Below are 144,179 nucleotides of genomic sequence, written 5' to 3' on the forward strand. Positions count from 1 at the left end.
TGAACAAAAAGGTATTTATTATAACAATCCTGGCAAAGGACACTCTAGGTAGACCAAAGATGACCCTTGGGCCAAATCTGGACCATAGCCTGTTTTTGTAAATAAAGTTTGATTCTTTACGCATCATCTGTGGCTGCTTTTGCTCAGAGCTGAGTAGTTGCGACAGAGACCATATGGCCCAAAAGCCAAAAACATTTACTATTTTGCTCATTAGAGAAGAAGTTTGTCCACCCCTGCTCTAAGCAAAAGGAATAGCAAATGCAAAGGCCGTACTCAGGGATAAGCTTGGAGGGTTCAAGGAACAGAAAAGTTAAAGTTGCTCAGTTGTGTCCGACTCTTTGCAACCCCATGAACTATACAGTCCATGGAATTCTCCAGGCCAGAGTATTGGAGTAGGTAGCCTTTCCCTTCTCCAGGGGCTCTTCCCAACCCAGGGATCGAACCCAGATCTCCTGCATTGCAGGCGGATTCTTTACCAGCTGAGCTACAAGGAACAGAAAGAAGTACTGAAATGGGTTAGAGGAATGAATGATAATGAATCTTATCCTGGATCCACATTAAGTCCATACTGGTCTGTAGGTTTTAGAATCTACTACCTTTCCTCCTTTGAAAGCCCCTCATCTCCAATCTTTGAGGATCTGATACTGATACTTCTCCCATGTGTATGATTTCCCAATGATCACTGACAGTGGTTCTTTGATTATACTTGCACATTCTCATTGCCTAGGGAGTAATTCCTCCAGGCTAGAAGATTTGAACATATTTAAAGCAGCACTGTTAACCCATTGCAGGCCAGTTGATAGTAACAGAAAGCACTATCTCCAACTGCTGCTTTATTTTAAACTTGAATCCCATTCAACTTCATTTCACTGTTATTTTTGAATTGGAATTTATGGTCATGGACCTGAAGTCAGTTCAGTTCAGTTCAGTCGCTCAGTCATGTCCTATTCTTTGCAACCCCATGGGCTGCAGCACGCCAGGCTTCCCTGTCCATCACCAACTCCCAGAGCTTACTTAAACTCATGTCCATCAAGTCGGTGATACCATACAACCATCTCATCCTCTGTCATCCCCTTCTCCCACCTTCAATCTTTCCCAACATCAGGGTCTTTTCCAATGAGTTAGTTCTTCACATCAGGTGGCCAAAGTATTGGAGTTTTGGCTTCAGCATCAGTCCTTCCAATGAATATTCAGGACTGATTTCCTTTAGGATTGACTGGTTGGATCTCCTTGCAGTCCAAGGGACTCTCAAGAGTCTTCTCCAACACCACAGTTAAAAAGCATCAATTCTTTGGTGCTCAGCTTTCTTTATAGTCCAACTCTCACATCCATACATGACTACTGGAAAAACAATAGCTTTGACTAGACAGAATTTGTTGGCAAAGTAATATCTCTGCTTTTTAATATGCTGTCTAGGTTGGTCATAGCCTTTCTTCCAAGAAACAAGCATCTTTTAACTTCATGGCTGCAGTCACCATCTGCAGTGATTTTGGAGCCCAAGAAAATAAAATATCTGTTTCCATTGTTTCCCCACCTATTTGCCATGAAGTGATGGGACTGGATGCCGTGATCTAGTTTTCTGAATGTTGAGTTTTAAGCCACCTTTTTCACTCTCCTCTTTCACTTTCATCAAGAGGCTCTTTAGTTCTTTGCTTTCTGCCATAAGGGTGGTGTCATTTGCATATCTGAGGTTATTGATATTTTTCCCGGCAATCTTGATTCCAGCTTGTGCTTCATCCAGCCCGGCATTTTGCATGATGTACTCTGCATATAAGTTAAATAAGCAGGGTGACAATATACAGCCTTGATGTACTCCTTTCCTGATTTGGAACCAGTCTGTTGTTCCATGTCCAGTTCTAACTGTTGCTTCTTGACCTGCATGCAGATTTCTCAGGAGGCAGGTCAGGTGGTCTGGTATTCCCATCTCCTTAAGAATTTTCCACAGTTTGTTGTGATCCACACAGTCAAAGGCTTTGGCATAGTCAATAAAACAGAAGTAGATGTTTTTTTCTGGAACTCTCTTGCTTTTTTCTATGATCCAATAGATGTTGGCAATTTGATCTCTGGTTCCTGAAGTAAACTCTGATTAATATCCAGTATATATATTTATAGACATTTATAGATATTTATTTATAGACAAGGGAAGCCCATCTCTATATCTATACATATTTATCTATGTCTATATCTGTGACAATATTTCCAAAATTGTATTTTGAGAGATGCTAGTATCCTGTGGGATATCAATAAGTGAGTAAAACATGAAAGTTCCAGGGTCAAATATATCTGGAAAATGCTAAGCAAAGCTAAAATAGGTTTTATTTCTGGCAAGACTTCTTAAAGCCTTAATATGCTAATGTATGCTGAGTCTCTGAGAGAGAGATTTGATGTGCAACGTTTCCTAAACTTACTTGATCAAATTCATTTTTCTCGGAACACCAGTTAATACCCTGAGGGACACTAGCGTTTCTTGAGTCAGTTTGAAAATTGCTGGCATTTAGGCAGTTGAGGCACAGAGAAATGTGTCTGGCCTCTTTGCATGAATCTGCTATAAATTTCTGCTAAGAGATCCTTTCCGTGTGATACTCTCATTGCAGATGGAAGATGGGAGTAAATCTGAATCAGTGTGATGAAAGTCATCTCTGGACTGCACTCTTTCCTGTTCTTTGCCATCCATCCATCCATCAAATATGAGCACCTACTATGAGCTAGGTACTGTTCTAGTTGTTGGAGAGGCACCAGTGATAGAGACAAAGTTCTTGTTCTCATGGAATATATATGCTTGTGTGTGGTCTGTGTGTGTGTGTGTGTGTGCACGTGTGTGTGCATGGTGGGGGAAATATAATAAACACACATGGTAAATTTACCTAGAAGTAAGTGTCCTGGAGGGTGTTATATTAGAGAAAAATGTGAAAAGGTTACTTTAGATGGGGTAATCAGGGAAGGCTTCTTGGAGCAGGTGATGTATAACACAGAAGAAGGAAGTAGAACAGCCATGTGAAGACTGCCAGGGAGAGCACTCCAGCAGAGGGAGAGTACATGCAAAGTTTTTTGGGTGGCCAAGAGCTTGTGGTTCAAGGGGTGTCAGAAGGCTAGTGTGTTTGGATTGTAAGGGCAAGAGTATAACAGGATGAAGTGGGAGAGGTAGATAAGGGCCAGCTAATGCCAAGTCTTAGAGACTATGTCAAGAAATGGCCAGAGAGAAGAAAGTAAAATCTGATCACTTTTAAAAGAGCAATTTTAAGTGATTGTAAGAGGACAAAAGAAGTTGTTTAGTCACTAAGTTGTGTCTGACTCTTTTGTGACCCTATGGACTATAGACCACCAGGCTCTTCTGTCTGTGGGATTTCCCAGGCAAAAATACTGGAGTGGTGTTGCCATTTCCTTCTCCAGGGGAGCTTCCTGACCCAGGGATCAAACCCGTCTTCTGTGTCACCTGTACTGCAGGCACATTCTTTACCGCTGAGCCATCAGGGCTCCCCAGAAGTAGAGGAGGGGAGACCAAAGTAAGACTTGATGATGGATTGAACATTGAGTGTTGGGGAGAGGAGAGCATCAAGGATAATATCCCAGGGTCTGGTTTAAGCAATTGGGTGGTGTCATTGACTGAGTTGGGGAGTAATAAAAACCAAGGGGGTCTCTTTTGGTAACATTAAGTTAGTGCTGGGCTTCCCTGTTGGCTCTGTGGTAAAGAATCCACATTGCAGTGCAGGGGACATGCGTTCGATCCATGGTCCAGGAGGACCCCACATGCTAAGCCCATGTGCCACAACTACTGAACCTGTGCTGTAGAGCCAGGGAGCTGCAACTACTGAAGCCTGTGTGCCCTAGAGCCAGTGCTCCACAACAAGAGAAGCCACCACAATGAGAAGCCTGTGCACTGAAACTAGAGAGTGGCTCCTGCTCGCCACAACTAGAGAAAAGCCAGAGCAGCAACCAAGACTCAGTGCAGCCCAAAAGAAAAAAGGTTAGTGCTGTCCATGAGGCAACCACGTGAAGACATGAAATAGTCAGGTGGAAAAGCAAGTCTAAACTCAGGGGAGAGGTCTGAGCTGGAGAGCTAACGTGGGGATTGTACTTAAAACAGGACTAGAAGAGGTCACCTAGGAAGTGAATGTAGGACTAGAACAGAGCCAAGGACCAAGGCTTGGGTCACACCAGCCTTCAGAGGTTGAAGAGCAGCAGGAGGAAGCAACAGAGCCCATTGGAAATGGGAGCAAAACTTGGAGGACATGGAGTCATAGACACTACTAGATTGTAAGTGACCTGGTGAGCTGGTTAGGAAAGCATGGTGAGCCTCAAGTTTTAGGCTTGGTCCTAAAGGCTAATTAAAACTCATTACCAATGTACCATAGATTTCAAACAGATATATTTATTGTAACAAACAGAATAATTCAAATAAATTCAAAATTAATGAAAGCAATACCAGAATAGAGTTCAAAGGTGAATAAGAAGGGCTAGGAGCATGCCATTTCTCCATACTGGGAATGTATTTATTTGAACGTGGCATGTTCACAACTCGTTTTAGAACAATGTCCTATAGATGAACCCATGCCAAAGTACTTTTCTTCTCACCATCTTGTTAAGAGCTCACTGGTTAGAAAAGCCTTCAGTCAACTTCTGGATTTCAGACAACTAGCCACTTCTTTTGAGAGCAGTATGAAGGTTCCCTTCTGCAGAAGCAACAATGCTCTTGTGCAACAAAATCTCCCTTCTGTGATTTTTTCCTTCTGAAACAGACTGGGCTCTGTGCTTCTCTCTGTGGAAAGTATCTTGAGCATTCCTCCGCCTACCCTGCCCCCCTATTTGTAGTTAGGAAAAAAAGAGCCCATGAGCTGTCCCATTCATCCTCTAGGACTGTGGTGTCCTGAGTCTGCCTCAGCTTAATTCAATTAAACACCTCAAGCAGAATTTGTCAGATGTCATTTTTTTCCCATGGGCTGGATTTCTTTTGCTAATAGGATCAACACATGCTATATACAAAGGTAACCATTAAATAATTACAGACAAATAATTTCATCACATAATCCCAGCCGATTTTGCATCTCCTGCCAGACACAAAACATTTACTCTAATACATTTACAGGGATAATTTGCATAAAACCACTGAAAGTGGAGATATTTTCAAACTGGCTGCTTATGGGATGTGATTAGTGAAATCTTCACACCCCCATTCACACCCACCCACACTATTAGTCATTGCTTTAATACATGGAAGCCCTCCGTTAAAATTAAAACATTACTAACAGAGAGAGAAATGAAGTTAACATTTAGCTCAAATTAGTTGACTGAAATCCTTTATCAGTAAGGTCCTTTGTGAAAGCAACCCAGAAGCAGTTTTAAGTTTTGAGGAGGAAATAGGAAAGATTCAGAATATGGGCTGCTGTCTGGGGAGGGAAGAGGGAATTGGGGCACTCTGTATAGAGCTCTGGTAAGCCAGAGACCAGTTTGAAAGCGCTGGATGCTTAGGTAAGACTACTAAAGTCATACACAATGAAGTAAGTCATTTCAGTTCAGTCACTCAGTCGTGTCCGACTCTTGTTGACCCCATGGACTGCAGCACACCAGGCCTCCCTGTCCATCACCTACTCCCAGAGCTTACTCATGTCCATCAAGTCGGTGATGCCATCCAACCATCTCATCCTCTGTCATCCCCTTCTCCTCCCGCCTTCAGTCTTTCCCAGCATCAAGGTCTTTTCCAATGAGTCAGTTCTTCGTATCAGGTAGCCAAAGTATTGGAGTTTCGGCTTCAGCATCAGTCCTCCCAGTGAATATTCAGGACTGATTTCCCTTAGGATGGACTGGTTGGATCTCCTTGCAGTCCAAGGGAGTCTCGAGTCTTCTCCAACACCACAGTTCAAAAGCATCAATTCTTTGGCGCTCAGCTTCTTTATAGTCCAATTCTCACATCCATACATGACTACTGGAAAAACCATAGCTTTGACTATATGGACCTTTGTTGGCAAAGTAAAGTCTCTGCTTTTTAATATGCTGCCTAGGTTGGTCATAGTTTTTCTTCCAAGGAGCAAGTGTCTTTTAATTTCATGGCTGCAGTCACCATCTGCAGTGATTTAGGAGTCCAAGAAAATAAAGTCTCTCACTGTTTCCCCACCTATTTGCCATGAAGTGATGGGACTGGATGCCGTGATCTAGTTTTCTGAATGTTGAGTTTTAAGCCACCTTTTTTACTCTCCTCTTTCACTCTCATCAAGAGGCTCTTTAGTTCTTCTTTGCTTTCTGCCATAAGAGTGGTGTCATCTGCATATCTGAGGTTATTGATATTTCCCCGAACAATCTTGATTCCAGCTTGTGCTTCATCCAGCCTGGCATTTTGCATGATGTACTCTGCATATAAGTTAAATAAGCAGGGTGACAATATACAGCCTTGATGTACTCCTTTCCTGATTTGGAACCAGTCTGTTGTTCCATGTCCAGTTCTAACTGTTGCTTCTTGACCTGCATACAGATTTCTCAGGAGGCAGGTCAGTTGGTCTGGTATTCCCATCTCCTTAAGAATTTTCCACAGTTTGTTGTGATTCACTCAGTCAAAGCTTTGGCGTAGTCAATAAAGCAGAAGTTGATGTTTTCTGGAACTCTTTTACTTTTTCAATGATCCAGCAGATGTTGGCAATTTGATCTCTGGTTCCTCTGCCGTTTCTAAAACCAGCTTGAACATCGGAGTTCACGGTTCACATACTGTTGAAGCCTGGCTTGGAGGATTTTGAGCATTATTTTTCTAGCATGTGAGATGAGTGCAATTGTGCGGTAGTTTGAGCATTCTTTGGCATTGCCTTACTTTGACATTGGGATGAAAATTGAATTTTTCCAGTCCTGTGGCCACTGCTGAGTTTTCCAAATTTGCTGGCATATTGAGTGCAGCACTTTCACAGCATCATCTTTTAGTATTTGAAATAGCTTAACTGGATTTCCATCACCTCCACTAGCTTTGTTCATAGTGATGCTTCTTAAGCCCCACTTAACTTTGCATTCCAGGATGTCTGGCTCTAGGTGAATGATCACACCATCGTGGTTATCTGGGTCATGAAGATGTTTTTTGTATAACTCTTCTGTGTATTCTAGGAGAAGGAAATGGCAACCCACTCCAGTATTCTTGCCTAGAGAATCCTGTGGACAAAGGAGTCTGGTGGGGTGCCGTCTGCGGGGCTGCACAGAGTTGGACACAACTGACTGAAGTGACTTAGCATGCATGCATCTGTGTATTCTTAACACCTCTTCTTAATATCTTCTGCTTCTGTTAGGTCCATACCATTTCTGTCCTTTATTGAGCCCATCTTTGCATGAAATGTTCCCTTGTATCTCTAATTTTCTTGAAGAGATCTCTAGTCTTTCCTATTCTATTGTTTTCCTCTATTTCTTTCATTGATCACTGAGGAAGGCTTTCTTATCTTTCCTTGCTATTCTTTGGAACTCTGCATTCAAATGGGTATATCTTTCCTTTTCTCCTTTGCCTTTCAGTTCTCTTCTTTCCTCAGCTATTTGTAAGGCCTTCTCAGACAACCATTTTACCTTTTGCATTTCTTTTTCTGGGGGGATAGTCTTGATCACTGCTTCGTGTACAATGTCACAAACCTCCGTCCCTAGTTCTTCAGGTACTCTATCAGATCTAATCCCTTGAATCTATTTGTCACTTCCACTGTATAATCGTAAGGGATTTGATTTAGGTCATACCTGAATGGTCTAGTGGTTTTCCCTACTTTCTTCAATTTCAGTCTGAATCTAGCAATAAGGAGTTCATGATCTGTGCCACAGTCAGCACCCTGTCTTGTTTTTGCTGACTGTATAGAGCTTCTCCATCTTTGGTTGCAAATAATATAATCAATCTGATTTCAGTATTGACCATCTGATGGGGTTGGGGCACTCTGTATAGAGCTCTGGTAAGCCGGAGACCAGTTTTAAAGCACTGGACGCTTGGGTAAGACTATTAAAGTCATACACAATGAAGTAAGTCAGAGAGACAAATACCATATAATATCACCTATATTTGGAATCTAGAAAGTTAGTACAGATGAACTTATTTTGCAAAGCAGAAACAGAGACACATATGTAGAGAACAAACATATGGATACAAAGGGAAGAAGTGAGTAGGGATGTACAAACCACTATGTATAAAATAACTTCCCTGGTGGCTCAGACGGTAAAGTGTCTGCCTGCAATGCAGGAGACCCGGGTTTGATCCCTGGGCCAGGGAGATCCCCTGAAGAAGGAAATGGCAACCCACTCCAGCACTCTTGCCTAGACAATTCCATGGATGGAGGAGCCTGATGGGCTACAGTCCACGGGGTCACAAAGAGTCGGACACTGAGCGACTTCACTTTCACTTTTCATGTATAAAATAGGGCTTCCCAGGTGGTGCAAGTGGTAAAGAATCTACCTGGCAATGCAGGAGACATAAGAGACGCAGGTCAGATCCCTGGGTCTGGAAGATCTGCTAGAGGAGGGAGGGCATTGCAAACCACTCCAGCATTCTTGCCTGGAGAATCCCATGGGTAGAGGAGTTTGGAGGGTACAGTCCATAGGGTCACAAAGAGTCAGACACAACTGAAGTGATTTAGCATGCACACATGTATAAAATAGATAACGAAGAAGGACCTGCTGTTTGGGCTTCCCTGATAGGTCAGTTGGTAAAGAATCTGCCTGCAGTGCAGGAGACCCTGGTTCAATCCCTGGGTCAGAAAGATCTGCTGGAGAAGGGATAGGCTACCCACTCCAGTATTCTTGGCCTTCCCTTGTGGCTCAGCTGGTAATGAATCTGCCCACAAAGCAGGAGACCTGGGTTGGGAAGATCCCCTGGAGAAGGGAAAGGCTACCCACTCCAGTATTCTGGCCTGGAGAATCCCATGGACTGAATGAGTCAGTTCTTCGCATCAGGTGGCCAAAGTATTGGAGTTTCAGCTTCAACATCAATCCTTCCAATGAACACCCAGGACTGATCTACTTTAGAATAGACTGGTTGGATCTCCTTGCAGTCCAAGGGACTCTCAAGAGTCTTCTCCAATGAGAGTTGGACTATAAAGAAAATCAGCTATACTCCAATAAAAATTAATTTTAAAAAAGTGAAGGAAAGGTGATTTCTGAAGAATGATAAAAGCCATTAAAAGCAAGTTTCCTTTAAGCGACAGTTCAGCCAAGAGCAGCTAGCTTGGTTCTGGTGTGTCCGTGATAAAAGTGGTTGCTTCTTCACGTTTCAGAAAATTCTTCAGCTCTCAGTAGGGATCATATCAAGTGAGGTTAAAGAATTCTCAGGGATCAATTGACTTCTGACTCAACTTTGGGTTTTTTGAAGACATACCTTAAATTTTGTTTTACTACAAAAGAAATTCTCATTGTAGAATATTCAAACAGTGATAAAATATATAGACTCAAACCTGAACAATCCCCTCAACATCCACCACAATTCTCGGCTCTTGCTATTTTATACTGTGCTTCCTTGTTACATTCTATGCCTTTACTGGCATATACATACATCTACTTTCTTACACAAATTCAAATTCAACAATCTCTACCTGTTATATATACCTTTTCATTCTTTTAATTTAAAATTTTTTTATTGTATTAAAATATACATAATGTAAAAATTACCTTTGTTATCATTTTTGAGTGTATAATTTAGTGATATTGAGTACATTCACAGTGTTACTAATCATAAATGCTTAACTCCCAGGGAGCTAGGCAATCAGTTTCTTAGGTATCTTTACTGAAGTCTATACACATGTAAGCATAAATGAAAGTGAAAATGTTAGCCAGTCAGACGTGTCTGACTCTTTGTTACCCCCATGGACTATAGCCTGCCAGGCTCCTCTGTCCATGGGATCCTCCAGGCTAGAATGGGATGCCATTTCCTTCTCCAGGGGATCTTCCTGACCCAGGGATCAAACCCCATGTCTCTTGTATTGCAGGCAGCTTCTTTATCATCTGAGCCACCAGGAAAACTCCTATAAGCATACATGGATGGACATATATACCTTCCCTCCTTTTTTACATAGTAGTAGCAAACCATAAACAGCTTGCTCTTTTCACTTAATATCTGCAGTATGTAAATATATATAATACATATATATACACACAATTCTTACATATACACTCTTCTGCTATGCTAGGACTATTTTAATTCTGACTCAATTTTTTAAATTAATTTTTTATTGTGACAAAAAGCATATAACATACAATTCACCCTCTCAGCAATTTCTAAGTGTACAATACAACCACATGCACAGCTTCACGCAACAGATTCCCCAGAACCCCTGACCTCAGTCCTGCTTGATTGAAACTCCACATCCACAAAACAATTCTCCTCCCCTTCCCCCTAGCCCCTGGAGTGCATGATTCTACTTTCTGTTTCTATGAGTCTGACTACTTTAGGTACCTCCTGTAAGTGGCATCATACAGTGTTTCTCCTTTTGTGACTGGCTTATTTCACTTAGAATATTATCTTCAAGGTTCATCCATGTCATAGTCTATGGCAGGATTTCTCTCTTTTTTAAGGCTGATTTCCCTCTTTTTTTGTATATGCCATATTCAGTATACATACCCTGAGTGTATATGCCACATTTTCTTTATCCATTCATCTCTCCATGGATATTTACGTTGCTTTCACTTCTTGCTATGGTGAATAATGCTGCAATAAACGTGGGGGTGCAAATATCTCTTTGAGAGTCTGCTTTCAATTCTTTCAGATATATTTCCAGAAGTGGAATTGCTGAATCACATGGTAGTTCTATTTTTAATTTTTTGAGGAACCTCCTCACTGTTTTCCATAGCAGTTGCACCACTTTACATTCCTACCAACTGCGAACAGTGTTCCAATTTCTCCACATCCTTACCAACAATTACTATTTTCTGTTTTATTTTAAATACTTGTCAGCCTAATGAGTGTGAGATAATATCTTATTGTGGTTTTGGTTTGCATTTCCCTGATGATTAGCGATGCTGAGCGTCTTTTCATATGCTTATTGGCCATTTGTTTATCTTCTTTGGAGAAATGTCTATTTGAGTCCTTTGCCCATTTTTTAATCGTGATATTTACTTTGTTATTGGATTGTAGGAGTTCTTTACCTATTAATCTCTTACCAGATACGTGGTTTGCAAATATTTTCTATTTTTGCCTTTTCACTGCTGCACATAAGTTTTTAAGTTCAATGTAGTCCCTCTTGTCTAGTTTAGCTTTATTTTTGCTTGTGTTTTTGCTGTGACTCATTAACTTTTACTTCTCTTAGGGCCAGACTTTCATCAGGATAGCTTGGTTGTGATTTTTGCCTTCCTTTCCACCTCAGTGCTCTCTTGCACATTGTTTAACAGGGGTGTTGGCTAATTACTATTGGTTCCCTGATGGGATACACCCAGAATTACCTTAATTTTTCTGGACTCGTTCCCACCGAAGGTAATGGAAGACCTATGAGAGAGGGGGTTCTTTCCTCCCATTTTAAAACTCCTTTCCCCTTCATCTTGCCTTTTTAAAAAATCCCCGTCATTTCCCTATGTGAGATACAGAATTTCCTCTGGGGCCTCCTCCTCCTTCCCTCTCCCACCGTCCTCGGGGAGTGGGGCGGTGGTCTCTGAGCCAATGACAGGTCAGCCCACGGGCGGACTCCAGACCAATGAACGCTTCTGGGTTCCAGCCGGACCAATTAGCTTATTAGGGACATTGAATACCTGTATATAGCTAACATCTGTCCCATTGTCCTCTTATTAAAGACCCTCTGGTTTGGCCCATCAAGGATTTGAATGTGTAAATGAGGCCCTACACTCTCCCCCCCGCCTTTTTTTGGTTTTGTTTTTTAATCTTGGTGGCTTTAATCCATCTCCACAACTTCTGCCCAAGGCCAATAAAACACAGCCATTCTCCCTTTGTAAAAAGAAAGAGGGGTTGGGTTTCCTTCAATTGTCTGCCCTTTTCTGTCTCCTCCACTATTTTTGTTTTACTCTGTAGTTAACTTTACATTGAGCAGCTTCGTCCGAGGACCTGTGCGCTGGACCTAGGCACTCTCTGCTCATTGCTGGTGGCAACGGCCCTTTCGTTGTTCTAACCTAGGGGTTTGTGGGGGCCAGGGGTTTGGCGGCTGGGAGAAGAGTTTGGCCAGAGTCTTCCTTCAGCATTTCACACACATTCTGCTGGCGCTCTCGCTCTCTTACACACACACACACACACACACACACACACACCCGCTCCGGCCCCTCTCCGTGTGTCTTCCTTCAAGATGACAGGGCGCTGGAGAAAAGGCTGCTGGAATCAGCTGGTAGGTACAGTAGTAACCCGAACCCCACCCACCCGCTGCCTTTGCTCGCTCAGGTTTCTCCGGTCACTCCTGCCAGGGGAGAAAACATGTAAACGCGCCTCCAGAGGAGGGGCAGGGGGAGCTGGGAGCGGCGGGGGCGGCAGAAGGTGAGCCGGGGAAGGTGGCCGAGCGCCCTGGCTGCCGGGCCCTTCCCAGCGCTCCCTCGGGGCAGCAGCCCCAGCCCGCTTCGCCCCCACCCCATCCCCCTTTTCGTCGGGATTGCCTTCTCTCCCCCCCCCCCCCCGCCCCCCACGCCCTGCGACGGCGGAAATGACAGTGTGGTGCTGCCGCGGTGTCATGGTGCTGCCCTGGACTGAGGAGCGAAAACTCTTAAGTTTGGCTCGGGAGACCCAGCCGCAGTAGCGTGGCGGCCGCCGAGCTGTCCCCAGCGGGGCGCGCGGGCGGGCGGATCCTGGCTGCTGCGCGTCGGCGGCGGCGGCGGCGGCTGCGAAGGCGGGCGGCGGCCTAGAGCGGCGGCTGCAACGGCGGCAGCAGTGGCAGCCGGGGAGCTCGCGCCGGAGCCTGAGCCAGCTTGCGCGGGAGGCAGGCGAGCACCCGGCGCCCTCGGGCGCGCCGAGGACATGGCCGGCAGCCGGGAAGGCTCTGGGTAAAACGCGCCCCCTCGCCGCGGCCCCGGGGGCCGACCGCCACCACCGGCGCAGGGCTCGGCCCCGGGCTCGGCCGCGCGTCTCAGGTGCGGCCGGGGCCCGGCGGGGGCCGAGGGCTGCTCCGGGGCTCGGCGGGGCGGGGTGACGGGGCCCTGCGAGGCTCGAGGTGGCGGCGGCGGCGGAGGGCGCCCCGGCCCGGCCCTGGCTCCCCGATGCGCCGCTGGGGCCCGGGCACCCGTCGCTGCCCTCCAGGGACGGAGTTTGCACTCCGGGGTCCAGGGCGGGGGCGGGTCCTAGGCCTCCCGCGCAGTCCCGCCGGGTCGGGCGCGGGCCCCTCCCCGAGCGGCTCTCCGAGAGCCTGGGCGCTAGTCTGGGAAAGGGCACCGCCGCCTTCCCACGCTCCCGCGGCCGGCCACCTCCTTGGCCCGGGCGGCGCCCCTCGGCCGCCTGGCTGTGGCGGCTGCGGCAGCCAGAGATGCTGAGGACACCCTGCCCGCGGGGAGGCCGGGCGAAACTTAATCCCTTTGCTGCCAGGGAATGATCCTGGAGTCTCCGTCTGGGTGGTTCCTTATTTTTGGCCTAGCTGTGAAACCAGCTCAGTGGGGGAGAGGGAAAACTTATAGGTCCCCCGGACAGACTGCGATGGAACCCGGGAAAGGTGGGGTTTTTCCATTCCTGGCTCATAAGAATTAAGTAAATAACAGCGGAGTAGATTGACAGAAACATTTTTGGTGATGATAAGGTTTCGGTTACTTAGCATAACGCGTGCAGCACATTTCTTAGAGGCGTTTCTTCTCAAGAGCAGGACACTGGGATCCTGGGGTCGTTGGGTTCTTCACTTTTTCTCTTCCACATTCCCCTACCCGCCTTCACCGCTCACTCGCCTTCTTCCTACGTGGTGATCACACCCCTACTTGCCCACCGTAATCTCCCAACCAGAACCACACGTCTCCTGGAGTCCTGTGCACTCCCAGGCTCCCTGTCAAGCAGCCTCTGGCTTCTGAACCAGCTTTGCCTTTTTGAGGATTTCTGAGTGTGGGGAGGGTGGATGGTTATGGTTGTTTGTGTCTGAAGAGAAGCCCTTATAAAGGAGTGTATTAGAGGCTATGTAAATAGACAAGTACTGTGTGTGGGTTGATTCTTCTGATTCTTAAGGTGGGCCATAAGGGCTGCCTTTACCTCCATTCTGTCCCCTTCCAGCACTCCAATCAGTTCTCTGGCAATGTTCCAATGGAAGGGGAACCCTGAATAGGGAGAGTCCCTCCCCTACTTCTCATTTTACCCCAGCTGGTTACCCCTAATGCTCACATCCCCCTTTTCACTCCACTCATCACTGCCTTGAGAGGGAAAGAGTCTTTGCTGTTTTAATATTTTCCTGCCCAATCAATTAATGCAGATATACAATGTGAATTAGATTTCCCCTAATGGTTCCACACAGCTTGATTTATGTGGTTGAAATACAAGTCTAGGAGCCAAGGAGATCAGAGAGTTCATTTCAAATCTGTTGCATTGGCTTTGTGGCCTTAGGACATTCCTGTGACCTTTCTTTCATAGTTGATGCACTTGTATGAAAGACATCATATTGTGTACTGGCTATTGTGAGTCTTGGCTTGGTCCTTTGAAGATGAAAGGATTCTATAAACCCTTAGCATTATACTTTGCAAAGAAAGTACTTCATTTACCTTTTATTGAGGTAATAGTTTGGGTGTAAGTAGGAACCCTGGTTTACTGGGAACCCTAACTTGCCATTATTAACCCTTTTGGGAGCTAAATCTATTACCCTACTGTGGTCCTAGGTCTGTTTCTTTTTTTTCCCCTTAGTGCACATGCAACTGAATGAAAACGTACATAAAACAAGGTATACAGAGTAATGATGATTATTTTAAACTAAGGCTTGAATCACATCTAATGTACTCCAACCTAACAATCTGAATCAGACTCATTTGAAAACATAACCTCACTCATTTTTAGCCCATATGGGGGCAGGTAGTTACTTTCTACTGAAGAGTGGCTTAAATACTTTTAGGCATGGCTGTCTAAGCAGGATTAGTATCTTGCAGTGGTGAGTCAACAATGTTTCTTAAAAGCACCTACAGTGTGCAGAGTCCTCTGCTGACTGGGCCTTACATTTTGGCCTCCTGTTTGTTTAAGGCATACCTCTGTACTTGCAGTTCTTGAATTAGGACAGGGAGGGGCTGTGCAGGGCAGGGGTAAAGTCTAGAGACTTGAAGGAGCGAGTATTTCCCTCCCATTTACTTTCAGGAGTACTAGACTCCTAATCTAGCATGTTGCACCTTGCAAGGCCATCCCTGGGAAGTACTGCTGCAAATCAGAATGGCTTGGTTGCTTTATGAACATATCATCTGAACAGTGCAAATTGATTTAGGTGAAATTGGTTTAGTTAATCCCTCCTCTAAGTGCAGGGCAACTTGCTCCAACTTGTAGGTCCTAAAACAGTGCCAAAGGAGTCTCATAATTGCATCCAAAAATTGCTCTGAGTAGTGAACCTGTCCATTCCCTCATCTCTTCTCCCATAAAATCTGCTGACACCATGACAGTTGAGAAGGAAACTGCCCAAGGAATTGCCTTTGCTACTTGATGAAGAGGAGAAAATGTCCTGCCTTCACTCTCTCAGGTTCTCTCTTCCCCCAACGGGGACAGAAATCTCTAAAAGGAAGGGAAGACAGGGCAAAGGCATAGAATGTGTCTCAAATGGCTGTTCTCAGAGGTGTCTGCTCGTGTGTATCATTCAGTCTTTGTGGATCTTGGTAACTCCCTAGCTTTTAGGCCATTGGCCTCAGCTGCTGGTGGAGGCCAGGGGGTGTTCCATTTCCAGTTAGCATTAAGTTTTGTTCTTTTCTTCCGTACGAAAGTGGGAAATTGGCACTGTGTGAAGCACCTCCTTACTTAGGCAGAGTATGTTAACTTAGAGCATTGCATCATCAAAATAGGATGTGTAATACGTTGATAATGGATATACAACAGTTCACAATTGTTCACTTTTTGATGAGTGAAATTTGGGTACCAAGGTGGTGGTGTGCTAATAATGTCTATATCTCAGGTCTCTCAACAAACCTTGTGTTCATTGCTGAGCAGTGTAAAAAATAGACTGGAAAAGTGTTTCTCAACCAGTGTGTTAGATCATTCTAACAAGTGAGAAGACCAGATGGGTGGTGTTGCAACAAGAAATTCCGACTCCAATGATCCCCCTGTGCAGGCTGCTAGTCCTCTTTTTATTTCCCCTCTCTTCCAGGGATCAATATATGTTTCTCCATTTTCATGAATTAAAACTGTTAAGAGTCTTCTGTGGGCACTGGAGGCTTGTGGCTCTTTCTACAGTTTTTCTTTTTCCATCTTCCCCTCTTCCATAACCACAGACACACTCTTTTTGACAATCCCCCTGCTCCTGCGTTGCCCTTAGAAATCTGTGTAAGCTGCTCAAACTACTAGGTGGTTAATATGGGTGACAGAGGGATTTTGAGCAATGTGCCAACATCCCACCACTCCCTTCTTCATGTGGGGTTCACTTGAATTCGTAATAAGGATATCGGTTCTGCCTAAGTGGGTTAGCAAAGTATCCTTAGTAAGACTTATCCTACTTGGGATCTTTTCTCCATGCAGAGCTCCGACTGCCTGACCTTGGGCTTTCTCTCGGCCTCTTTCCTGCAGGTCAGACTCCTCTAGTTGATGAACAGTAGCCCCAGTCTCTGGATCTTCCTCTTACAGAAACCAAAAGATCTGATAACAAATTCATTATATAACCTAAAATCCTCTTGAAACAGAAAATCCCAGTAGTTGCAGTTTGAACAGTTAGGGATATAACTCGTGGGCGTGGGAGATAATGCTAATGCAGGACTGTGACGTGTCTGAATGTATACAGCCCAGAGGTAGAAAAATGGTTTATGGTCCAGAATCCTTGATCGCTTTTGTCTATAGCCCTTAGTTCAGTGTTGCTAGGATCCATGTGGCTCCCAGGGGAGTAGAAGCTTGATTTTAAATACACTTCTGTTCTCTGCCCCTTGTTTCTGACCTGAACTTGGGGTCCTCTCAGCCTAACACCTAACAGCATGCCCTACATACATATATTGCCAGTTTTATTCTGTAGAGGTTAGAGATGCAGGTGTGCCCCTGAACATTTAAAAATTTACAAATATTTCATTGGGTAGCAGTGATCGGGAAAAGCAGTCCTAGAATAGATGGAAAGCTATCCTCTTAGCAGTAGGTAAATTGTTTGTTCTCCAACCCCAAAACTGCTGGTGTAATTGGCATTAAGATAAAGGTGTTATGAATTGTACTTATGATTTTTGACAATTATCAGGTGTTACCTTGGCAAATCCGTTTCTTGGTTACTTAGATTAATCTTTTGTGCTTGTAGCAGATCTAGGACTTCTAGTTCTGCTATTGTGATATTCATTTTAATGTTTATGATGACTATATTGTATCAAATAGCCAATGGTTGGATTTAGGAGCTCATTATTGTAGTGATCATTAAATCTATGTACTATAAAATATTAAGTAGGCTTTAATAACCTATTAGACAGGAGCTGGCTCTGGTGCTGTCAGTCAGTGATCAACCTCCAGTCCTGAGCTCTCCCTGTGCATGATAAAAGCTTAAGAAAAAAGAAGAGAGATAGTTTTTCCCTTTGGGGGAACTCCAGTCTAACAGGGGATACATTTGGGAATGTTAAATACCACAGTCAGATGCATGTCCTCCAGAAAACTTGTGGGGGAGTGTAATTGTCCTCTATTATGTCAACCATTATGCATTTTGGGTCTATTTCCAAACATTCACTATTTCCTTAATAACTTGCTCTGTATCTGTCATCTGTGAATGTGTGTTGAGAATATCTGTATTTGTAAAGCAAGTTAATAATGTTATTCTCATCTGATCCTCCCAAAAGCCTGTGATATTGGATAACACAGGTATTTTTCATTCAACAGATGAGGAGGCTGTGGCCCAAAAGATTTAAATGTCTTACCTGGGATCACTCAGCAAATTCAGCTTAGAGCCAGGACTACAATCAGGCTTTGCTGAGAGGATCAAATGAGATGATAGCTTTGGAGCCATTTGAAAAGTATAAAATTGGTACTCAAATATAAAGTGACTGTTAATTATACTTACTGACCACATAGTCTCTTATTTCTGGGTTTCTGTCTTCCATTTTTTTAGGATGAGAATTCTATGCATTGGGTGCCTTTTACACTCCCAAATAATCATTTTTGTGCTGTAGAGGGGTCCTTTCCTACTAAATAGTATTCTAGAATTTGGTGTCTTCCTTTTCTTCCAAAAGGTGTTTTCATTAGCCCTTCCCGCTTTAGTTGTCCCCCGGAACACCCATTATGTCTTCTTGGAGGTACAACAGGCAAAACCAGCCACTGTCCTTGAGCACCTTGGCTTAGCCAAGGGTAAGTAATGCATTTTGTTTATTTATTTCCAGTTTCTTTCATGATGATGCCCATCGCTTGTCAGCCTTTCACGTCACACTAATAAATAAGATTTGTGTTTTGAGGAACTGGTTGTCATTAATCCCAGCTGTCTTTCCTATGTGGTAACATATAGTAAGAACTCTGTTATAATAGGATGTCAGAGCTGGAAAACATCTTAAAGAGATCGTCTGGTGATTCTAGTGCAACTTGCACGACATTTTACAGTTAAGGAAACATCAGACTAAGCCAGGGCTCATTTGCTCATCCTCTAAGGCAGAGAGACAGTTTCTAGTGTTTTAAGGAGAACCTCAGCTCATGGGATATTAATGTTAATATCCTGCAGAATATAAAGCCTACTACTCGCCTCAATTCTCATTCTACAGCCCAGGGGTCAGGCTGGGTTTTACACTCCTGGTTTTTCTGTGAAGAAAAGGAGACTGTGGCTCCTCAGGGAGGTAATGAGAGCCCAGAGCCATGCTCCACAGAACTGGAAGATGAAAACTAGATGGAATATAAACTGTTGAAATAAATGGACATTTAATTATGTTCAAATAACATTTGAAATAATAGCATTCTGCCAAGTGCTGATCACGGCTTCTCTGATCAGAGTTAACTGAATGCTGGATTTGAAGGGCAATGCTGAAGTCAATTTTTCATTTTGTAACTATAGAATGTATTATTTTTATCCTAATTGCCTGCATTGAAACTCCTCCTTTGTATTCATGCCTACTCACACAGCCTTATGATACCTTCTTATAGTTTATTCTCATCAACTTTTTTTTTCAGGAGTCTCAGCCTGAAGGGGGAGTGCAGGCTGACAGTCAGCCGTACAGAAACAATTTTATACTAGAACAAGGGCAAATCCATAAACATTCTTATTTGACTACACGGCAGTAACTAAATGATACGGAAGGGAGCAAATCAGTGGATGTGGATGTGGGCATTTGTTTCTTAACATGACAATTGACCTGCCTGCCCAAGCATTTCATCAGTGCATTTTTATGACAAACTATTGCGTTTTCTGGCAAAAAAAACTTTGTGATTACCTGTCATTCAGTGACACTCTATCAGGTTTACATCCTGTCTTTATCCTTAGTATGTTCTCTAATTCTGGAAACTTTTTGAAGTTGCAACACTGCCATTGTTTTGTTTTTGTTGTACCACTTCCTCCTGTACTTCTTAAAGGTATTTTGTGACCTAGGAGGCAAACAGTTTTTAGGTGTCTTACAATTTTTAAATGAATAAAAAAATTGGGAGCTAATCATTTCCTGATACCCATTGATCATTAGAGATATCCCAGGTATTGTAAAACCTAGACAGGCAATCACCAACCTAGAAAAGCAATTGAGAGGAGTAAGCACTTCAGTAGAATTTAGAAACACTACTGAATTACACAGTTGGCAGTGTGGAATAGTGAACTGTGGTTCACACTCTGGATTGTGGGTTTGAATCTTTTTTAAAAATTAAGATAACATTCACATACCTTAGTTTCACTACTTTGAACTGTACAATTTAGTGGTTTTTAGTATATTCACAAAGCTGTGCAATCGCCACCACTAATTCCTAAACATTTTCATCATCCCCAAAGGGAAACCCATATACATTAACAGTCACATTCCATTTCCTCCACCTCCCACCCAGACCCTTGAGAAATGCTCATTTGCTTTCTGTTCTTATGAGTTTGCCAGTTCTGGGCATTTCCTATAAAGGGAATCATATAATCTGTGACCTTCTGTAACTAACTTCTTTCACTTAAGCATAATGTTTTCAAAGATCATCCATGTTGTAGCATGTATCAGTGGTGGTGGTTTAGTTGCTAAGTTGTGTCTGACTCTTGCAACCCCATGGGCTGTCGCCCACCAGGCTCCTCTGTCCATGGGATTCTCCAGGAGTGGGTTGCCATGCCCTCCTCCAGGGGATCTTCCCAACCCAGGAATCGAACCCTGGTCTCCTGCATTGCAGGCAGGTTCTTCACTGACTGAGCTGCAAGGGAAGCCCCACATGTATCAGTACTTCATTCCTTGTCTTGCTGAATTATATTCCATTGTATGGATATACCACTTTTGTTTATCTGTTCATCATTTGAGGGACATCTGGGTTGTTCCCACCATTATTGTGATTAATACTGGTATGAACATTTGTGTACAAGTTTTTAGGTGAGCATGTCTTCAGTTCTCCTGGATCGTATGGTAATTCATTTAGCATTTTGGGGAACTGTCAAACTGTTTTTGCTGCATAATTTACATTCCCACCAGCAATGTATGAGGGTCCCAGTTTCTTCATGTCCTGGCTGAAATTTGCTACTTTTTTTTATTCTGGTCATTTTAGTGTGTTTGAAGTAATATTATAGCTGTTCTAGTGAGTATGAGGTGGTATCTCAGTGTGGTTTTGATTTGTATTTCCCTGCCTCTTGAGAAACCTGTGTACATGTCAGGAAGCAACAGTTAGAACTGGACATGGAACAACAGACTGGTTCCAAATAGGAAAAGGAGTACGTCAAGGCTGTATATTGTCACTCTTATTTAACTTATATGCAGAGTATGTCATGGAAACGCTGGGCTGGAGGAAGCACAAGCTGGAATCAAGATTGCCAGGATAAATATCAATAATCTCAGATATGCAGATGACATCACCCTCATGGCAGAAAGCGAAGAAGAACTAAAGAGCCTCTTGATAAAACTGAAAGAAGAGAGTGAAAAAGTTGGCTTAAAACTCAACATTCAGAAAACGAAGATCATGGTATCCAGTCCCATCATTTCATGGCAAATAGATGGGGAAACAGTGGAAAAAATAAAGTGGCTGACTTTATTTTTCTGGGCTTCAAAATCACTGTGGATGGTGATTGCAGCCATGAAATTAAAAGACACTTGCTGCTTGGAAGGAAAGTTATGACTAACCTAGACAGCATATTAAAAAGCAGAGACATTACTTTGCCAACAGAGGTCTGTCTAGTCAAGGCTATGGTTTTTCCAGTGGTCATGTATGGATGTGAGAGTTGGACTATAAAGAAAGCTGAGCGCAGAAGATGCTTTTGAACTGTGGTGTTGGAGAAGACTCTTGAGAGTCCCTTGGACTGCAAGGAGATCCAATCAGTCCATCCTAAAGATCAGCCCTGGGTGTTCTTTGGAAGGACTGATGCTAAAGCTGAAACTCCAATACTCTGGCGACCTCATGCGAAGAGTTGACTCATTGGAAAAGACGCTGATGCTGGGAAAGATCGAGGGCAGGAGGAAAAGGGGACGACAGAGGATGAGATGGTTGGATGGCATCACCGACACAATGGACATGGGTTTGGGTGGACTCTGGGAGTTGGTGATGGACAGGGAGGCCTGGCGTGCTGCAGTTCATGGGGTCGCAAAGAGTCGAACACGAATGAGCGAATGAACTGAACTGAATGGCTAATGATGTTGAATACCTTTTCATATACCAACTGATCATTTGCATATCTTCTTTGGAGAAATGTCTATTCAGATCCTTTGCCATTCTGTATATTTCTAGATACTAGACCTGTATTACATATTTGATCCGCAAATATTTTCCCATTCTGTGAGTTGTCACTTTTTTGGTGATGTCATTTGTACTACAGAAAGTTTTAAATTTTGATGAGGTCCAATTTATCTGTTTTGTTCTTCAGTTGCATATTTGGTGTCATTTAAGAATCCCTTGCTTAACCTACGTTCATGAAGATTTACACCTATGTTTCCTTCCAAGAGTTTCATAGTTTCTGTGCTTACATTTAGATCGTTGATCTATTTTGAGTAAATTTTTGTGTATAGTGTGAGGTAGATCTCTAACTTCTTCCTTTGGCATGTGGGCAACTGGTTTTGCTAAAGCCACTTGCTTGAAAAAATTATTGTTTCCCTGTTGAATGGTTTTGGAACCCTTATCAAAAGTCAGTTGACCATAAATATATGCGTTTATTTCTGGACTCTCAGTTTTATTCTGGGTTTGAATCTCCACCTTGCTACTTGCAAACAAGTGTGACCCTGGACAAGTTACCTTTTCTGTTGTTTTAATAATAATACCTACCTTTTAGAGGGCTGTTGTGAAAATTAAATGAGATAATGCCTATAAAGGGTATTATTTACTGCCTCAAATGTGGCAAATTCATAATGGCTTTTAAGGGGAAAGGTGCTTGGGTAGTCAGGTAGGTAGGGAAAATGGGAGATAGGTTGAAAGGATGCTGAAATACTAGGAAAGACCAGAACAAGGTCTCTCATAAATGAGAGATGAGATGAACAGATATTTGAAAAAGTTGAAAAAATACTCAATTCTCCCAAATTGTAATAAAACAGAGTAGAAACAGTTTAATAGAAAAAGTTACTTACCATAAGCAACAGACTGTAACCATTTTATATTATTCTGTATAGACCTGCAATCAGTTCAGGTAGTTATTTTAGAGCACTGATGTTTGGCTTTTTTGTCAAGGACTTTTTTTTTTTTTTTTTTTTGGCTGCACCATGCCACAGGTGGGAGCGTAGTTCCCCAACCGGGGATCAAACCTGTGCTGTACCCCTACATTAGAGTGCAGGGGTCTTAACCCCTGGACTACCAGGGAAGTCCCTTCTGTCAAAGACTCTTTTGAGAACAATTCAAATGCTATGGACAATCTGCTCCCCATGAAAGTGGATATGTGATATACACACAGCATTCTTTAAACATTTCTAGAAGGTTCAGAAATCCCTGGTCAAGAATCCTATTTTGACCTTATCCAAGGCAATCCTGATTCCATAGCATGCTTTCCTAAGCTTAATTTCATAGTGACATTCCAAATGTCACATTTAGTCAGGAACAACTTTTTGGATTGCGGGAAAATTCAGCGTTTTTCCTCTGTACTGAGGAATTTATATGGCATGTTCCTAAGATTTAGAAAAGTTGTGGTACACCAGTTGTTTTTGTAAAGGTTTCAACACAGAGACAGGCGTATCAGCAATGCTCTTGATCCCCTATCATTTTGGTGGGAGGCCTTACTCCATTCTCCCAAGGAGATTCCAACACAGACTGAGGAATGCAGACCTGCAGTTCTGGAAGAGAACACAATAGAAATTCAGAGTGAGGTGGAGATGGGCCTAGAAGGAAGAGATGTGATTCTGAAAGAGACTAGGAGTGAGAGGCAGATTCAGAGAAACTCAGAGGGACATAGACTCAAATAGCAGTGGAAACATGCTGTCTAGAAACCCTCTTGTAAATAGTCAAGATATTTGTCAAGTGAAGGAGGTGAGATGATTAAAATAAAGGTGTAGGGGAAAGAGCACAGACATTGGCATTAGACTGCCCCAGTGATCTGGGTATGTAGGTTCCTGGTTCATTTACTTAACAATGCTGAGCCCCAGTTTCCTAACCATAATATGTGTATAGCATTAGTACCTTCTGTACAGCCTTCTTGATAGAATTTAATGAAATACTGTGTGTAAAGTTCCTAACAAGCTACTTAGAATACAGGAGGTGCTTAGTAAACACTAGGTCCCTTCTTTAACTTCCTCTACTTTAAGGAATCTTTCATTTAACAATTTTTGAATAACCAGTGTGTGCGAGGCACTGTGCTATGAATAAAAATATGACATAGTTGATGCCTGCAAGGAGAGTTAGCTGGAGACACAGATACATGTATTAAATAAAACAGAGTGATAAACATGTAAATGAGAGAACTCCTGGGTTTCTAGGCTTGGATGATGATATTCAACAGATAGGGAAAATTGGAAGACGAGCAGGTGTTTTGTGTTGTGGGGCTGGGGAGAATATCAAGTTCATTTATGGACATGTTGAATTTGAGCAATGGAAATACTAAAGGCAATATTCCTGCCTTGAGTGAAAGTTGGGATCTATCATCTCTAAAGTCTCTTCCAATTCTAAAATTCTGTGATATATATACATTTTAATTGCTTTACTTTTTCATCTCTATCAGTGAATGTGGATAGATGTTATAAGCTACAAAATACTAGCCAACAACTTTTAAGTACTTGTGAATTATAAAATAAGAATAGCACACATCTCTTTTTAAACAGGTGGTTATGCAAACATCTAAACTTCCTAAACCAACTGAGAATGTTTTACAATAAGATTCTTCACTTTTACAGTCCAGTTTCCCATAGATTTCCATTAAATAGCTGGTTAGTTAAGTGCATTTAAAACATTTGATTTAGAAATAGCTTTTAGGGATACATCTATTGTACTTGGGGACAACATATAGTTGTACTCAATAGTTAAGTGTTCTGTGAGAGGGCTATGCAGATATCTCTGACAGATGACAAAATCTAAACAAATACCAATGGCAGAATCAAACCTTCAAGCCCTGATGAGACTCTCCAGTAATAGTGAGATGATGAACAAAAGTTATTCAGAATCAAAAATGCCTTTCTCTTTTCATAAATTGGATTCCCACTTTAAGCCAACAAAATTCCATAATTTTTATACTTTATTTATTTATTTTTTAAACTTCCGGGCCGCGGTCCGGACCCGACCCCGCGCCCCCGGCCCCGCCTTCCGCGCGCGTTGGTTCCGGAGGCGGTGTGTGCCAATTTTTATACTTTAATATTTTTCCTCTTTGTCTCTAGTAACTCAGTTTGCTAAAAATGGTATGGAATAGAAATTTCCATGTGTGGTAATAGGAAATAATTCAAGGTCACCTATCTGAAGAAATAATTATCCTGCACTGAGAACTACATTTTTCGAAAGCTATTCTTTTTTTTTATGCAGCCTCTTAGAATGGTATCATTTCAAGAACCAGAGAGTTAGGTTGAAATATGGCCTTGTTTTCCTTCCACTAGATGTGAAATAGGAGCAGCTTGGAAGTAAAATAGAGAACACTACTGGAGAATGGAGATTGAGAATTTGGCAGGGCCTCAGACGCATCATAGTCCAGGACAAGAGATGTCAGTGGAGAGGGTCTGTGAATAGGAATGTGAGTTAGTAAACCAGGATTCAGAGGTGGCACTAGCTTCTATTTATTAGTGCAGGAAAATAAGCCCAGGCATTTGTCAAAAACAAGGTTTCAAGGGGGGAGAATAGCTGTCTGATTAATTCCCAACTCGCTTTCCTAGTGGGCCAGCATCCCTGGGGAATCCAGCCTGTAAAGCCTCCATGGGTTAGTGTGTAATTATGTTACATCCACATTTCCTTTGGAAATGCTTAACGATTTCTTCTTTGTGTTCCTTGCAGGTGAAAGCCCAGCCTCTGCGGTTCTTAATGCCTCAGCAGGATTATTTTCACTAAAGATGGAAACACTGGAGTCTGAATTGACCTGTCCAATCTGCCTAGAGTTGTTTGAAGACCCCCTTCTGCTCCCTTGTGCTCACAGCCTCTGCTTCAGCTGTGCCCATCGCATCTTGGTCTCGAGCTGCAGCTCCGGTGAATCCATTGAACCCATTACTGCTTTCCAGTGTCCTACGTGCAGGTATGTTATCTCACTGAACCACCGGGGCCTGGATGGCCTCAAGAGAAATGTGACTCTGCAGAACATTATTGACCGCTTCCAGAAGGCTTCCGTCAGTGGACCCAACTCCCCAAGTGAGAGCCGCCGAGAGAGGACTTACAGGCCCAGCAGCGCCATGTCTAGTGAGCGAATTGCGTGCCAATTCTGTGAGCAGGACCCGCCAAGGGATGCAGTGAAAACGTGCATCACTTGTGAGGTCTCTTACTGTGACCGTTGCCTGCGGGCTACACACCCCAACAAGAAACCTTTCACCAGCCACCGCCTGGTGGAACCAGTGCCGGACACGCATCTTCGAGGGATCACCTGCCTGGACCATGAAAATGAGAAAGTGAATATGTACTGTGTTTCTGATGACCAATTGATCTGTGCCTTATGCAAACTGGTGGGGCGTCACCGAGACCATCAGGTCGCATCCCTGAATGATCGGTTTGAGAAGCTCAAGGTAAGGGATCTGGAAGACACACCTTATACAACTTTATCTCTTTACACATAGTCTTTCTATACAGTCAGCAAGTTCCCTAATAAAATCGGTCACTTTTCCTATATGACAAAAATGAATTAACTCCAAGTTCTTCTCATAAGAAATAGCCTTATAACCTGCAAGCTCTCACTGTAGCCTGTTTCATCTTTTGCACAAACCTGCTTGCATTCGTTCACCTCTGGCCAGTTCTGGGGCATTTAGCCCATGGCCCACGCTAATAGTCTGCCCAGGGAAACAGCACCCTCTCTCCTCTGATGATGACATATTATACCCTATATATCTCTGCCATGATCTTTCCACGTCTTCTTTTAAGTATGTGAGCACCTGTGTAGGTGTATTACAATTAGCATATGTGCTGATTTGCATAATTGTGCATATAGCAATGGAAGGTTGGGTGTGTCTCTGTGTAGATGTGGGTGGAGGTGTCTGAGTGTATCTACGTAGGTGAGAGGTTTTCATGGAGAACAGTACTGTATGTGTTATACACTAGAGAAATAAAGCTTTGGCATTGACCACTACAAATTGCTACCAAGCCCTTAACAAGGCAGCTAATTCTAAATCTGCCTTAAAAAACAAAGCAAATAGACAAAAACGGGACTTCAGTGTACTATGAAGTCAGGAGGGATCATCAAATACTGAAGTAAACATTTAAACTGAAGGCAAAAAATATTTAATCCAGGATCACATTTTGTGCCAGTGTTCATTTTTGTGGGGTACAGACCAAAGTGCTTGTCTGCAGTCCCTTCCTGGGAAGTTCCTGTTCAGTGGACAGAGTTTTCTGAAGTTGTTGTGCCATATAATATTTTTGTGCAAGTCTAAGTGCCTGTCTATTTTAGAGCACTACTACCTCACGTTGATGTTAACAAATGTCAGATCCAGCAAATTATTTTATTACCATTGCCTGTCTGCTATGGGGCTCAATTTCTCTTAAGAAACTACTTAACAAAAATTCCGGAAAAATAAAATGTTTAAACAAATAATAAGATTTCTATCCCAAAATAGAACCTGGATATATAAGCGAAGCTAGAAGGAACACCCAGATAGCATGGAAGAAGGGCGATAAGGGAGTGGAGATTTCCCTCTTGCCATGCTATGGAAAAGTCATTGTAGCTTATGTAAAAATTATGATGTTGGTGAGGGTAGTAATACTCAGAATAGGATATACTTTCCATTCTGTAATTTATTGAAAACAATATTGAGAGTCACACTGACCATGGTTTGTCCCTTTTTAATTTTTTTTAAATTTTTGGAATTTGTTGAAATTAGCTTTTTTTTAAAGAAATTTTTTTTGGCTGTGCCAGGTTTTCCTTGCTGTGTAAGCTTTTCTCTAGTTGCAGCAAGTGGGGGCTACTCTTTGTTGCACTGTGTGGGCTTCTCATTGTGGTGGCTTCTGTTGTTGCATAGGATGGACTCTAGGGCAAGTGGGCTCCAGTAACTGTGGCATATGGGTTCGGAATTGCAGCTCCCTGGATCTAGAGCACAGGCTCAGTAGTGGTACATGGGTTTAGTTGCTCTGTGGCACGTGCAATCTTCCTGGATCAGGGATCGAACCTTTTCCCCTGCATTGGCAGGCAGATTCTTTACCACTGAGCCACCAAGGAAGTCCAGTTTGTGCCTTTTGATTTTATTTACATTTAATATTTATAAATTTGTACAAAGTTTAATGTTTATCTGTTGATTTCACTCAAGTTGATATTCTCATTCATATCAAGACTGCAGAGGGCAATAATCTCATTGGCTTCAATTCTTAGAATCCTAAGATGGTTGGCCTTGGACTTGGTCCAGTTGAAGCCCTGTGTTTTAAATTGGTATAAATGGAGGCTTTGTGCGGTTAAGCCATTTGGTCAAAGTCACAGAACTGGAACTGGAACTCAGCTTCTAGAGCTAAGTTGAGTTAAATATCCTTTCTATTGTAGCCTGCTGTCACCTTGTTTTGGACCTAAATTTTTCCTATGAAATGTGATTTGAAACTTAAATTTATGCTCCAGCAACTGCACATTTCATGGGTCACAGATAAACAGTTAATAGCATCAAGGAAAAAGCATATTGTGTAAACTTATAGCTTTTTAATAGCAAGAGATGGAAGCGGGGTTGCAGGAAGACCAGGGGATATGGAGAGGAGAGAACAATCTCTGCCAAATATTTGCAGGTGTTGGAACTATAATAAGGCATTGGCCTTGAGAAATATTCCAAACAGAAAAATCTGTATCCATATGTACCATTGAGATAACAAAAGACTGGATAGACCAAGCCTGTATCTACAGAACACCAGCTTTTTAAAAACATCCGAAAACATGAAAACATTGGATGATTGATTAGATATTTGGCATCATGCAGCTATAGTCCTTGTCTCCAAGGGATAGGTGTAAAATAAAAGTATTTTACCAAAAGATACTTTACTCTGTAACTAATCAGTAATTTGGGGAGTTAGGAAAGACCACATTTTGAATTGTTCCCCTTTAAATTTTTAGGAAATGTGCAGAAAATTCAGATTATAAATTAAGTGGAAACTATTTTGCTCATTTTTGGACAGAGAGTGGAAACATATGAATCATTCCCAACTGTGTGGTTTGTTATGTTGTCTGGAACAACTTGGACTTTGAGGAGGGAGAGAGAAGTCCTGCTTGTGTGAGAGGGGGATGGGTGGGGTAGGGGTCACTTGGGTTTGGTGCCAAGAATAAAAGGATATTAATTCTCCACATTAAGCAAAGAGGAAATCTGACGTTTAGGGTCACATATCCTCACTTCTTTGAGTTAATTTTAATTTAGAAAAGCATTTAGGATTATCCCCTTAATCTGCTTGATTCTTCCTGAAGGAGAAAGGAGAAAGGTAGCTGTCAGAAGCTACAGGGTAGATGGCCTTGAGTGGACTCCCCTGGCCCTCAGAGGAGCACAGGAGTCATACCCGAGGAGGGAAAAGGTTTTACTTACTGGTCAGTGAATGACGCAGTGTTTATTTGTACTTTTCTTCTGGAGATTCATTGGTGGCATTTCTAACTACTCTTTTTGCACTAACCTCCCTGATTAGGATTAGTGGTCTTAAATATTTATTTGTTCAATAAAGAATAAACAGATCATGACATTTTAGATGAAAGGTCAGAAGAACCAGAGGCTAGCCTGTCTTAACATGTACTCAAAATGGGTTAGAGGATTTGGGATACTTATAATTGTTTATTATCTTTATCTAATTGTCCAGTCTATCTAAATATCCTTCAGAAGGCTACCAGTGGTTTAATTAATTCTTTGATTTGACAGAGTAATTGTGTTCATGACAGTCATTACAGTTTAAGGCCTATCAGAGTAACTATTTTCTCTATTCTCTTTTCATCTACTATTCCGTATATATATAAGCTTATGATATATGTTGCATTTCTATAAAAATGCTTCATATTCTAGAGTTTTCATTGTCACATGAGTTCTGCCCCTTAGAAAAATTGATATTATTGCATTAATAAATGTTGGCTTTATAAAAGAGGTCAAATTTGGGTGACTCTCTGCTGGGGACAGATCTCAACTGGATATTCCAAGTCCTGTACAACTTGGTTCTCATGCTTACTCACCTATCTTTTCCTCCTGCCACTCTCAAGCATGTTACCTTCACCATCCAGTAAAGCCTCCTGACTATCAGCTAAACATGCCACTCTCTTTTCTGACTCTTAACACTCACTCATACTGTTCTTTTGGCCTGCTTAGGAGTCCTACCTACTGTTTAGTGCTCTATTGAAATCCTGTAAGGCCACTCCAACACACCCCAATGATACCATAAATTCTTTGAGGCCAGGCACAATGTCTTTTTGGAGCACACAGTGACAACCCACTCCAGCATTCTTGCCTGGAGAATCCCATGGACAGAAGAGCCTGGTGGGCTACAGTCCATAGGAGGTGGACATGACTAAAGTGACTGAGCACACATGCACAGTGGCTTTCATTTCTCCAAAGCCTTCCTTTGTGTCTAGCACCCATAGTATAGGCTCAAGAAATCCAAATGAATTAAATCTTTGTAATGGATTTGCAGGAAGTATACCAGAATCTATAGCTTGTTTCCATACTCATAAGATATAAAGCTGTCTTGCCATCTTTAACAGTTAATAAGTCTAGGGGAAAAAAAATCTCCTGTGAACTACTGATAATGATAAAAACCAGAGTGTTAGCAAAAGTGTGACATGTCCTCAATTTCAGGTACCTATCCATTTTGACTGCTGGATTTTCTAACTGCCTAACCCTAAGGTGACATCTGTATAAATCAGATGTGATTATTATAATTCTCTTTGAGAGTGATGTCTTCACATTTCCATGCCCACAGCCTGCCAAAAATATAGCTGATGAAAACCAGGGGGAATAGAGGAATTTCCTGAAGGGAATAAACAAGTACATTTTCTTTTTCTTATTACATTTCCACAAATTCATTACTACAAATAATTCTTAAATGCAGTTACATTTACCTATCAGGGATCTTGTTGTTATAAAATATTACCTGGCACTAGAGTAAGATTTTTGCTATAGAAAGTAAAAGTTCATCCCCCGCACTCCCCCTTCAACACACACATGCATACAAACAAAGACTGAGACAGAGAGAGCTAAAGATTGCCAGACAAAGAGAAGGGAGATATGAGACTTGGAGAATGTTCAAAAGAAAACCACAGTGAGAGTTAAAAGGTTGGAAAATATGATATTCTAGAATCTTATCATAGTGGGTTACTTGTCCTTCTTCCTACTCAGTCACTCTGTCATCTACCCACCCATTCTCACTCAGCCACCACCTTCTCCCAGTCGGTTGTCTACTCACCCACTTGACACCCACTTCTGTCTGCCAAAACAGATACCCTCACAGCTTATCTACCAATGGATGTTTGTTTCTGAACCAGTATGAATATCAGAGAAATAAGGAGAAATATCTTTATGAGAGACTGGGTTGAGGGCATATTTGCATACATCTGTATATGTCACTATACACAAGTATGTGTATCTCTGCGTGGGTGGGTGGCTGAGAATTTAATCTGTGTGCGTGTCTGTGTATCTATAAATGTGTGTGATTCTGTGTGAAGAGGAGAGAGTGCCTGTGTTCATCTTCTGTGGGCTAATCTGTGGATAACTGGGGTATGAAGGGGTCATGAGTGTAGGGCAGGTTTTCTGTGGTCACCCTAAGGAGAATTAGGGCTTCAGTAGACCCCATCCTGAGACAAGGGATCGCCAATAAATGAGCTTCATGATGAGACAAATCTTTAAGAGGACAGGGTGGGTTACCATAGCGGAAGGAACAGAAAGAATTGTTTCTCACTTTCACCCACTTAGGTACTGAATCACACTAGCTAAATATTGATATTATAAGAGCAGAACACTTGTGTCTAGATTTGCACTCTCTAAGGTACGGTGGTAGACGTGTGTGTATGAAAGTATTAGTCACTCAATCATGTCCAACTTTTTGTGACTCTATGGACTATATTGCACCAGGCTCCTCTGTCCATGGGATTTCCCAGGCCAGAATACTGAAGTGGGTTGCCATTTCTTTTTCAGGGAAACGTCCCAACCCAGGGATCGAACCCAGGTCTCCCATATTGCAGGCAGATTCTTTACTGTCTGAGCTGTAATATTTGTCATGGGGTTTTCCAGCTAAACCAGCCTTCATCTCACAAACTTAAAATCATTCTTGCTTGTAGATCTGTAGTCTGTTAATTGTCTAAGACTTGCCCCTGACTACTTAGAATATGTATAAATCTGTACATGTTCTGTATGTGTGTGGGAGGGTAAAAAAATGCATTTTTTTCCATTTCTACTTGAACTGTGTGCTAAGACTCATTTGAATCACCTTTATCTGCCTCCAATAATTATATTGATTCCCTGACTCTATTAGTAGTAGTAACAGGCCCCTGTGTTGGATGATGTTTTCTGTTGTTTCTCAGATTTGAGAGTAAGTTTAGCAAGTGGGTATTCCAACTATCTGTGCTCTTGAGTGAGTGAGTGAAAGTCGCTCAGTAGTGTCCGACTCTTTGAGACCTATACAGTCCATGGAATTCTCCAGGCCAGAATACTGGAGTGGGTACTTTTCCCTTCTCCAGGGGATCTTCCCAACCCAGGGATCAAACCCAGGTCTCCTGCATTGCGGGTGGATTCTTTACCAGCTGAGCCACAAGGGAAGCCCTATCTGTGCTCTTATCTTTCTGTTTTTCTTTTATTTCTTTTGTCCCAAGTCTCCTCTTCATCAACATCTGAAAGAGCTAACAATCATCAGTCTGAGAACAGCTTACAAAACATTAACTCCAAGATTGTTCTTGGGTGGATGAAACTCCTGTCTGTTATTATTGGGCAAAAGAACATATTACAGAAATATAATATAAACAAGGAAAGATTAAAGAAACAAGAATTATTAAACCCAAAGAAGTGAGGTTTAAAGGGGAAAATGTAATAATGACATTCAAGTTCATGAAGCGTTGATATATGAGGTAATGTCTTGTTCTTTATCTCCCCTGAAGATGGATCAGACAAGAACTTAAACTGTAGCCCCAGGGATTTAGCTCTGGGGCTCATTCATTCATTTAAAAAGCAATTAATGAGCATGCATTTTGTTTGTTTAAAATGAAAGTGTTAGTCTCTCAGTCTTGTCTGACTCTTTGCGACCCCATGGACTGGAGCCCACCAGGCTCCCCTGTCCATGGAATTCTCCAGGCAAGAACACTGGAGTGGGTTGCCATTCCCTTTTCCAGGGGATCTTCCCAACCCAAAGATTGAACCTGGGTCTCCCGAATTGTAGGCAGATGCCTTATGATCTGAGCCACCAGGGAAGCCAGTCCATGGGGTTGGAAAGAGTCTTGGACACGACTGAGAGACTTCACTTCACTTAATAAATGAGATGGGGCTTCCCTGGTGACTCAGACAGTAAAGAATATGTCTGAGCAAGAAACCCGGGTTTGATCCCTGGGTCTTTAGGTCATTGTAGTAGGATCTGGAGACATGGGAAATAAGGCACAGTACCTGCCCTGAGGAACTTTGAGCTCAATAAGGGAGATAGATAAGGACATCTCTGAATTCAGTATGATAAGTGCCATGACAGAGGTTTGCACAGGGTACTCTGAAGCACAGAGGAAAGGTCGGTGAAAGGAAGTCACTAAGCTAAAAGCAGGAATCAAATGATTTTGTTGGAGAAGAGGGCCAATTGGAGAGAAACTGAAGAAAGAATTGACAGGACTTGGAGAACGATTACAGTACTTATAGATGATGAAGAGAAAGAATTAAAAAGTGATTTTTGAGGAGATGTCTTGAAGAATGGTGGTATTGGACATAGAAATAGAGAAATTAGAAAGGGGCTAGTGGTTTTGGGGGTTGACTTGACTTCAGATTTGAGTTTGTGTGATTGATCGTGGATCACTTAATATTCACTCACGCATCAAACATTTACCAAACATCTATTAGGTGCCAAGCACTAGAAGAGGTGTTGAGGTTCTGGTGATAAACACAACACAGCCCCAACCCTGGTGGAGTGCTCAGCTTAGTGTGGGGAGGCAGACAAGTGAGAACACAGTGACAAGACTGTGGTGAGTGATAGTGGAGGCTCTGAGGGGCGGTGGGGGGAGGGTGTGAGACTACATAGGAGGGGCAACAAGAGACTTTGGGTGGCATTTTGGACCCCCAGTTGAGGGACAAGGTTGGGTTAGGGGCAAGGAGTGTTGTAGTCCAGAGAAAATAGTTTGTTCAAATATCTGGTAGAGGTTGAGCATGGAGCACTCTCAGAACTGAAAGGGCAAATGTTCTAGAAGGAGCTGACATTTGTGCCTTTGCGGTGGCTGAAAGATCAGGGCCAGAGACATAGGTTTGAGGGTCTTTAGCGTGGAGGGAGAAGCATGCAGTAGTGGGCTGAATGAGAGCTGCGGAGCAAGCCCTGAATCACCCTCCTGGTCTAGAAGGAAGACAACAGAGGAGGGGCAACAAATGAAGGAGAAAGGGGAGGATGTGTATGAAGAGGCAGGAGCAAAAAAGAATCATGCAAGTGGAAGAGAGTAGTGAGGCCTCCAGGAAAGTAGAGTTCCTTTGGTTAGTATTATCAAAGTAAACACTAGATTTAGGTTTTTAGTACAGGTTTTCTTTTAGAAGGTCCAAATCATAATTTACACATTTAAGCTAGAGACTTAACCAGGATACACCCCTGAAGAGAGGAAAAAGAAAAGACTGTGTAGCTTGTAGGTCGTTAGTGTAGAATTTCTGCTAAGGAGACTGGGAGAGGGTGCATCTCTGCTGGATGGTTTCAGGACCTTCTGAGAAGAGGAGGGCTGGCCACCTATTTCACCTGGCTTGAAGACCAGTCTGCTGGCTCCCCAAGAAACCCTCAGGGAGGGCAGATCTCATACCCCCGGTATGTCACCTGCCTCTCATTCTGGGACAAAGCCTGTGTCTATACAACAGCAAATAAATGTTTGGGGAAGAAATAAATTCAGGCATAAGGGTGTGGGCTTCAGTTTGTGGACCAGATGGTGTGTTCTGCTGTTGAAAGGCCATATGTAATTGATACATAAAGTGACAGACTGAAGCAAAAGCAAAGTAAGTATTTTAAGACAAGCAGTTAAAAAAAGGCAGAATGTGACCCCAAAATTGTGCTAAGATTTTGGCTACTGGCTTTTGGAAGAGCTGGGAACATCAGTGAATAGACAGGATGTCAAAAAGAGCTTGTCAAAGAATAGCAATGGGGTCACTGGCTCCAAGTATTTTTAAAGATGAAGTTGTCTGCTGTCAATTGGGAAGGCTGAGGTTTGGGGTGGGTTGGCCTTTCTTCCATTCACTTCTCCCTGCAACCTCCAAGGTTCAGTTCCCACGTCAAAACAGTGGGGATCTTGTCTAGATTTAGATAATGTTTGCCTTGTACCTCAGTGGCAATAAAACATGTTTCAATAGAACAAAAGAGAAAGGCTTTGCCCATTTCTAGGCTTCAAGACTTGCTGTGTCAGGTAAGTGTATATAGGTATGCTCATATATGTGTGACTACATGTGCCTTCCTGGAGCATGACAGATGAAGATCACAGTCAAGTGTGTGCCATAAGGGGACTCTTTGGTTTTAATGAAGAGCTGGCGTTTGAATGTGTGGTTAGATTTCTTGAGTGAAGCAATGATAAAGTTATCTGAAATAACCTGTGTCTAAAGAAGTGAAAAAAAAAAAAAAACCAGCAATTATTTGAGAGGGTTAGTGAAGCCATTTCTTTTTATGGGAAGCTGTCTGGAAGAAGAATAGCCTGTGCCTGGCTTTCTCAGAAATAGCAAAGCATTTTCCTCTTTGGGAAGGGTATAACAAAACACAAACAGGCCAAGTCTATGTGACACAAATGAGGTGGAACTTGGGTAAAAATGTAATCAGTGTAGACTGCCAATTAAGCTAACTTGGGCCTTTTAAAATCTCAGTTATGCAAATCAGCCAAGTCTTCCCCTCACTTTGTGCCATTTAGACACATGTACAGTTTTGAGAGAGCTCTAACAATGTAGTCACCTGGAAGTGTGGAGGGGGCAGGTTGTGTCACAGTTTCATAGCTAAATGGCTTCTCTAAGCCTCAGGGAAGCACAGAAGGGGCCAGAGGTAACCTCCTGCAGCAGGAAATGGGAGCTTCATCCTGCTCTCCCTGCCAACCTCCTGTCCTGTTTCCTCCAGCAGATATCTCCATTCCAATCTCCCCTGCCACTTGGGCCCGCTCATTATCATAGATCAAGTGTTCAGAGAAAACTGCACTAACCAGGGTTAGGCAGAGGGATCCTGGCCCAGTCACTAAGTGGACCGCATGAGAAAAGAACAAGAGCAACACAACAACAAAGAGACATGTTTTACATAAGATTTTGCACACACCCACATGTGCGCACACACACACACATCCTTTTAGTTTACTCAGCATATGTGGCAACCCACTCCAGTGTTCTTGCCTGGAGAATCCCAGGGACGGGGGAGCCTGGTAGGCTGCCGTCTATGGGGTCGCACAGAGTCGGACACGACAGAAGCGACTTAGCAGCAGCAGCAGCAGCAGCATATAGCCATGATAATTACTTGGCCAAATCAATGAAATCATTCAAAACTAGAGTGACACAGAATTTCTAGTTGCAAATGATTCGTTAGGGCTAGGCATGATAAGGAAGGGTGAGGAAATGGACTGCATAATTGCTTCAGTTCTCTGCTTCCCTTTGCATATGTTCGTTATTGAGAATCAATTCCAGTTTGAGAGGAGGCTTTAATTCCCAGTAAATGAATAGGAAGTGAGTAAGTAAATGTTCGGTATTTCCCTCGAATTATGTCTCGTAATGTAAGAAAACAGTGGCAAAAAGCCATCAACAGATGGTGTTTTCATTAGCCAAAGATTTATTTTTCCAAGCACTTTCATATTAATGAAGTAAGGTTGAAATTAGAGTCATCTTGTCAGTTCTAGTTCTGGGTTGATAAAATGTGCTGGCATTCAGCAAATTGCTAGGGGGTGGGCAGAGCGAAATAACCATTTGCTATAATGTTGTGATGGTAACCCAAGGTCTATAGTCTAATCAGACCCCACATTGTATGTTCAGCCCTAATTTTTGTTTTCAGTGGCTTTACAGAAGCTGTGAGTCTCAGTTGTGAGCCATAAATGAGGAACACACGGCAGGGATTAGTACTGCTCTACACTATGAATTATGTATAAGATATCAGTTTCATGACAAGTGTTGCAACAGGTTGCATGCGTTTGTTAGGAAACATTCTCCTCTTGGAATCCCATGTTTGAAAGAAAACACAGTACAGTTGAAATACAGATTTCTAACATTATATCTGCTCTGAGTTCATCAATCTACACTATATTTACCTAATATGTCGATAGAGTCATTTGTGATACATGGAATGTCCACTGATCTAGGAATCTGGACCACTCTGCCTGAGGAAATCACAAACTGATTGTATCCGTTACCCATGCCTACTCTCTAACTCGAACTGGACCTTTTCATCAAACTACAGTTCCATCATATTCACCTTATGGCTCAATTTTTGAAGAGGAGTCCAGACTTGTAGCCTCTACGTCATCACTATTGACATACTAACCCTGCACAGTTTGGCACTTGCTTCCAAAACTCTGCTGAAACTCCTTTTTCAAAGGCCACCAGTGACCTCTAATTACCAAATCCAGCTGCCTTTTATCAGGCCTCATATTTCTTGCCCTCTCTGCATATTTAAGAGTGACAAATCCTTTCTTGAAACACGTTTCTCTTGATTATCCTCTTAGCTTGGCCCATATCTGATTACCAACTGCTTTGCATATTGCAAGTCTCCTCCTGACCAGTGCCCCTGCTCCCAGGTCTTTGTGTTTTAGTCTGCCCCACATAGGTTGATCTCATAAATGCAGCCCTGATTATGTCATTATCTTGCTCAAAAGCCTTTGATAAACCCCTACTGCTTTGAAAAACAAGTACAGACTCTTCACCTAGACATTTAAGACCTTCATAATGGCCTCAATCTCCATTTCCAGCCTTGTGCCCCACTATTTTTTTGTACCCTCTGTTCTAGCCAAACTCAACTCTGTTCCCTGGATATGTCCTATACTTTATTCCCTTTTATTTTGCTCATGCTGTTCCTTGTGCCTGGAATGCCCTGCCCTCCTTCATCTCTATTAAAGTCCTGCTTATCCTTCAAGACCCATCTTAATTTTTTTCTATTCACATATTATATATCCTCTATATATTTACATGACACCCAAAGAAATCAACATGTACACTAATGAATATCCTATGATAGCTAATATAATGGCCTTCATAGTACTATTAAAATACATATCAGTTTTAATTTAGTACCAGCACATATTATAAAGCAATTATCCTCCAATTAAAGAAATATCAGGGGCTTCCCTGGTGGTCCAGTGGCTGAGACTCCATGAGCCCAATGCAGGAGGCTAGAGTTCGGTCCCTGGTTGGGGAACTAAGATCCCACATGCCTGCAGCGAAGAGTTCATGTGCTGCAGCAAGACCCGGTGCAGCCAAATAAACAAATAAAAATAAATATATAAAAAAATCAACCCCCCAAAATTTAACTTAGTAATATCCATTATAAGGCTTTTAAAAATATTAACTCCTTCAAAGTAAGTTCTAGGGCCCATATTTAAAACTTAGTTGTCATGAATGTCCATTGATTCACTGTTTCAATTCCTCTATTCAGTATATGTGAACTATAATATGCTCCTCAGGCAGAAGGGTTGCAACTAAGACCAAATCAGACATAACTCCCCTTCAGGGAGATGAAATTATACTTTAGAGCAGAAGATGGACAATAAACAAGCACCAACAGCTATCTAAGTATAAATTATGATAAGTACCATGAATAAGTAAATCCATCACCATCCAGTTGAAAATAATTTGAGTCCACAGGTCTGGGTAAGAGTCTCAGGGTGGACAGTTATGGGGGATCTATGTTCTGATGTTAGGGGCCTAGACTTCAATGCTGACAGAGGAAATAAACAGGCCCCCAATATGGGCCATAAGAATGCTTTTTACATAGAAAACATTGCCCTTCTATAATGGGGAGGGAGGTGGGAGGGGGGTTCAGGATGGGGAACACGTGTACACCTGTGGCCGATGCATGTTGATGTATGGCAAAATCAATACAATATTGTAAAGTAAAAAAAAAAAAAAAAAAAACCACTCTAAAGTACTTGGTGAAATTAATCACCTTTAAAAAAAAAAAAAAAGCTTTTTTTTTTATATTAGAGTATAGCCAATTAACAATGTTGTGATAGTTTCAGATGTCCAGCAGAGTGACTCAGCCATACATATACATGTATCCATTCTCCCCCAAATTCCCCTTCCATCCAGGCTGCCACATGACATTGAGCAGAGTTCCCTGTGATATACAGTAGGACCTTGTTGGTTATCCATTTAATATATAGAAGTGTGTACCTGTGCATCCCAAACTCCCTAAGTATCCCTTCCCTCTACCCTTTCCCCTTGGGAAGCATAATTTCATTCTCTAAGTCTGTGAGTCTCTGTTTTGTAAATGAGTTCATTTGTATTTTTTTTTTTTTTTTTTTAGATTTCATGTGTAAGGATATCATACAATATTTCTCCTTCTCTAAGACCCATCTTAATTTCATCTCCTCTTTATCTCTGAAGTCAAAGCACCTTGAATAGAGTGGGTGCGCAATACCTTCTGTATTAAATACAAACGAAATACCTTTTGTATTAAATCTCTGAACTACCATCTCTTTCCTTTGTCCTGACATCTTCTTTGCTTAGAACTTACATCCAAATCAACAATTGTGGGCCTTCGTGTTTTCCTTTCTCTCTCTTCCTTTTTCCTTGCTAAGGGGAAGACCACAGATTGAGATGGTGGTGGAGTTAAGGAAGGCCAGGAGAGACACAGTGCCCAAGCCAAAAAAAAAGAAAAAAAAAAATGGAACAAATGGTGAAAACTCACTCCCATGGGAATAAAGCCAGAGAACCCAAGAGAGATCTGGCAAGAAGCAGGGATTAAGCTAATTCTCGTAATCCAGATTGAGGACAAGTGAGATCAGATTACCTGTCCTAGCAATACATATATCCATGGGAATACTCTCCTGGGATAGATTCGTGGGACAGTGTCAAGGATACTAAGGAACCACAGCTACCTAGCAGAAAAGAAAGGGGCCAAGTACATGAGTCCTCTCACCTTTTCCCCACTCTTCCTTGCCCCCTCTTCCCTGCCCCTGCCCAAAACATGAACTTTGAACAACTATAAACTGTAGGAACAATGAAGACAGCAATGAAGTAATGGGCACGACCAAGGGAAGGCATGCTATGCTAGCAGAATAAAGGCCCAGAAGTTGGGATATTACATTTGGAACAGACTTTGTTGGGATGGTGAGTGAGAGAGGAATGGTTATTGGGGCAGGTACTGGAAGAGAAGCAGCCGCCAGAGCTGAAGACTTGAAAATGAGGAGTAATTTAAAAAAATCCTATTATTAATCTAGAGTGAATAACATTCTGTTTTTGTTTTCCCACAGGATGAATGGAAGAGAGTAGCATGCTCAACTGAAAATATGCTAGGAGGTCTTAGTAGTGCTGTAACCCTGTTGTAATAAACAGATTTGCAAAGAATCTATGTCCCAATAAATGATAGTAAGCAATGGATGTCCTGTCTAGATACAGCCAGGCTTTGCAGTTCGAAGTCTGGCATTTCTGTAAGCTCGTTTAGTGCCAAAAGAGGGAAGCTGTGAGATAGAAAGCTAGATTCTGATGAATTTCACACTTGAAATACCATCTTTTTTTTCTGAAAGAACCTACTGATAAATATAAAGTGTTATCACCAAAGACAAAAAAAAAAAATATCATGGAATACTGAGGCAAAACTGTATCTGACGACTAGAGACCTGAGTTTCAGTCTTAGCTTTGCCATATGCTAGTTTTATGACTGGGCAAAACACTTTAACCCAACTCTGCAGCTCATTTCTCTCATCTGTCAAATGCTGACATAATTATTAAATGATATGTATGAAATTGCCCCGAGTAGTGTCTGGCAAGTAGTAACTGTTCAATAAGGTATAGTTTTCTTAGTCAACTCACCTGTAAAAAAGAGAGAATAAAACCTGTTTTCCCTATGTCACAGAATTACTATGAGTGCAAAATGAGATATTGACTCTGAGATACTTTTAAAAGTTTAAAAATAGTATGGAGAACATACAGTTGCTTTAAAGTCATTAAATTCCTACTTCCTCAAAATCATGGATGTCATTTTTTCCCCAAAAATGGCAATCTGGAGCAAAGGTACAGCATTATTAATCAGCACCTAGAACAGTGCTTGGCCCATATGCAATGAATCTTTGAAATAATTGTTGACTGACTGATAGCCACATGATACTGGGTCTCAAACTCATCGAACATTTCTTCTTTCTCCCCCGTCTTCCCTGCTTCCCTCTGGCTTCGTATTTGGCAATGGCAGCAAACTCTGGAGATGAACCTCACCAACCTGGTTAAGCGCAACAGTGAACTAGAAAATCAAATGGCCAAGCTAATACAGATCTGCCAGCAGGTTGAGGTACGTAACAGAAACATTTGTCATTCTTTAGAACCAGGATCCAGTGATCCTTTTGGGGGGATTTGTTTTACCAGAGTATGGCTCAGTCATTTGGAGTGAAAGGCTTAATGAGGATTCTGCTGCTGCTGCTGCTAAGTCACTTCAATTGTGTCCGACTCTGTGCGACCCCATAGATGGCAGCCCACCAGGCTTCCCCGTCCCTGGGATTCTCCAGGCAAGAGCACTGGAGTGGGTTGCCATTTCCTTCTCCAATGCATGAAAGTGGAAAGTGAAAGTGAAGTCGCTCAGTTGTGTCCGACTCTTAGCGACCCCATGGACTGCAGCCTACCAAGCTCCTCCATCCATGGGATTTTCCAGGCAAGAGTACTGGAGTGGGGTGCCATTGCCTTTTAGCCAAAAGGCTGAGAATGAGAATTCTAAGAAATCTAATTCCTTCAAGATGCATGTTCTAAGAAAAGTGGCAGATAGCTATTGTTTAAAAGATAATAATAAGTGGTAGTGGTGAGTGGAGGGGAAGACATCAGCCCAAGTGGCAATGCTGTCTCCTCTTCCACTAGCAGGTGGTATGAGAATCCAACATGAAGTGTGTTTCTTTCTTCATCAGACTGGACATCATAGCTCCTTAAAGAGATTGCTAGAGAATAAGAAAAGTTGGGAACCTGAGGTCCTTGAGGGTAGAGTGAGGTTTGTTCAATGCAATATTATTTCTGTAAAAAATATAATCAGAATTTCTTCTCTTCTTCTTAGCCTCTTCTCCCTTCTTTTTCATGTACCTTACCTGGTCCTCACTCATCACCTTTCCACTTCTTGTCATTAACAAATGGTATCTATGTTAAAGTTATCTGTGAATTTTCATGTATTACAGAATATAAATTCAGAACAAAGCTTATGAGAGGAGTTGACCTCTTCATAAGTGGACGTGATAGAAGAAAGATGCTTTTTCTCTCTTTTTCTCAAGAGCCAGAAACTTCAGCCATAGCATTTGGTTTTATGTTGATTTTCTTGATGAGCTACCAGTAGAGCTTAAAGTGTAGACAGGGTTGGGTAAAATATTATAGGACTCCTTGTGGGCAGTGGTTGGGTAAAAATGTTGGGCTTTCCTTGTAGCTCAGATGGTAAAGAATCTGTCTGCAATGCAGGAGACCTGGGTTCGATTCCTGGGTCAGGAAGATCCCCTGGAGAAGGAAATGGCAACCCACTCCAGTATTCTTGCCTGGGAAATCCCATGAACAGAGGAGCCTGGTGAGCTATAGTCAATGGGTCGTGAAGAGGCGGGCACAACTTAGCTACTAAAACCACTACCAGCACTCTAGTTCTAGTCTTACTTATATCACAGAAAATGTAATGGTTCAAGTTTATTTTAAGCAATACAATAACTTTATTAATATCTCATCTCTTAATCCCCCCTGGGGATTCCTATTTAAAAGAATGTGAAGAATCTTCTTATGAAAGAATCAGAAAGGCAAGTTCTTTGCCTTCTTATGAAAGGCAAAGAATCTTATATGAGTAACCACTCCTGATTGTTTGGATATCTTAAAGTACTGGGTTTCTTAAAGTAGGTTGTTCTTGTAGGATGAGCATACCATAGCAATTTAATCACTGCTGGGTGCTCCATTCGTGGAAGAGAGTGGTGCTGAATGTAGGGTACATAGGATACTAGTTAAACTCAGGTGCAAAATTGTGGAATGGGGTGGGGAATTTAGGAAGAAGTATAAGGAATGGAAAGAAAAATACTGGAATGTAAGTTGGAAAATTGGGTTCTAAATGTGACTCTGTCATTAACTGGTAGTATGATCTTGAGTAAGTCATCTAGCCTTTCAACTTCAGTGTCCTTACCTATAAAATGAGGGATTGAACTGAATACATGACCTTCACTGTCTGTTCAAAAGGCATGATTCTGTGAATAGTTACTTTATTCTTTTCTTTTTCTCTTCAGTCTCATCCTTTCCAAGAGGGGAGAAGCAAAACAGAAGGCATTTTAGGATGGTTTTCAGCTAATCAGAATCCCTTTATGTTCCACTCTATCAAAGCTTCTGATTATGCTGTTAGATTACAGTATAAGAAATCCACACTGGTGAAGAGACAAGGAAGTATTGTGAGCAGGAGACAAGAAAAGGAATCCCTTTGGTTTAGAATTTGCATGATTGAGGGTGGGGTTACAGTTCATAGTGAATAAAACATGGTTAGAAATTATAATAATTGCTTCCTCATTCTCATCAAAAAGTTATTTGAGAGCAAGTTGTAGTCAAATTAGCAAAGTAAGCAGTTTCTTTTCATTGCTTATTCACTTTAGCACTGCTCTAACATCTTATTACACACCCCTCCCCCCACCTCCTGAAGCTTATCGCTCTGGCCAGCCTCACCCAAACATAGCCGTATTCTAACCTTTCCCAGCCCATAGCACCAATCAAACCTGTATAATTCAGGGCCCTACTGTTTTCAAGCATTAAGGAGCTAGCCTCATAAAACAATACATCATTGTATTAATGAAGAAGGACTCATTCTGGCCCTCTAGGTTATAGGCAATGTTTTCACAGTGCCTTTCTGAAGCTAGCATTCCTGCTTGAGCCTTCAGGGGATGACGCTAGTGCCAAACGTAAGCAGAGTAGCTGGGAAGAGCAGCCCCATGGCAACCAGCAAAGGAGGTGTTTAAGAGGCTCCCTTAGGGATGCTTATAAAATCCTTGGCCACTGTCTGCTTTCACACACAAAAGGTCACCTTTTATTGATACTTACTTATGCATAGCACTGGGCTTCCCTGGTGGTTGAGACGATGAAGAATCTGCCTGCAAATAGCAGGAAATGCAGGTTCGATCCCTGGGTTGGGAAGATCCCTAGAGGAGGGCATGGCCACCCACTCCAGTATTCTTGCCTGGAGAGTCCCATGGACAGAGAAGACTTGCAGGCTACAGTCCATGGGGTTTCAAAGAGTCAGAAATGACTGAGCAACTAACACTAACTATGCATAGCACTGTACCAGGTGCAAGGAAAATGGAAGAGACACAGTATTTATCTTCTGAGGGCTTCAGTTCAGTTCAGTTGCTCAGTCGTGTCCAACTCTTTGTGACCCCATGAATCGCAGCACGCCAGGCCTCCCTGTCCATCACCAACTCCAGGAGTTCATTCAGACTCACGTCCATCGAGTCAGTGATGCCATCCAGCCATCTCATCCTCTGTCGTCCCCTTCTCCTGCCCCCAATCCCTCCCAGCATCAGGGTCTTTTCCAATGAGTCAACTCTTTGCATGAGGCGGCCAAAGTACTGGAGTTTCAGCTTTAGCATCATTCCTTCCAAAGAAATCCTAGGGCTGATCTCCTTCAGAATGGACTGGTTGGATCTCCTTGCAGTCCAAGGGACTCTCAAGAGTCTTCTCCAACACCACAGTTCAAAAGCATCAATTCTTCGGCGCTCAGCCTTCTTCACAGTCCAACTCTCACATCCATACATGACCACTGGAAAAACCATAGAGGGAAAACTATTATACAAATCTACCCTAATGTAGATACACATGTGCAAGCAATACAGACAGTGGAGTTAAAATATTAACTGAGAATTGGGAAAGAATCTTGAGATAGTGCATTAAATGCCAAGAGTGAGAGTGTATCTTGGGAGTTAAGTCCACCATCTTTTCAGTTTAGAATTCTGTCTTTGGTGGGGGCCCTACAGGATGGTCTGGACACCCATGGCTGTGCTGCATGACATCACCCCTTCTGAAAGGTTAGGGATGTGCCCTAACTTCCCCATAATAATAGGGTGAATCCAGGGTCCTTATTATGTTCATTCAGCACAGAGCCTGTGCGTCCAAAAGGCTTCAGGACAAGCCCCAGGATTAGAAAGGCAGTTAAAGAATGGATTTGAGACTTCATACATGCTTATAAATACTCTATAAAATGAAATAAATAGAAGGAGACTGTCTGTCATGGGAGCCAGAAAATGAGAGGTTATTTGATTTTTTTTTTTCATTTTATCTAATGCAAATTTGTCAATCAGAAATGACTGTATTCACAGTGTAAAGCAGGCATTTAACTTCGGGCGGGAGTGGAGGATCCCAGCTAAGGCACTTCTGAGAAAACTGGAATAGGCTATTTTCCTGCCAGACCTGTTCCCCTTCCTGATTGTCTGCAAATATTTTTGTCACAGATTGACTTTTCATAAAAGAGCCATAAATACTGCCTCCCCCTCCTGGTTCTTTCTCCCCATTCTCTATTCTCCTCAGAAAGTAAACAAAGCTGCAGTCTTCCTATTATTACAGAAACAGAGATTAGGATCACCACAGATTTGTTAGCTGAATTCTTTGGTAATGCAAGACTCTTAGAGTCTGCCCAGCTTTTCAGAATTCTGTGGATAGGCATTTGGAAAATATTTTCTGTTGGGGCTTGAGAACATGGGAAGGAGGGAGAGGCAGGCCCAAGACTCCTTTAATCTGGTTAAGGAAGGGCATGCTCTGACCTTGCTTCTCTGGCCACTTGATCTCTATATATAGTTCTTTGTCCCATCTCATCAGGCATCTTTTGTTTACATTTCCAGAGGAAATCTCTGTTTAATGCATAGCCAAGGGAAAATGTATACCAACAGATGAATATTTCCTCTTGGCTTCCAAGTCTGCATGGTTTTGTGAATAAATAAGCATTCCTGAAAATACTGAGAGGAAGAAAAATGGTAAAATACTTACTCATCAGTCAGGCAACCACATTTCTTGAGCAAACATGATGTACTCCATGTGGTAGGTCATTTGGGGGCTACGAAAAAAGAAAACATAAGTTGTTGATGACCTCCAGGAACTTTTATTCTAGTGAGGAATAACCCAGTAAGAAAGAGGAGTATTTGTGAAACAGCATGCAGTATAGGGAGCACAGATGAATGTAGCATGGCCCTCCCAGGTTTACTTATTTCATCTTATTGTTAAATTTTAGGGCGCGGAGTGGATTAAAGCACTTCCTGGCTATTCTGTGTGCCATCTGTTTTCTTCTTCAGAAATGTTGCCGGACAATGGGTCTGTCCATCCCAGAAGCTCCATGGGTAGATTGATTTCTTGCTGGCTCTTCTCAAACCATTTGAGGACCTGGGTGGCATGGCTCTTTAGGATTAACAGAAAGAAAAAAGAAAGGAGATGAGCTGAATTTGCAGAATTTCAGCTTTTCATCTTGCCACCAAGTCTTTGCTCCAATAACTTTCAGAAGTCTTAGAGTTCAAACTGTAGGTGACTTGGTGTTCTCCCCTTTCTACTCCTGTTGCTCACTGAAATGGTATTTGGTTTGGAAATAGCAACAATCAATGTCTGCTTCTCCAAGCATAAAAATAGGTATCTTAACAGAAATTAGTTAAAAAAAACATTGTGCTGAGTGATTCCAGCAGATGATCCTGAAATGTTTTCAAGTGGTTGAACTAGAAGAAATAATAGAATCTTAAATCATTAAAGCACAAATATGTTTGTTGGAAGAGTCTTCTGCAAGCACTGAGGATATGATAAAACAGAGTCATTAGAGAGATGTAAGCATAATTATGGAAAATTTAGTGGGGAAAATGCACTTTAGACAAATGTTGAATGAGGAACAATAAATTCCCCCTTCTGCTGAGACAGGGAGCAGAGGTATTAAAAGAGGTGGAAATGAGCAAATTGTATGGGCAAAATGGTATGCCACACACTGGCTATACAGAGACAAACAGTGAATAGTCCCTGACCTCAAGGAACTTGTTTAACAGGTAAAATGTCAAATACAATGTGAAGTGGTAATTATTCTAATGAAGGTAAGTGCAGGATGACAAGCTAGCGTAGAGAAAGAAATACCTGTCTGTCTGAGGGACTTAGGAAGGACTGTAGAGTGGGACCAAAAATCAAATTGTCTTAAATAAGAGTAGAATTTTGCCCCCCAGAATAAGAAAAGAGAGTGAAAGGAACACCATACAAGAACATAGGAGGGTAAACAGTATAGAGGTGTTCAGGGGAGCACCAGAAGTTTAGTTCAGCCAGAATGTGAGATGGGAGAATGATTGTGCGAGGTGAGTACAGAGAAGTAGCTAGGGCCTGGGTAGCGAAGGGCCTTGTATACCATGCACAGGTGTTTGGACTTTATCCTGTAGACTTTGGGGACCCATGGAAGGATTTAAAGTGAGTAACTGGATACGGTCTTCATTTCGGGATTGCTCTGGATGTAGTGTGCAGGATGGAGCAAGTGTCAAGGGTCAAAACTGAAGGCGAAGAGACCAGTGAGGTGGCTTTTACTGATCCATGGAGAGATGAAGGCCAACCTAAGGCAGTGGCAGTATGGTTAGGGAGCAGGAGATAAATTCAAAACAGATTTGTAGGAGGTAGAATCAATATTTCTTGGAGAGTAGTTAGATGCAGTGGGTAGAGAGATGAGAGAATAGTAGGATGATCCATAGGTTTCTGTCTTGGGGAACTAAATGAATGTGTTGCTTTTAACTAGGTTAGGAAATAAATGGAATTCTTTTTAGACAAGTGAGGTTTGTTGTGCCATGGGTCAGAGAGTCAAGTAGGAAATGCCTAGTGGACAGCTGTCTGGGTCTGGAGGTCAGGAGAGAGGTCTGGGAAAGGGATAAATACTGGGGAGTCAACTAAGTAGCACTGAAAGCCATGGAGAATGTGTACAATGAGAAGAAAGCCTAGGACACCAAAATCAATTGTTTGTCACTGAGAATACAACAACAAGCCAACTTTCCAAAAATAAATGAAAAGACTGGAGCTTTTTACAAAGTTACTGAGGGATGGCGTGTATTTAAAAAATTAAATATCAGAAGGAAAATTTTCAATTGTGGGCATAATCAACATTTTAGATATTACCTCTGTAAAGACTGCAATAATAAGTGACAATGATTTCCTACATTACAGGTAAGCACTTTATATGTGTTAACTCATTTAATCCTAACAACACTATAAGGTAAACACTATTCTTATTCTTGCTTTACAGATAGAGACATTGAGATACAGAGAGATTGAAGTGATTTGCCAAGGTCATGCTGCTAGTAGGTAACAGAGTGTGGATTTGAGTCCAGACACTTTAGCTCCAGAGCCTACACCCCTGAACACCCCACTGTTATACTTCCTTTTGCAAGGCCAAGGCATACATCACTTGGATGTCCCTTGTTCATCACCAGTGGTCCCTGACCATCATGAGGATGACTTGTAGGGAGTAAGGGGAATGATATATGGGTGTGAATTCTGAAAGAAAGCAAAAGAAACAGAAGGTACAGAATGGAGGAGGAAAACTGACAAAACGAGGCTCAGAATGGCAAAGGAAGAGAGGCCTTTAAGGTGTGGGAGTCTTGATAGAGTCCACTGGAGTGGCGCCATTATATAGGAAGATATCATTAGTGAACTTTGAGAGAAGGTTCAGTGGAAAAGTGAGGATAGAGTCAGAGAGGTCCAAGAGAAAGTAAGTTGTAAGGAAATGCATGCTGTGAGAAGTTTGATCATGAAAGTGAAAAGATAAATAGAGTGATAGTTATTATCCTTTTGAAATGCCAAACAATCAGACTCAACACTCTGTATAGTATTCTAATTATTTATTACTTGGTAGCTCACAATAAGAGTCACTAGATCCACTGACTGACTATACATGCTTCATTTCCCATCCTGATTTGGCTTCCAGCCCTCTTTCCAATCCTGGGCCCTCCTGCCCAGCTCTAAGTTTCTACAGCTCACTCCTCAGTTTCTGCAACTTACTCCTCATAGAAAGTGTGTGGTTTCCGGGATGCAGTGTGATATGGTAGCTTTGGAGTTGGGTGTGCTAGCTGTGTAACCCTGGACACACACATAACTTCTCTGAGCCTCAGTTTCATTATCTATGAAACTTAGGCTAGCATATTTTTAAGGGAAAGGTAATATATGTAAAACACTTGCTACTATAACAAGCAGATAGTGGAGGCTCAATAAATGGTAGTACCAGTGGCAGCAGCAGCAGCAGGAGTGATAATAGGAGCAGTTGTTAGTATTCATAGTACCAGTATTAATAGTGCATATGCATGCTAAGTTGCTTTTGGTCGTGTCCGACTCTTGTGCGACCCCATGGACAGTAGCCTGCCAGGCTCCTCTGTCCATGGGATTCTCCAGGAGGCGGTTGCCATGCTTTCCACCTGGGGATCTTCCCAACTCAGAGATCGAACCCCCATCTTCTGTGGCTCTTGCATTGGCAGGTGGGTTTTTCATCACTAGCACCACCTGGGAAGCCTGGTATTAATAGTACCAGCAGTATTTCTGGGCACCTCACCTTTGCCAGAGATTCCTAGATTCCAACTTCAGAACTTCTAGAGGATCAATATTTCTGAGGGTGGGGAAGACAGTAATCACAATCAATCTCAAATTTAACACATGAACTAGAACTTGCCTTGGGAAAGAGGAGTGGTGATGAAATTGCAGCACTAAAAATGTTGGAAATCTCAGCCACATGGCCCTATTTAATCACCCACCCACAACTGTGCAAAGGTGGTACACCAAAAAGGGTTATTATGCTCAATAAGCTGCCGGTTTTCAGTTACTGAATTAAACTAATTTTATTTACTATGGAAAAGTTCACTGCCCTTCTGCATGAATATCTAGGGGATTCTTTAAGTTGATGCTTAAGTAAACTTGCCTATTATCCTGCCCAAATTCCCCTTGATTACTGCCCCTAAGCAAAGGCAAAGAAATGTTTTGGGGAGGGACAGATGCTTTCATCTCTAGTGGTTTTTAAAACAGTGACTTTGAGGGATTTTTCTTAATTTAAGTGTAATTGACATATAACTCTTTGTTAGTTCCAGATGCACAGCACAGTGGTTCAATATTTATTGAGGATTCTAAAATGTTTATTAGCCAGAATGTTCTGTGAGTATTTTTGTGGAAGATGGAAGAGCAGGAGGAACAGACTTAATGTTAAGCTCCTGAGGAGGATTTGGCCTCCCAGTGCCTCATGAGAATGAAATAGCTGTTTTGAAGCCAATGTGGAATAATAGGTGAAGAAAATGGTTTTCATGAACAATGGGAAATAAGTACAGAGTGACATAGTCAGTCTATTCATTTATACTACTGAAATGACTGATTCAGAGGATTATAGTTAATCTTAATAAATATATGGCAATTGATAGTTAATATAGATGAAAAACCTAAATCAACTGTGCAATCTGAAGTGTGGGCATAGCCTATTTTTATACTAGAAAAGAAAATGCTTTATAATTTCTCAGGCACCTAATGTGTTTCATTCTTTTGTGACAATTCTTGATATATTCCAGTGAAATAAAATTTTGAGGACATTAAAGGCTGCGTTTGAAACATTTGGAGGGTGTGGACACATGACAGGCTGTAAGGATAAAATGAGTTAGGATTAACATTGTTTTCCCTCCCCTCCTCCCCCACATCTATAGGGCATAGAAGCTTTCCAGTGTGGCCATGTTTTCATAGTCAAAACAGTTCATATAGGCATGTACTCTTGTTCTGTTGTTGTGCCTTTGGAGTGGGGAGTGCAGTGAAGTTCACTTTATAGCTCCATTCCCCTTCTGCTGTCTTCTTCCTCCAGTTCCTGTTTCTCAGTGTTCAAATTCCAGGTTATTCACTAAATGACCAGAACACTTGCCTAATTTTGGATTCTTCTGCTTGCTCCACTCTTCGCACAACCCATCCAAGTTTCCAATTTCCAATGTGCTCTTGAAAAGTTGGTGGAATTCTGATAATTCCAGTTATAGCCATATCAAGCCTACCCTATAACCTTTAAATGTTTCCAGTTCCACCTCTATCTCCAACCTTTCTTGCCATCAACCCAACCGAAACACCAAACAAATAAATAAAAAAACAAAAAAAAAACCCTAAAATGAAAACAACATCCACCACTATAACAGACATGCACACAGCTGTTGAAATGCCCTTTCTGTCTCTGCTTGTCGGGAATAGTCCAGCTGTGTGATAGGGTCAGCAGAGACTAGGAGTGGGAGAGAATCATATTTGAATCTTATGTCCTGGGCTTTGTGCTAGAGGCATTCTTGTTTCTAATCTCAGTGTTTATGACAATCCTGTGATAATGTTGGTGATATCCCCATTTTACAAATGAGGAACCTGAGAATGAGAGAAATTTGATGACTTATTCAAGGTCAAACATAGAGTTAGCTCAGGTTCAGTCTTGCATCTCTCTGGCTTTGAAATCCAAGTTCTTTCTGCTGTGCTATGCAGCTGACTGAAGACACTGTCTACCTGCCACGGATTTATTACTGTTGGAGAAGGAAATGGCAGCCCACTCTAGTATTCTTACCTGGAAAATCCCATGGACAGAGGAGCCTGATGGGCCACAGTCCATGGGGTCACAAGGAGTCAGACACGACTTAAGCCACTAATCAGCAAACAGAGGAGACAGCTTAGGATGCCCACTGATTTTCCTCCCTTCATTAAATAACTCCAGAAGAGTAGATTATCTGTTTGGGGCCTTGGCATTCCTGACTCAATGGGAAGTCTCTTATGTACCTATATTTGATAGCCCAGAGCAACTCTCTGCCATAAAAACCCTTCGTGGAGTTAGGAAGCAGAGGGAAAATGGCTGCTCGAGCCGGCAGAAGGAAGCAGTAATGCCCACTGTTAAGGCACTTACTTGCTTCGATTATTTTTGTGCCATGAGACCCAGGTCAGGGGTGGTCAGCTCCAGGTATTGTTACTGACCCTGGTCATACAGTCAGTTTACTGTGGGACCCACACTTCTTCCCTGAGACTGCCTTGTTGGGCCTCCTGGGCCATGACTCTGTTCCTGGGTAAATGTTGTCTTCGTGTGAGACATGTGAGACAGGTTTTCTTAACCATTACAAAAGAGTTTGGCAGTAAAGATTTACTCTCAGCCAATTTACAGATTCAATGTAATCCCTATCAAATCACCAATGGCATTTTTCACAGAACTAGAACAAAAAATATCTCAAAGTTTGCATGGAGACACAGAAGACCCTGAACAACCAAAGCAATCTTGAAAAAGAAAAATGGAGCTGGAGGAATCAGGCCCCCTGACATCAGACTATACTAAAAAGCTACAGTCATAAAAACAGTATGATACTGGCACAAAAATAGAAATGTAGATCAATGGAACAGGATAGAAGACCCAGAAATAAGCTCATGGACCTTTAGCCAATTAATCTATGAAAAAGGAGGCAAGACTACACAATGTTGGAAAGACAGTCTCTTCAACAAATGGTGCTGGGGAAACTGGACAGCCACATGTTGAAAAAAAAAAGGAATTAGATCATTCCTTAACTCCATACACAAAAATATGCTCAAAATGGATTAAAGACCTAAATATTAGACCGGACAGTATAAAACTCTTATAGGAAAACATAGGCAGAACACTTTCGGACATAAATCACAGCAACATCTTTTTTAATCCATCTCCCAGAATAATGGAAATAAAAGCAAAAATACACAAGTGGGACCTACTTAAACTCAAAAACTTTTGCACAGTAAAGGAAACAATAAAACAAAAAGACAACCCACAGATTGGGAGAAAATATTTGCAAATGATGTGACTGATAAGGGATTAGTCTCCAAAATCAACAAACAGCTTATGACACTTAATAGCATCAAAACACGAAGAAGGCAATGGCACCCCACTCCAGTACTCTTGCCTGGAAAATCCCGTGGACTGAGGAACCTGGTACGCTGCAGTCCATGGGGTCGCTGAGAGTCGGACACGACTGAGCGACTTACCTTTCACTTTTCACTTTCATCCATTGGAGAAGGAAATGGCAACCCACTCCAGTGTTCTTGCCTGGAGAATCCCAGAGACGGGGGAGCCTGGTGGGCTGCCGTCTATGGGGTCACACAGAGTTGGACACGACTGAAGTGACTTAGCAGCAGCAGCAGCAGCAGCATCAAAACAAACAAAGCACTCAAAAAATGGGCAGAAGACCTGACTAGACATTTCCCTAAAGAGTATAAACATGGCCAATAGGGACATGAAAAGATGTTCAAGATGTTATTAGAAAAATGCAAATCAAAACTACAATGAGGTATCACCTCTCACCAGTCAAAATGTCTTATCATCAAAAAATCCACAAACAGCAAATGCTGGAGATGGTGTGGAGAGAAGGGAACCCTCCTGCACTGTTGGTGGGAATGTAAATTGGTACGGCTACTATGGAGAACTGTATGAAGGTTCCTTAAAAAACTAAAACTAAAAACTAAAAATGACCATATGACTCTGTAATCCCCGTCCTGAGCATATACCCAGAGAAAAACATGTTTCCCAAAGATACATGCACCCCAGTGTTCATTGCAACACTGTTTACAATATCCAAGACATGGAAAAAAATGTCCATCATCAGAGGAATGGGTAAAGATGTGATATATATATATAATGGAATATTACTCAGCCATTAAAAAGAATGAAATAAGTCCATTTACAGCAACATGGATGGACCTAGAGAGTGTCATACTGAGTGAAGTAAGTCATACAGAGAAGGAGAAATATCATATGACATCCCTTATATGTGGAATCTAAAAAGAAATGATACAAATGAAGTTACAAAATAGGGAGAGACTCACAGACTTAGAAAATGAACTCATGGTTGCAGGGGATGGCAGAGGGGAAAGATAGTTAAGGACTTTGAGAAGGTCATGTACACACTGTTAAATTTTAAATGGATAACCAACAAAAACCTACTATAAAGCACATGGAAGTCTGCTCAGTGTTATGTGCCAGCCTGGATGGGAGTGGGGTTTGGGGGGAAAATGGATACATGTATATGTATGGCTGAGTCCCTTCACTGTTCACCTGAAACTATCACAGCATTGTTCATCAGCTACACCCCAGTACAAAATGTTTTTGGTGTTAAAAAAAATTAAAAAAAGAATCTTAAAATTAAAAAGTGTCCTTAATTTTATCACACTTAGGCTATAACTGATAAATATAATATCATAATGACTGTAAATATATAGATTTCCTCAGAAAAAGTACATACATTGCTACTATTTTTAAAAATTAAATTAAGTTAAAAAAAACCCTAGAAACAGCTCACCCATTTCCCCCATCCCCCTATCCCCCACCTCTGGCAACCACCAATTTTTTTGTATCTATGAGCTTATTTTTTTAATTAAAATTTTTGTTTAGATTCCACAAATAAGAGAGATCATATGGTATCTATCCTTTTCTGTCTTATTTCACTTAGCATAATGCCCTCAAGGGCCATCCATACTGTCACAAATGGCAAGATTTCATTCATTTTTATGACATTATATAGGTATATCACAATTTCTTTATCTGTTCATCCACTGATGAACACTTAGATTGTTTCCATGTCTTAGCTATTGTAAATAATGCTATGAAACAGATGAAGCATTATTTACAATATGCTGTGGGGACATGGGGGTGCATATTTTAAAAAAATATTTGCTTATTTATTTGGCTGCCTCATATCTTAGTTTGGGCATGTGGATCTTTTTTTTTAATTTAGTTGAAGGATAATTGCTCTACAGTATTGTGCTGGTTTCTGCCAAACATCAACATCGGCATGCAGCTCTCATTGCATCATGTGGGGTCTTTCTTTGCAGCATGTGGGCTTAGTTGCCCCAGGCATGTGGGATCTTAGCTCCCCAACCAGGGACTGAACCCGCAACCTCTATGTTGCAGGGTGGACTCTAAACCCCTGGACCACCAGTGAAGTCCTGGGTACATATTTTTGAATTAGTTTTTCATCTTCTCTGGGTAAATACTTGGAAGTGGAGCTGCTGAATCATATGGTAGTGATACATTTAATTTTTTGAGGAACCTCCATACTGTTTTCCATATCAGGTGCACCAATTTACATTCTCACTAGAAGTACACAAGGCTTTTCTCCACAAGGTTCTTATTGACTATGTTTTCTTCTGGGAGTTTTATTGTTTTAGGTCTTATATTCAAGGATTTAATCCACTTTGAGTTAATTTTTATGTATGGTGTTAGTGGTCCAGATACATTATTACTGTTAATGGTGGGCCCATGTCCTCCAATGGAATGATTGAGAAGTGCAGGCACACCTATGGAATCAACTATTTACTACTTCAGGACAGAAAAAGAATTCCACAGCTCAATGCATTCCCACTCCCTCTCCTCTCACCTAAATCATATCTAGAATCTAAGTTTACCCCATCTCAGGCAGTTCTAGGAACTCTTATTACTCCTAAGAGCTTTATATGAATTTACTCATTTAATCTTAACAATAACCCTATGCTGCTGCTGCTAAGTCGCTTCAGTTGTGTCTGACTCTGTGCGACCCCACAGACAGCAGCCCACCAGGCTCCTCTGTCCCTGGGATTCTCCAGGCAAGAACACTGGAGTGGGTTGCCATTTCCTTCTCCAATGTATGAAAGTGAAAAGTGAAAGTGAAGTCAGTCAGTCGTGTCTGACTGTTAGCGACCCCATGGACTGCAGCCCACCATGCTCCTCAGTCCATGGGATTTTCCAGGCAATAGTACTGGAGTGGGTTGCCATTTCCTTCTCCATAACCCTATGAGATGAGTACTATTATTATTCTCATTTTATAGACAGAGAACCTGAGGCACAGGGCAGGTAACTAATTTGTACAAAGTCACACAGGAAGTAAGTGCAGAGTGAGGATTTGTATCCAGTTAGACTCTAGAATTCATGATTTTAAACACTACGCTATATTTAAAGTGAAGGGCAGAGCTGACCAGGTCAGTTAGTGGCTCTATGTGCAGTGCTTTGCAAGTTGCTTATTATTGTGTCTACAGTCTGGGTAAGGACAGACGTTTGTCAGTATAATCAGTCTTGGTGTGTTATGTGAATGTGTGTCTATGTGGGAAGGGCATGGTGTGTATCTGATCAGTGTTTGGGCATGCCCTTCTTTGTGGTGATAAGCTTTCTATAGAGCATGCATCTTAGCAACCTTCCACATGCTATGCATCTCTCTATTTCAAACATGGCTGCCTGAGTGTTCATCTCGTGTATGTGTGTTTGTGTGGAAGTGGGTATATTATAAAGAGAATATATGTGGAAAGAAGAATATGTATAATGAGAGAATAACTATTTAAACTGGGTCGTGAGGACTGCTTTGACATCTGTTTGTTTTTTTTTTTTTCCCCCCTCTCAAAGGGTTCTTTCCAAACCCTTGGCATTTTCCCCCATATAGGGAAAAAAACTGAGAAACACCTGGAAGAGGTAGTCTTTTGTTTGCTCTGATTGGAAACCTTGTCTCTCATGTTCAGAGCAGTTTTTCTGCCCTCTTCTCCTCCATATCCCAGGCCTGTTCCAGCTTCTTCTAATAACATCAAAAGCATAAGACAGTCATTGGCTTTGGAATAACTTCTAACCAATAGAACTTTAGCCAAAAGACTGCATTGTACCAATGGGAGCCCATGTCACATAGAACCAGACACTTCTGCCTTTTGCTTTTCAACTCCCAGTTTATACATGGGTAGTCACATGCTGGCACACAACAGCAGGCTTGTAAGTGCACAAAGATGTCTTCTTTGAAACATCTCAGGTGGAGGGGCAAGCACAGGACAAGAGGAGGATTAGAGAAGGGTGAAAGGACCACAGTGGTACTTGGTGAGCAAGTTTGTGAAAAGGAAGGAAGAAAATAATCACAAGATGCCAGTTTACTATATAGTGCACATAACATAATTCTTGCCAAATTTGTGACGTGTTCTAGGATCTGAAGAGCTCTTCTAGTCTTCTTGGACTATTCTTGGATTCTAATTGCCATCCAGTCTTCAGCCAAGAAATGCAACCTATTTTAGGAGGATTCCATTGGCTTTCAAAAGAAGTGGAATTTGTATTATATTGGTAGCAGAGAGAACATTTTATTTAAGAAGCAAGAATCTACTCGTACAGATGAGTAAGCAAATTGCACAGTGGTCTGCAGACCAGGGAGTGGAATTAAACATCTTTATGCTTTCACACTCCGTTTCTGTCAAAAACAGGATATTGGCAGCAAACCACCTGAAAAAAAACCCCACTGAACTACAGTGAGTCCTGCCAAGCCCCATGCTTAATTCTAACCTGCTAGACAGCTGCTAACACATCATTAGCCCAGGAGGTGAAAGCAAATGGTATTCCCAGGATACTGGTGTTTACTATCTACGGTCTCCTTTTAAAAAATAACTACCCTTATAGAGAGTCAGTAAAACTTGTCACTTTCCCTATGTGAATGTTTCAGGTCAGTTCAGTTCAGTTGCTCAGTCGTGTCCGACTCTGCGACCCCATGAATCGCAGCATGCCAGGCCTCCCTGTCCATCACCAACTCCCGGAGTTCACTCAAACTCACGTCCATTGAGTCAGTGATGCCATCCAGCCATCTCATCCTCTGTTGTCCCCTTCTCCTCCTGCCCCCAATCCCTCCCAGCATCACAGTCTTTTCCAATGAGTCAACTCTTCGCATGAGGTGGCCAAAGTACTGGAGTTTCAGCTTTAGCATCAGTCCTTCCAGTGAACACCCAGGACTGATCTCTTTTAGGATGGATTGGCTGGATCTCCTTGCAGTCCAAGGGACTCTCAAGAGTCTTCTCCAACACCACAGTTCAAAAGCATCAATTCTTTGGCGCTCAGCTTTCTTCACAGTCCAACTCTCACATCCATACATGACCACTGGAAAAACCATAGCCTTGACTAGACGGACCTTTGTTGGCAAAGTAATGTCTCTGCTTTTGAATATGCTATCTAGGTTGGTCATAACTTTTCTTCCAAGGAGTAAGCGTCTTTTAATTTCATGGCTGCAGTCACCATCTGCAGTGATTTTGGAGCCCAGAAAAATAAAGTCTGACACTGTTTCCCCATCTATTTCCCATGAAGTGATGGGACCAGATGCCATGATCTTCGTTTTCTGAATGTTGAGTTTTAAGCCAACTTTTCCACTCTCCTCTTTCACTCTCATCAAGAGGCTCTTTAGTTCTTCTTCGCTTTCTGCCATAAGGGTGGTGTTATCTGCATATCTGAGGTTATTGATATTTCTCCCGGCAATCTTGATTCCAGCTTGTGCTTCATTTAGCCTGGCATTTCTCATGATGTACTCTGCATATAAGTTGAATAAGCAGGGTGACAATATACAGCCTTGATGTACTCCTTTTCCTGTTTGGAACCAGTCTGTTGTTCCATGTCTAGTTCTAACTGTTGCTTCCTGACTTGCATACAGGTTTCTCAAGAAGCAGGTCAGGTGGTCTGGTATTCCCATCTCTTTAAGAATTTTCCACAGTTTGTTGTGATCCACACAGTCAAATGCTTTGACATAGTCAATAAAACAGAAGTAGATATTTTTCTGGAATTCTCTTGCTTTTTCTATGATCCAGCAGATGTTGGCAATTTGATCTCTGGTTCCTCTGCCTTTTCTAAATCCAGCTTGAACATTTGGAAGTTCATGGTTCATATACTGTTGAAGCCTGACTTGGAAAATTTTGAGCATTACTTCGCTAGCTTGTGAGATGAGTGCAATTGTGTAGTAGTTTGAACATTCTTTGGCATTGCCTTTCTTTGGGATTGGAATGAAAACTGACCTTTTGCAGTCCTGTGGCCACTACTGAGTTTTCCAAATTTGCTGGCATATTGAGTGCAGCACTTTCACAGCATCATTTTTTAGGATTTGAAGTAGCTCAACTGGAATTCCATCACCTCCACTAGCTTTGTTTGTAGTGATGCTTGCTAAGGGCTTTTCTCAATAGCTAACATTTATTAACACTTCATATGTGTCAGGTATTTGTTAAGTGCTTTACACATATTATCTCATTTAATCCACCCAAGCTACCTCTGAGATAGGCATTATTATTATCCCCCCAAAAGGAAGAAACTCAGATAACTAAGTAATGTATCCCAGGGGAGTGATGAGACATGAGACTTAGAGAGGCAAGGAGGGACCTGATCACAAAGGCCCTTAAGAAGTTTGTAATCTGTTTCAAGGTCAGAGGGAAGCCAGTTGAAAATTACAATGAAACTGTATTAATCATTGAGAGGAGTGTGTTTTTTTAAAAAGATTATGCTGCTTGGCTGCTGTATTAAGAACACAGTTTGGATTGGGAAGATACAAGACCAGAGACAGAGAGACCAGTTAGATGACTATTGTATTGTGGTGCCTGGTACATACATAGTAAGCACTCAGTGTCTATTTGTTGGATGAATGGATAGATAGAGAGATTCTAGGGGACAGAACTGTGACATAATAATAAATGATAGAAAGGGATAGATTTGAATTATATTTAGGAGGTAAAATTAGGGATTTAATGATTAATTGAATATGGGGGATGAGGAAGGGAAATTAAGAACAATGCCCAGGATTTCCTAGGGCCCAGTGGTATTCATTTAGGAAGTATTAGAGAAGAATCAGATTTAATGGAAAAGGGTGAGGAAAGGAGATGAGTTTAGTTTTGGAAACTGATTTTGTGATGCCTGTGGTTATACAGATTAAAATGTTCAGTAAGCAGTTAGACATATGGATCTAAATTTCAAGAGAGAGATTTAGGATGGAAAGAGAGATAAGTGAGATAAGTAGAATTATTCTAAACTTGGATTGTGGTAATGGTTGCACAGTTCTACAAATTAATTTTTAAAAATTATTGCATTCTCTAACAGCACTGTTTACAATAGCCAAGACATGGAAGCAACCTAAGTGTCCATCAACAGATGAATGGATAAAGAAGATGTGGTACATTTTGTTGTTGCTGTTCAGTCACTCAGTCATGTCCTACTCTTTGCGACCCCATGGACTGCAGCATGCCAGGCTTCCCTGTCCTCCTCCATCTCTCAAAATTTTCTCAAACTCATGTCCATTGAATCAGTGATGCCATCCAAAGATCTCATCCTCTGTCTTTGGAATAATTTCTGTCCCCTTCTCCTCCTGCCTTCAATCTTTCCCAGCATTGGGGTCTTTCCCAATGAGTCTGCTCTTCACATCAGGTAATCAAAGTATTGGAGTTTCAGCTTCAGCATCAGTCCTTCCAATGAATATTCAGGACTGATTTCTTTTAGGATTGATTGGTTGGATCTCCTTGCTTTCCAAGGGACTCTCAAGAGTCTTGTCCAACACCACAGTTCAAAAGCATCAATTCTTCGGAACTCAACCTTTTTTATTGTCTAGCACTCATATCTGTACATGACTACTGGAAAAACCATAGCTTTGATTATATGGACCTTTGTAGGCAAAGTCAAGTCTCTGCTTTTTAGTAAGTACGCTGTCTAGGTTTGTCAAAGCGTTTCTTCCAAGGATGGTTGCAGTCACCATCTGCAGTGATTTTGAAGCCCAAGAAAATAAAGTCCGTCACTGTTTCCATTGTTTCCCCATCTATTTGCTATGAAGTGATGGGACCAGATACCTTGATTTTAGTTTTTTGAATGTTGAATTTTAAGCCAGCTTTTTCACTCTCCTTTTTCACCTTCATCAAGAGGCTCCTTAGTTCCTCTTTGCTTTCTGCTCATAGAGTGGTATCATCTATATCTGAGGTTATTGATATTTCTCCTGGCAATCTTGATTCCAGCTTGTGCTTCATCCAGCCTGGCATTTTGCATGATGTACTCTGCATATAAGTTAAATAAGCAGGGTGACAATATACAACCTTTTGCCAAGTTTAAACTAGTCTATTGTTCCATGGGCTTCCCTGGTGGCTCAGATGGTAAACTGTCTGCCTGCAATGTGGGAGACCTGAGTTCAATCCCTGGGTTGGGAAGATCCCCTGGAGAAGGAAATGGCAACCCACTCCAGTACACTTGCCTGGAAAATCCCATGGACAGAGAAGCCTGGTAGTCTACAGTCCATGGGGTTGCAAAGAATCAGACACTACTGAGAAACTTCACACTGTTCCAAGTCCAGTTCTAACTGTTGCTTCTTGACCTGCATATGTGTTTCACAGGAGGCAGGTAAGCTGGTCTGGTATTCCCATCTCTTTAAGAATTTTCCAGTTTGTTGTATTCTACACAGTCAAAGGCTTTAGTGTAGTCAGTGAAGCAGAAGTAGATATTTTTCTGGAATTCTGTAGCTTTTTTAATGATCCAACAGATGTTGGCAATTTGATCTCTGGTTCCTCTGCCTTTTCTAAATCCAGCTTGTACATCTGGAGGTTCTCAGTTCACATACTGTTTAAGCCTAGCTTGAAGGATTTTGAGCATTACTTTGCTAGCATGTGAGATGATTGCAATTGTGCCATAGTTTGAACATTCTTTGTCATTGTCCTTCTTTGGGATTGAAATGAAAACTGACCTTTTCCAGTCCTGTGGCTAGAAGATTTGGTACATATATACAATGAATATTACTTGTCCATAAAAAAGAATGAAATAATACTCTTTGCAGCAACATGGATGGACATAGAGATGATCATGCTAAGTGAAATAAGTCAGATAGACAGAGAAAGACAAATTACATGATGCCACTTACATGTGGAATCTAAAAAAAAAAAAGAATAAATGTTTATACCAAATAGAAATGGACTCACAGACATAGAAAACAGACTTATGGCTACCAAAAGGGAAAGGGGAGGTGGAGGAATAAATTAGGAGTATGGGATTAGCGAAGCACACTGCTGCTGCTGCTGCTGCTGCTGCTGCTGCTAAGTCGCTTCAGTCATGTCTGACTCTGTGCAACCCCATAGACGGCAGCCCACCAGGCTCCCCCGTCCCTGGGATTCTCCAGGCAAGAACACTGGAGTGGGTTGCCATTTCCTTCTCCAATGCGTGAAAGTGAAAAGTGAAAGTGAAGTTGCTCAGTTGTGTCCGACTCTTAGCGACCCCATGGACTGCAGCCTACCAGGCTCCTCCATCCATGGGATTTTCCAGGCAAGAGCACTGGAGTGGGGTGCCATTGCCTTCTCCACGAAGCACACTACTCTATATAAAATAGACCAAAACAAGGATTACTATATAACAGGGAACAGTATTTTAATATCTTGTAATAACCTACAATGGAAAATAATCTGAAATATATATATATATATATATATATATATAATTTATATATATATAAAACTGAAAAGTCATTGAATCCCCCACTTAGATTAATTTTATGGTATGTAAATTATATCTCAATAAAGCTCTTTTTTTTTTGGCTGTGCCGTGAGGCCTATGAAATTTTAGTTCCTTGACCAGGAATCAGACCCAAACCCCCTGCATTGAAAGTGCTGAGTCTTAACCTCTGGACCACCAAGGAAGTCCTTATATAAAGCTCTTTTTCCAAAAAGATAAGCAGGGCACTGGCATATAGGTGGTACTGAGGCCTTAGATGCATGAGATTGCATAAGACTAAGGGTAATCTAATTCTTGGAATACTGGCATTTATGGTTCAGGCAGAGGAGCTGGAGTGATCAGAAGGAAAACTAGGAGAATCGGTGTCATGGGAACCAAGGGAAGAGAGTGTTTCCAGAAGGAAATGGATGATTTTTTTTAAAACTATGGGAGACTTGATCATCCTCATCTGTGTATGCTCACTCCAACTCTTTGTGACCCCATGAACTGTAGCCTTCCAGGCTCCTCTGTCCATGGAATTTTCCAGGCAAGAATCCTGGAGTGGGTGGTCATTTCCTTCTCCAGAGGATCTTCTTCCTGATCCAGGGGTCAAACCTGCATATTCTTTACCACTGTGTCACCTGGGAAGCCCCCACTGGAGAGTGCCTGCAGGTCTCAAACCCTGGAGAGGGTTATTTAATTGGTTTGTAGTTGAAGGAACTGCTGAGCTACGGCCTGAATGTTGATGGGAAGGAGCCAGTTGAGAGGGAGAGGTTGAATGAAGGAGAGAGAAAGGAAGACTGATTAAGTGAGGATTCCAAGAGGGTGGGAGAGGATGGGGTGCAGAGCACAGGTAGAGTGATAAACTTTCTAGAGGAAGAGAGACACCATTTTAAAAAAATAATGCCAGCTGAGGGCAGGATGGTTGAAGGTGCAGGTATGTTTGTTTATTGGTTTGTTTTGAGAATGTGAAGGAATTCTGTGACATGGGTTCTGTTTTCTTCATGAAGATGGAAGTAAAACATTTGCTGTGCTTTTATTGTGAATGAGAAGGGAGGTGGTGACCTTGGAGCTTTGAGGACTGTGGAGATTTGAATTACTACTGTAAAGAAAGATGGAAACAGCTGTTAAGAGAATTCTACTAATATAAGATGAGTAAGAAACATTGAGAGCCTGCTGGAAGCTGTACACCATGAATGTAAAGGGGTAGGTCATACTTAAAACCACAAAAATCAATATATGGGTTAGGTGAGAAAAAGGATGTTGTTGTTGTTGAGTTGCCAAGTTTTGTCCGACTCTTTTGCAACCCCATGGACAGTAGCCCACCAGGCTCCTTTGTCCATGGGATTTCCCAGGCAAGCATACTGAAGTGGGTTGCCATTTCCTTCTCCAAGGGATCTTCCTAATCCAGGGGTCAAACCTGCGTCTCCTGCTTGCCAGGTGGATACTTAACCACTGAGCCACCAGAGACTGTGAAGAGGATGGAGGCATATATATATACAACAGATAAAAAGGTTACTGTCACTAATATTGGAGATATACAATATTTTATTATTATGTTAGTGATGTTAGCCTTTTATCTGTCCATGTTGTGATTCCCGCCCCCACCCCCCATTTGCCATTTATCTTTATTTTCCTATATGTCTTTTAGTGTCCCTGGCTTGTGGGAGGAAGGTCTCCCCTCTTTAAATGTTCTTTTCATGTTTTCAGTGGTTTTCTTTTTCGTATTTTAAGCCTTTAATATACCTGGAATTTATTTTAGGATGGGCTTCCCTGGTGGCTCAGAGGTTAAAGCGTCTGCCTGCAATGCGGGAGACCCGGGTTCAATCCCTGGGTCGGGAAGATTCCCTGGAGAAGGAAATGGCAACCCACTCCAGTATTCTTGCCTGGAAAATCCCATGGATGGAGGAGCCTGGTGGGCTACAGTCCACGGGGTCGCAAAGAGTCGGACATGACTGAGCGACTTCACTTTCACTTTCACTTTATTTTAGGATACGTGGTTTTCAAATTTATTTTAGGATATGTAGTTTTGTTTTCTTCCAGATAAAGAGCTCTTGTGCCAAGACCATTTATTCACACAACAGTCCTTTTCCCATTGCCACATATTGGGTTTCCATATGTAGTTGGACCTATTCTAGACTCTACTCTGTTCTAATGCTTTAACTTTCTATTCTTATGCCAATACCTTACTACTTTGATCATAGTGGTTTTATGGTAACTTTTAATATTTAGTAATATCTGATATTTCTTTATCATAATTTTCTTGCTATTCTTGGATATTTTGTTCTCCATGTGAACGTTAAAATAATTTTATCTAGTTACCAAATATACTTAATTTTGATTGTGATTGTCATTGTATTACATTGGGAAGAAATGATGTTGAATTGTCCCAAATAGAATCATGCTATGTCTCTGCAGTTTTTCAGGTTTAATTTTTGGGAACTTCTCTTTAATATTTTATTGTATTCTTCAAATAGGTACAGTACCATTCTCGTTAAATTGATCCATAGGTATCTTATGGTCTTGTCCATGTTGTGAGTGGCTTTTCTATTTCCATTTAAAATAGTATGTGGAAAAGACTCTTGATTTTATGTATTTTCTTGTCTCTAATAATCTTACCAAATAATTATCTTTTATATCAATTATTTAATTTTCTAATATTCTTTTGTCTCAGCTAAAACATTAAAAACATTGCTGAATAATAGTTTTGCCTTGTTCATGTTCTAGGAAGGACCTTGGAATTTTCACCATTGAATATCATGTTTGCTATTTATTTCCTTTATCATATTTAAAAGTTGTCCTTTATGTAGAGTTTTTATTTGGATTGCCTGCTGAATTGTGTTTAAAAATCTTTTAGAATATATTAATACAATCCTGTGTGTTGATAGATATTTATAATGTTGAATCATTCTTTTATTTCCAGAATAAACTCTGTTTGATTATACTGTTTTATTCTGTTGGCACTAATGGTAAAGAACCTGCCTGCCAGTGCAGGGGACATAAGAGAGGCAAATTCAATTCCTGGGTCAGGAAGATCCCCTAGAGGAGGGCATGGCAACCCACTCCAGTATTCTTGCCTGGAGAATCCCATGGACAGAGGAACCTGGTGGAGTACAAGTTCATAGCGTCACACAGAGTTGGACACAACTGAAGCGACTTAGCACCCATCCATTCTGTTGTTACCCTTTTAGATTTCATTTTCTATTTGATGTAGAATTTTTCTACATGTATTCAGAAGTGAAATCAATCTATATAGTCTTATTATTTCTGATACTGTTTTTAGATGTCTGGTATTATGGTTATATTAGATTTACTAAATGCAGTTGGGATTTATTTTTGTCTTTCTCTGTGGTCTTCATAGTTTAAACAGCATAGGAATGATCTGTTCTCTAAAGAGTTTATGGAACCCAGTTCTGAAACCATCTTTTAAAAAAAAAATTATACATCTTAAATCAGCTTTCCAGTCTGGCCTAAAGTTTTCAGTCTCTCAAGGTTTTGTTGCTTCTTCTTGGGTAAAATTAGGTAGTATTTTCACAGCTGATAGATTTTCATCTGTGTCCTGTAGGTTGCACATAATATTTCCTTGTAATTACTTTTATGTCCATCTAGTGGTATGCTGGAGTTGGCTAGCCAGTTGTGTACATTTCTGGGTTTAGTGACTTCACACTGGTAGCTTAAAATCCACCATGTTAGGAGTTTTATACCATGAAAATTAGCAAACACTGCAAATAGAGGCTTTTTTTGAGAGCCGATTGTTAAATGTTTACTAGCATACTATTGTCTGTATCTATGAGTGTATCTCCTTTTTCATTGTGTTTTTCTTGTTTGTTTTGTTTTGTTTTCTCTCTTTTTACTTAATCAGGATTTTCAAAGAACTCACTTTTGATTTTAATTATACTTTGTATGATAGTTTTGTTTTGATTTAATCAATTTCAGTTTTTATAAAATGAGATCCTTCCATTTCCTTTTAGTTTATTTTATTGTCCTTTTCCAGTTTCTTAAATTGAAAATTTAATTCATTTATTTTTAATCATATGCAGTTTCCTGAGTAGAGCTTTGAGTCTATCCTGTAGATCCTGTTAATAAGGTATGCCTTTTCATTATTTTCTATAAAATTACGAATTTCAATTTTAATTTCCTCTTTGATTCCAAAATTTATTTAGGCATATGTTTCTTAATCTCCAAATATTTAAGGATTTAGGGGTTCATATTCTTGTTATTTTCTTCTTATTTTACAGGATTATAATTAGAGAAGGTAGGCTATATCTTTTTAAATGTATCTGTATTTCATCATTCTTTGTGCTGAAGTACATGATGAATTGTCTGTTTCACAAATAGAATATATATTTTCTACAGGATGCAAAGTTCTACATGTAACTATTACATTGTTTTATCAATATTTTTCCCCATATCCTGTATGTCCTTGCTTATTTTTCAGTCTGAAACCTACCTATTTGATCTGTCTGCTTCGCACTGTAACTATATCTTTTCCCCTTGTCATTTCTCCTATTTTTAAGAATATTTGTTTCCTAGAAGTGCAACTGATAGCTTAAAGAAAAGGCTCATCTTTAAAATTATTAATACATACTGTCAACATTCTCTGTTCACCAAGGCAATTTACACTCCCACCAGAAATGTACAAGGGAGCAGATGGGGCTTTCCTGTGTTTTCCTCTGCCATACTGTTACAAAATGCTGCTGAATTCAGTCAATTCCACCTAGCCTTTTTGCTCTCCTCTCTAAGAGAAATATCCTTGGATGCTAAAAGCAGGAGCTCCCACTTGATTAGAGTTAGGGTTTAGAAAACTGATGTCATCCAGTGGGCATCCTAACTCCTCTGTTACAGGGAAGACAGCCAAGTCTCTATGGTTTGGGTTGTTTCCATAGAGAACAAGGTCAGAGAAATCAGAAGCAGTTTTGAGTAAGCAATTAAATATCCCCATGTTGGTCCTTAAGTAGTTTTCTTCACAATTCCTGCCACCCTTGCATCTCCTGGCTTTCTTACTCTTTGTTCTTTCTAGAGATGACTTTTTCTCCTCTCAAGTATCTTTCAGAATCTATCTTCTGGGACACTGAAATTCACCATGCTTTCTTTTTTAAGAAATTTTTATTTATTCACTTATTTAATTTAATTTTGGCTGTGCTGGGTCTTTGTTGCCATGTGGGCTTTCCTCCTGTTAGGGCAAGCAAGGGCTACCCTCTAGTTGTGGTGCTCAGGCTTCTCATTGCAGTGGCTTCTCTTGTCATGGCTCCCAGGCTCTAGAGCACAGGCTCAATAGTTGTGATGCATGGGCTTAGTTGTTGGATATTCCCAGATCGGGGATCAAATCCATGTCTCTTGCCTTGGCAGGCAGATTCTTACCACTGGACCACCAAAGAAGCCCCACAATGCTTTTTTAGTGAATGAAAACTGCTATACAGAGATCTGTATTTTCAAAAAAGACATACATTTCTTTTTTTTTAATTTAAATTTATTTATTTTAATTGGAGGCTAATTACTTTACAATATTGTATTGGTTTTGCCATACATCAACATGAATCCACCACGGGTGTACGCATGTTCCCCATCCTGAACCCCCCTCCTACCTCCCTCCCCGTACCATCCCTCTGGGTCATCGCAGATGAATGGATGAGAAAGCTGTGGTACATATACACAGTGGAGTATTACTCAGCCATTAAAAAGACATACATTTCTGAAAGTAGAATTTTAAGGGTCAATAATTAGAGTGGAAGAGTGCATAGTACTGATGGGGTCTTCCATTTTCTTTTTCACTACAAAACAGTAGTATTTAATTATTCCTTAGAAATATAGAGAAGAAGAAGAATGGAGAAGGCAATGGCACCCCACTCCAGCACTCTTGCCTGGAAAATCCCATGGATGGAGGAGCCTGGTAGGCTGTAGTCCATGGGGTCGCTAAGAGTCAGACACGACTGAGTGACTTCCTTTTCCCTTTCCCTAGAAATATAGATGTCCTTTGAAAAATCAGTATTAAATTCCTCTTCATAAAGTATCTGATTCAAACAAATCAACTGTAAAAGCACATTTTTTACATAATTGCAAAATTTAAATATGGAACAAGTGCTAGATGAATACTATTAAGGAATTATTTTAATCATTGTGATCATGCAATAAAATATCCTGTTATTTATGAGATTCAAACTGAAGTATTTAGGGGATAAAATAATAGATGAGATTTGCTTTAAAATACTCCAGCAAAAAATGGAAATAAATCAAACACATAGAGCAAAATGTTGATGACTTTTGAAGCTGGGGGATGGATATATGAAGTTTTATCTAGAGGATGTCTAGTTTTAAATATGCTTAGAAAATTTCATAATAAAAATGTTTAAAATGGTAATAGTAATGTACATTCACTGCAACCAGTACATCAGGGCTGCAATATATCAGTGTAAGGAAAACATTTTCATTTTCCCTACCCCCCTCTCCAGTCAGAATCATAGTCTAGCTTCCTTTTTGTCTGCCAAATCCATTTCTGTCACAAAGTCCTATTTCCCCACTCTCAGGACTAGCTCAGTTTTCTCCCATGCCCAATTTACCCTCCTTTTTTTGGGGTCACATTGTTTGAAGCTCCTCAGTGAGGTGAATGTGAGAACAGGGAAAGATCCAGGTACAAAAACTAAACCACAATACTGTCTAAAGGCAGCCCACAGAAATTGGCCATATGTAGATGTATCCTTCCTTAGAAAATGCATTTGGAATCTGGTACTGGAGATGTGAGATTTGAACTCGTAAGAGATCTTAGAGCTGAATTTCCACAATATGTTCATACCAAAGTCACTGAATAAGTTAGCTCATTATTCAAATAAGGCCAACCCAGCCCTTTAAGTTCTAGATGAGATTAAGAAGAAAATGAAAGGAACTCCTGAGTAATAATTGAAGCCTTTAAATGATTTGGAAACACATTCTTATGTGCACATATACACACCTACACGTTTTAAATTCTAAAACTATCTCCATTAACCAACAAAAGATTACAGAAATATAAGTTGAAAATGATAAACCATTAAGAGTTGAAATGCAAGACATCCTATTTTTTTTGCAGTAAGATGAATAAGTATAGACATATATCAAACACTGAATTTTCACTTTCTGGGAAAGAAGTACTGCATATTTCCAGTCTAGAGTAGCAAGTAGGGGTGTGAGAGGAGTGGGAAAGATCATCAATATTTTTTTAACCTACTTTTAATTTGGAGGAAAATTGCTTTACAATCTTGTGTTGGTTTCTGCCATATAACAATGCAAATCAGCCATAATGAACACATATTCCCTCACTCTTGAGCCTCCCTCCCATCCTTGCATCCCAACCCTCTAGGTCATCGATATTTATTTAACTCCTATTAGGTTCCGGGTTCTGTGCTAAGGCTGTTATTTCTATTTTCTCATTTGGTTTTTAGAACAATCTGCAAGATAGATTGCAGTGCTTCTGTTTTACTTGGCAGAAAGATGGGCTCAGAGATGTTAAATAACTTGTCTGAGGTCACTCAGCTTATAAGTATTAAAGCTAGATAAGACCTGCTTGACTTCAAATCCAGAGCTTTTTGCAGTCTACTTTGTTGCCTCCTGGGAGAAAAAAATGCTGAGAAGAAATGGCAACTTAGTGCATAAAAATGCTCAAAAAGAAGAAAAAAAAGAAGAGTGCTTTTTCTACCCCCAAAATAGTTATAGCTACAAAGAGAGTGATCAAAGAGCAGGATTACTTTGATGGTTAGAATGAATGATGGGAAATCTGAAGGAGCCCTGGCTTTGAAATTAGAAAACCTAATTTGGGTTGTAGCTCCACCACTCCATAGTTTATATGACTTTGATAACTCATTTTACCTTCTGGGTCTCAGTTTTCTCATCCATAAAACACAGACAGCAATGCCTGTTCTAGCAACCTCATAAGGTTGTGAAGATCAAATATAGACATCAAATATATCTGAAAGCACTCTCTAGTCTAAACCATAACCACTACACAGCTATAACTACACAACTGTAATCAATGATTTCCTTGGTTAGAGTTACATTGTATTAAGATGATCAGCTCTTTGGAATTTCCCAGCAAGTTAAGATGCCTTCTCCTTTGCTTTGTGTTTTCTCTAGGAGGTAGTGAACTTCTCAAAGTGAGAAACTGAACCCTGAGCCCTAGGCAGAAAGTAAGGACCCAAAGTAAATCACATTCTGTGCCCCACTATACCACCACTGTTTATGTATAGGTGAATCAGGTTAGGGCTTCCCTGGTGGCTCAGCAGTAAAGAATCTGCCTGCAATGCAGGAGCCACAGGAGATGTGGGTTCGATCCCTGGGTTGGGAAGATCCCCTTGGAGGAGGGCATGACAACCCACTCTGGTATTCTTGCCTGAGAAACCCATGGACAGAGGAGCCTAGTGGGCTACAGTCCATAGGGTCTCAAAGAGTCAGACAAGACTGAAGCCACTTAGCACACACACAAGCATGAATCAGCTTAAGGTCAAGATCAAGGGCAGACTTATAAGCGAAAGTAGGCTCCCAAAAGGTGTCATTTTGTCTGAGCAAGTGTGAGATTGGGGGGACACAGACCTACCTGCTTTGTCCTAATAAAGGTGGAGAGAGATTATGAATTTCAGGCATTATATACACACAAATACACATGCAAACACTCACATATATGTGGGCCTCAGGGCTCATCACCATAAAGCAATGCCCATCAGGACAGAGTCCTAGATATAACCTAGGGTCATCAGTGATTCCAGTAATACTTGCATAATACCATACTTTCTGTTCATATGTTTGACAACTGCCTCTCATCTTTCCTCATCAATACCACAGGCAGGCTAACCAGTGAATCCCTGAGCTACAGAGCAGGGATTGTGTGTGGGAAGGTACATATTCATCAATGCATTAACAAGTATTTTAATGAGCCTCCAAGGTATAGTGCTTTATGCTGCTTGGAGCTTATAGTACAGGACAGATGGGGTCCTCTCCATTAGGGAGCATTGCAGAGGAAACTGAAACAGAATGTAATTACACTATTATATTTTTTATAAGTAAGGGAATGTGTTAGCTTTCTTGCTTACACACCTATTTCTTCGAGATTCAGCCTAATATCTTTTGGGCTCTGAGCCTAGGGAATTGTGATAATTATGGGGAGAGCCCAGAGCAGAAAAGCAGAGAATAACATGCTTGAGCCAGCCACATTCCTTCCCAGCCAAAGATGTGAAATGTAATCAGTGTTTTGTCAGAAATCAGCAGTTAATCTCCATTTTGGCACCAGCCTTCTACTCTAAATGGAGGGAGAAGGTGATGGTCTGGCTCCTGGTAGGAAGAGAGACCATCTTATCTTCAGAGGCAAGACAAACCCTGTCCCACAGTTATGGAGGTAACTACCTTTGGGCATGAGATCTTGATGCTTAGGTGTGGGAAGAAGTATAAGAAAAGGGATACGGTACTCTCAGAGAAAAGCAATCATGACCCAGGATGTTCCAGAAAGAAAAACAGATATAGAAACTGAATAAAAATAACCCAGATGATAAAAGAGCGCTTGCTCATTTGTTCTGCAGACAACCCCAGAAGAGTAGCAAGAGTAGCTACAGTCATCATCATCATCAGAGCAGTAGTAGGAAAATCAAAACAAAAGAAAAAACAACTATCTGACTACCTATTATATATCAGAAAATGCATTTGGTGCTTTATTTCTGTTGCTTAATCTAATAAACGTGTACAAACCCTTACAAGGCTGGATACTAGTCTCATCCTCATTTGCAAAAGAGGAAACTTAGGCTGCTTGCCCAAGACCAGACAGGTCATTGGTAAGCAGCAGAGCTGGGAGGCTAACCTGAGGCTGTCTAACTTCAAAGCCCATTCTTTTAACTACTTTCAATTTGATTTTTGGTTTAGTAAAGATAAACCCTTACCCCAGGACACCCAGGAATCCTTCCCACAGAGTGTTCACATGGATGCATGTGCTTGTACATGCTCTCACTCTCTCTGTCTCTGTCCATCCCCAACCCCATCCCCACCAAGATAGCCTGACCAAGGGCTCTCCTCAGGACCCCTTTATTTCCTTGGACTTTCCCATATAGAAACCCCTTAGCTCTGGTCCCTGTCCTGGCTCATGAGGTAGTTGGGACTCCTGAAAATACGTTGTCCAGGCATCTTTGTTACCTGCTTATGGAATTGGACATTTTTCTGGGGTCTCCTTTTTCACTGATGCTCTTATACAGAATTCTTCAGGTCCCTCCACAGCTTATAAACAATATAGCCCCTTCTTCAGCTATTTTCAGGGCTTCCCAGGTGGGGCATTGGTAAAGAATCTGCCTGCCAATGCAGGAGACATGGGTTCAATCCCTGGGTTGGGAAGATCCCCTGGAAAAGGAAATGGCAACCCACTCCAGTATTCTTGCCATGGACAGAGGAGCCTGGCCAGCTACAGTCTATTATGTTGCAGAGAGTCAGACACAGCTAAGCACGCACATAGCAGCTATTTTCACTCTTCCACTTGGGCCCTTGTTCTTTCTAGTGACCATCTTCTTTTTTTGAACATGGAACCATTTTTTTTCCCTTTTGTCATCTGAAGTCCCCTGCCTCATAAAGAATGACTTCTTTCTCAGAATGGTGGTTTCTCTAACCTTAACTGTCAGAATGTGAATTTCCTGGGCTCTCTTGCTCCATATGTTTATAGGAAGTACCAGAATACTGCAGCCATCACCCAGAAACAAAGGTCTTGGGGAGGGTAAATGCTCCCCACAGTCTAGTCTGAGGCTAAAGAAAGCATAATTTTTCATTGGCTCGCCCTGCTCTCTTTCCCTTACATAATTCTGTGGTTGTGAAAGGCAGTTAAAAGGAGAGCTTGGGGAAGAGCCCTAGACTCGGAATCAGGAAACCTGGTTTCTTGTTACTGGCTCTGCCACCCACCAGCTGCAAGACCTTGGGCAGAGCAGCCAGTGCATCACCTCTGGTACACTGCCTGCTTGGCTGTATTAGAATGACCAGATTCCATCTCATTTCCTTCTGTGGACTATAAGCTTCTTAAAGGCAGTGGCCATGACATATTCATTTTGGAAACCACAGTTCCTAACTGGGCTATCTGAGTCATGCTGTCCCCTTCTCTAATCCACTTTCCACATTGTTGTGGGAATGAACTTTAAAAAATGCGAAGCCCATATGTCATTCCCCTACCACTAACAATTCAGTGGTTCCCCACCATGATTAAGATAAAGGTTTATAAGATCTATCATAGTCTGGACCCTACCTACCTCTAGCATGTGCTCTTTACTACCTGCACTTTTTACTTTTTTCATTAATTCCACAGATATTTAGGCATATTTCTGCCTTGGGCTAGGCATTGGAAATACAGTGTGAAGATGGCCCCTGCCCTCATAGAACTTCCACTCCTCCCCTCTTCTCCTGGCTGACTACTGCTTGTCTCTTAAGACTCAGCTCAGGCATCCCCTCCTCCAGGAACCCATCACGCATGCTCTATACTCTCTCTCTCTCTCCCCTTCCCCTGTGTACCTGAAGCACCCTATGCGTACTTCTGTCTTAGAAATTCTATGTATTGATCTGTCTCTCCACTAGACTGTAAACTCTGAGAATGCATACTGTGTGCTCTCCACTTTTTTATACCCAGCACATGGCTTGGTACGCAATAGATATTGAGAAAGGATAATTGAATAAACAGTACCCTCTGGTGGCTTGTTGTTGTAAGTGTAATCTTTCACACATCATGAAAGTGAAAGTGAAAGCTGATCAGTCCTGTCTGAATCTTTGTGACCCCATGGTCTATACAGTCCATGGAATTCTGCAGGCCAAAATACTGGAGTGGGTAGCCTTTCCTTTCTCCAGGGGATCTTTCCAACCCAGAGATTGAACCCAGGTCTCCAACATTGCAGGCAGATTCTTTACCAGCTGAGCCACCAGGGAAGCCCAAGAATACTGGAGTAGGTAGCCTATCCCTTCTCCAGGGGATTTTCCCAACCCAGGAATTGAACCAGGGTCTACTGCATTGCAGGCAGATCCTTTACCAACTGAGCTATCAGGGAAGCCCTCACACAAAAGGGTGAGTAAAGCATAGCTGATTACCCAAGAGAGGTAACTTTTCCTTTCTTTTAACATTGAGTGGAAAACTATTTCAGAATATGTGGTTACCTAGCACCTAGGTTGTTATTCCAAATTTTTCCAAATCTTTCATAATCAGCAAACAATACATAAATGACAGAACACGATTGTCATTTTGAGTAATTGTGTGGAAAGAAAATATAAGGGAAATTTCTCTCATGTAATGAAATGTAACCTTGTATATAATTTTGCATTTTACCTTTATTTCAGGGCCAGCATACTCACATTCATTCATTAATTCAACAGATATTTGTTGAGTACCTGCAATGTGCCAGGTACTATTCTAGGTGTTGAGGGTATACTGCTGCTGCTGCTAAGTCGCTTCAGTCGTGTCCGACTCTGTGCGACCCCATAGACAGCACAAAACAGATTCTTTAAGAAGCTTTCGTTCTAGTTGGGAGAGATACATGATAAACAAGCATATTTTTACTAGGGGTTATACGTGTTATGGGTAAAAATAAACCTAGGGTGCAAAGTAGAGTATGAGAGGAGATGCCATTTAAGCAAAGTCCTAAAGACATATTAGCTATAATTTCAGAAAAATACAAAAATATTGGCTCATGAGACCTGCCTAAAACATTGTGGGACTTCTAGAATTTTCTTTCTTTTTTCTTTTAAATGTTGAAATAAGTTTAAGCTCATATTTGTTGTTATTCAGTCATTAAATCGTATCTGACTCTTTGTGACCCTGCCAGGCTTCCCTGTCCTTCACCATCTCCCAGAGTTTGCTCCAATTCATATCCATTGAGAGATATGGATATCTAACCGTCTCATCCTCTGCCACTCCTTTCTCCTTTTGCCTTCAATCTTTCCCTGCATCAGGGTCTTTCCCAATGAGTCAGCTGCTCGCATCAGGTGGCCAAAGTATTGGAACTTCAGCTTTAACATCAGTCCTTCCAGTGAATATTCAGGACTGATTTCCTTTAGGATGGACTGGTTTGATCTCTTTGCTGTCCAAGGGACTCTCAAAGCCCACACACACACACACACAAAAAGAGTCTCCTCCAGCACCACAGTTTGAAAGAGTCAGTTCTTTGGTGCTCAGCCTTCTGTATGGTCCAACTCTCACATTTATACATGACTACTGGAAAAACCATAGCTTTGACTAGATGAACCTTTGTTGGCAGAGATGTCTCTGTCTTTCAATATGCTGTCTAGGCTTGTCATAGCTTTTCTTCCAAGGAGCAAGCATCTTTTAATTTCATGGCTGCAGTCACTGTCTGCAGTGATTTTAGATCCCAAGAGAATAAAATCTGGCACTGTTTCCACTTTCCCCCTTCTATTTGCCATGAAGTGATGAGAGCAAATGCCATGATCTCTTTCGCCCTCGTGAAGTGAAAGTGAAAGTCACTCAGTCGTGTCCAACTCTTTGCAACCCCATGGACTATACAGTCCACAGAATTCTCTAGGCCAGAATACTGGAGTGAGTAGCCTTTCCCTTCTTCAGGGGATCTTCCCAACCCAGGGACTGAAACCACGTCTCCCTAATATTACAGGTGGATTCTTTACCAGCTAAGCCACCAAGGAAGTCCTTCATCCTCATAAAGAGGCTCTTTAATTCCTTTTCACTTTCTGCCATAAGGGTGGCATCATCTGCATATCTGAGGTTGTTGATATTTCTCCTGGCAACCTTGATTCCAGTTTGTGCTTCATCCAACCCAGTATTTTGCATGATGTACTCTGCATTTAAGTTAAATAAGCAAGGTGACAATATACAGCCTTGTCGTATTTCTTTCCCAATTTTTAACCAGTCAGTTATTTCACATCCAGTTCTAACTCTTGTCTTGACCCGCAACAGGTTTATCAGGGGACAGAAAAGTTCTGGTATTTCCATCTGTTTAAGAATTTTCCAGTTTGTTGTGATCCACACAGTCAAAGGCATTAGCATAGTCAATGAAGCAGAAGTCATGTCTGACTCTTTTGCAACCCCATGGACTGTAGCCTGCCAGGCTCCTCTGTCCATGGGATTTCCCAGGTGAGGATACTGGAGGGGATTGCCATCTCCTTCTCCAGGGGAATCTTCCCCACAGGGATCGAACCCAGGTCTACCCCACTGCAGGCGGATTCTTTACCGCTGAGCCACCAAGGAAGCCCTTAATGCCACACTAACACCTTTAACCATCATTAATGAACACCTTAGTTGAGAACAAGGTGAAGAGAAAAAGCAGGCAGGGTACTCAAAAAAGTGAAAGGACACAACAAATTTCTCACTTCCCATTCTACCCCAGGAGCACCCAAGTGACCACTTCCCCACCTTCTCAGACTCCAAAATGTCAGATAAAAGAGGCCAAGGGCTTTGTTTAACATGCAGCCACTTTTTGTGCAAAGGAGATGAGAAAGAGAAGTAAATTGGACATCTGACTAATTATCAAGAAACTGTTATGAAAACCTCTCAACTTGCTGAGCAGCAAAAAATTTATTACTGTCATAACAATCCAGTCAAGAAAAGGCAATGGTCTCTTTCTATGAGTTTGGTTTTTTTAGAGATTTTTTTTATTATACTTAACAAGACTGTATGTGTACTTGAAAGTTGCTAACAGAGTGCATCTTAGATGTTCTCACAGACATACACACACACAGATACACACATATATGTAACAATGTGAGGTGAAGTACATGTTAACTTCACCTTAATTATTGTGATAATTCTATCGTGATATATTAGCATATCAAATCATCATATTGTACACCTTAAATTTACACAATGTTGTATGTCAATCATATCTCAATAAAGCTGGAAAAATTAAGAAACCACAATGTTTATGATGCAGATGTTACACCTACTGTGGCAGTATTTAAGCTAAGGTGTTAATCCAGATCACACTTTAAAGCAGGGGTCCCCAGCCTCCAGAATCTAATGCCTGAAGATCTGAGGTGAAGCTGATGTAATAATAATAGAAATGCTATGCTATGATAAGTCACTTCAGTCGTGTCCAACTCTGTGCGACCCCATAAACGGCAGCCCACCAGGCTCCCCGTCCCTGGGATTGTCCAGGCAAGAACACTGGAGTGGGTTGCCATTTCCTTCTCCGTGCATGAAAGTGAAAAGTGAAAGTGAAGTTGCTCAGTCGTGTCCGACTCCTAGCGACCCCATGGACTGCAGCCTACCAGGCTCCTCCGTCCATGGAATTTTCCAGGCAAGAGTACTGGAGTGGGGTGCCATTAAGCATAATAAATGTAATGGGCTTGGATTATCCCGAAACCATTCCCCCACCACTGTTCCTTGGAAAAATTGTCTTCCACAAAACCAGTCCCTGGTGCCAAAATGGTTGGGGACTGCTTTTTTAAAGCACTGCATCACACATACCACCTCCACAGTCCTTTGTGTCAGGAAGGTTCAAATGTATAAAAGGAAAAGGAAGATGAGACTACCTTGTTTTTTTTTTTTTTTTCCTAAAGCAAAACAGGGCAACATTTCAAAGATGATTCCATCACCTTTAGATAAAAATAATTAAATGAAGCAGGGCTTTTTAATGGATTTTATCTGTTCACTTTAAGGCAGGGGGTCACTGCCTTCAGGACTGGGAGACATGTAAAACTATTAATAGGATTTTGAGTCCCGTGTGCTGGAGTAGCTGTAGCTTAGGAGACAAAAAAAAATAATTCCTGAAGCAGAGTTAAGCAATCTACTGCCTTTAGTGCTTAAGTTTAATTTTGTGGCAGAGGTGTGGGTGAGGGGTTGTGGATAAAGGTAGGTGGGGGATGGGAGTGCTGAAGCTAGAAAAGTAGTGTGGATGGGGAGGCGGCAGCCAGGGCATCTAGAAGTGTAAGAATCCTAGTATATTGGACTCAGGGAACCAGGATGTGGAAGGCCTTCTGACAGACAGGGACATCAACTGAAGACATGTTTCCTGTCAGGCTGTGGGTGCTTATGATGTGCTAGGTACTGTTCTCATTGCTCCGTGTATTTTAACTCATTCACTTCTCCCACTTACCCTATGAAGTTGGCACTATTATTATCACTGCCATTTTACAAAAGAAACTGAGAAATAGAGTTTATATAATTTGCCCAAGGTCATACATATAACAAGTAAATGACACAGCCAGGATTTACACTCCAGCAGGCTGGCTCTTGTCCATGATTTAACCAGGGTGTGTGTGTGTGTGTGTGTGTGTGTGTGATAGAGAGAGAGCACGTGCTCACATACTTCTTTTCCTCTCAGTTGCCTCTCAAGATAATCACATTCCATAGAGTTAAATGTTACAAACATTTTGGGTAATTCCTTCCTGATTTGGAAAAAAAATTGTATAGTATAAAAATGCATGTAATGTAGCATTTATACAGTGTACACACATGTATCAACACATGTATTCTATGTTTATTTTACCTGAGTAACTAACAAAAATCTTGGCAACAGAGAGAGAGAGGGGGGGCAATTTGTTCCATATACATGCCTTAGGAATGACCCTGTGCCATGTTGCGTGTCTGTGTTGGTTTTAGAATCCTTTCTCCTCAGGGATCAGAACTCTAAGCCTTGGTAGCCTTAGGGTTAGTTACTTTCTGCCATATATTCTCTTTCCACACAAGGCAGCTGTTTAGAACATGCAAGAAGTGGGAGAAGTATAATCTAGGCTTGCACCTGGGATTCTATATAGAGAGCTATAAATCCTACGTGAAATGAGGCAAAAACCTCCTTTCTGTCTCTTCAGAACCACAGAATTGTTGGATCATCAAAAGACTGAAGAAATCATCAGTTCCTAGCCCCTCACTTTAAAGATGGAAATATGAGGCCTAGAGAGAAGGGCTTGCCCAATATCATATTACTGATCAATGACAGGGTCTTCTGACTCCCCATCCAGTATTCTTTCTACTCTACTGCTTGTTTTATGAAGCATAGTGCTTTGCTTATAACCCTCTCTGAAGATACAAAACTCTCTAGATCTCACCCTTGTGTATTTACCCCACAAATGTGAACATGTATGCCTAAACACAAGCTTCCCTGGTGGCACAGCTCTAAAGAATCTACCTGCCAATGCAGGAGATGCGGGTTCAATCCCTGGGTTGGGATGATCCCCTGGAGAAGGAAATGGCAACCCACTCCAGTATCCTTGCCTGGAGAATTCCATGGACAGAGGAGCCTCATGGGCTACAGTCCATGGGTCGCAAAGACTCGGACACGACTGAGTGACTAAACAACAACAACATGGTGCTAAGATCCTGACATTTTATCCGGCTGAGTTTAGAGACTCCAAATCACAGTGCAGCTTTCTAGAATACATCTGCAGTCTTCATTTCTAGCCTTATTTCCCTCCCTTGCATCTGTCAGGCTGATCTGCTTTACCCAAACACGTTCTCTGCTTTTCTGCCTCTGTTTTTGCTTATGCTATTCATATTATTCTCTCTGCCTGCAATTCTCTTGCCTTAAACCTCATTTCTGCCTGCCCATGTCTTGTTTGTCCTTCAAAACCAGCTCAGCTACATGAAACCTTCCCTAATCTCCTGACTGTCCTTTTCCACAGGCCAAATTACTTTCCCTTCTCTATGCTCTCCTACAGCTTTGTTTGTATCCTATTATATTTCTTCTGCTGCTATTTATTAAATTGTAATTAATTGAATTCATAGTCGTATTTTGCGCTAGACTATAAGTGACTTGAAGGCCAGAAGCTGAGTCTTTTTCATCATTTTGGTCTCACTCAGGAAGCCACCTAGTGCCATGTGTGTGATGTAGACACTCGATAAAAGTGGAAAGTGAAAGTGTTAGTCACTCAGTTGTGTCTGACTCTTTGTGACCCCATAGGCTGTAACCCGTTAGGCTCCCTGTCCATGGAATTCTCCAGGCCAGGATACTGTAGTGGGTAGCCATTCCCTTCTCCAGGGCATCTTCCCAACCCAAGGATCTAACCCAGATCTCCTGCATTGCAGAAAGATTCTTTACCATTTCTGAGCCACCAGGGAAGCCCAGGCACTCAGTAAGTGCTGAAATGAAAACCTCCCCAAATGATTTTTTAAATATTTATTTATTTGACTGTGTTGGGTCTTAGTTGGGGCACATGGGATCTTCACTGCGGCAAGCAGGCTTCTCTAGTTGTGGCTTCTCTCTAGTTGTGGTGTGTGGGCCTAGTTGCCCCACAACATGTGGGATCTCAGTTCCCCAACTAGGGGTTGAACCCATGTCCTCTGCATTGGAAGTTGGATTCTTAACCACTGGACTGCCAGAGAAGTCCCCCAAGTGATCTTTAATGCTGGCATTTCAAAATCTTTGAGGTGGAAGGGGAAGACCTATTTGGACAGAAGATTTCAGAAAATAAAAGAGGCTGGCATTGACCTTTTAGAGCAGACTACAGTGAGATGGAGATGTCAACAAGGAGTTCTCTTACCGTGTAAATAAATTGCATTTGAGTTTGCAAATGCTCATTGCAGGTAGAGGGCTCATCCACTACTTCATACATATTATTCTACCTGAACATAAATTATCAGTTCCTCCTGAACTGCATTGTGGTGCTCTGTAGGACTGATGGATGCAACTGAGCTAAGGAGAGGGTGTAAGTGGAGAAGTTTCTCCTGGGGGTGAGTTGGAGGGAAAGATGATGAACTTTAAACCCAGGGATAAAGGACCAAAAGAATGAGTATATGGGAGTTCTCCCAGAAAACTCTCAAACAAGCTCTGTAAAAGAAGGGAGGGGTAAAAAGGTTAGTCCATTTACATTTCAATAGGGAATAGAAACAATTAACCAAAACAAATTTTTGCATCCTCTTAAACCTCGGTGGCTTTTGTGAACCCCTACATATTGATTTCCTTGTAAATCCTTCAGAGAATCTGTGTGTTTGTGTCAGGGAAGGGTGGAAATTGGGGAAGACAAGGTCTGACTCTGGGTTTAATCTTTCAACTAAGAGGTAGGAAAAGAACTACAGGAAATAGAGTGGGGTGGGCAATGGGAAAGAAACTTGCCAGTCAAATTCTTGCTGCCTTTGGGAAGAAAAAAGAGAGCACAGAGCAGAACAGATCTGGAGGCTTAACAGGAAGGGCTGTGTGTCCTAATACTTAGGCCTTATAAGGCTGGCACTGAGACTCAGTCTAAAACATCAGAAACTCCCCTTTCTTTACACAGTTCAGTTCAGTCACTCAGTCATGTCCGATTCTTTGCAACCCCATGGGCTGCAGCACGCCAGGCCTCTCTGTACATCACCAACTCCCGGAGTTTACTCAAACTCATGTCCATTGAGTCGGTGATGCCATCCAACCATCTCATCCTCTGTCGTCCCCTTCTCCTCCTGCCCTCAATCTTTCCCAGCATCAGGGTCTTTTCAAATGAGTCAGCTCTCCGTGTCAGGTGGCCAAAGTATTTAGAGTTTCAGCTTCAACATCAGTCCTTCCAATGAACACCCAGGACTGATTTCCTTTAGGATGGACTGGTTGGATCTCCTTGCAGTCCAAGGGACTCTCAAGAGTCTTCTCCAACACCACAGTTCAAAAGCATCAATTCTTTGGCACTCAGCTTTCTTTGTAGTCCAACTCCCATATCCATACAGGACTACTGGAAAACCATAGCCTTGACTAGATGGACCTTTGTTGGCAAAGTAATATCTCTGCTTTTTAATATGTTGTCTAGGTTGGTCATAACTTTCCTTCCAAGGAGTAAGCGTCTTTTAGTTTCATGGCTACAATCACCATCTGCAGTGATTTTGGAGTCCAAGAAAATAAAGTCAGCCACTGTTCCCACTGTTTCCCCATATATTTCCCATGAAGTGATCGGAACCGATGCCATGATCTTGGTTTTCTGAATGTTGAGTTTTAAGCCAACTTTTTCCCTCCCCTCTTTCACTTTCATCAAGAGGCTCTTTAGTTCTTTTTCACTTTCTGCCATAAGGGTGGTGTCATCTGCATATCTGAGGTTATTGATATTTCTCCCGGCAATCTTGATTCCAGCTTGTGCTTCATCCAGCCCAGTGTTTCTCATGATGTACTCTGCATATAAGTTAAATAAGCAGGGTGGCAATATACCCCTAGTTGGATTTTCAGGGAGGATAGATTTTTCCACACACATAAAGCCATTTAGTCAAACACGCTAATCTAAACCAAAGGACAAGGTTCAAATAAAAATCTGGGGTCTTCCACAAACCACCAACCAACTGACCAATGAACCAACCAAGAATGCTTATCAAGGTAACCCCAGTTGGAAAAAAGTAACCCCTTTTGTTTTCATCTGAGGGTTAATAAGCGAGTGGAATACCTCAGTGGATTTTCAAAGAAAACTGCAGACAAGGAAAATATCAGGGGTTTCAAGTGCCTTCCAAGCAATTTGAGATGTTTTATTTACATCATAAAGACAGATTTTCCCTGGAGTATTTCCTGTTCAGAAAACACTTAAGGACCCTGCTCTTTTGGGCTGCTTCTTGACATGGAAAAATGTTAATGTCACTGCTTTACCTTGAGTTTGGGATTTTGCCTCTTCAGCCAACTGTCTGCTCTAGTAGTTGCATCTAGCTGTTTCATTTTGCCTGATGTAACTGTCCAAACCACACTCAAACTCTCTCATTTCATCCTGCATTTTCTCTACAAAATGCATTTACTGTAGTATATTTTTTAATGTTTTCCATTCCTGTTTTGATTTTTCACTTTGCTAAATCCATCAGTAAATGTTTCATGTTTGTTGTGTTTAGGCATTGTGCCTATTGCAGTGGGAGAAACAAAATGGCATAAAAACTTTCCTCAAGGAGCTTGTTGTCTAATTGAAGATTATTAAGCAAAGGGATGCTTCTCGTTTTTGACCTTTGCTTTCAATTCCTGTTACCCTCCTTGGCTAGGCCCTGTTCACATCACAGGAGCCTCCTAAATTGTCCCCATGCTTGGTGCTGCTGCGTGTATATGTATGTATGTGCTCAGTTGTGTCCAGCTCTTTGCAATACCAGGGACTGTAACCCACCAGGCTTCTCTGTCCATTGAATTTTCTAGGCAAGTATACTGGAGTGGGTTGCCATTTCCTACTCCAGGGGATCTTCCTGACCCAGGAATTGAACCCATGACTCTTATGCCTCTTGCATTGGCAGACAGATTCTTTACCACAGCTCCACCTGGGAAGCCCATGCTTGCTATTACCCTCAATTAAATTAACCCAAGTTCATCTTCTTAAGAAATTTTATTATAGTTATTCTCCCACCATCTTACCTTCTTTCTTCCCCTGCAAAATTTTCAAAGATACTATATATTTTTTGATAAGGTTCAATCTCACTAAAGTAAGGTTCAATCTCATTATCTTGGCTCAAAATTTCCCCCTTATCACCTTTTAAATCTGAGTCCTATCCATTTTCAAGTCCCGCTTCATTCAGGCATCTTTTCTCCAATTCCCCACTGAGACTGATCTTTCCCTTCAATTTCTATACATTATAGCCTACATCACTCATTGACATTTCACTTATATTACCTTGATTTCTTTTATATGTAGGTGTTTTTCCCCATAAAATTGGCCAAGGAGCCAAAAAGTTGAAGCCTTATCACCCTTTTGGATTGTACATTTATTAAGGGTAGGTCCTGAGCATAATGCATTGCATACAAGAGATGATTAATGCCTGGTTGATGATAAAGATGGTGATGATTTTTCCTGGTTTCAGGGGATAGGATGGATTATGAAAGAAAGCAAAGGAAAGATTCTGCAGGTAGAGAGATGAATTAATGAAGCTTTTATAATAATATTCAATAAAAGGTGATAGGGCTTCAATTTATTGTTTCCTTGGTTCAGAGCCTCATTGTATTACCAGAAGGACTTTAGTGAGATTGAAAAGAAAGGAGGGGAGGACTTTGGGACTGCTGTGATTTTATGTGGGGATGAGGAAGAATTAGATAACTGAACCTGAACAAGTGCAATAATGATAGCATTAACTTAAAAGAGGAAATCAGAGATGGAAGCTGGGTTTAGAGGGAAGATGATGAGTTTGTTTTTAGACATACTGAGTTATGATAACTTGAGTAACTAAGTGAACATGTCTGACAAGCAGTAAGATACTGCTCTCCATTCAATTCAATGCAACAAATATTTACTGAACACCAACCATATGCCAGTCACTGTGCTGGAGATATAGTCAAATAATACACAGCCCCTGGCCTCCGGAGCTCATGTTTGCTCAGGAAAGTCAAATTAATAAATTCCTATAAGGTAGTAAATGATATGATAGAATTATATATAAAGTGTTGTGTGTGCATGCTTAGCCGCTTCAGTTGTGTCTGCCTCTTTGCAACCCTATGGACTGTAGTCCACCAGACTCCTCTGTCCCTGGTGATTCTCCAGGAAAGAATGCTGGAGTGGGTTGCTGTGCCCTCCTCCAAGGGATTTTCCTGACTCAGGAATTGAACCTGCGTCTCTTGCCTCTCCTGCATTGCAGGTAGATTCTTTACTGCTGAGCCACCAGGGAAGCCCATATAAAGTGCTGCTGCTGCTGCTGCTGCTAAGTCGCTTCAGTCGTGTCTGACTCTGTGCGACCCCACAGATGGCAGCCCATCAGGCTCCCCGGTCCCTGGGATTCTCCAGGCAAGAACACTGGAGTGGGTTGCCATTTCCTTCTCCAATGCATGAAAGTGCAAAGTGAAAGTGAAGTCGCTCAGTTGTGTCCGACTCTTAGCGACCCCATGGACTGTAGCCCACCAGGCTCCTCCGTCCATGGGATTTTCCAGGCAAGAGTACTGGAGTGGGGTGCCATTGCCTTCTCCGATATAAAGTGCTATGGGAATATAAATAGGGAATCAATTGTATCCAAGCAGGTGAGAGAACGTTTCAGAAGTGACAATCTTTGACCTGGGTTTGGGACGATAAGTAGAACTTTGTTGAACAAATAAATAGTGAAATGAGTTTCTAAGTGAAAGTACAGTCTTGAGCAAAGGCACAAGACATGGATGTACATGGCCTTCTGGGGGAACATAGATAGTCTGAAAACACTAAAGAGAATACAATGACAAAATAAAGATGGATAGTGCAGAAGAGGTAACGATTCTCAGGAGCTGAAGACAGGATTCTGCTACACTAGACTGGAGAGACAGTTTAGTATGATAGTTAAAGGTGTGAACTCCTAGAGATGGATGCTCTGGGCTCAAATTCCATCTCTGCCACTTACTAGGGGTGGGGCCTTGAGCAAGTCAGTTTCTCTGTGCTCAGGTTTCCTTATCTGTAAAATGGGGCTAATGATACCTCCTTCATAGGGTTGTTTTTTTTTTTTTTTTCAGGTGAAGCTAGAATTGGTTTTATTAAAAGTAATCAAAATAGTCCCCAATAATATGAAAGTGAAAGTCACCCAGTCATGTCCACCTCTTTGTAACCCCATGGACTGTAACCTGCCAGGCTCCTCTGTCCGTGGAATTCTCCAGGCCACAATACTGGAGTGGGTAGCTGTTACCTTCCCCAGGGGATCTTCCCAACCCAGGAATCAAACCCAGGTCTCCCGCATTGTAGGTGGATTCTTTACCAACTGAGCCACCAGGGAAGCCCCAAACTTCATGACATGACTGAGTGACCTTCATTTTCACTTTCAAATAATATGGCATCCATTTAAATAGATCCTTTTAGAGAGATGAAGCACTGCCTTAGAAAGCTTCTGCTGGTATTTTAATTAAAAGATCCATAGGGTTGTTTTGATGTTTGAGAGACCTAGTATATAAACTATTCAGGACAGTGCCTGGCATACAGTGAGTGTTAGGTCAAGGTTACTCCAAGGGCTGAAATAAAAGAAACAAGGCATCACACCACTGTGTACTATACCATCAGCGGCTATAAATAGGAACTGTCTTATGTCTCCAAAGAGTCTCTGCAGAGATCCAGGGAGCACTAGATGAATCTCTGATTCCCACATGAGTGGGAATTCTTTGAGAGGGTGATATTATCTGCCTTGGAAAGGAAGAACCAATTTAGGGAGAGGTGAGCAGTCTGAGAAAAAAATTAGGATGGCCAGAGTGGGACTGTTCATTCAGAATAAATGGAAGCTCTCACTGTGGCATTTCCCTTCTGGCAAGTGAAAATAAACCAAAAGAAGGTTGAAATTCAGCAAGCATATTTAATTTCAGTTTAATAGGAAACAGAAAATTGACCAGCAGGGACCTTAGAGGGTAAGAGAGGAGACAGTGGGGCCTAGTGACAGGTATCTTGCTGGGCTTGGAGTACATAAAGGAGCCCTCTAAAGAGGGCTATTGCTAAGTCACTTCAGTCGTGTCCGACTCTGTGCAACCCCATAGACAGCAGCCTACCAGGCTCTCCCATCCCTGGGATTCTCCAGGCAAGAACACTGGAGTGGGTTGCCATTTCCTTCTCCAATGCATGAAAGTGCAAAGTGAAAGTGAAGTCGCTCAGTTGTGTCCGACTCTTAGCGACCCCATGGACTGCAGCCTTCCAGGCTCCTCCATCCATGGGATTTTCCAGGCAAGAGTACTGGAGTGGGGTGCCATTGCCTTCTCTGCTAAAGAGGGCTAGCAGGTGAAAATGCAGCCCTACCTTGCTAATGAAGCACATCTAACGACTTCAGTTTTGCTGCTCAAGAAATCCATTGTCTATGCCTCAGCTTTTTAGAGCTCTACTCAAATGATCCTTGAATAGACTCTTGGAATGATTGAGCTTCCCTCTGTGATGGCTGCTGAAATGGAACTGAACCTTATCTGCCCACCTTGCCAGCCCAGGAGTTTCCCTTGACACATCTTGTTTGAATTCTGTTCTCACCACTTCCCACCTGGGCAGTCTCGACCAAGTCACTGAAATTCTCTTAGCCTCGGTTTTCCCATTTGTGAAATGGAAATAAAAATAGCTCCTATATTATAAAGTGGTTATGATAATTATATGAAATAATTTATCTATAAAGTACTTGATACATTGAGTGCTTAAAAGACATAAGTTTGGTTCCTTTTTCTTTCCCTTTACATTTAGGCAGCCCAAAGATCCTCTGTGCTCATTTTAGCCCAGCTAGGGACTTCATATTATCTAATGTCTACAGTAGTAGAGATGGGCAGGAGAAGGCAGTACATGGGAAGACGATGAAGAATGGTGGCTTTTTTTTTTTTCACCCTCCCATCCTGACTTTGCAGTAAGGATATTTTGATGTAGTCAGTATCCACAAATAGGAAAGGTATTCAGATACTGGACAACCCAGAGTAAGAGATATCTATTAAGACATGATGACAACTGTGTGAAAATACATCTATACAATCATATACTTAATATGAAGATAGAGCTAAACATTCATATATTTTAAAATTAGAAAGGAACAAGGAAAACTGAAAACATTTTTATTAGGATGGTAGAAATATGTTGTTGTAAGGTTAACCTTAGTATTCTTGTGCCTATGGAGAGGGATCCTCTTTCCCTGACATACTTATATCTTTGTACTCTCTTTGCAAAAGAACAACAGGAGGACAGGGTGCTAGATTAAAGGGAATTGAACAGTGGGAATAATATGCCCCCATCTCATCTGTCCTTCTGCCCAGCCTTCCATTAACCATCATGATATACCAGAGGCCAGAGACCTTCCTGTCTGTGGTGCTTCAATGCCCTTGCATCATTAATATCATCATCTCTACCCTTCTTCTAGGAGTGGATCTTATGAGGGAGGTACTGAAGAAGTTGTGCATGCTTAGCTGTTAGTCCAAACCTTTGAGAACCTGCAGGGGACAAGGGCAGAAATCACTATGTAACACTCTGGACTTTCTTGGCAGGTGAATACCGCTATGCATGAGGCAAAACTTATGGAAGAATGTGACGAATTGGTAGAGATCATCCAGCAGAGGAAGCAAATGATTGCTGTCAAAATCAAAGAGACAAAGGTAAAACAGAGCACTTTAGTGAGACCAAGGCCAAGTTGACTTTACAAAAGTCCAAGTTTCATTCCAATGATTCCAGTTTAAACTTGGATCATGAAAGCAAGAAGATATGGGGGTTTAGGGAGAGAGACAAAGAAGAAGCAATCTTTGGCCTATGGCTCTGAATTCAGAAAAGATGATGGCAGTTTTGCGGTGATGGAATCATTTCATATTGTGACTTGGTTGGTAGTTACATGGGTATATGTATATGCAAATATCATTGAGTTGTACACTTCAGATTTGGTGCTTTACTCCAAGTCAATACAAAAAGAACTGTGGACCAGAACTATGGAAGGATCATGATTGCCATTGTAAGGACTTAGGGCTTAATCTGAAAGGCATAAGGAAACCATTCTATTCAGTTTCTTATGATGGGATAAGACTGAAAAATATAGCAGAAGTATTCAGGGTAGATCAGAATATGATGATACTAAAGTCAGGGAATCAAGTTATGAGGCTTACTGAATGATTCTTGGTATAAGTTGTTGAAGGCCTAACCCAGGAAAGTGGCAGCACAAATAGAAGGGAAGAACATAACAGGCATCACTAGAAAGGAATTGACGGGAATCGTCAACCGATTATATATATAAAAAGGATGAAGGAGAGAGAGAGAGAAGACTTCCAGGCTTTTAACATGGGAACTGAAGAATCGTGATCAAGAAGGTGAGGTGTGGGCCTTCATGCAGCTATCTGATTTTATGCTTATTGGTCTGCTGGTTAGTATAGTGATGATGAGCTCATGCTATGTGTACAATGGGAGAAGCTCTGAGAGCCTGGAGTGATAACCATTACTTTGTGCCATGCTGGGTGGTTCCTTACTAACACAGATATTGAAGTTTCTGAGAACACAGATCTGTGAGCACACAGGTACGCATGAATGCCTAGAGAGAGAAATATATACATATGAATGTGGATACTCTTAAAGAAAAAGGAGGTGTTTTTTATTAAACATATACATGACAATATATTGACAATAAAATGTCAACAGAGGTGATCTCCAGGTGGTAGAGTTTCTTTTTATACTTTTTATTTTCTAAATTTTCTATAATGACCATGCATTGCTTTTATAATCAAAATAATTAATATGATCAATAAAAGAAGAGGTAGGTAACTTAGAGTGTATGATTGAGTGTGTTGCAGGGTCAGTAAGCGGGTGGAGGGAGGAGTTGGCAAAATAGACATGGAGAGTAGGGGGAGAAGGAGAGTGGTCAGTTCAGGGACCATGGGATGTTCAAAAGTCTTATTTTTAGAATCACTGCAGCAGATCTCCTTCATGTTGTTTTATCATTTTTAATTAAGCACTGGATATGTTTATCTTGTTTTTCTTTTGCTAATTCTTTAAGGTTATGAAACTGAGAAAATTGGCACAGCAGGTTGCTAATTGCCGCCAGTGTCTTGAACGGTCAACAGTCCTCATCAACCAAGCTGAGCATATCCTGAAAGAAAATGACCAGGCACGGTTTCTCCAGTCTGCAAAAAATATCGCTGAGAGGTGAGTTCCTTATGGTCTTTCAACATGCCTCCTCTTAGGAAAAGGGACCAGCTTAAAGTCACTTAATTCAGTTCGGGCATGTTTGTAGCCACTGCCACCTGAAGATTTTGCCAGCTGGCTACTTACTAAGCCTCAGTGTGGTAGGTAGCCCTGTGGATTTCTGACGCCCCTTTCTCTCTCTGCCACCTCCCAGTTCTTCTTCTTTTTTTTTTTTTTTTAAATGTTGAAGAATTCCAGTTTTATTCTGTTTTTTCCAAAGTGATTTTTTTAAAACTTTTTATTTTGTATTGGAGTATAGCCAGTTAACAGTGTTGTGATAGTTTCAGGTGAACATCAAAGTGACTCAGCCATACATATGCATGTATCCATTCTCCCCCAAACTGCTCCCCTCCATTCAGAGCCACATAACATTGAGCAAAGTTCCCTGTGCTATACGGTATGTTCCCAGTTCTTCTAATACACAGCCAACCATGCACCCTAGTGATGCCACAGCTCTATGCTACCTAGTCAGGCCTGGAGCTTTCTATGTTGGTGTTGGTTTAGGGGCAGAGAAACTTTTGGCCACATACATAGATGCGTGCCCTACCTAAGTCTAGACCATAGCACTAGACTCCCTGGGTTTGAATCTTGCCTCTGACCTTAAACTAGTTGGTTGGTCGTAGGGGAGTCACACAACCTCTCTGAGTCTCATTCTCATTCTCTTATTTGCAAATAATAATAGTACCTATCTCATAAAGTTTTTGTGAGGGTAAAATGAGTTAATATTCATAAAGGTTTAGAATAATGCCCAGCATGTGGACTTTCCTGCTGGTCCAGTGGTTAAGAATCTGCCTGCCAATGGAGGGGTCATGGATTCAATCCCTGTTCCAGGAAGATTCTACATGCCTTGGGGCAACTGCTGAAGACTGAGCACCCTAGAGCCCATGCCCCACAACAAGAGCAGCATTAGTCTCTCAGTCGTGTCCAACTGTTTGCGTCCCCATGGACTGTAACCCTCCAGGCTCCTCCGTCCATGGGATTTTCCAGGTAAGAATACTGGAGTGGGTTGCCATTTCCTTCTCCAGGGGGTCTTCCTGAACCAGGGATCAAACCAAGGTCTCCCGCATTGCAGGCAGACTCTATCGTCTGAGCCACGAGGGGGCTTCCATGAGAGAAGCCACCGCAATTAGAGAGTAGCCCCTGCTCACCACAACTAGAGAAAGCCTGCGTGTGGCAACAAAGACTCAGTGCAGCCAAAAATAATTAATTAAAAAATAATTCCCAGTACAAAATAAATACTCAGTATTCTTATTATTGGAGAACAGAAATTGCGGATGAGAGGAGATTGCCACTTCTTGCAGTATTACTATTAGCAATATTTGACTGTTTAATTGGGGCTTCCCAGGTGGCTCAGTGGTAAAGAATCAGCTTGACAACGTGAGAGACGCAGGAAATGTGGGTTTGATTCCTGAGTTGAGAAGATTCCCTGGAGGAGAAAATGGCAACCCACTCCAGTATTCTTGCCTGAAAAATCCCATGGATAGAAGAGCTTGGCAGGCTCCTCCATAGGGTCGCAAGGAGTCAGACACGACTGAGTGAGCACACATACATGTTATCTTAATATAAATAACTTTTAAGTGTTTAAGAAGAGTAAATTAGAGGTGAAGAAAGGAAAATTCTTTCAGGAAGTTTCCTGTAAAGGGAAAGAGAAAATATGGTGATAACTAGAAAGAGTATGAGATAAAGGAAGGTTGTAAATTTTTTTTTTTTTAGATAGGAGAGACATGAATGAGTTTAAAAGTGGATGTGAGGTCAGCTAGAGATGGGCAAAACTGAAGGTATGGAAAAAAGAAGGTATGTAGCCAAGTAATGGATGTGGATGTTGGTATGCCCAGCAGTTTGGTATGAGAAATTAAAGAATTTATCATTTCATATCTACTCCTCTCTCTGTAAAATAGGAGGCAAAGTCATTTGCTGAGCATGAGCAGGAAGTTAGCAGGGTTCTCTAGCTTTCTGAACATATGGAATACAGTTATAATAATTGCTTTAATGTCTAATTTTAATATCTGGGTGAGTTTCAACTACTTACTTTTTTCTCCTCATTATGGGTTTAATTTTCTTGCCTCTTTGTGTGCCAGTGCTCAGTCTCTTGTGTCCGACTCTTTGCGACCCCATGGACTATATATAGCCCACCAGGATCCTCTGTCCATTGTATGTCTGGTTATTTTCTATTGGATGCTAAACATTGTGAATTTTATCTTATTGGATGCTGTGTATTTTTGTATTCCTATAAATATTCCTAAACTTTGTTCTGGGACACAGTTAAATTACTTGAAAATAGCTTGTTCCTTTCAGGTCTTGCTTTGAAAATTTGTTGGGTGTGATCAAAGCAGTATTTAGTCAGGGGAAGTTTTTCCCCACTACTGAGGCAAGACCCTTCTGAGTACTTTAACAAGTGCCCCATGAATCATGAGATTTCCTGGTCTGGCCAGTGGGAACATACACTATTCCTGGGCCTGTGTAAGCATTAGTATTCGTCCCCTCTAATTCTTTTGGATGGCTCTTTCTCTGGCATTGGACACTTCCCCCACATGCATGTGTTGATCAGTATTTTGTTGAATACTAGGGGCAAAAGCCCTTTCCAGTTCTCAGAATTCTCTCTGTGCATTGTCCTCTCTAGTCATATGCCCTGAGAACTTCAACCAGCTTAGTCTCCTTGATTTCTCAGCTGTGTTCTTACTTAGGGACTCCATCAGATACCACCTGATTGCCCCTTCATGTACATTTTATTACCTTAATTTTTCTGGAACAAATTTTCCCTTAGCTTCCTAAGAAAGAGTACAAGGGAAATACATTTTTGAGAATTTATTGTTTAAAGAATATTTTAAATTTGTTTTCTAAATTGAAAGATCGGAAAAACATTTCCTTATTTTTGAAAGCCATGGCTCTATTGTCTCCTAGCTTCCACGTTGTGTTGAGAAGTCCACTAGTTTTTTGATTTCGGATCTTTTGAATGTGACATATATTTTAATATCTGAAGCTTTGAAGGTCTTATCTTTAAGCCACTTTTCCTGAAATTTCACCAATGTATGTCTTGGTGTGAGTCTTTTATTATTCATTTTTGTTGGGCACTAAGTGAGTCTTTCCAATTTGAAGACTATTGACTTCTAGTTCTAGGAATTTGTCTTTTATTATTTGCCAATGGCTTCCTCCTCTTCTCCCTTTTCTCTTTCTGGAACTCTTATGAGCCAGATTTCGGACACCCTAGATTTTCCCTCTAATTTTAAGAAATCTTTTCTTCTACAGTTGCAGAAACCAGTAATTGAGAAACCAAGCACCACACTCGGAGAGTTGGAGAATTCAGGTTTATTACACTGGCGGGCCCAGAAGAGTTAACACTCTAACCTCTGAGCCCCGAACAAAGGGGTTCTAGAGTTTTTATAGACAGATTAGTGGGCAACACTAGCTGCTAATAGGCTGGTTTAAACTAAGGGGGTTTCATGTGTATGGGAACAGGAGTCAAGATGGGGAGGGGGATGCCTGACCTTTACACATACAGGCATAATTAAGCAGGTTTGCGGGGGCAGGGCAATTGCAAAGAGCAGGACAAGGGTGAGCAAGATAAGCTCCAGTTCCTAGTATTATAAGTCCCCACTTTCTGAGAGTACGTGACCTAAGTGATCCAGACTTTGCAAGGAACAAGCTGAGTTACATAGGCAGAACAAGCAGGTTATGTAAAATTTTAACTTTTCCTCTTCATTCTCCCCTCTCAATGCTTCTAGCACTTGTAGAAAGCATCATCTCATGTTTTGGTAAGACATTCAGAGCTCCCTATCATTTAGGGAGCTATATTGAGCTATTACCACTTATAACATTATGGATTCAATCCATGAGGTTATGAACTGGGTAATTGCATTGGGAATACAAGGGCCAAACAAGAGCACTGCAAAGAGCATGAAGAGAGGACCTATTAAAGGGAGAAACCACGATGCCCAGCTCGTGACATCCAGATATTGTTTCAATCATCCCAGGAATTAGCTAGTTTCTCTCTCCTTTTCATGATTTGTTCCCTTAGCTGTTGGGCCATGTCCCTGACTATTTCTGATTGGTTTACATAAAAGCAGCATTCTTCATTCAAGAAGAGGAAGAGTCCTCCCTTTTCAGCTGTCAGTAGGTCTAGCCCTCTCCTATTCTGTAAAACTACCTCAGCCAAGGAGTCTAGTTGGTCCTGTAACTAGTTGGTCCTGTAGCAAAGAGCACAGCAATAATACCAATTAGGGATAGAGGCCAGCATTGACAATGAAAATCCATCGATATTTTGATAGCCGAATCCTCAAGCTTCTGCCGTGCGTTGACCAGTCAGCTGCTGGAGTGTGTGTGGCTGGAGCAAGGATGAAGAATCTTCAAGCTTCTTTTTTTTTTTTTCCTTTACAATATTGTATTGGTTTTGTCATACTTCTGCTGTGTGTTGACTAGTCAGCTTCCAGAGTAACTAGAGCAGGGCTCAGTGTCCTTCATGGGTGAGGGCCGTTGTCTTTGGAACTGGACCTTGAGGAGGTTTTTGGGGTCCTAAACTGCTTTCCAGGTGTTCTCATCACAGGAAGTAGCTGTCTTCTTGACTCTGGTGTGGTGGATCCAAGGGATGACACGTATAACTAACAGCAGTAGGAGTTGCCAGGATAACTGTGTGAGGGCCTGTCCAAACTGGCTGAAGTGTTTTTTTGTTTTTTTTTTTTTAATCTAATCTTTAACCCATACATCATCTCCTGGCTGATAGGGATGAACCCACTTGCCCAAAGGAATGGGTGTCCTTTCTAAGGTTTCTCGGGCAATATGGCAGAAGACTTTTCCAGGGCTGAAAGGTGTCAGGACATCTCCAGGTCAGCTAGTTGTTGGTGGTCTCCCTTGAGCTTTTATTTTTATCACTGGGGGTGGTCTCCCATATAAGATCTCAAAGGGAGAATAGCCTGAGGACCTCAGGGTGCATTTACAGAGGGAGATGAGAGCCCACAGAATGATAAGGCAGCATTCTAGCACTGTCTGGGTGTTGGCCAGGGGATATTCTTGTTGTACTACTACTTGGAGAAACAAACCTAACAAGAAAATTAAAGATATATGGCCCAAAGATTAATAGATGTAGAAAAGCTGCTGGGGGGCTAGCCAGGAGAACCAGGTCCAGGCATTGATTCGTGACATTAGTGTTTCTCTAAGTATGAGAAGATGCAAGAATTTGGACTCATAAAAATCTTTACTGAAAATATCTATCTGAAGGCCTGTTTTGTTTTGTTTTGTTTTTGTTTTTCCCAGAGCACAGAGTGTCTTATTTTTTGTCTCCACCCTGAACTCCTTTTAAGGTGGTGTTGAAGGTCAACATCTTAGAGTGGTCATGATTTAATCTTTGTAGAGGCAGCTGGCACGGGCCAACTTTCAGTCAGCAGGGCCCCTTCATAGCCATATATTTGACCATGTTTTGGGGGCATTTCATGGTCATTGTGTCCCACGGTGCTGGGAGGGCTCATTCCCAGGTCTAACAAGGATTCCATTGAGAGGCCACTCAATGTGTGTTGTCACTATCCAGGCCTTGTAAGTAGTGAAAGTCTCTGGACCATACCTGTCTTACTAGCCTCTTGGTCCAGGAAAATATTTCCTCTTGTTGCTTCTTCCCATATCTAGAGTTACACTATTACAATTACAATTACACTATTACTATTACAATTCTTGATCTCATATGGAACTGCATATCAGCATTTTATCACAGGCTCAGTCATACATTTGGTAATGCAAGAAATAATCTTCTGAAGCAGGCTACATAGAAAATAATATAGCTAGCGGTTATTAGTAAGGTTGCAAACAAGAATTTAAGTCAAGAACTTTCATTGGGTATAGCCCGGTATATCCCAGGTCATCTGAGTCAGTTAAATGATTATAGCCAAGTGTTCATCTCCTGGTTGTACATCATGGAGCATCTGACCTTTATCCAAAGATTGGTTACTGAGATAAGCTTTAGAAACAATCTTAGAGTATCTTTTTAAATAACTTAATTAAACCTTTTAGCAATATAACATCAGTTCAGTTCAGTCGCTCAGTTGTGTCCAACTCTTTGGGACTCCATGGACTGCAGCATGCAGTCCATCACCTCCCTGTCCATCACCAACTCCCTGTCCATCGCCAACTCCCTGTCCATCATCAACTCCCTGTCCATCACCAACTCCCTGTCCATCACCAATTCCCAGAGTTCACTCAAACTCATGCTCACTGAGTCAGTGATGCCATCCAACCATCTCATCCTCTGTCGTCCCCTTCTCCTCCTGCCCTGAATCTTTCCCAGCATCAGGGTCTTTTCAAATGAGTCAACTCTTTGCATGAGGTGGCCAAAGTATTGGAGTTTCAGCTTCAGCATCATTCCTTCCAATGAACACCCAGGACTGATCTCCTTTAGAATGGACTGGTTGGATCTCCTTGCAGTCCAAGGGACTCTCAAGAGTCTTCTCCAACACCACAGTTCAAAAGCATCAATTCTTCGGCGCTCAGCTTTCTTCACAGTCCAACTCTCACATCCATACATGACCACTGGAAAAACTATAGCCTTGACTAGACAGACCTTTGTTGGCAAAGTAATATCTCTGCTTTTTAATATGTTGTCTAGGTTGGTCATAACTTTCCTTCCAAGGAGTAAGCATCTTTTAATTTCATGACTGCAATCACCATCTGCAGTGATTTTGGAGCCCCCCAAAATAAAATCAGCCACTGTTTCTCCATCTATTTGCCATGAAGTGATGGGACCAGATGCCATGATCTTTGTTTTCTGAATGTTGAGCTTTAAGCCAACTTTTTCACTCTCCTCTTATACTTTGAAGAGGCTCTTTAGTTCTTCACTTTCTGCCTTAAGGGTGGTGTCATCTGCATATCTGAGGTTATTGATATTCCAGCAATCTTGATTCCAGCTTGTGCTTCATCCAGCCTAGCGTTTCTCATGATGTACTCTGCATATAAGTTAAATAAACAGGGGGACAATATTCAGCCTTGACATATTTTCCTATTTGGAACCAGTCTGTTGTTCCATGTCCAGTTCTGACTGTTGCTTCTTGACCTGCATACAGATTTCTCAAGAGGCAGGTCAGGTGGTCTGGTATTCCCATCTCTTTAAGAATTTTCCACAGTTTATTGTGATCCACACAGTCAAAGGCTTTGGCATAGTCATTAAAGCAGAAATAGATGTTTTCTGGAACTCTCTTGCTTTTTTGATGATCCAGCAGATGTTGGCAATTTGATTTCTGGTTCCTCTGCCTTTTCTAAAACCAGATTGAGCATCTGGAAATTAATGGTTCACTTATTGTTGAAGCCTGGCTTAGATAATTTTGAACATTACTTTGCTAGTGTGTGAGATAAGTGCAATTGTGCGGTAGTTTGAGCATTCTTTGGCATCGCCTTTCTTAGGGATTGGAATGAAAACTGACCTTTTCCAGTCCTGTGGCCACTGCTGAGTTTTCCAAATTTGCTGGCATATTGAGTGCAGCACCTTCACAGCATCATCTTTATATAACATTACATAACATAACAATATAACTAATATTACATATATATACTATATATAATATATTAACATATAACATTATCATATAAAACATTAACATATAACATATTAACAATATAACATAGCACTATAACATAACAAGGAACTATCTCAGAAGTGAGTCTTAGTAAGCACAGACCTTAATTAACAAAACTAGAACTTAATATTCAGTGAAACATGTTTTTTTTTTGGAGAACTCATTGTGAGGACATAACACTGTAGCCAGGGAAGGCTTTAGCCCATCAAATAAAAATGAGGTCTGTCAGGGAGCCGGGAAAAGCCAAGTGGCCATCTTGGTTTTCCCATAGCCCTGGCTCTTGGATTTTTAGCTGTTGTTTATCCATTTTTAATTCCCTGATTTAGGAGCAGACTATTGCCATGTTTTAAGGACATCAAGATAGCAAAAGTCTAACTGTGAGGGGTTACTTTTTTGTAGAAGCAGAATGAACTTTGTCTACATGTACCATAATCGTAAATAATGTTTTTTTACTTCACCAAAGTAACAAAAAGATTTTAAGAACAAATATAAATCACTTAAAGGCAAAGACAATCATAATCTGTTATCAAAAGCTGCATTCTAAGAAAACTTTGTTCTCTAAACAGAGAGAAGACCAAATTCTAGTCTGGTACCAGCTTACTGTTAATAACAAAATTTGTTTATCTGCTTAATCTTAGAAAGTCTTTTCCATAAATTTTGAAGAACTAGCAGTATTCTTCTAAAGCATGAGAGTAAAACCATAGAAGGCATGTTTTAAATCTGACTAATTGCAATTGACCAAGAAACCTGGTCATTGTTGTGATATGTAACACTTTAATATGATAACTAGAATTATAATTGACCATATTTTATCAGGGCATATCAGATCTATATGAATTTTACACAATTTTAGGATATCAATATTTGTAACATCAACCATACATTTTAACCTGAAAAGATTTCTCATCCCTTTAAAGTACTTCCCATGTAATTTAACATGTCCAGTAAACCAAGGTAGCTTAATAGCTCTTTGGGATGTCTCAGGGGCCCTCTGAAGCATCCCAAAGTTAGCTAGAAGTCAAGTTATTTAGGAAGTTTTGTCAATAAATGTCAAAAGGGTTTATAACACTCAGTCAGGTAGGATCATATAAGTTACTGTGAAATAATGGTTATTCACTTAGCCAAAGTTAACAAAAGATTTCAAAGGTAAATGTAAAACAGATCAATTAAGAGGTAAAGAAACATAAATCTATCATTAAAAGCAGTTTACCATCTGAAGAAAGTATGTCCTCTTATCAGAGAGAAAGGCAAAATTCAAGTTTTTGCACCAGCTTACTTTAAACTCATTTAGGTAAACTTAATTAAATTTATTTTAAACTTGCACAAAACTTTTTTTCAGGGTCCACTTTCCACAAACTTTCTGTAACAGCCACCTGTAAGTCAGATCTACTTTCTTTTTCCTTTATAAATGTAATTTTATTTTTATATCTTCTTTATTAAAAACATACATCTTCCTTATTAGATTAGCAAACAGACATTAATACTAGATATTTAATATTGAATATTTCCCGGTTTTCATGAATCTGACATTTATTTAGGTTAATTTTTCTTGTATTTATAATTGTTTGATTTGTAAGCACTTACTTTTCTTTAGGCCAATTAAATTAGAACTCATTTACAACTTCAGCAATATCAGAAAAAAACAAAGACATACACTGAGACATACATAAATCCAGACAGACAGACTGACAGAGATCTTATAGTTTTCTGTTTGAGATTTAAAATATCTCTTTGACCCCCTTTTTTTTTTCTTTGCTTGAAGTTCTAGTTTGCCCAAGGCTGAGATCTCAGGCAAAGTGAGTGGGCTGTGTATTTCAAGGACATGGAAAGTGTTAACTTTAAGTTTTTTCCTAGGCAGGCCTTTTAACAAGCTAGTTGTTTTTAATTACATATGCAAAAAGAATTGGTTTTGCAGTTTCCAAAATGAAAAATTTCTCTCACTCCATTTAATCAGCAATCATGCACTCGCAATCATCCAGAGGCTATCACAATGCCTCTCTTCTCCTGAGTTCCCTATCTGATGCTCCCTTCCTGGGAGCTCCAAGGAGGTGATCAGTCTCCTCTTCTACCTGTTGGGGTAGTACCTGCCTGGGGACTGGCCCCAGGGCCTTACCTGATCCTATGGCCATTCCTGGTGTGTTGGTCTGTCCCGCCAATGAGTCCAGTCAGGGCTTGGCCATCTGGAGAGTCAGAACGCCTGTGCAAAAGAGAACCCAAAATACCGTCAGATGGTGCACCTCCTTGTTTGTCTCTCCACTCAATTCCACTTGAAGTGGCTTCCTTCACTCCAGCCCGACCGAGCCACCAGTCTGGCAGCTGGTGTGGTTGGAATCTCACTGGGGCCTCCAGAAATGTGGCAGAAACCAGTAATCAAGAAACCAAGCACCACACTCAGAGAGCTGGAGAATTCAGGTTTATTACATCAGCGGGCCCAGAGGAGTTAACACTCCAAGCTGCTGCTGCTGCTGCTAAGTCACTTCAGTCGTGTCCGACTCTGTGCGACCCCACAGACGGCAGCCCACTAGGCTCCTCTGTCCCTGGGATTCTCCAGGCAAGAACACTGGAGTGGGTTGCCATTGCCAAGCTCTGAGCCCCGAACAAATGGGTTCCAGAGTTTTTATAGACAGACTAGTGGGCAACACTAGCTGCTAATAGGCTGGTTTAAACTAAGGGGTTTCCTGTGCATGGGAACAGGAGTCAAGATGGGGAGGGGGATGCCTGACCTTTCCACAGACAGGCATGATTAAGCAGGTTTTCAGGGGCTGAGCAATTGCAAAGATCTGGACAAGGGTGAGTGAGATAAGCTCCAGTTCCTAGTATTGTAAGTCCCCACTTTCTGAGACTACATGACCTAAGTGATCCAGACTTTGCAAGGAGCAAGCTGAGTTACAGAGGCAAAATGAGCAGGAGGTTATGTAAAATTTTAACTTTTGTTCTTCACTACTTTCCGTGACTTTATCTTCTAGGTCTAAGATGTTTCCTTTATTTTTCATTCAATGCTTCTATTACATTTTTAATTTAAGGATTCATATTTTTATTAATAAGACCTCTTTCTTGATCCTTGCTTCTTTTTTTACCATTCTGTCCTTGCTTTATGTATACAAACTTCAATAAGTCCCCTACATACGAATGAGTTCCAATCTGAGAGCATGTTCATAAGTCCAAATTGTACATCCAACAAAGTTAGCCTAGGTACCCAACTAACATATTGGCTGTTGCTGCTGCTGCTGCTAAGTCACTTCAGTCGTATCCGACTCTGTGCGACCCCTGAGACGGCAGCCCACCAGGCTCCCCCGTCCCTGGGATTCTCCAGGCAAGAACACTGGAGTGGGTTGCCATTTCCTTCTCCAATGCATGAAAGTGAAAAGTGAAAGTGAAGTTGCCCAGTCGTGTCCGACTCTGAGCGAATCCATAGACTGTAGCCTACCAGGCTCTTCCGTCCATGGGATTTTCCAGGCAAGAGTATTGGAGTGGGGTGCCATTGTCTTCTCCGACATAATTGGCTACACAGTACTATACTGTAGTAGGTTTGTGATACTTTCCACATAAATAATACATAGAAACAAAAAAACAAAGAATTTTTAATCTTATAGTACAGTACCTTGAGAAGTACAGTAGAACAGTACAACAGCTGGCATACAGGGGCTGGCATCAAGTGAACAGGTAAGAGTTACTGACTGGAAGAGGGAGAGGAGGTGGGAGATGTTAGGGCTGAAGGATTGTCAGCAATAGAGATGGAGGGCAAGCTACAGTTTCACTCACACCTGACGCTGATGGAACTTACATTCACATGTTTGAAAGTTCGCAACTTGAAGGTTTGTATAGGGGACTTACTGTATTATCTTCCTGATGATATTAATGATCATTAAAAATGTCTTCTAAACTGCATTGTCTTGGTTTCCTCCATGTTCCATTTCTCTGTTAGTTTCTGTCTTTCCCTAAATGTTTGGGGAGCTTTTCGCTGCCTTTTTGAATTTAAGCACTAAAAGGTGATTGGAATATCTGAGAGAATGAGAACATTTTGTTGCTTGGTGAGCTTTGCTATAGGATTTTAAGGCGGGATGTTAGATTTTTATTGAGTGGACCCCGTATGTGTTAGTTCTGTAGGTGTTTTCTCTTGGCTTAGTTAGCCCTGGAAGGAACCCACCAATCTCCTGCTTCTGGGAGTGAGGGGAGCAATGAAGGGTACAAGTCTGACTGCCACTATTCCAGGAGCCCAGCAGGGAAAGGGTTTTAAGACTGCTTTTAGTTTGGCATCAGGATGAGAGAGGCATAGTCTCTGGTTGAGTGGATCTGACAGTGTAGCTGTTTCTCATGCAAACCTTCAACTGTCTGTGACATTAAATCAGCTTCATCTTGTTGCCTTCTTGATCCAGCTTTCTCTGCTCTGTGGTTGGTTACCACTCATCCATTCCCTTTCTAGTTTCCAAACATTTGTTGACAATATCTTACTTGCATCTCTTTTTCCATCCCCTTTGTCTTTGTGGGTTCACGGTGTTTTTTTTTTTTTTTTTCCCCTTTGACTGTCATTTAAGTGGAATTTCATGAGAGCAGAGATAAAACATATTTAGACCACTGTATGTTATCATGCCCACTCAGTCTTCAACTCCCTGAAATGTCTTCTGCCACTGCCACACTACTGAAAGTATTCTTTTCAGGGTCACCTGATGAATAACTTGTTGCTGAATTGTAATAGACATTTCTTTGTTTTATCTTACTGTTTCATCTTGCTTGGTCTCTTAGCATTTGTCCCTACTGACCATTTTTACTTGAAATTTCTCTGCCCTTAGCTTGAGAACACTCCTGGTTTTCCCTCTCCATATCTGGTTTCATTTGCCTTTAGAGCAACTCTTCCTTGACCTATCCCCTTAATGCTGTTGTTCTTTGTGTTTCTGTCTTAAGCTGTTTTCTTTTCTTATTGCATATTCTCCCTGTTGCAGACTTGTAGTTCCTAGGGTTTTGTTTACCATCTAGCTGTTGATGATTCCTAGGTCTCTATATCTAAATCTTATTTTCATGGGCTCAAGTATAGCCTCTGTGGTAGGTGGAATAGATAGCTAACTCTGGTATGGCTTGAGAATAATCTACATAACCTAAATATCTTTCTCACTGGTCTCTCTCACAGGGTCTGAAATTCTTCCTCACAATTAATCATTGTTATGTATTAAGAACCAGGACTTCAGTTAAAATAAAATTTTAACTGAGAGAGCTTTTCCTTCCCCCTTACTAATGACTGACAGCTCAGCTGGTAAAGAATCTGCCTGCAATGCAGGAAACCTCAGGTTGATTCCTGGGTCAGGAAGATTCCCCTGGAGAAGGGATAGGCTACCCACTCCAGTATTCTTGGGCTTCCCTGGTGGCTCAGATGGTAAAGAATCTGCCTGCAATGTGGGAGACCTGGGTTCTATCCCTGGGCTAGGAAGATCCCCTGGAGGAGGACATGGCAAACCTCTCCAGTATTCTTGCCTGGAGAATCCCATGAACAGAGAAGCCTGGCAGGCTCCAGTTTATGGGGTCACAAAGAGTTGGACACGACTGAGTGACTAAGCACAGTACATGCCAATTTAATTAAAATTCTCTGTATCTAAAATGTTGCCCTTTAGTTAATGAAAGGCATTTTAGTGTGGTTTATATATAATGCTAAATAAAGAATATTTAAGCTCTTTATAGATTATCCATTTTTATAGATAATCTATAAGGTCAGTTGTTTTTAAAATTCAGCGTGACAAGATACAGTAGCAAACTTTGCTTTACTAAGTCAGACCAAGTTGTAATTCAGAATTGTCTTTTAAACAGCTATCCAAAAACAACATACAACTGTAAAACTGCTGTATATGTGTGATTAGTAATGGTGCTTTAGCCAATTCAGTTAGAAGGATTAAATTAGAGGAGATATACCAGCAGCACAAACTTTGTAAATTATGTGATCATAAGGCTTAAGAATTAAAACCAAACTCATAGACTAAAAAATTTTTATGAATTAGAACTGTAATATCAAAGAATATTTACATTTGAACCTATTTTCACATGTAATGCTAAATTTGGCCTCCAAAATCTGAATCATTTTCAGTCCTAATAAAAATATGTAGGCTTATTTAATAGAGACATGAAAAGCTGCTATGATGCATTTATTTATAATTATAAATGCTATCTCATTTTACTTTACATTTCTTTGATTTCTCATGTAGTTGGGATTTTAAATATATTTGTTGGCTATTCATTTTCATGTTTATGAATTAACTTTCTGTTTTATTTGTCTATACTTCTTCTGTCACCACTTTACTTTCTGCTCATTCCCAGACAACTGAAAAACCTGATCTGCCTCTGGTTTTGACCCCCTCCAGCCCATCCACTGCAGCTGGAGTAGTGTTCTTGAAATATAAAATTGCACTCATCACTCCTCTGCCTAAAATGCTTCAGGGGCTCTCATTACATTAGTCTTTCACTTGTTTATCCTGGCCTGAAATTTATTCCCGCAACATCTCTATTTTCAGAAACAGCCAAAAGCTATTGTCGTAGATGTGTAACAGGGTATCCGTGCATGAGGAGATGTATTTGTTTAACTCCTCATCCCCTTAAAACTAGTTCACCATACAAGTTTCCTCTCTGGTCGTCCTACATTCAGTGTCTCTTCTCTCCACTCTAAGGTGCATATTGTTGCCAAGTTAATGTTTCTTTCCATACTGTTATTTGCATGCTCAAGAATTCTCACTGGCTCTGATTCAGGTCAGGCACAGGGCCTAAATATGTATGTTTCAATCAAAGCTCAGAGATAATTCTGATGTGGAAAAATTTTTGAGAATTGCTGAGGTATGTAAAAATATACCTTAATTTTTTTTTTTAAAGTAACTGTCTACATGGTTAAGTATAGAGTTTAGAATCCAATGAACATGGGTTCAGTTATATTTCTTTTTTTCTGACCATTGTGTGACCTTGAGCAAGTTCCTTAACCTTACTATGTCTCATTTACAAAATGGAAATAACATTTGCTACACAGGGTTATGGTAAGGAGTAACTTAGATAATGTGTGTAAAGTGCATGCATGGTGTCTTATACATACTGAATGCCCAGTGAAAGTTACCATTTGTGGTGGTGTTGTTAGTCATTCAATAATTACTTATTCACTATGTGTCCAACACTGTGTTAGGGACCATGGTATAAAATGCGGATCCTGCTTTTGAGACTCTTACAATTAGTTAGGGAGATAAAACTAGCATAGCATTATATAACTAGAGAGCAATAAAATTAAATGTAAATGTTATAAAAGATCAAACAAAATATAGTATTTAGGGGAAGATTTTAACCAAGCCCTAGCATGCTGGGTTGTTGATTAACATTAAAAAAAAAAAAAGAGGGGGAGAAAAAAAATCTCTCAAACTGCTGTAACCAAGCTTTCAGAGGTCTAGTTTTGATGCTGCCTGCCAGATGGAAAATGATGCAGAGGGAAAAAAATCCTGTATTTACTTCTTCAAATTAAGACAGGATGGGGGAGTGTGTTTGAGGAGTGAACATATGTGAATAAATATGGTATAACCCTTAATTGGTTCCTGATTATTAAAATTTAAATGCTTTCCATTGGAAAAGGACAGATATGATATTTTTCATTTTAATCAAGTCCTACCAGTCATTTATCTTCACCTTGTTAAACCAGAAGTCAAACATTGGATAAAGGTTGCTAATCTATTTTGATACATATTGATGCACTTTTCTCTCTTTCAGGGTCGCTATGGCAACTGCATCTTCTCAAGTTCTGATTCCAGACATCAATTTTAATGATGCCTTTGAAAACTTTGCTTTAGATTTTTCCAGAGAAAAGAAACTGCTGGAGGGGCTAGATTATTTAACAGGTGTGAAAATACTGTGCTTTCCCTTCCATTTTAGTCCTTTTCTTTTGGTAGGCTTTTACTTTAAAATAATCTGAAAAGGACAATATTATAAAAATGCCTTTATAATCTTTAAAATGATACATATATCTTTTTAGATAGAATATATTTTAATTCATGTAACATAAAATAGAAATTATTTGTCAAATATTTCCAAGGACAGAATAAGTATACACATCATCCCTACTTAAAGGTAAAAAACAAAAAGTTGCTGATGGTTTTCTCCTTACGAGCCTGTCAGTAATATAACGTCGCCTGTTATAGGGGTAGAACTTGGGTAGTAATTAAAGAATATTAGAGAATTTCTCACATGGGTACAGGTACCACCCAAATGCTTGTAAGAAAATTTAAGAATTAGCAGAATAGAAAGAAAAATGTAAGAAATATCTGACTTGCAGAGAGAATTTTAGAAAATGAGGGCAACAACCTGTCTGTTAAAAATACTGACTGCCTTCAGGATGTTTGAATGATCATTTCATGAGGAAATGTACACACACAATAGCTTTGTGTTTGTAGTTATCTTTGTTACTATATTAAAATAGGTGTCATTGATGGAGCATCTCCTTTAAGCCAGACACTATATATTAATTTTACATCATGTTCCTTACAAGGAATCTGTGAGGTAATTATCATTAATTATCATCATTTTACAGATGAGGAAACTCATATTAATTTGCACAAAATCCCTATTAATACTGCCAATATATAATACAACTTATTTTGAAATAAAAAGAAATAGATTGAAGGCCACATAATAAGGAAACACATGACTACGTTGCTCTAATAGCTACGTATGTGTTAGTGCAGGCCGAGTAGCCAGTGGGTCTACTGAGTAACTTAGGCTTAGATCTTTGCCTAATATCCCTATATCATTAAAACAAAAGTGGTTAGGGGAACTTGAGGTCTCAGCACTTGACTTCAGGTTGTGTGGTATGTGCAATCTAAAGCTTCTTTTTAAGAAAACCTCCTTTCCAGGAGATGTTGGGTTGGTTAGCAAGAGTAACAATTTTAAAATGCTAGAACAGAGAGTATGTTTTCCTTACCTTCTTTTCCACCTTTCGTTACAGCCCCCAACCCACCATCTATCCGAGAGGAACTCTGTACTGCCTCCCATGACACCATTACGGTCCACTGGATCTCGGATGATGAGTTCAGCATCAGCTCCTATGAGCTTCAGTACACCATATTCACTGGCCAGGCTAACTTCATCAGTAAGTCATGGTGTAGTTGGGGCCTGTGGCCAGAGATAAGGAAATGTAAGGAAGCAGTAAGCTGCTCAAGATTGGCCGGGGCGCCACGAGGCAAGTGTTTGTAAGACATGCTAGGTTGTGTAGTATAGTGTTGTGTAGACAGTGCAATCTCCCCCAGCACATTGCAAAGACCTTAATGATGGGTAACAAGCAAGTTGTGTATTTCCTTGCTGTGCAGTCACTGGGGCCACTCCCATTTGTTTATGTAATCCTTAGCCTTTCTTGAGTTAATCCATGTCACTCCACTCTCTGAAATCAGAACACAGCTCAGAGTTCGTTCCTGAGTAGTTAAGTCACAATCATTGCTGATTCTATGTGTGTGAACATCTCTCTTCTTGACTGTTCTTCCACTTCATTATCATGGTAAAAAACATTACATTCAAAGACTACTGCTTCCTTTACTGTACCCATTTTTATCACTGAATAAGTGACAAGCCTCCTGCCTCTGTCACTCTTCCCTCTATCCCTTCTCCGTTTCCTCCAAAAATTACACCAAATATACAAATGCATCAGTGAGCCACCAAATGAAAGATGTTCTGAAAGCAGTCATTTAGCTCACATGTTATGGTTTTATCTTCTGATGAATTGGAACAAGACATAGGACCTTAACTCAAGCTGCAAGTTCCCCTCAACCTGCTGGAGAAAATGGAAGTGAAAGCAAAATTAAAGCTGAATTCAAGATTGGAACCAACTTACACACTAAGGTTGCATCTGCATAGCTGCAAATTAGTATTTTCTTTTTATCTTGTGTTTGTGCTTCTGTGTCTGACTTCACAGACCTGTGTGAAGGAGTTTTTCTGATGAAACCCTCCTGAAAGGCTTCCTTTTCCCATCCTGTGACAATTTAGGGCCACATGGCGGGGTGGGGAGGTGAGAGGACATTTGGGGTCCAACTCTAAAAAAAACACTTGCCTCGTGCAGCTCCAGCCTAAGCCACTTGGCCCTGGTAGCTGCATTCCTGGGTGTTTGTTCAGGTTGTGAAGCTGCAAAATGCTAAGGCCTCCCCAACACACATGTTTACAGTGGCTTCTCCTGCTCTGGAAAGTCTTAAAGCCAGTAACTGAGCTTTTCTTTCTTTCCTGATATGGGGAGAGCAGTGGTCTCCTGGGAGTTGAGAAAAAGTCTAAGAAGTGACAAAGACCAAAACGCTGTTACCTCTATTTTCAAGGATAGATAGTCCTTTGTAAAGAAGAGCTTAAAGGATAATTCTTAATAGTGATAAGATCATAGCATTTTAGAATTAGAAGGGACCTAAGAAGTCATCTAGTCAAATCTTCTTCCCTTATACCAGATACCTTGTAGGTGGTTGTTCTGTCTCTGCTCAAACATTTCCAGTAATGGATAGCCAAATTCTAGCAAAATAGCCCATTCAGTTGTGCAGCTATAAATAATTGTCAGTGCTTCCTTATAAAAGGCCCAAGACTTCCTCCTAGTGAATAATAATAATAGTAATTTACATATGTATGTGTTTCCATTTACAGACACTCCCATATATGTTATCTCATTTGGTCCTCATGACTTCTCCCTTAGCCTTATGAAATAGATGATATTAATTATTTTATAATTATAAAATTATAGACATAGAAATCGAGGCTCAAGTTGAATGAGTTGTCCAAGATCACAGAGCTACAAACTGAGGGAATCATGATTTGAACCCAAGCTTTTCGGACTTCAAGCTTAATGCCCCTTGAATTAAACTAGCTACCAATTAGTCCTAGTCCACAGAGGATAGCTGAATTATTGCTTTTGTGTATTAGCTGATATCCCCTTACCCTATACCTTTTTTTCTAGTAGCCACACTGACTATTGTGTTGACTGAACATATAGTAAGCTGAAATCCCTAGGCACTCAAAATCCCATTCCTATACAACTGAGTGTTTACACTGAAATACAACATCTTGAATTTATTCCTAGGGACATTTTTATCTGATTAGTTCTGACTCCTTACCCAGCCAGCTAAATTTTTTGGGGGGAGTTCCTGCCTCCCAATATATTTACCTTCCCTCCCAGCCTGCCTTCTATGTCTTCCTCCTTTGATCATTGATAGAAAAGTGGAATAAGACAGGGACAAAGGCAGAACCCTGAAGCAAAATTTTGGATGGCAATGGGCAGATAAGTTGAAACTATTTTACTCAGAATAAATATTCATGAAGATTCCAGTCCTACATGCTGGTCTGGCCTGCCACTGTTGACTGAACTCTATTTGTGAGAGCCACTTTCCCTTGAGGTTTTCCTACATTTTCTCTTTTAAAAACCACTTTATTAAGGTGTGATTGACATATAAAAACTTGTCCATCAACAGATGAATGGATAAAGAAAATGTGGTATATACATAAAATGGAATATTATTAAGCCTTTAAAAAGAAGGAAATCCTGCCACATGCAGGTCCATGGATGAACCTGGAGGGCATTGTGCTAAGTGAAATAAGCCAGACACAGAAGGACAAATACTACATGATACCATTTATATGAAGAATCTTAAAATAGTAAAACTCCACATTTTCTTTAACCAGAAATTTCTTCCTTGTTTTGGTTAGAATTTTGTCTGGAGAAATAGTTCTCTTTATTTTTTTCAGCTTTTCTCCTTTATTTTGAACTTTCTTCCCACTTTATGTAAGATTTGAAATGGACATAGGCCAATAGTGTTTCAGATGATACTGTTGGCTGAATGAAAATTCCAACAGATGTTTGGATAATAGTCTTCCCCATTACTGTATTTCTTTCCTCTGTTTCAGTTTTGCATTTTGTATTATAAAAGCAACTGGCTAAAGCTTCTGGCTGCCAGGCAGTCTGTAACATACAGTCACAAAGATTAACTTCTATTTCCCCTCAGTCTTGTTCTCATGCAAATGCTCTCTATGCCCATTTACACACAGGTTCATGGATTTCCATATTGTGGTCTTTTCCTTTTGAACAAGGTGTATATTTCCATTACCATAAATAAGTGATAAATCCCATCTCACTAAGTCTCAGTGATACCCAGAGGATAATATATTTACCTTTTTAAAAGTTAGAAATGATTTCAAAATTACTGAAAAGTGTGCAAGACTAGCACAAAGAACACCCATACACTCTTCACCCAGATTCACCTATTGTTAATACTTTATCCCATTTCCTTTATCATTTGCTAACATTCTCTATTACTATGTTTTTTTCTGAACCATTTAAGAGTAAATTACATACATCATAGCTTTTCACTCCTAAATTCTTCAGTATGTGTTTCCTAAGAATAAAGAAATTCTCTTATGTATCCACAGTACAGTTATTAACTTTAACAGATATGATGTTGATGCAGTGCTTTTAACTAATCCACCATTCATATTCCAGTCTTGACCATTGACCCAATAATATATTTTATGACATATAGAACCCGATATTGTCCTATATAGTCTAGAATCAGGTACTGGACTTAATTGTCATATTTGTAGCATCCTTTAATTTGGAGCATTTCTTCAGCCTTTCTTTGTCTTTAATGACATTGTTATTCTTTTTTAAAGTTCCCTTTTGTTTGTTTATTATGCTGTTCCTTGAGTGTATCTGATGTTTCCTCATGATTGTATTCAGATTATGCATTTTTGGCTTCCATCACGTAAGTGATGTGTTCTCCTTAGGATATCACATCAGGAGACAATGTGTACATGCCCTTCACTGGTGATGCTGATTTTGATCACCTGATCAAAGGTGTTATCTGATTTCTTCTCTGCATAGTTACTAGTTTTCCCTTTGCAACTAATAATCAATCTGTGCAGTGATACTTTAAGGCCATAAAAATATCCTGCTTCCTCATCAAATCCATCCTACTTCCATCCCTCTTTTAGCATCAATCAATAATTCTCGCCTGATCCAAACTTTACTCTGATGATGGCAAAATAATGATTTTTCCAAGTGAGCATCCCATCCCACATTTACAAGTTGCCACTCTGCATTTTACTGTAAGCAAAGTCTCATCCTTCATTTGTTTATATTTTTACTTCTCAGTATGGACTCATGAATTCTATTTTTTCATTCGTTTGTAATTCTTTACTGCCCTTACTTATTTTGGTGCTCAGATCGCCCAAATTTAGCCAGTTGGAGCTTTTTAAGCTGACTCCTGAGTCCTTATATTCTCCCATCATTTTCTTGAGCACTTCCTTACTTTGCAACATAACAAAAGGTTATTGGCTCATTTTAGACCATACCCTGCTCCAGCCTTGAAATCAGCCATTTTTCCAAGGAACCCTGGTCCATTTACATCCCAGGATGTTATTAGAGACCAAGACCTGGGTACTAGAAAATACACACACAATACACCCATGTACATATACATATTCACACATAATATACGTACCCACATACACATGTACCCACCTGTGTATGTGCATACACGTGTATGCATACACGTGTATGCACATACTCATACACATTTTAGAAATAACGAGTTCATACCAATATCTCCAGCCCATCCCCACAGGTTCTTTCTTGCCGCCCCCCCATTTCACACTTGGATGTTCCTACTTCCACGGTGAGAACCCTGGCTCCCAATAGCATCAACACATATACTCATTTACTCAATCCCATAGCATATCTGAAGTAGTTTCAGAATGGTGTTGCCCATACCGCTACAAAAACAAACAATACTGGAGCATCTGTTGACAGTTCTCTTCTTGCCCTTTTCTGTGATTGTTGACATTTGAAATGCAGGTGGCTTCATTTGGTTTGTTTGCTTTCAGTTTTAGACCCCACTCTTACCATTCATATTGGTGTCATTTAAATGTTTTAAATTTCTAAAACATTATTTCTGAAAGGGAAAGGCGTGAAAAAAAAAAAAAAGGTATACTCAGAGAAGTGTCATTCTCTCTTGCATTCTTTTAATCCTCTTCCCCTACCCCCATCCCTTGTACGTAACCAGCTTCATTATTTTCTGATTTTTCTTTCCTGTTGTTATTATTGCTTTGTAAATCTAAGCAAATAATGTAGGTTTTCTAATTTGCCTTTCTTTCTTGCATGAAAAAGGTAGCATACTACTTATACTCTTTTGTAATTTTATTTTGAAAATTAGCAGTATATCTTGGAAATCATTCCATTATCAGTTCATAGAAATCTCCCACCTTCTTGTTTCATAGCTGCATAATACTTCATTGTGAAGATTGTTTTCTCTTTTGATTTTTTGTTTTGTATTGGTATAAGTATACCTGAAAGATCATATATTTCCCTCCTACTGTTAAAATTTAATATGTATTTTATGACTCATACTGTGCATTGATACACTGGCAGTCAAGCCCTCCAACATTTTCTTTCTGGCCCTCATCCTTATTGGCATTTCATGAGAATCAATGAACATTGCCACCAATTATTCTTCTTTCTATAGCATATCTGTTTGTACTCCATTATGCTTCTTTTTCTAGTTTTAATTTAGACTTCTACTTCCCCCAAAGTTAATTACAAAACCTTCCTGATCATATCTTTCTCAAATCGATTATCATTATTTCATTTTTAATCTTTACTAAAGCTGCATAGAAATAACTAAATCCACCAGCCATTTTCTCTGCCCTTTCTTTTCCATCCTCTGGTAGAATTATGGTTAAAAAGTGTTAAAGTGAAAAGCAGATAACAGAAGAGATAAGTGTAAATTCACAGACTGGAATGTCGATCCCTCTTTTATCAAAATTTAGCTAAATACATGTTTTTAATTATGTATATTTTTCTCTGTTTAAGTCAATGTTTATGGTCTAAAGAGTTTCAAAAGCAGAAACCTAGATCTCTGATCCCTTTCCCTACTTGGGAGGGAAGAAGGTTCCAGAAAACAAATTTGTTCCTGGACTGCCCAACCTCAAAAGAGTATTGGAATCAGAAACAGGGAGGGGTAAAATAAGTACTGTGAAGTAAGGAGATGCTATTTTACTTTGACTATCATGTCATCTCCTTGGCTTCCCTATGACACCTTGGAGCCCACCAAGATTAGAAGCAAGGGTGAGAATGGTGTGGGAGAGCTGAATCATAAGCCTTGAAAGATTTGCTGCCTTGCAGTGACAAAGGAACATTGTTTGCTCCATGAATTGTGGAGCAGTGTAGTGGAGAGAACACTGGACTAGGTTAAAGAGACCAGGGTTCTACTCTCAGTGCCACTCTCAGCTCTCTGTGGCCTTGGGCAAGTCACTTTCCTTCTCTCTTAGTTTCCTATTTGTACAATGAGGGAAATATGGTGTCTAGTTGGCCTTTTGGCTCTGAGATTCCTTGTTATTCTGTTCTGCTCTACCCATTCAAGGGTCAGACTCAGATCTCAGAGGATTGAACCTTTGGGGTGAAGATCTAGAGATGCTATGAAAGATGTGATTCTGTGATTTTGTGTAGAAGTTTCCCCTGTATTCTTTGGCAGAAAATTGAAGTAACTTTTCACTAGTGGTTACATTCAATTACCAGAGGCAAGAAGCCTGGCATAAGCTTAGCTCTGTGGGAGAAAAGAAGCAGAGGGGATTCATCTCCCTATGTCTTCCACGACTCAAAACAAAATGAAATTTGCTTTGGGGGGCTTGTGATGAATACTCAGTATGCTTCTCATCCTGCCTTTTTTACATTAACATCCTTGCTTTCCCCACATTATAGGCCTGTATAATTCTGTGGATAGCTGGATGATCGTGCCCAACATCAAACAGAACCATTACACAGTCCACGGACTGCAGAGTGGAACACGCTACATCTTCATTGTTAAAGCCATAAACCAAGCAGGCAGCCGGAACAGTGAACCTACCCGACTCAAAACAAACAGTACGTTGTGGTGATCGCAAAAGGAGACAGTAGCTTTGCCCTCCTAAGCAGCGAGTACTCTTAGCCTGACGCTGGCACCTCCTACAGCAGTGTAAGAGGGCAGAGGCACCAAGTAGAGAAGCTTTGCTGTTGGAGTCTGTGCTTTGGGCCAGGGGGGTTGTTTGTGCCCCTGGGAGGTATGTGGACACAGAGATATACAGAAAACAGCTGATGGCTTGGGAGGATATTAGTGAAGAGTTTTTTTGTCTGTTTATTTTTGACTGTGCTGGGTGTTCATTGCTGCATGTGGGCTTTCTCTAGTTGTGGCAAGCTGGGGCTACTCTCTAGTTGCCATGCACGGGCTTCTCGTCATAGTGGCTTCTCTAGTTGCAGAGTACAGGCTCTAGGCGCGTGGGCTTCACTGGTTGCAACATGCAGGCTCAGTAGTTGTGGCTCGCAGGCTTAGCTGCCCCACGGTATGTGGAATCTTCCCAGACCAGGGATCGAACCCATGTCCCCTGCCTTGGCAGGCAGATTCTTAATCACTGGCCCACCAGGAAAGTCCAGTGAAGATTTTTCTCTGCATTCTGCCTTCATACTTGGGGTGCAACTGAGTAAAAGAGTACTGTTTGTAATATTCTGGTAAAATTCTCCTTCAGAGAAGCCAAACCTGTTAGGAATGCTTTTTGACAGGAAAATCCATCTAATTTAGCTTGTCAAATATTATTTGTGAGCAGCTTAAACAAATAGTATTTTTTTCTCTCTTTCATATAGCAAGAAGCTCAAAGGTAGGCAGTTCAGGGCTGGTGCATGTCATAAAAGACCAAGACCCCGCCTCCTTTTATGTGTTGGCTTATTGCTACATGGTCCCAACCTACCCACTGCAACCTCCAAATGACATTTCTTTTCAAGATAGAAATAAGGGGGAAAACACTGGTACATTCAATGACTATCCCTTTTACCAAGAATGTAGGCATTTTCCCAGAAGTTTCCTCCACCCCATCTGACTTCTGCTTCTATCTTCTTAGTCACCCCTAGCAGCAAGGGAGGCTAGGAGCTTGAGTATTTAGCTTTTCTTGCCTCTACAGTAAAAGCAGGTAAGAGAAAAAAAAGTAGTGGGTGGGTGTTACATTGACCAACGGTGTCTGTCAGATGTGTTTTGTATTATACAGCTCTTGCCATACCCAGCTGTTGGCTCCTAGTAACTAACTACTTTTGTCATATGACTTTAAGGAATTCTTTCTTGGGAATGATCCTACACAACAGATATTTTCTCTAATTATTGATGATGCAACAATCACTCTAACAAAGTGAGCTATTAGATGTTATTTACATCCCAGTAATTACAGGGCAAAACAATTTGTCCTGTAGTTGAGTTATTCTCAGGTGTTTTGTTCTGCCACCAAGCAGCAATTATCTCATCTATCCCCTCACTTTGCCTTACCTGAAATACTCCTTCCCCTAAAATCTGTTCAAATCCCAAACCATCCACTGAAATAAAGCAAAGTACAAAAGTTATTTGAGAATAGGAGACCTTGAGAGCCCCTTTTAACTTGATAGTCTATGAAGGGGGGACAGCTTATTTTTATTTTGTAGAAAACAGTGGCTTCTGTCCTGCTTCTTTCATATAATCCAAACACCAGTCAGCTTTCACTGACTCAAGAATGATCATTATGTCGAGGTTCCTCTGATAGTGATGGTCCTGCAGAAACAGGAGAGAATTCGTACATACTTTCTCGTGCATTTTCTTTTTTTTTTTTTTCTACTTTATGTTTCAGGCCAACCCTTTAAACTGGATCCCAAAATGACTCACAAGAAGTTGAAGATTTCCAATGATGGATTGCAGATGGAGAAGGAAGAAAGCTCTCTGAAGAAGAGCCATACTCCAGAGAGATTTAGTGGCACTGGGTGCTATGGGGCAGCAGGAAATATATTCATTGACAGCGGTTGCCACTACTGGGAGGTGGTCATGGGGTCCTCCACATGGTGAGTGGATCCAACTTTTCTTTCCCCCTGTTGTTAGGTTCCTGGGAGATTCAGTTTGATAGTATAAGTATAATACCAGTAAGTCAAGGTTAAAAGGCAAGTGATGGAAACCACTCTTAGAAAAACGTTCCAGTTTTTAAAAAATCAAATCATGTATGCCATTCTCCCAAATCATCCCATGAATCCCCAGTCCAGGTTCGATGCAGGATACAGGAAGCTTGGGGCTGGTGCACTAGGATGACCCAGAGGGATGGTATGGGGAGGGAGGTGGGAGGGGGGTTCAGGATTGGGGAACATATGTACGCCTGTGGTGGATTCATGTTGATGTATGGCAAAACCAATACAATATTGTAAAGTAAAAAAAAAAATAGTAATAAATAATACTGGTAAAAATAAAAAAAATCAAATCATGGAAAATATACTGAGCTAGGAGTTGAAAATTACAGCACTCTAATTGCTAATTTTTTTTAAAGCTCTAGTGCTATCATTGTTATGGATCTAAATATAAACTATTTAAGGAAGAAACGTGTCTTCTATTGCTTAGATGTCCTGTATGATGTCTGTGCTGTGCTGTGCTTAGTCGCTCAGTCATGTCCAACTCTTTGCGACCCCATGTACTGTAGCCTGCCAGGCTCTTCTGTCCATGGGCTTCTCCAGGCAAGAATACTGGGATAGGTTCCCATTTCCTCCTCCAGGGGATCTTCCCAACTTAGGGATCGAACCCAGGTCTCCTGCATTGCAGGCAGATTCTTTACCATCTGAGCCACAGGGAAGCCCAATGGTGTCTAGCATAACTCAGATCATGAATAGATGTAATCTCCTTTCCATTGTCTCACAGGTATGCAGTTGGCGTTGCCTATAAATCAGCTCCCAAGAATGAATGGATTGGCAAGAACGCCTCCTCGTGGGTCTTCTCGCGATGCAATAGTAACTTCGTAGTGAGACATAACAACAAGGAAATGCTGGTGGACGTGCCTCCACAGTTGAAGCGCCTGGGTGTCCTTCTGGATTATGACAACAACATGCTGTCTTTCTATGACCCAGCTAACTCTCTCCATCTTCATACTTTTGATGTGACCTTCATTCTTCCCGTTTGTCCAACATTCACAATTTGGAACAAATCCCTAATGATCCTGTCTGGCTTGCCTGCCCCAGATTTTATTGATTACCCTGAGCGGCAGGAATGCAACTGCAGGCCTCAAGAATCCCCTTATGTTTCTGGGATGAAAGCTTGCCATTAAGTTTCAAGAGAGCATGTAATAATTCACTGGCTCTCCAGTTCAGCAGTGCTTCCCCTCCTAAACCTCAGTTAGTGTCCAATATACACGATACAAAAATGAAGTTCATTTGAAGCATCCAAAAGAACTCGATATTATAGATTTAATTTTTGTGCATTAAAGCTTATATTTGAATTAATGTATTGAGTTTCTCAGAACAAATTATGAGTAGTCTGGGTTCAAGCCACTGGAGAACAAATTTGGAGAATTCTTCTCTTGTCATTGAAGAATTCAAAATTCCCAGTGATTTAGGAGTATAAATGATATTGGAAGGAATTCTAGGTAAATAATGTATAAAGATGCTCTGAACAAGGGGCTAGCCAGCCAGAAAGCAGGGATGTGTCAGCCTTTCTAGTACTGGCTGATTTGGTCAAGTAGAATTTTGAAATGTCAAATGATCCCATATTATATGTAGCTTTTTATGAAAACCTACAATCAAGGATTTATTATAAAGAAAACATGTATGTGTATATATAATATATATATATAAAATGAATAAATAATATATATTATATATTCATTTTATAATTATATATACATAATGAGCTTTTTAATTTACTCATTTGAGTGAGAAATATATTGGAAGGGAAAATAAATTATACCATCCATTTTTGTCCCCTAAAGGGAACATCAAAATCATTTCTCCCCTCCCCCATTCATCCCTCCATTCGTCCCTCTGCTCACACACACATGCACATGCAATAGTGACACAGATGGTGGGAAGAGCTCTAGACTGGATTAGGAGACTTGGGGAGACAAGACTGCACAAGAGACGCTCTTGCTGGGTAGAAAATTGATCCAGGTAGTTGTGTTATGTGTAGCACACTTTCATTGGTGCTACCTAATGGAGAAAGTTTGTCTGAACTGTTAAAAATTCTGTCACAGAATATTTCAAAGACAGTTTTACTAGTCTCAAGTAGCATACAGTTGCTAGAATTAGGCTTAAAAAAACAAGAGTTGCATAATGGAGGTTCTTTAGGAACCGGCTTTCTTTACTTAATAAGAATGGAGTGTTGTAGATGCAACAACTATTTCCATATAAATGGACTTATATTTTCAGATAAAACACTTCTCAAGTGCTTAAGAATGCCTGAGAATAGTCTGTTTTCTTAAACAGGTTGAATAATCATTCTTCTCCTGATCTTGTTTACACTATTCATTTGCTTAGCCAACCCTTCATGGCAAATGCAGATGTAAACTTCAACCCAGTCCTTATTGCAATCATTGAAGGGAATTAAGCTTTATGGTTGATGCTTCTGTCAGTTCCTCTTCTGTAATTTGGAGTGTCAGCACCAGAGCTTTCTCCTTTCAGGAGCTAAGTCGGCTTCAAAGAGTCTACTTCTTGGGAGTTGTGAAAATATGACTGTCATATAACATGGTAGTTGTAACAAGCCCCCAGATTGGAACCTTGAAACAATGCCAAAACTTCTCCCCTTCTTCCTTTCCACCACCTTGGTGGGTGTTCATTCCTTCATTCATTCAACAAGTTATTAGATGCCAGGTACCACGCTAGAGCTGACATATTGATAATCCACAGTTCCTGCTGTCAAATGACTTCGTATTCTGCAGGAGAGACAAAATATCTATAAAAATCCCCTAAATTACAGTTTTGTACTGTTTTTACACCTAACACGGAAAGCAAGACTGATTCAGATACAGATGGCAGGCTCAAACTTACCTATCTAGTGGCAAAGTCAGTATTTGGGGTTTTAAAAACCCTACATACTTAGTGCTAATCAGGAAACAAGCAACCTCAGTAAGATTCAGCAGTGCTGGGAAATAGTTTGCTGTGTGGGAAAGCTCATCATAGCCTTTGAATTAAAATAATCTATTTCCTCTGCCATTTACTAGCTGTGTGACCCAGGGCAAGTACTTCACTTCTTTGAGCCGCTGTTTCCTCTTCTGTACCGTAATACCTACCTCACAAGGCTGTTTGCAAAGATGAAAAAAGATAGCACATGTAAACTGCTTAGCACAGCACCTGGCATTTAGTTAAGTATGGCATTAGTATGGCATACTTAACTATGAAGCATGGCATTTTGCTAAGTATGCAACAAATATTACTCTCCTTTGCTCAGCCTCAGCCCCAATACAGTGTAGCAGTGCTTTTAAATGGATGTCTTTCATTTCCAAGTTAACTCTGGGTCTCTCTCTCCTCTAGGGCCTATGCCCAAATTCTTAAACAAAACAGATGATTTCAACCCCTTCATAAAACATTTCACTGGCATTCAATAGAAAGTCCCAGTTACTTACTTACAGTTTGGCTTTTCAAGTCCCTATTTGCTTTCACAGCTTCATCTTTTGCCACCTTCCCCCTCACATTGATCGTTCTAGCCAAGCTTAACTATTTACACAAGTTGTTCTCTGGGCCTGGAATAGAGACATTAGTAACTTTTTTGATGTCTAGAGTAAACAGCAAGAATTGTTCTTAAATTAAGGGAATAGTGTGAAAATGCTGTCAATGCAGAACATTCCACCTCCATTCCAGTTCCAATTTTCTTTAACTTAACCTCGGGTCTCCAATGCCATTCATTTTTTGTGCCTTTATATTGTAGTGCCCCAGGACAAAGCTTCATTGTCTCCACCCTACTTTTGACTCTAGCCTGGGCTACCTTTCCCTACTTCTGCCCCACAATAGATTTAATTCCTGAACCCCTAGGTTGGGTTATGTTCTCCTCTTGGGAGCTCCCATGGCACCATGATCATGCCCCCTTCTCAGCAATAATCACATTGTATAACAGTGTTTTTCAAAGTGTGATCCTCAGACCACCTGTTAGAACTATTTTTGGTGTTTGTTAAAACAGTTGATTTTTAAAGTAGACCTCCAACCTAGATCTACTTAATTAAAATGTCTGGGCACATAAGTGGAATTTAGCATTTTTAACAAGCTCCCCCAGGTAATTCTGATGCATACCAAGGTTTGATATTTAAGAATCATCCTCCTTCCTAGACTGTGAATACCTTGAGGGCAGGGGTTGTGTCTTTTTTGTTGTGGTGGTATTCTTAACACCTGACATAGTGTGTGGAACAGAGTAGTTGCCTGGCTAATGTTAATTGCGTGAATGTATGAATGAATGAATAATCAAAGTTTCCCTGTTGTACTCTGGTATCCATATTGGTGTTTTCTGGGCAGAAAAGCTTGGCTACTCCATTTGAGCTGTACTGATATTATTTTGCAAATGTCCTAGAACTCATACATATAAATGAGTATTGTCTTCCTCAAAAGCTCTTGGGGAATTGTTTGGAATTGTTTGGAGCATGTGGCACAATTGTTTTCAATAATTTTTCAGTCTCTTCAAACTCTGTTCTTTGAATGTGGATTTATGTTTTGGTTATTGCCAAAAATCACTCAGAGCTAAGCCTACTGAATAAAGTAGGAAATTAAACTGGGTTTGGGGTAAGCAATGAAGTTTCTGAGCCAAATAATGAAAAGTACGTTCCAAAAAAAAAAAAAAATGGTGGGGATGTGGTGAATCCCAGATACTTTAGTAAACTTAAGGACTTTGATAGAATTCTGGCAATTCCAGGTACCTTAGGAGAAGTCATTGACTACCTCTAGCTAAACCCAGTTGGACAAAGGAAGTAAGACCTTTATTTAACATCTTCATGGAAGGTGACTGCATAAGTTTTCATTGTTGCTCTCCTCAGTCTGTTCTCCTACAATCCTTTCTCCTAGCAAATTATTCTTTTGTCTGCAATTTATGCTTATTTTTACTTTTTATATTGTCTTATTGAAAAAAGCACAAAAATAACAATAAAGTTAAACATGTTTTGACATATGAAAGAAATTTTAATGCCACATTGGAGTTCTGGCTACTTGTATGTAAGAGTAACTGCATCTGTATGTGTTTTTATCATGTGATTCTGTTGTGTAAACTCTGGATGCAGTGACTTTCAAATTGCAGCAAAATCATGTCCATGTTCTTCTCAGCTAAAATACACTAGGTGAATTTTCTAAGCTTCCATGGTTTACATATTTATATATGACTACCTGGATGGAGCAATCCGCGAATGGACTTTTTGATAAGCGCAAATATTTGATACCATTTCTTCTACAGAATGGAGAATGTGAGGCTGACAGATGAGAACCTCTCCCACACTTATTTCAATTCCTGAAGCCAACTGCAGCCTCACAGCCATTGGGCTATACTTGGCTGTGTATTTCAGGTTGGCCAGGTTGACTGCCATCAGGTCAGGTGAAACTGCCTTCTACAGTCTGATCTGCCAGCTTCAGACATATGCTATGTCGTTGTTGTTGGCTAGAATATTTATTGGACTATTGTTGGACTATTTTTTATCAAATATTTTATCCCAGGCTTGTTTGCCCTGGGAGCTTTGGACCAATAGTGTCTCTCCTAGTGACAAAAACCTGAGCATCTGCGGATTACACAGCCTCATCCCTCTAAAATATCCCAGCCCATCCAAAAATGCTATATTATGAATTAAATAAATATATATGTATTCATGAGTTCTTGATTGTCTCTCGCTGAAGTTTGAATTGGGGGAAGATTGAAAGGAAGAAGGTCCAGAGTTACCGAAATGACAGGGGGGATTGATTACCGTATTAATAGGTAAAGATTCAGGCAGGGAGGATCTGGAACATCTGGATATTGAGATCCAATCATGAAGACTTTGGTTTCAGGAGCAGGATACAGTCAGAAAGACTAAAGAAATGAAGGTATAAGGCCCAATATAAACATGGCACGTTCATGTTTCAGTGATTGGGCCAGAAGCTGGGAATTAGGGAACAAAGAAAACCCCAGTGCTGGAAAGTGAAAGTCGCTCAGTCGTGTCCAATTCTTTGCGACCCCATGGACTGTATCCATGTAATTTTCCAGGCCAGAGTACTGGAGTGGGTAGCCTTTCCCTTCTCCAGGACTAGAACCTAGTGGTTAAAGTCAGGATAGAGCCAGATGTGAGTCAACTTGCTGTTAAACACCTGGCCTGTAGGAGGAGCCTGGGAGAGTTAGGAGATCTCCCAGAGCTGGGGTAGCATGTGTGGTGTGCATGTGTGTGCACATGCACTAACTTGCTTCAGTCGTGTCTGACTCTTTGCTACCCTATGGACTGTAGCCCACTAGGCTCCTGTGTCCCTGGGATTCTCCAAGCAAGAATATTGGAGTGGGTTGCCATGCCCACCTCGGGGGGGATCTTCCTGACCTGGGGGTTGAATCCGTGTTTCTCATGTCTCCTGCAATGGCAAGCGGGTTCTTTACCACTAGCACCACCTGGGAAGCCCATCCAACTCAATAATTCTTCCTAAATAATGATTGATCTATGAATTAGAGTTACTAGTGGTAGCTGTTGGAGAAGGCAATGACAACCCACTCCAGTACTCTTGCCTGGAAAATCCCATGGATGGAGGAGTCTGGTAGGCTGCAGTCCATGGGGTCGCTAAGAGTCGGACACGACTGAGCGACTTCACTTTCACTTTTCACTTTCATGCATTGGAGAAGGAAATGGCAACCCACTCCGGTGTTCTTGCCTGGAGAATCCCAGGGACGGGGGAGCCTGGTGGGCTGCGGTCTATGGGGTCGCACAGAGTCAGACACGACTAAAATGACTTAGCAGCAGTGGTAGCTGTAAAAGGAAGCCTTTCCTGGAGACACAGGTATGAGAGTGGAAGCTCTTACCAGACTTATACATAGGAGATACTTAGTAAGTGCTGGTTGAATAGAATTAGAACCTGATAAGCAGAGTGACAAATGCGCCACCTCCTATATTGTGAATTTTGTTTTAGGTGAACACCATACCACCTCTCAGACATCTATCTCTGGTCTAGGACAACTGCCTCTTGGTTAACAGGCTATTGTTCTTTATGGCCAGTCTCTTTCAGAGGGAACAATGAGATTTAAAATATTAGCCATCAGTAACGTGTGAATGGAAGGGTATGGGCAAAATCCCACATCTCTACCAGCTTCTCACTCTACCTCTTCCTTCCTGCTCAGAAAACAAGAAAATGTTAATGAGGATCTTCTAGAGGCAATGTTTTGTTGTCTAACCTGAGGTAAGTTGGGTGGGGCAAGCTTCAGATTTTTGGGTTTGGAAAGGATCAGCCAATAATACTCTGGCAAGCCTGTTGGAAACATAATTTGAGCCAAGGGGAGTCTTAAATAACAGAATACAAATGCCCACTCTTTTTGCATACAGAAGGCAAAAAGGATCTGTGACTACTCCCACCAGATTGGAAGATGCAGAAAAAGGGAACTTGGGCTGATTTTCTGCATGCAGTGGTGGGAAAAAGCCTTTAGGATGTATGTATCTTTTTGTTCAGCTCAACTTCCTTGGTGATAAGGGAGCGTGCTGTAATATACCAGAACACAGCAAGTAGCAAGTACACAAAGGGAGTCCAAGACCTGAGGCACTTAGCAGATAAAATTACAATGAATCATGTTTAAACTCCATTACAATGAATCACGTTTAAACTCCATTACAATAAATCATGTTTAAACTCTGTTTTTTACCTTGCTAGTGAAAGAAAAAGTAGTCAAAGACTCCTGCTCTTAGTGGCCCTTATCCCACACAGCAAAAAGACAATGAAACAAAAGGGGCCAGAGGACTGAAACGGGTAGCTGTTGGATATCCTCTTGCTAGGAAGCCAATTCTAGACTGCAACTAACTTGCTTTATAGTCTGTAGCTCTCATCTGAGAGAGATGAGTCAGACAGATTCATTTCATCAGATCTCAGCAGGTGGTTCAGTTCAGTTGTCACTCAGTTGTGTCTGACTCTTTGCAACCCCATGAATCACAGCACGCTAGGCCTCCTTGTCCATCACCAACTCCCGGAGTTCACCCAAACTCATGTGCATTGAGTCGGTGATGCCGAGATCCAGCCATCTCATCCTCTGTCGTCCCCTTCTCCTCCTGCCCCCAATCCTTCCCAGCATCAAGGTCTTTTCCAATGAGTCAACTCTTTGCATGAGGCAGCCAAAATATTGGAGTTTCAGACTCAGCATCAGTCCTTCCAATGAACACCCAGGACTGGTCCCATTTAGGATGGACTGGTTGGATCTCCTTGCAGTCCAAGGGACTCGCAAGAGTCTTCCCCTACACCACAGTTCAAAAGCATCAATTCTTTGGCGCTTAGCTTTCTTCAAAGCAAGAGAGTTCCAGAAAAACATCTATTTCTGCTTTATTGACTATGCCAAAGCCTTTGACTGTGTGGATCACAATTAACTGTGGAAAATTCTGAAAGAGATGGGAATACCAGACCACCTGATCTGCCTCTTGAGCAATTTGTATGCAGGTCAGGAAGCAATAGTTAGAACTGGACATGGAACAACAGACTGGTTCCAAATAGGAAAAGGAGTATGTCAAGGCTGTATATTGTCACCCTGCTTATTTAACTTATATGCAGAGTACATCATGAGAAACGCTGGGCTGGAAGAAGCACAAGCTGGAATCAAGATTGCCGGGAGAAATATCAGTAACCTCAGATATGCAGATGACACCACCCTTATGGCAGAAAGTGAAGAGGAACTAAAAGGCCTCTTGATGAAAGTGAAAGAGGAGAGTGAAAAAGTTGGCTTAAAACTCAACATTCAGGGAGGAGGGTTCAGGATGGGGAACACATGTATACCTGTGGCGGATTCATTTCGATATTTGGCAAAACTAATACAATATTGTAAAGTTTAAAAATAAAATAAAAAAATTAAAAAAAAAAACCCTCAACATTCAGAAAACTAAGATCATGGCATCTGGTCCCAACACTTCATGGGAAATAGATGGGGAAACAGTGGAAACAGTGTCACACTTTATTTTTGGGGGCTCCAAAATCACTACAGATGGTGACTGCAGCCATGAAATTAAAAGACACTTACTCCTTGGAAGCAAAGTTATGACCAACCTAGATAGCATATTCAAAAGCAGAGATATTACTTTGCCAACAAAGGTCCATCTACTCAAGGCTATGGTTTTTCCAGCAGGTGGTAGGTGATGAAAAACTGTCTCTTATCATTCCAGGGAAGAGAAGAGATACAGAGGTGAGTGGTAGATGGCCCTGAAGCATCTTCCTGCAAGCTTCCAATGCTCTGGAAGGATCACAGGCATTTTGCCAAGACTCAGATTAGCTATGGTTCAAACCTTTGCTTGCTGGGTTTATGTGGATAACAGTTTCCAGGGTGGAGCTGTTCTACAGTAGTTGGCTGAAGGTTCAGGTACCTTCCCCGGTGGGAACAAAAGGAAGTAAATTCAGAGTCTGTTGATAAGCTTCCTTTATCCCTCCTTTCTGCTGACCTCCAATTTATGTCCTTTCATTCAGTCTCTTTGGGATTTGGGATGGCATGGGGGGAGGAGTTAAAGGAATAATGGGATACACAGCAAATTCAGGCCCTGAAAGATTCAGTACCAAGGCCAGAGAATCCCAAAGCCCAAGTCCTTTGCTATCTATTTCTGGCTCTTAGTTTTTCAACTGTTAAATGTATGAGTAATGTCTAAGGTCCCTTCACACATGCACACTAGTTTTAACAGGATTAATTTCCATAAATGCAAGTTTAATGAATGCAGTGGAGGAGCCTAATCTGCATCAGATCAGATCAGTCGCTCAGTCGTGTCCGACTCTTTGTGACCCCATGAATCGCAGCACGCCAGGCCTCCCTGTCCATCACCAACTCCCGGAGTTCACTCAGACTCACGTCCATTGAGTCAGTGATGCCATCCATCCATCTCATCATCTGTCATCCCCTTCTCCTCCTGCACCCAATCCCTCCCAGCATCAGAGTCTTTTCCAATGAGTCAACTCTTCGCATGAGGTGGCCAAAGTACTGGAGTTTCAGCTTCAGCATCATTCCTTCCAAAGTAATCCCAGGGCTGATCTCCTTCAGAATGGATTGGTTGGATCTCCTTGCAGTCCAACGGACTCTCAAGAGTCTTCTCCAACACCACAGTTCAAAAGCATCAATTCTTCAGCGCTCAGCCTTCTTCACAGTCCAACTCTCACATCCATACATGACCACAGGAAAAACCATAGCCTTGACTAGACAAAACTTTGTTGGCAAAATAATGTCTCTGCTTTTGAATATGCTATCTAGGTTGGTCATAACTTTCCTTCCAAGGAGTAAGCGTCTTTTAATTTCATGGCTGCAGTCACCATCTGTAGTGATTTTGGAGCCCCAAAAAATAAAGTCTGACACTGTTTCCACTGTTTCCCCATCTATTTGCCATGAAGTGGTGGGACCAGATGCCATGATCTTCGTTTTCTGAATGTTGAGCTTTAAGCCAACTTTTTCACTCTCCACTTTCACTTTCATCAAGAGGCTTTTGAGTTCCTCTTAACTTTCTGCCATAAGGGTGGTGTCATCTGCATATCTGAGGTTATTGATATTTCTCCCAGCAATCTTGATTCCAGTTTGTGTTTCTTCCAGTCCAGCATTTCTCATGATGTACTCTGCATATAAGTTAAATAAACAGGGTGACAATATACAGCCTTGACAAACTCCTTTTCCTATTTGGAACCAGTCTGTTGTTTCATGTCCAGTTCTAACTATTGCTTCCTGACCTGCATACAAATTTCTCAAGAGGCAGATCAGGTGGTCTGGTATTCCCATCTCTTTCAGGATTTTCCACAGTTTATTGTGATCCACACAGTCAAAGACTTTGGCATAGTCAATAAAGCAGAAATAGATGTTTTTCTGGAACTCTCTTGCTTTTTCTATGATCCAGCGGATGTTGGCAATTTGATCTCTGGTACCTCTGCTTTTTCTAAAACCAGCTTGAATATCAGGAAGTTCATGGCATACCCCCCAAAATATTGGGACATGAGGTCAGATCATCAGGAACCCTATGACTAGAACAGAAAGGTGGATAACATTACTGTTCCTTTAGGACCACCATCTGCTCTGAACTCTGTATAGAGTATGGGGGGGGGGTCTCTGTCACTTCATTCAGCGCTCCCCTGCCAAACTCCCTCACTTAACATTTACCACCATTATTTTTGAGCTTTCCATGTCGGCCCTCTCCCCCTTCCTTCTTTACTAACTGTACAAGTTGCGAATACTGCTCTAGCAAGGCACAGCTCTGTTTCAAATTTCAGGTCAGCTTTCTGACAGTCATTCAGTTGTCCATGTAGGAAACTGCCAAAGACAGTTCCATTTCCAAGGGCAGAGCAGGTCACTTGATAGAGTAACCAACAGGGGTTCTATGTGCCACCTTTCCCAATCATAACCCTTCTTCTTCAAACTTCCACAATGTACCTCTGACATGGCAGAGAAGAGGGTCTTGGCATACCCACTAGTCCAAGTTATCATTCAATCACTCTTTTATTAACTCAAGAAATAATTTATTGATAGCTTCTTTGTGTCAGATGCTGGAGTTCAGTGATGAAGAAAATACGGTTTTTTGCCTTAATGAGGCTTACAATATAAAGGTGAGACAAACCACCAACAAATGAACACCTTTGTTAATAACAGGAGCCATCACTGATTGCTTACAGTGTCCCTGACAATATTCTAAGCACTTGAGATGTAGTAACTCATTTACATTCTCCCAGTAACACTATGAGCTAAAGACTAGTACCGGCTCTGAAAGACACGAAGAATTAATACCTCTGCCCTTGCCCAGACCCACAGCAGATTCCGTGGAGCCCGGTAGTTGCTAGCAAGGGTCTTGGCTCTGGATGCCTTTGGCGCGGGGTAAAGGAGTTAGCACATAGGAAAAGATCCAGCCGAGTAGCTCCTGGATTCAGGGTTGACCAGGCAGGATTCTCAGGACTGCGCTAGACCCCATCAACACCGCCCATTACCACAGTTTTCCATCCTTTTTTTCCCCCCTCCCCTTTCCCTCCGGCTCCCCAATGCTCCCCTTTTCCCAGACCGGCCCCACCCTCTGAGCCGCCTCCTCTCTGAGTCATTTCTCCCTCTCCGACCCAAAGACCTTGCCCTTGAACGAGAAGGGCAAACTAGCTTTGGGAACTAGGTGAGCATTTTTCTCAGTGGGGACGGGCAACGCCTCCGGCCGCACCCAGTACCCTCTGCCGCCCACTCCGTTCGGAAGGACGGGAAATCGAGGGGGTTCCCTTCGACCGAGCGGCCGCTTTCTCCGCTGTCCGAAGGCTCCCATGGCAGAGCTTGGGAGGTGCCACACCCCGCCCGGTGTTTCCTGGGATGTGAGCAGAGATGCAACAGCCCAGTCGGACTGGCCGGCCACGTGCTCAGGCGGGGTGAGCTCAGCGTGCCTGGGAGGGACCTCGCTGCCCGAGAAGCTGAGGAGCGGGGAGGGTCGGGCCGCCAGTCTCTCCAGGCCTGCCCTAGAAAGGAGAGAGGGGAGAGGCTCCCTAGGCGGTGTGTGTGGAGACGAGGTTCTGAGGCGCAGGAGTGGAATGCGCCTGTGTGCGGAGGGACTCGGGGGGAAACGCGTGCATGTGGCAATTTTTGGAGGGGTGTGTTTGGAGAACCGTAACGCGTGCATGCGGTGCGTGTGTGGGGAGGCACGTGTAGGGGGGTGAGTGCATGGGGGGGGGCCTGGGTTGCGGAGGTGCGTGCGTGTAGGGTGCGTGAATGTAGGCGTGTGTGGGGAGGTGGGCAGAAAGAAAAGGAGTGTGGAGGGACGCAGGGGATGGAAATCCACACCTCCAGCATGCGGGACTGAGGTTAAAGATAGCAGAGGAGCTCTGGCTGGCAGCTTCCAACCAGCATTCTTTTTTGTTTTTTGAAGTGAGTTGGGTTTGGCGGGGCGGGGAGGGTGGACATGACCTGTTTGGAAATCTGAGGAAAATTATTGACCCTCTCCTCAAAAGGAAAAAAGTAACGAAAACAAACAAAAGCACGTGGTGCTTCCTGGGCCTACGGACCCTGGACCCCACACTATAGCTGAAAGCTGGAAGAAAATCCAAATAGGTGACTTAGGTCTTCACCACTGGGGCTTGTGATTGTGTGGCTTAGCAATGGAATAGGTGACCGAGCTGTTGCCTCCTTTCTCTGTGGGCCAGTCCTAGGCTGGGTGGCTTCGAGACCAGATCACTGTGCCTCTGGGATGTGGCACCCTCAGAGTGAGTTTATGAGACGGAGGTCGCTCCCTGGGGTACGCCCGCTCCGGGGCCCATGGTGTTCACTATCCAGCTGGCTTACGCTGCCTCGCAACCAGCCCCAGGAGAGCCCAGATCCGGGCTCCGGCCGCTGACATGCTGGTCAGCTCCCTGGTCTTGCTCAGGTCAGAACATGGGGCTTAACAGTGCGTCCTTGTCGCATCCTCGCACTCCCAGCGGTCTCCACGGCCTGGGGAGTGCAATTCTAAGGCTGGCCCTTGGTTGGGTTAAGTGACAAGGAGGGCAGCGGATATGGGTTATAATTCCTTCTTTACCATCAACTAACTGGGCTGTGAGTCAATTTCTGTAATCTTTCTGTGCCTCACTTTCCGTATTTGCAAAATGGGAGAGTAGCTCACACTGTGGTTAGAAGTGTAAATAAGACTACTATAATAAATTCTCAGCACACGGAAGCATTTAATGAATGGCATCATACCTTAAATGCTGGGAATTTGTTACACTATTATTTATGCTTCCAACCACGGTGTGAGCCACTCTCCCATTTTACTAATGAGGAAAGCAAGGCACAAAAAGATTAGAGAAATTGATTCACAGCTTCCCTGGTAGTTCCACTGGTAAAGAATCCGCCTGCAATGCAGGAGACCTGGATTGGATCCCTGGGTTGGGAAGATCCCCTGGAGAAGGGAAAGGCTACCCACTCCAGTATTCTGGCCTGGAGAATTCCAGGACTGTATCGACTGTGGGGGTCACAAAGAGTTTGACAGGACTGAGCGACTTTCACTTTCAAAGATGGAATCAGAACCCAAATCTGCTGCTCTCCTAGTCACTTACCCAACCAAGGGCCAACCTTAGAGTCATACTCCCCACAGGACACCTAGGCTGTGGAGACCGCTAGGGGTGCGACGAGGATACACTGGTAATTGTGGTCTCTACCTCATACTGATGTTTTGAGAAGTTCCAGAAGTAATGTATGTAGAGTGGCCCTTAGTAACTCAGTAGCTTGGGAAATGGCAGATTAAAAGATTAGAGCAGTAAGGCTGCTAAGAAGAGTGTTTAAAGTGATGTACCATGGCATCTAGATTGGATAGGGAGTTAAGCAATGAGGTGGAAATGGGCTGAAGAACAGGAGAAATCAAAGGATGGGAGATCTTGATGAGAACGAGGATTAAATATTTTGAGAACCAAGAAGTAATAGGGGTAAGGGTTTGTAGCTAGAGATTGGGTTAGTGGAGTTCAGGAATTCTGAAGTGGGGCAGCTCCATGTTTTTTAGGTGGTCTAAGGCAGTAATGGAAAAGGCAATGGCACCCCACTCCAGTACTCTTGCCTGGAAAATCCCATGGATGGAGGAGCCTGGTAGGCTGCAGTCCATGGGGTGGCTAGGAGTCGGACACGACTGAACGACTTCGCTTTCACTTTTCACTTTTATGCGTTGGAGAAGGAAATGGCAACCCACTCCAGTGTTCTTGCCTGGAGAATCCCAAGGATGGGGGAGCCGGGTGGGCTGCCGTCTCAGGGGTCGCACAGAGTTGGACACGACTGAAGCGACTTAGCAGCAGTAGCAGCAGCAAGACAGTAATGGCTAGAAATGTCAGGTGAAGTGGCATGTGGTCAGAGGTTGCAGAAGTAGAGAAGATTGATGGACAGTGAGGCCAGGGTGTTGGGTGAGTCATCTATAGTCACTGAAGTTGCTTATCTGATGACTTACTTTGGAATGGAGAGGAAAATGGAACTAATACCAAGCTAAAGTCCACCTTGATTAACAGGGAAGAGTCATTTATTTCACAAATATTTTCTGAGCTCTTACTAAATGTCAAGATACAACAAGACAGACAAGAGTCCTGCTATCATGGAGCTTCAGTCTAGTAGTGATAATGGACATTAATAATCTCATCTATAAATAGAAAACTGCAAATTAAGATAAGAGCTGGGAAGGAAAAGTAAGGGATCTATAAATAATTATAACAGGAGGACCTAACTCTGACTTGAATGTCAGAGAAGGTTCTCCTGAAGAAGTGATGAGAACTAAAGGATCAGACAAAGTAGAAGGAGACAGAGGAGGGATGAATGGAGGAAGTGTTCCATGTAGAAGAAACAACATGTGCAGAGACCTGAAACTAGAACGTGTACAAGGGACTTGAAGTACTGAATGGTGTCTCCTGTGATTAGAGCATATTAAGCAAGGGGGAGAGTACTGGGAACTGAGGCTGAATGACAGGCTCCCTTAATTACTTTGAGCTTTATCCTAGGAACAGTGGGAATACTCCTACTTAAAGAGTTTTGATTAGGTTAATGGCATGGTTAGATTTATCTATATTTCTGTTTCTTTCACCCTTCAGTTTTACTGAGATATAATTAATATGTAACATTGTACAGTTTAAGATGTACAACATATTACTTTGATATATGCATATTTTGAGAAATGATTACCATAGTATTTCTTAAATAATGCATAACCATATGCTCATTGTAATAAAATAAACAGCATAATTATATAAATTTTAAAAGTGCAATTTGTATTTTTGTTTTTGTGCATTAGAATATATAGGTACACATTTATGGGCTTGCCAGGTGGTGTAAAGGTAAAGAACCCACTTTCCAATGCAGGAGACATAAGAGATATGGATTTGATCCCTAGAACAGGAAGATCCCCTGGAAGAGGGCATGGCAACCCAATCCAGTATTCTTGCCTGGAGAATCCCACGGCAGGGGAGTCTCGTGGGCTATAGTTCATAGGGTTGCAAAGAGTTGGACGTGACTGAATTGACTTAGCACACATGTGTACATATATAATACAATAGAAGTATACATTATTCCATATATAAAATTATATATATATATATATATATATATATAATATAGCAATTAGCTTTTCCCACTTAAGAGTATATCTTTAATTTTTTCCACGTCTTTAGTTTTTAATTATTCAATATTTATTTTCAAGGTAAAAGATTAAAACAGTACACAAGTATAGAGATAGTAAATCTTGAAACTTGCTTTTTCTGCTCCCTTTATAGCTGTCATCCCCCCCCCCCCATAAAAAATGAAACAAAGAAAAAACTGTCAACAGTTTGGTGAGTATCCTTACAATCACCTTTCTATGCAATCATATGAATAAATAAGTCCTTATACCATATATAATTCATTGATATCATATATATAGCTTTTAAATCTCTTATTTATTGACTTAATTACACAACACACAAACACATTTTTTCTATTAGCGGATTAGAATGTTATAGGGAAGGCTAAAGCCTTCTTTGGTCATCTTTGATTTCCTCCCTGATTCTCCCTCTCCCTATTTACTGTTTGACTTAACTTCTTCCAGACCTCTTTTTCTGTCTCTCTGCCACACACACACACACACACACAGAATACATAATATTATTTAGTGTTATTATTTAAAAATATAAATTACATCATGCTTATATGTATTGTTCTGCTACTTGCTACTTTTCACCCACCATTATGTGCGAGAACTTTTCATTTTAGTACATGTAAATCTAACTTGTTCTTTTTTACAGTTGCAGAGTATTCTACAGAATAGATATGCTATAATTCCTGTAGCCATTTCCCCATTGACATGGTTATTTCCAAGTTTTGTGCTAATACAAAATGTGCTGCAGTCTGTATCCTTCCACCTGCCTCCCTCTTCTTTCTCTACTTACTTTTAAATGCTACCTTTAATCAATACTAGATTCTTATGCATATTTAGGTTTCTTTCAGGATTCTTTATTTGATTCTGCTGATCCATTTATTTATACTTGTGTTCATGTCACAGTTTAAATTTCTGTAGTTTTATAATGTTTGACGTCTGACATGGAAAGTCATCTTTGTTCTCCAATTTTGTGTTATTCTTGCATATTTACATTTTAATATGAGTTTTAGAGTCAGATTATCATTCCCATAAAGAATTTTATTGGCATTTATTGAATTTCCAGCTTTAGCTGGGGAGAATTGGCATCTTTACATTAATGAGATATGAATAAATATGGCATGGCTCTCTGTTTATTCAGATTTTTAAATTCTTTAATAACATCATTTTCTCCATAAATGTCTGGAACATATCTTGTTTGTGCTATTTCTAGATACTTTATAGCTTTTGTTACTACTATTAATAGAATTTTCTTCTTTCATTTTGTAATTAAGGGTATGTGTGCTGTGCTAAGTCTCTTCAGTTGTGTCCGACTCTGTGCAACCCTATGGACTATAGCCCAATAGGCTCCTCTGTCCAGGGAATTCTCAAGGCAAGAATACTGGAGTGGGTTGTCATGCCCTCCTCCAGGGGATCTGCCCAATCCAGGGATTGAACCTGGGTCTCTTGCATTGCAGGCGGATTCTTTACTGTTGAGCTAATTAAGGGTATATAAGATAACTCGGACGGTAAATTGAAGTGGTGTTAATATGATCCTGTCATTGTAAAGTTCTCCACCATCCTTTTACCTAATGGTTTTACCATCCATGTGATAACTGCTATCAAAGTCAATTATTTTGTTAAAGATTTCATAATAATGATTTTCTATTTCTATTATTCTTTCTGAATGTATTAGCTAGTATACCTCTATAAGAAGAACTATCCCTTCTCTACTGGGGCTATTTGGTGAGCCTAAAATACAGTTCCTATATGAAAGACAAGATAAATGCTTAATTCTCCCTGTAATTGCCAATTTTCCAAGTAAGGAGTTGGTGTCCTGTTCCACAGTGACAGATCTATAAAGGTTAAACTTCCTGGTTTCCTAATATTAACTTATCAGATGAGAGCATGATGTGTGTTTTTTTTCTTTTTAATGTACTGTGGGGTTTGAGGGACTAATCTTTTATTAGTGGTTTTGTATCTGTGTTCATAAGTGAGATTGCCTATAGTATTGATCCTCAGCCTGAAGCTGAACCACTGCTCTAGGGTACATTTGGAAATATCTATAAGTGCTTCTGGTTTTTACAGTTTGTTAATGTGTGTGTTGGAGAAGGCAGAGAAGGCAATGGCACCCCACTCCAGTACTCTTTCCTGGAAGATCCATGGACGGAGGAGCCTGGTGGGCTGCAGTCCATGGGGTCGCCAAGAGTCGGACACAACTGAGTGACTTCACTTTCCCTTTTCACTTTCATGCATTGGAGAAGGAAATGGCAACCCACTCCAGTGTTCTTGCCTGGAGAATCCCAGGGACGGGGGAGCCTGGTGGGCTGTGGTCTATGGGGTCCCACAGAGTCGGACACGATTGAAGCGACTTAGCAGTAGCAGCAGCAGTTGGAGAAGGAAATGGCAATGCACTCCAGTACTATTGCGTGGAAAATCCCATGGACGGAGGAGCCTGGTAGGCTACAGTCCATGGGGTCGCAAAGAGTCCGACATGACTGAGTGATTTCACTTTCACTTTAATGTGTGTGTGTGAGGAGTCCTGCTGGCATTTAGTCAATAGGGATCAGGGATACTAAATGAAGAACTGTTCTACCAAAAATGCCATCAGTATCTCTGTGAAAAATAATGACCTGTAGTTTTACTGTTTGATTATGGTATTAAGGTTATGCATTTTCATATTTAGGTTCATAAGTGAGATGGGCCTATAATTTCTTTCCCTTACCTTGTTATTTCTTTCCCTTACCTTTGTCAGTTTTTGGTGTCAAGATTATATTAGCCTATAGCCGTATGGGCGGCTGTGATGGACGGCGCAGAAGCATGGCCGAGAGGAGCTACCCCTCGCTCAAGGTCAGGGGCGGCGGCCGGGAGGAGCTACACCACGCCGGAGGTCAGGGGTGGCGGCCGGGAGGAGCTACCCCACGCCGGAGGTCAGGGGTGGCGGCCGGGAGGAGCTACCCCACGCCGGAGGTCAGGGGTGGCGGCCGGGAGGAGCTACCCCACGCCGGAGGTCAGGGGTGGCGGCCGGGAGGAGCTACCCCACGCCGGAGGTCAGGGGTGGCGGCCGGGAGGAGCTACCCCACGCCGGAGGTCAGGGGTGGCGGCCAGGAGGAGCTAAATTACGCTCGCGGTCAGGGGCGGAGGCCAGGAGGAGCTCCCCCACGCCCAAGGTCAGAGGCGGCAGCTGGGAGGAGCTGAACCATGCCTGAGGCCAGGGGCAGTGGCCGGGAGGAGCCAACCCACACCCGAGGCCAGGGGCGGAGGCAGGGAGGAGCTCCCCCACACCGTAAGTGAAGATCGGCTGGGAGGAGTTACCCCACGCCGGAAGTCAAGGGTGGCCGGGAGGAGCTACCTCCCGCTCAAGGTCGGGGCGGCAGCTTGGAGGAGCTCCCCCGGCCCGAGGCCAGGGGCAGCGGCCGGGAGGAGCTACCCCATGTCCGAGGTCAGGGGTGGTGGCCGGGAGGAGGTAACCCACACCCGAGGTCAAGGGCTGCAGCTGAGAAGAGCTAACCCACGCCCGAGGCCAGGGGCAGCCGGAAGGATCTACCCCACGTCCCAGGCCAGGGGCAGAGGCCAGGAGGAGCTACCCCCACGCCTGAGGCCAGGGGCAGCGGCCTGGAGGAGCTATCCCCCGCCGGAGGCCAGGGGCTGCAGCCAGGAGGAGCTACCCTATACCCGAGGTCAGGGGCGGAGACCGGGAGGAGCTACCCAACGCCCAAAGTCAGGGGCAGCGGCCGGGAGGAGCTACCCAACGCCGGAGGTCAGGGGCGGCTGGGAGGAACTACCGCACGTCCAAGGAGTGGTGGCTGTGTGGGCGCAGGAGGGCGGAGAGGAGCTACTCCATGATCAAGGTCAGGAGGGATGGCAGTGATGAGATACCCCTCTCAAAGGTAAGGAGCAGCGGCTGCACTTTGCTGTAGCAGCCGTGAAGAGATACCCCACGTCCAAGGTAAGAGAAACCCAAGTAAGATGGTAGGTGTTGCCAGAGGGCAGACACACTGAAACCATAATTACAGAAAACTAGTCAATCTAATCACACGGACCACAGCCTTGTCTAACTCAATGAAACTAAGCCATGCCCTGTAGGGCCACCCAAGATGGGCGGGTCATGGTGGACAGGTCTGACAGAATGTGGTCCACTGGAGAAGGGAATGGCAAACCACTTCAGTATTCTTGCCTTGAGAACCCCATGAACATTATGAAAAGGCAAAATGATAGGATACTGAAAGAGGAACTCCCCAGGTCGGTAGGTGCCCAATATGCTACTGGAGATCAGTGGAGAAAGAACTCCAGAAAGAATGAAGGGATGGAGCCAAAGCAAAAACAACACCCAGTTGTGGATGTGACTGGTGATAGAAGCAAGGTTCGATGCTGTAAAGAGCAATAGTGCATAGGAACCTGTAATGTCAGGTCCATGAATCAAGGCAAATTGGAAGTGGTCAAACAGGAGATGGCAAGAGTGAACGTCGACTTTCTAGGAATCAGCGAAGTAAAATGGACTGGAATGGGTGAATTTAAGTCAGATGATCATTATATCCACTACTGTGGGCAGGAATCCCTTCGAAGAAATGGAGTAGCCATCATGGTCAACAAAAGAGTCCAAAATGCAGTACTTAGATGCAATCTCAAAAATGACAGAATGATCTCTGTTCGTTTCCAAGGCAAACCATTCAATATCACAGTAATCCAAGTCTATGCCCCAACCAGTAATGCTCGAGAAGCTGAAGTTGAATGGTTCTATGAAGACCTACAGAACTTTTAGAACTAACACCCAAAAAATATGTCCTTTTCCTTATAGGGGACTGGAATGCAAAAGTAGGAAGTCAAGAAACACCTGGAGTAACAGGCAAATTTGGCCTTGGAGTATGAAATGAAGCAGGGCAAAGGCTAATAGAGTTTTGCCAAAAGAATGCACTGGTCATAGTAAACATCCTCTTCCAACAGCACAAGAGAAGACTCTACACATGGACATCACCAGATGGTCAAACCGAAATCAGATTGATTATATTTTTGCAGCCAAAGATGGAGAAGCTCTATACAGTCAGCAAAAACAAGACCAGAAGCTGACTGTGGCTCAGATCATGAATTCTTATTGCCAAATTCAGACTTAAATTGAAGAAAGTAGGGAAAGCCACTAGGCCATTCAGGTATGACCTAAATCAAATCCCTTATGATTATACAGTGGAAGTGAGAAATAGATTTAAGGGCCTAGATCTGATAGAGTGCCTGATGAACTATGGACGGAGGTTCCTGACATTGTACAGGAGACAGGGATCAAGACCATCCCCATGGAAAAGAAATGGAAAAAGGCAAAAATGGCTTTCTGGGGAGGCTTTACAAATAGCTGTGAAAAGAAAAGACGCGACAAGCAAAGGAGAAAAAGAAAGATATAAGCATCTGAATGCAGAGTTCCAAAGAACAGCAAGAAGAGATAAGAAAGCCTTCCTCAGCATTCAATGCAAAGAAATAGAGGAAAACAACAGAATAGGAAAAACTAGAGATCTCCTCAAGAAAATTAGAGATACCAAGGGAACATTTCATGCAAAGATGGGCTCAATAAAGGCTGTCAATATGGACCTAACAGAAGAAGAAGATATTAAGAAGAGGTGGCAAGAATACACAGAAGAACTGTACAAAAAAGATCTTCATGACCAAGATAATCACAATGATGTGATCACTCACCTAGAGCCAGACATCCTGGAATGTGAAGTCAAGTGGGCCTTAGAAAGCATCACTACAACAAAGCTAGTGGAGGTGATGGCATTCCAATTGAGCTATTTCAAATCCAAAAGATGATGCTGTGAAAGTGCTGCACTCAATATGCCAGCAAATTTGGAAAACTCAGCAGTGGCCACAGGATTGGAAAAAGTCAATTTTCATTCCAATCCCAAAGAAAGGCAATGCCAAAGAATGCTCAAACTACTGCACAATTGCACTCATCTCACACGCTAGTGAAGTAATGCTCAAAATTCTCTAAGCCAGGCTTCAGCAATACGTGAACTGTGAACTTCCAGATGTTTAAGCTGGTTTTAGAAAAGGCAGAGGAACCAGAGATCAAATTGCCAACATCTTCTGGATCAGGGAAAAAGGAAGAGAGTTCCAGAAACACATCTACTTCTGCTTTATTGACTATGCCAAAGCCTTTGACCGTGTGGATCACAATAAACTGTGGAAAATTCTGAAGGAGATGGGAATACCAGACCACCTGACCTGCCTCTTAAGAAACCTATATGCAGTTCAGGAAGCAACAGTTAGAACTGGACATGGAACTACAGACTGGTTCCAAATAGGAAAAGGAGTAAGTCAAGGCTCCATATTGTCACCCTGCTTATTTAACTTCTATGCAGAGTACATCATGAGAAATGCTGGGCTGGAAGAAGCACAAGCTGGAATCAAGATTTCCAGGAGAAATATCAGTATCCTGAGATATGCCACCCTTATGGCAGAAAGTGAAGAGGAACTAAAAAGCCTCTTGATGAATGTGAAAGAAACTGGAGCTGATTATACAGAGTGAAGTAAGCCAGAAAGAAAAACACCAATACAGTATACTAATGCATATATATGGAATTTAGAAAGATGGTAACAATAACCCTGTATGTGAGACAGCAAAAGAGACACAGATGTATAGGACAGTCTTTTGGACTCTGTGGGAGAGGGAGGGGGGCATGATTTAGGAGAATGGCATTGAAACATGCATAATATCATATAAGAAATGAATCGCCGGTCTAGTTTCAGTGCAGGATATAGGAAGCTTGGGGCTGGTGCATTGGGATGACCCAGAGGGATGGGATGGGGAGGGAGGTGGGAGGGGGGTTCAGGATTGCGAACATGTGTACACCCATGGCAGATTCATGTTGATGTATGGCAAAACCAATACAATATTGTAATTAGCCTCTAATTAAAATAAATAAATTTAAATTAAAAAAAAAAGAAAGTGAAAGAGGAGAGTGAAATAGTTGGCTTAAAACTCAACATTAAGAAAACGAGGATCATGGCATGTGGTCCCATCACTTCATGGGAAATAGATGGGGAAACAGGGGAAACAGTGTCAGACTTTATTTTGGGGGGCTCCAAAATCACTGCAGATGGTGATTGCAGCCATGAAATTAAAAGACTTACTCCTTGGAAGGAAAGTTATGACCAACCTAGATAGCATATTGAAAAGCAGAGACATTACTTTGCCAACAAAGGTCCACCTAGTCAAGGCTATGGTTTTTCCAGTAGTCCTGTATGGATGTGAGAGTTGGACTGTGAAGAAAGCTGAACGCCGAAAAATTGATGCTTTTGAACTGTGGTGTTGGAGAAGACTCTTGAGAGTCCCTTGGACTGCAAGGAGATCCAACCAGTCCATTCTAAAGGAGATCAGTCCTGGGTGTTCACTAGAAGGACTGATGCTAAAGGTGAAACTCCAATACTTTGGCCACCTCATGCGAAGAGTTGACTCATTGGAAAAGACTGATGCTGGGAGGGATTGGGGGCAGGAGGAGAAGGGGACGACAGAGGTTGAGATGTCTGGATGACATCACCAACTCGATGGACGTGAGTCTGAGTGAACTCTGGGAGTTGGTGATGGACAGGGAGGATATGAATTGCATGCTGCAATTCATGGGGTCACAAAGAGTCTGACACGACTGAGCCACTGAACTGAATTGATAGCTGCATGGTGTCATTTCCCTTCTTTTACTTTGCTATGGAAAATTTTGTATAAACTGTGATAAATCTATTCCAGGCTGGTGTGGTCAAACTCTCTCACAAAACTTGTTGGAGCCAGTGACTTTTGAGGTATAGTATTATCATTTCATGTTCTTCCATGATCGATTGGCCTTTCTAAGTTTTCTATTTCTTAGGCCAATTTTGGTTGTTTATTTTCCTGTAAATTATCCATTTAACCTAGATTTTTAGAATTGCTATAAAGATTATACATAGTACTTTTTGGATAATTTTTTAATCTTTTGTTTCTGTAGTTTGGTTCTCTTTCATTTTTTATGTTAATTTATAATGGCTTTATTTTTGAAATCACACTTGCTAAAAATTTGTTCACTCTTGTTTTTTTCAAAGTACTATCATTTCCTTTTATTGATCTACTCTATTGTTATTATTTGCTTTCTGTTTCAATAATTATTGATTTTTAAATTGCAGTATAACTGATATACAATATTATATTAATTTCAGACATACAAAGCAACTGTTTGATATTTGTGTATATTGTTAATTGATTATCACAATAAGTGTGGTTAATATCCGTCACCCTACATGGTTACAGAATGTTTTTTCTTGTGATGAGAACTTTTAAGATCTACTCTCTTGGCAACTTTTAAACATTTAATACTAACTATAGTCACCATGCTGTTAGTACCTTCCCATGATTCCAGTGACTTAGCTGTTTTATAACTAGCAGTATGTATCTTTTCACTCTCTTCACCCACTTTGCCCACTCCCCACCTCCAGCCTCTGGAAACCACCCATCTGTTCTCTGTGTCTTTGAGTTGGTTTTCTTTTTTAAGACTCCGTGTATAAATGAGTCATATGGTATTTGTCTTTCTCTGTCTGACATTTCAGTTAACATAATGCCCTCCAGGTCCATGTGTGTTGCCACAAGTGGCAAGATTTCATGTTTTTTATGACTGAAAATAGGGATATGTTTTGTTTTATGTGAAACTGCCATTTGTTTTTACCATTTTCCTCTCCTACCAACATCCTCAGTAGCATTTGGTAGTGTCAGTTTTTTTAAATACTAACCATTATGGTGAGTATGAAGCGGTACCTCATTGTAGTTTTTATTTGTATTTCCTTAATGACTAATGATATTGAGCATCTTTTCATGTGCTATTGATCATTTGTATATCTTCCTTTGTGAAAGCTCTGTTAAATATTTTGCCCATTTTCTTTTTTTTATTGTGGTAAAGTATAACATAGAATTTGTCACTTTAGTCACTTTTAAGTGCAATTCAGTGGTATTAAGTACATTACATTGTTATCCAACCATCACCACTAGCCATCTTCAAAATTTTTTCATCTTTCTAAACTGAAACTCTATACCCATTAAATAATAACTCCCCATTCCCTCTCCCCCCAGACCCTGGTAACCACTATTATACTTTCTGACTCTATGAATTTGACTGTTTTATGTGCTTCATATAAATAGAATCATACAATGTTTTCTCTTTTGTGTGTGGCTTATTTCACTTTGCATAATGTATTCAGGTTTTATGCATGTAGCATGTTTCAGAATTTCCTTCCCTTTAAAGGCTGAATAATCTGTTGTATATATATATCACATTTTGTTTATCCACTCATCCTTTGATGGACATTTGTGTTTTTCTACTTTCTCATTTTTTTTCTATAATTGCATTTTTAAATAACTTTTCCTACTTTTATATTTGTTTTTTTCTATTTTAATATAACACTTTTAGTTTTAGGTGTACAACATAATGGCTTTATTAAAAAATGATTACCACATGTTTAGTTTATTGATTTTATTAAATTGATATTGATTTTATCCACATATCATAAAATCCACTCTTTTAATTTAAAGTGTACAATTTAGTTATTTTTGGTATACTCACAAAGCTCTGTAACCATCACCACTATCTAATTGCAGAATGTTTCCAACACCTCAGACAGAAATTCCTAACCCTTACTGCTTCCCCTTTTCCCTGAACCCTTGGCAACCACTAATTTGTCTCTGTGAATTTGCCTATTACGTACATTTCTTATAAATGGTGTCATGAAATATGTGGCATTTTGTGTCTGACTTCCTTCACATAGCATGATGTTTTCAAAACTCATCCATGTTGTAGCACATATCAGTACTTTGTTCCTTTTTATGACTAGATAGTATTCCATTGTATCACATTTTGTTCATTCAGTTAATCAGTTGATGGGCACTGGTGTTGCTTCCATCTTTTTGCTATTACATATAGTGGTGTTGTGAATATTCTTGTAGAACTTTTTGTTTAAATACCTGTTTTCAGTTGTTTTGGTTATGTATTAATTCCCAGGTGGTGCTAGTACTAAAGAATCTGCCTGCCAATGCAGGAGACATAAGAGATGTGGGTTCGATCCCTGGGTCAGGAAGATCCCCTGGAGGTGGGCATGGCAACCTGTTCCAGTATTCTTGCCTGGAGAATCCCATGGACAGAGAAGCCTGGCAGGCTGCAGTCTGTAGGACTGCAAAGATTCAGACATGACTGAAGCAACTTAGCACACACAGGAGTAGAATTGCTGGGTCACATGGTAATGCTATCTTTAACTTATTGAGGAACTGCTTAACTTTTCCATAGTGGCTGCACCATTTTATATTCCCACTGGTGATGTAAGAGGGTTCTAATTTTTTCCACATCCTTGCCATTTTTCATTTTTTTTTAAAGTATAGCCATTCCAGTCGATGTGAAATAGATTAAGTCATAAAAAAAAGAATGAAGGACTGATACATGTTGCAACATGGATGAACCTTGAAAACATTATGCTAAGTAAAAGAACCCAGACACAAAAGGTCATGTATTGTATGATTCCATTTATATGAGATGTCCATCATAGGCAAATCCTTAGAGACATAAAATAGAATTGTGGTTGCCAGGGAGAAGGGAGAATGGGAAGTGTCTGATTAATGGGTACATGAAAATTTTCTGGAATTGGATAGTGGTGGTGGTTATAAAACTTTATGAATATACTGCAAAGCATTGAATTGTATACTTTAAAAGGCTGAATTTTATGCTATATGAATTCTATCTCAATAAAAGAAAACCACAGAGACTCATTTTAGGCCTGGAGGTGAGATTTAAATTTGTAGCATTTCTTTCCCCTATTTTTTGGCAGCATGCATACCATGTCAAATCACCATGAAAAGCTTTAGTTTGATGACTGGAAAGGCACACAGCCAAGGGTGTGGTGGGGGACTGAAATTAGTCCATACCCTGCTATCTAACTTTTGTTCCCTAGCTTGGTGCTCCTCCAGCTCAAAGAAAGCAGCACCATTTTCCCATTTTGTAATTCAGTTGCCTGAAGGAGACATCTTACTTTGATTTCTCTTCTTGAAGAGGGCAGCTTTTGGTACTTGGAATAAAGATTCCATATATTCTTGTGGAGCCCCTAGTACAATGGATACTACTTTCCATTCTGTTCCACTGATCATGGAATTTGGGCCATCTCACAGTCTTTTACTCTAACTGAATCTAATAACCAGTTATAAAACACCCCCATAGTTCCCTACAGGACTGTTGACTGTAACTCACTCTCTGGTATAATTTCTCTTTTTTCAATTTTGTTTTTTCCGGTTTCATTGCAATATAATTGACATATCATAGTGATTTGACTTACATACATCATGAAATGAATACATTGTCTCATATCAGTACAACATAAAAGAAATAGAAAAATTTTTTTTTCTTGGTAATGAGAACTCTTATGATTTACTCTTAACAACTTTTATACAGCAGTATTAATTATCTTCACCATGCTGTGTATTACATCCCTAGTACTTAATTTATAACTGGGAGTTTGTACATTTTGACTGCCTTCATCTAATACCCTCTCCCCACAAATCTGGTCATAAATCTGATCTCTTTTCTAGGAGTTTGTTTGTTTTTGAAATATAATTAACCTACGGCACTATGTCAATTCCTTGTATACAACAGAATGATTTGATGTTTCTATACATTTCCCTTTTCTCCATATTCTTGCCAACACTTGTTCCTCTTTTTGATAATAACCATTCTGACAGGTGTGAGGTGGTATCTCATTGTGGCTTTTATTTGCATTTCTCTGATGATTAGCAATTCTGATCATCTTTTCATGTTCCTAGTGGCCATCCATATGTCTTCTTTGGAAAAATGTATATTCAGGTCTTCTGCCAATTTTTTAACTGGGTTGTTTGTTTTTTGATGTTGAATTGTATGAGTTCTTTGTGTATTTTGAATATTAACCCCCTATAAGATATACCATTTGCAGATAGATTCTCCCATTCATCAGGTGGCCTTTTCTTTTTCTTGATAGCTTCCTTTGCTGTGCAAAAGCTTTTTAGTTTGATGTAGTCCCATTTGTTTATTCTTGCTGTTATTTCTTTTGCCTTACTAGACATATCCAAAAAAATATTGCTAAGACTGATGTCAAAGAGTGTACTGCTTATGTGTTCTTCTAGAAATTTTATGGCTTCAGGTCTTACATTTAAGTCTTCAATCCATTTTGAGTCATTTTTTAATATAATATGAGGAAATAGTCCAGTTTTATTCTTTTGCATTAATTGTCCAGTTTTCCCAACACCATTTATCAAAGAGGCTATCTTTGCCCCATTGTATATTCTTGCCTCCTGCCGGAGTCCAGCTCCAGCAGCTGGGGAATCAACCCAAAGGGATGGGCGGTGTCGGCGAGTAACGATGCAGCTTCTCATTTACTTTTTTGGACTGCATATTTATTTCAAGCTTAAGATTCTCTTTTATACTTTTACAAAAGCATTAGGTCAGAGGTTTGACATTTTCAGTTCCCCCTGACCCAGATTTGTTGTCTCCATAAATCATTGTTGCCCCTCAAAAGGAGTTCCTGCCTCAGTGATTCTCTTATCTACTTCTTCTCATGTGTCCTTGTGAATATGTTATAACTTATGCTAATGTCTGGGCTGCATACCACATTGCTCAGTTTATTTCTTATCTCTCTAAATCCTGTTTGCTCTTAGTATCCTGAGCTCACTTTCTCTTAAAAAGGCTTCTAGCTATTAATATCTCTAAAGTTCTTAATTTCTATAAGCTATAGTAAAATATGGTAACATACCAGAGAAGGCAATGGCAACCCACTCCAGTACTCTTGCCTGGAAAATCCCATGGACGGAGGAGCCTGGTAGGCTGCAGTCCATGGGGTCGCTAGGAGTCAGACACAACTGAGCGACTTCACCTTCACTTTTCACTTTCATGCATTGGAGAAGGAAATGGCAACCCACTCCAGTGTTCTTTCCTGGAGAATCCCAGGGATGAGGGAGCCCGGTGGGCTGCCATCTGGGGTTGCACAGAGTTGGACACGACTGAAGTGACTTAGCAGCAGCAGCAACATTACAACATTCTTTAAATCTTTAACTTCTGACTATTTTTAATTATTCCTAAGCCCTAAGTTCAGCAAACCTCTTTGCCATAAACATTTCTCTTACAAATAGGTTTCAGATAACAATCTTTCCCATGGCCTCAAGCTGCAGCCTACATGCTCATTCC

The 144,179-nt window shown here is 41.3% G+C and overlaps 1 protein-coding gene across 4 annotated transcripts; it reads left to right on the plus strand.

Moving 5' to 3' along the window:
- The first annotated feature begins 12,173 nt into the window (after nt 1-12,173).
- MID2 (midline 2) lies at nt 12,174-120,619 on the plus strand. Of its 4 annotated transcripts, none has more exons than XM_059883661.1 (10): nt 12,174-12,251; nt 25,484-26,199; nt 41,126-41,221; nt 87,808-87,915; nt 89,295-89,443; nt 104,752-104,879; nt 105,983-106,126; nt 112,748-112,909; nt 114,667-114,874; nt 115,713-120,619. In XM_059883661.1, the coding sequence occupies exons 2-10, from the start codon at nt 25,540-25,542 to the stop codon at nt 116,113-116,115; spliced, it is 2,058 nt and encodes a 685-aa protein (XP_059739644.1). In that variant the 5' UTR covers nt 12,174-12,251; nt 25,484-25,539; the 3' UTR covers nt 116,116-120,619. The 4 variants fall into 4 exon arrangements, with proteins under 4 accessions (XP_059739644.1, XP_059739646.1, XP_059739647.1 ...); XM_059883663.1 differs by lacking the exon at nt 12,174-12,251 and adding an exon at nt 12,712-12,897; XM_059883664.1 differs by lacking the exon at nt 12,174-12,251 and adding an exon at nt 18,133-18,304.
- Nucleotides 120,620-144,179: the final 23,560 nt, after the last annotated feature.

The sequence above is a fragment of the Bos taurus genome, chromosome X (assembly GCF_002263795.3).
Source record: "Bos taurus isolate L1 Dominette 01449 registration number 42190680 breed Hereford chromosome X, ARS-UCD2.0, whole genome shotgun sequence".
Taxonomy (NCBI): domain Eukaryota; kingdom Metazoa; phylum Chordata; class Mammalia; order Artiodactyla; family Bovidae; genus Bos; species Bos taurus.

Bases quoted from the DNA above. Each gene is read 5' to 3' on its own strand.
- MID2 (XM_059883661.1), top strand. From the start codon at position 25,540: ATGGAAACACTGGAGTCTGAATTGACCTGTCCAATCTGCCTAGAGTTG. The intron at 26,200-41,125 runs GTAAGGGATCTG...TGGCAATGGCAG, and splicing joins ATCGGTTTGAGAAGCTCAAG to CAAACTCTGGAGATGAACCT. The intron at 112,910-114,666 runs GTACGTTGTGGT...TTTATGTTTCAG, and splicing joins TACCCGACTCAAAACAAACA to GCCAACCCTTTAAACTGGAT.